The following is a 125,179-nucleotide window of genomic DNA, read 5'->3' as shown; positions in this document are numbered from 1 at the left end:
TGGAAACACTGGAAGGTATAAAAGTTTTATTATTTACTGTGAATAAAATTAATCATCTTTTATGTGATAATTTCTAAACTTTATTACCATTTATTTGCATTTAAGGTAAATAGTTAATCTTTTGTAGGGTGCCTAGCTAATTTTCTGCTTATTTAGTGTTTGTTGAATGAATCAAAAAGAAAATATGGATTGTATTATTATAAACTAGGATTTTTAAATTGTCAAATAGACTGATATAGTTGGCTAATTCGAAGGATGTTATGAAATTTGAATACATATAGTAGCTGGGTTTTGTTAGGAATAGAAGTTACCATCCTGTATTTCTTAGTAATTTTCAAGTTGCAATTTATATACCTTATTGTTATGCCTTGCAAGCTTTGTTGGCTTGTTCTTGTACTTACAATCTATATTCACCTTATGTTACAGCAATGCAGAGCCATCGTGAAGGCATATGACATGAATCCATTCCTTCACTCCCCTATTTATTGCTTCTGGATACCACTGTTGTTGGCCTACACAATTTACAGGACATCCACCTGTTAAATAAGCTTCATTTACAGTTTGAGTTTATAGAGTTTTATGTCTCGCTGCAAAGATCATATCTCAATTTAGGTTTCATTTGGGACGGTTTTCTAACTGCTTTTTAAAGCAGTTTTTTAGTACGAAAATTTTAATTTTTAAATTAAAAAGTTGTTTTAAGCAGTAAGAAAGAAATCCCAAACGAAGTCTTAGAAGAAGGTATAAAAGCATACCTTGTTTTCTGAGGGCTATGCATTTGAAATTCCTGATCTGAAACTATAACTCATTATTGAAATACTGTACTATCAAAGCAGAAGATGTCAGGTTCTCACTATTTATGTTGATGGGGCTTTCTTGTGAAAGCAAGAACGTTTCCATAGAGTTTGTTTGCTTGTAATGTTGTTGTAAGTGGTTTTGAATTGGGTTTCTCCCACTTTGTTTGTTAGCAAAGGAATTTTGTAGACAGGCCTTTATAAATGATTTGACTTGGGCAACCCACCCACCCTTCTCTGATAGGAATTGTATGAAATGCAACCCAACCAGCACTATGGTTGAGAACTTTGGTTTCTATTGAGACGATTTTGAGATTTAGATTTCATTTGGGATGACTTTCTTTCTGCTTATTAAAGCAGCTTCTTAGTATAAAAATTTTAATTTTTGTATTAAGAAATTGTGTTAAGAAACAATAAGAAAGCCATCCCAAACGATTCGTTTGAGACAGTTTTCTTAGTGCTTCTTAAAGCAACTTTCTAGTACAAAAATTTTAATTTTTGTACTAAAATTTTGTTTTAAGCAGCAGTAAAAAAGCCATCCCAAATAAAACCTTAGTAGAATGGCTTGGCGAGTAAATTTATGACTAAATCCATTTTAAGATTATAAAACTATGAAATGATATTTATTGGAAGATTTTTATTGTGTATACTTGAGATCATTGAATCAAATTCTGAATTGTTTACAAGTTTTTTGCTTGATTCCCAAAGGTTTCATAGTGATTATATATGTAAAACTTTGTAACGTTCATGGGCAGAGGACCATACTCCTTTCACAAATAGAGATAACATACCTATATACTCTCTTTCTCTCTCTAAATCTAAGCACATAAACAAATGAAGCTCTTTTATTCTTCTAATCCACAAGGTTTCAATCTATGTTCCTTAACCATTGAAAATGTAAAAAAGACATCTTATCTTGCATTCTTATGTCTTCTTTGAGAAAAATTCTAATAATAAAGTATGAGCCAATCCATGTAGATTTAAGTTTTTCATGGAATGAATTATTTTTATGATCAAACAGTGAGACATCTTAATCAGTATAAAATTTATAATCAAGAACTTTACATCCATGCATTTCTTCATTTCTACATTATATCTTTTTGTGTCTTCTTGAATTTCATTGTTAAAATCATGAAGTTTATTAATAATAATAGAACTCTAAAGATTGAAAGGAGAAAAATAATCATCATTTTTCAATTGCATTTCACTTCTATTCCTAGAGGGAGAATGCTTTCTTTTCTTTGCACCTATGGCTTTCAAGTTTCTAGAATGAAAGAAAAATTCTAAACAACACTTTACTCCAAAAGATTTATCAAGGATATAAAATAATACTTCAATCTTATCCTTTTTATAGTTTTAACTGGCTTTGATGTGACAAATTTCAATTTTAAACCAATTGCTTTAGACATAGTGCTGTAACGCTAAACACAACACTAGGCACACTCGAGATTTTTTAAGCAAACTCTAAAGATTACTAATATTAAAAATAATAATCCTACCTAACACACCAAAATCAAAGCTGTGTTTCCTCCCTTAAAGCGCTAAGTTTATAGTCTTCAACCAGACTTAATAACACATTAATCCTAATCCCTGGCTGCCTCCCACAGCGCTAAGTTTATAATCTTCAATTAGACTTGCTTAGATTTTTCAATTTGGTTGGGATACATTATTTTCATTCTTCAAATAACTTCTACTAAGATCCTTTTCTTTTGGGTTAACTTCAGTATTACTAAGTAAAGATCTAAGAAGTCTACTACTAACTGAAATATCAAGCTGATTTAATTGGATTTTAAAAATTTTAATATAAACAACTTGATTTGATTATTGATTCCCTAATTGCATTACTACATCTTTCGATGCTAATTTTTAATTTTCAAATTTATTGCTTTGATTAAATCCTGAAGGATATATAAGTCTAGAATTAATAGCAGGTTATTGAGGATTATTATAATTTACTTGATTATCTGCCCATTATTCTATTGATTTTTACCACCTACATTATCTGACCAATTAAAATTAGGATGGTTACTCCAATCTAGATTATATGTATTTGAATATATATTATTTTATCTTTTAATTAAATTAATATTTTCAATTCCTTGCACATTGTTATCTTTAATTAAATCTTGATCCCCCTAAGATTAACTTCCTAATTCAGTATTTACTCCTATTGTATTCAATTTCTTAGAAATTATTACAACTTATGCAGTCAAGATTAATAAAGCATCAGATTCATAAATTCCTGCTACTTTTAAGATTTATCCTATATGTAGGCCACTAAAAATTATTAATAATCATTTCCTCTATTAATTCATATGCTTTGTCAATCATAGAGTTGCTTAGATGAAACTTTTATTTCAGTATACCCTTCTAATCACTTTTTTTTAAAATAACCTGAAGAATAAGCAATTACAGATATATAATCAGCGTTCTTATATTTTAGTTTTTTTTTTTTTTTTTTTTTTTTTTTTTTTTTTTGCGTTCTTATATTTTAGTTCATTCATCGCATGACTTGCAATTGTTTAATTTTTTTTGTGATCAGTCCTTTAATTGAACAATCCATTGTTCAACTTGATTTTTATTATCTTTGATTTCTTCTTTCAATTAAAATAATAATTCCCGAGATCGAGATCGTAATTCAATTTCTCTGGGTTTATTATTTTTAATTAAATTGGATAGTCTATTTATAAATTTTTCTAGAAATTAATTCGTTCAGTTTAAGAAGCTGAAATTTTTTATATCGAGCTTGCTAAGAAGTTTTTAAATAAGTTAAAAAAAAAAAAGAAAAAAAAAAGTTTTTAAATAAGTTATCTAATCACTTAGATTTTTAATCAGCAGTTTTTTCTCTCGTAACTATGCAAAAAGAGAGTAAACAGATAACTTAAAAATTAGATCTATAAGATTATTTAAATGACCTTTCTCGCCATATAATTGATGAGGGAAATTTCCAGACTTAAAATAGTCTGAAAATTTCCCTCACCAATTATATAACGAGAAAGCTCATTTAAATAAAATTTTCAGACTTAAAATAGCAAGAATATTCAGTTTTTTTTTTAAGGAAATAATATTTTTGGCTTTTTTAGATATTTTTACGGTTTTGTTTGGGACGGTTTTCTATTTGCTTCATAAAGCAATTTTTTAAAGAAAAAAAAAAAATAAATTTTTAACTAGAAAGCTGCTTTAAGAAACAACAAAAAAGCCGTCTCAAACGAAGCCTAAATCAAGTTACATAGCATTCTTCAAGAAAACTCACTAACAAAGAAAAAAGAAGGATTTAAATGAAAAAGAAAGCAAACTTAGAAAAAAAAATTTAAAAACAAGAATTAATAATTATATTAGAAAATACCAAAAAAAAATAATCTCGCTCTAATACCACAAGGGGTGATGAGATTTTCTCTAATGTTGGAACCCTTAAACAAAAACACAAATAAAATTTAAAGTAGGAGCAGAAACAAAAAAAAGAAAAGAATTTAAAATAAAAAAGGAAATAAAAATTAAGAAAGAACATAATGAAGATATTATAACAAGCAGAAGCAAAATAATGAAATTATAAAAGATGAACTTTTTATTAAGGATATAAAAAGATAACTCTTCTGTTGAAATATAATATTTCATTTATTAATATTAGAAGCAATCAAGAGATAAACCAGTTTAGTCAATGCCCATTTGAATCCCGTTTTTAGGTGCTATAGCCGTCCAATAGAAATTAATGGGCAATTACTTAGGTTAAGTTTTACACGGAATTGAAATCATAACCTAAAATTTCAAATTTGAAATCAATCCATAATTGTTAAAATGAGTACTTCCAAAGTTGCAATACTATATATAGAATCAAATATTTGAGACTCTACTTCGAAGATATCTATGTTGTATCCACCAATGCTTAGTTTGGTTGGTGGGCGTGCTCGGTTGGTAACCTCCCATCCCGAGTTCGATTCACTCAGGCGGTAGTCGCCCCTCTAGGGGGGACCCAATAAATGCTGGCCACGAGTAGCAAGGGTGTGGGTCGCTCGTCTAGGCAGCCGAGGAGACTAGTGGACATCGTCAAGCGCGTCACAAGCTGACATGACAGCAGGCCGATACTCCCCGTTCCAAAAATAAAAGATATCTATGTTGCTCTTTTGACTTATAATGTTCTATGTCAATACAAATAAGAGTCATGCAGGTAATTCAGAAGTAGAGATATTTACATGCCTAAATATCAAATACTTAAATTTTTTATATTGATTTTTGTAAGATACAAATTTTCATATCAATAAAAATATCTTTACTATAACTTATTTAAAATAAAAATGGTCTTTTCATACATTTAAATACTAAATGACATAAAAATAAATATATAAGTTTTGTTAATACATATTTAAACATATAAAAAACTTTGCGGTAAATATATGGATCCTCCTTAGAAATTTATATCATTTCATCAAAGGTGAAGTCCATGATTGTTTAATGACCCTCTGCTGGACTTCAATAGCCCTACCATTCACATCCCTCTTCCAGCTGCTAAAACTACCTTGAAGATCTTCAGACTTATAATATTATAAAATCAGTATATGTTTTTTTTTTTTCCCAAGCCTCCAAGATGCCTCAATATAAGAATATATATGATACACAGCTCACCTTGGTCAGTTGATTGATAACTTAGACTTCCAACTAAGAGGTCTTGAGTTCGAGTCTTTGTGTATGCGTTATGTGTGAGTTTGCCTTAAATGACCTAAATGTCCAAAAAAAAAGAATATATATGATTAATTGTTTACACAATATTGCTCGCAAAAAAATGCCGACCTATGATTTACGATAGCTCTTCGAAATTGCTCTTAATACTAACTCTAAAACTGTTCACTCTTGACTAATTCCAGGCAAAATTTTGCCACATTGGATCTATAAGCTTGATCACAGACCCAATCAGGTCTGCACATTTGAGGGCAATGGAAGTGGCAAAAGAGGTAGGGGTATTGCTTTCCTATGACCCTAAAATCTTCGGCTGCCATTATGGCCTTCAGAAGCAGAGGCAAAGAAGCAAATTATGAGCATATGGGAACAAGCTGATATCATTAAGGTTAGCGATGAAGTGGCTTTGACACTCTGGTGTCCAAGATTGAAGCTTCTGCTGGTCACTCTTGATGAAAACGGTTGCAACTTTACACAAAGGTGAGCCCCATCAATATCCCATTACTTCAATGGTAGTTGTTATAGGAGAGAGATAATCTACGTTTCACACAACTATAAAATGCTAGTAGAGAAGCTAATAGATAATAAAAACTTGGGTGATTTATATGTGTCATGAAAGCTTTTATGGTGTAAAATATTATAATTAATACATTCACCAATAAACTCAGGTTTAAAAACATCATCATCAACAACAACAACAACAAACCTTTATCCCACTAAAATGTGGGGTCGATTACATGAAATCTTTTTATCTATTGTGTCCTATTAAGGGCCAAATTCTCATCTAAATCTAATAAAGAAAAGTCATTTCTAATATTTTCAAACCAAATTTTTTTAGGTTTATCTCTATCTTTCTTAACATAAGTTAAATCTAATACATTTACTTTCCTAACCAGATCATCGAAAAACTGCCGTTTTATGTGACCAAACCATCTATGATGACTCATTCTAATCTTATCTTCTATTGGAGCTACTCCAATTTTCACGTATACACTCAGTTTGTATCCTATCTTTAAAACTTTTCACTTCAAGTTTAAAAACAGCGTGTGATCAAAATATAGTATTTGGCCAAATTATAAGAAGTTCATTTAGATCTAGTAAATAGGTTGATCGCAAAATCTAAATAAATCATAATTTTATTCAATCTTAATAATCTAATTTTCATAGAGTTTCTTAAGTGCTAAAAGCTATAGACAGTAGAGAATTAAGGAGACATAAATATAAGATAATTAGATTAACCAAATAAAATTAGTGACACGGTAATAATTAAAACATGAATTTATTTGACTAAACTCTTAATGACCCACTTTAATAACCAACTGTGATAATACTTAATCGATGCAGAAAAATTCGCAGTTCCAGAATCAATTTTCTAACCAACTAAAATGTAACCCTACCCAGTTGATTCTTAAATATAAAACTTCAGTTGAAGTCGCGCCAAAAAAAATTATTGAATCTAAGACTGAAATTGAAAAGAAACTAACTGCAAATTTGAATAATAATTTAATAACTTTTCTCATGACTAATTGCATCTTATTTCCAAACCTGAAGGATTTCCGAGGAGCTGTTCAAGCATTTACGGTCAAACAAGTAGACACCACAGGCCCGGGACCGCCGGTGATGCATTTGTTGGCGCCTTGCTCTGCAAAATAGTAGATGATATGTCTGTGTTGCAGGTCAACAAACTTACGATCATATTTCCATGGATTCCGGATAGTTTCCTAGTATGGAAAATGTTTTCTAAATTAATTATCATATTTGTCACAGGATGAGAAAAGAATGAGAGAGATTCTGAGATTTGAAAATGCTTGTGGAGCAATCACAACCACGAAGAAAGGAGCAATCCCTGCCCTTCCCAACCTCATAGAAGCCCTGGCACTCATGGAAAAAGCCATAGAATAATCTCAGCAATATGTCTTTTTAAGCTTAATGCTTGGCCATTTATCAATTCTTCAGACCCGTTTTTTCTAAGTCATTTCAATCCATTTTATGTTCAAAGCGTTTTATTGAACTACTTGCATTAAATTTAATAAAAATACTAGTAAGATTTTGAGTGTTATAGCAAAATTCATGCAATTATAGGCTTACAAATTACAGAACAATTGCTTGAGGAAAGCATTCAGTGACCTCTAAGCGAATGCTGGACCAAACCTGCTTGCAAGTCTCAAACTTAGCCAGTAAATGAGCGAAGAATGCTTTAGCCCATATTTCTTTGTCCCGGTTGCAGCTTAGTTCATATGGTACAGAGAAACTGGAAATGCAAAAGAAAATTAAGTTTAATAACTAATTTATCAGCTTATCGGTAGAAAGGAACCCTCAAAGATGTGGTATCACATATCAAATCAAACTGAAATATTAAACATATTGACAAATCACTCATCATGCAATAAGGCTATTCTCTGTGTTTTTCCAACAGTTTACAACCCACTTAGAAAACGAAAATAAAAAGAAAGCGAATTATGTAAGAAAACAGTAACTATCAATCCTCGATAAAAACAGGGCTAGATATCACATGATTCTAATAAACATAATATTATATATGATGTGATGCAAGATTGGAGTTACACAAGATTATAAAAAGAGAATTTACTACAAGTTTAACCGTTATAAAATCATGCGTCAATTCCAAGTTAGTTGTAAGAATTCTCCGTATTCCACTTGCTAATACTTGCTTAGTCGAAGAGTAGTATGAAAACTAACCAAAACAATTTAATCAAATATAAATGTGACGTAATGTTAAAAGCTTACAACATGAATCCAAAAGTTAATTAAGAGTTGTTCACCTTGAGGACCTACTCTCTTTTCCCTACAAATCTAGGTTGAGCGGAGGAAGATCGTCCACACTAGAAATGAGGTAGCCACTAGGACGGACGAGCAGAGGAACGTCGTTGTTGGGAAGGTAGCCGGAGGTGGAGGTGGCACGGATGGATGACCATCGATGATCCACTCGTAGTCTGAAAATTGGTCGTCGATGATGTGCACAAGGGTGGGGAGGATTAGATTCAAGTAACCTTCAATGGTGTCGTCATGGTCAAACGCCACGTCGAAGAATGGAGATCGAAGGATGTGGATGTCTCCGTAGACGTCGAATACGAGTCTGCCTTCAATTTCAGGATCCGCCATGCATCATTGGCTTGAAGATGAGAGAGCACGACAAGGAAATCCAAGAGGGAGAGGGGCGGCCGGCTTGTGAGGATAGGGGTGAGAGGGGGCGGCTAGGGTTAGGGAAAATTAGGGATCCTCAATAAATCTCAGGTTAATTTCAGATTTAAGTGGTTTTGGAGGGAGGTTTGAATTTCAATTTTGAAATTAATTGAGGGTGGGGGCTAATTTGACAAGAGAGGAATTTTGCCCATGTATGGGGCCGGCGGCATAGAGAGGAGAGGGGAGAAGGTTTTGTGGAGAATACTGAAATCAATTTTAGTTTTAAGTGAAATTGGAGGGAAGTTTTCTTGAAATCAATTTCGGATTTCAAAATAGGGAGAAGGGCATTGATTGCATTCAATGGAATTCCCCAATGAGGGGGTCGGCGGCTTCAAGGAGGGGGAGGAGATTGGGGGAGGAAGGGAGGGGGTTTCCAAATGCGTAATGATGACTAGGAAAGATAATTATTAAATGATTTAATTTTAAATTGGATTTAACATAAAGAGCTTTCCTAATTTGGATTTTCCAATTTGGAAAGAATTTGAAATTCGAATTTCGAATGTCAAAAGGATGGCGGAAAGAGAAGAGGTGTGGTGGACGGATGGAGGGGGGAGGGTCGGTGGCAAGGTGGTCGGTCGGTGGTAGGATTGCCGGCGGCGGCTTGAGCTTCAAGGGGTAGGGGTCAGGTTCTTCGAGCCAAGGGTTATGGTGTCTTCTCTTGAGGTGGAAGAGGAAGTGATTGGGTGAAAAAGATAAGTAAATCAAGAATCACAAACCTTACACTTCCCCTAGAACTCACAAAGAGATCTAATAGCTTTCTCCTTAAGAACTCACAAAGAGATCTAGAGGAGTTTTGGAACTCACAAAAAGATCACTAAGAAAAACTTTTCATTTATCACTAATAATCATACATGATAAGAAAGCCATATATATAGGCTTCCAAAAGACAACTAATACAAAAGATTAAAATGCCCCTTGGGCTACAATAGCGACCAACTACCCATAAGGGCAAAAATGAAAAACTGAAATAGAAATGCGTAATACATAAAATGCTAATACAAATAAGCATAAAAAATAAAGACTCTCCATCATGGCCATCGATCTCCTATGTCGTCTCTGATAAACGCGTCGAAATCTCCTGTCGATGTCCCCATCAATATATATATATATTAAAAAACTAAACTTAATTTGGAAATAATCATCTACTCCATTAAAAAAAAAAGAATATAAAAGGCTTAACTGAACAAATAGCAAGTGCCCCTGATGGGGACATCAGATCGTGGAAGGTTTATCAGAGACGTGGCCGTCGATCTACGGCCACGATCGAGTATTTGTATTTCTGAGTCCTTTTATTATTTCAGTATTTATGTATTTTCTATTTACTTATTGCTATTGTGGTCTTTTCATTTGTACCCCTTTAATGGGATGTATCATGTATGAGCCCAAAGGGCAAGTGAGTCTTTTATTTCTTTGAATCCATTGTACTTGGCTATATATAGCCCTTTGCTTATTGTTTAATGGTAATGAATATTTGCTTATTAAAATTTCTTCTTGCATGAGCATTGAGAGCTTGAGAGTTCTAATGGAGAGAGTTTCCTAGGAGAGGAAGAAGATTTGCGCAATACCCACCAACCTTGGAGACGACCGGGTTCGTGGTTTTCTCTTTGTATTTTGCTTCTCCATCATCACCACCCCTCATTCGTTTTCATTGCTTCAAACGCCACCACCCAAATTCCCCTCCTCCCCCACAATAAACTCCACAAAATCCTCCCTACAGCCGCCGGCCACCCCACCTGAGTCCCCAACCTGCCGGCTCCAATAATCCCACTGCCGGTTCATCCCACTCCCTCTTCTCCAATCAAGTCCATTGCCTAATTGGGATTGAGTAATTTTTTGACAGAATTTTAAATTCAAAATTATCTATTTGAAATTTAAAATCTTTCCTAAAATACTAAATCTAATTTAGGAAAGTTCCTAAATTAAATCCATTTGAATTGGGTTTAATTAAAAACTTTCCTCTTTACTAAACCCAATTAAGAAACCCCTAATTCCTCTCAATAATTGCCCCCATAGACACCCAAGTTTGTTTCCTCTTCAAGTGCAAGAGAAACTTCTTTCTCTTTGCCACCATTCAAGAGGCCTACCAAGTGCTAAGAAGATTTTGCATTCAAGCATCCATGAATGGCGGATCCGGAGACTGAGTACGGGATAACTTAGGACGAAGACGGCTTCACCGACATCCTACGATCCACCTTCTTCGACGTGAATCTGGAGATTGACTACACCGTTGAAGACTACTTAGAGAGGATCCTAGACGCTTTGGTGGAAGCTATCGACGAGCACTTCGAAGGAATCGAGTGGAGGATCTCCACCTCTCCCTAACGAAGGTTTCTCTTTTCCCTTGCATCTTATTCCTTTTAGTCTAAACTCTCCTTAGTTTGATTGCAGTCACGACGAACTCTTCCGCCTTGCTCTTGCTTAAGCTTAGTAATCGTAGGAATTGAGTGCACCTTGATGCATCCTAATTTTCATTGTTAGACTAGGGATTATTTTGAAGATTACTACTATTTGTTGTGTTATTTTTCTTATTTATTTTGGAAGCTTCAAAACTCTCATTATGTGATTTAAGCCTAATCGGATAACCACTGATTGTTTTATTTCATTGCTCGAATTTGCCCGTAACTTTATTCTTGAATTATTCTAATCATAAGTTGTGCAAATCCAAATGAATTAAGCATCGCATATGTAGTTCTGCATCAGCCCCTATAAGCAAGTTTTCTCATTATGTGCTATTACTTCATTATAAGCGCACCTCTTATACTGTACTATTTTAATTATAATAACGATGTGCCAAAAATTGCTGTAGTAATATTAATTCAAACATGAATCTTTAGAAATACCTATCAGGAATACATTAATTGGAATTTATCCAAAGCTTAAAAGGTTTGTTTGAATTGAAATGGAAGATACGCAATGAATCTCCAATCATTGATTTAAACTTTTCTAGTTTTTTTTTTCATATTTAAGTTCTAAATATTAAAACATATTGCCAAAAAGGCTTAATCAAATTATCACAAACATATTCGACATGCGATCCCAAGATTTTTATGAAGTGGAGGACATGAAATGAAATAAAACCCCAAATTTTAGTAATTCCATTATAAAGTTCCAATCATTGATTTAAGCTTTTCAACCTTTTTTTTAATTTCATTTGAATCAAATTCCTAGCATTCAAACACAACTGAAAGGCATAAACATATCAGCATTCCTGTATTGGGACGTGGGAACCATGATTTTGAAATCGGATCCAAAGACATAATGGGAAATATTTTTAAAACTCAGAAGGGAGGCGGTCATAGCTTTTGCAATGCATTATATGCATCAAATAGGAAGGGTGGATCCAACCCTGCTGGGAATGTCAACATAAAAATTAAACACACTTCTAGGACTAGAAAACTTAAGTCTTTGCAAATGCGAACCTCAGTAGCTCTTCTTCGTGAGATTTTCTGCTAGGTGTCTGACGTCTGTAAAGGCAGTTAAATTTCTTTATGAATACACAACAAAACTCATTTTAAGAGAATGCTTGGATAAGAATTTGAAAATATCAAACCGGCAAATAACTATCTTGAAGATATGGAGACACTTCGTAGAGAGATTATACACAGCATCAGCAGCGTGCTCTTTCCTGAACAAATAAACTACAGGATAACCGAGAAGCCACCTGAAGCAATTGTAACACATGTAAATTTATTCCAAGAAGCAAAAGAAAAGAAGACTCATAAATCTCTGCCTGAAATAAAATGTGATTGGTAAACGTGTACAATACTGGTCCAGAGACGCGGACGGAGAACAAACTTCTCTACAGCTATCAGAACTTCTTATAATTGAAAATAAAACATTTTTAGGTTATAAAAGCGTCTTCCTATGCTAAAGAGTTCATATTCTTAAAAAAAATGTGTAAGCAAAGACGCCCAACAGCTACGCGCCTAAAATCCTATGCAAACTTCTTATAAATAAATTATTTTTACACAATTTCTATGTAGTTGGCTTTCCAATGCGATGTAAACGGACAAGATTAAGCAAAAAATAATTATTAATCAGTGTGGGCTCTGAATATTCGGCCCCGGCCTCCACCCGCTTTGATTTTCTTCGTTCGAGAGGAGTTTTAACGAATTTCAGTTTCGGGTAAATTTTGGAAGACAGATGGATTTGGAGATAAGACACTACCCAAAGATTTCGCCCTCATTTTGTGAGGACTTTATTATGATTTGAGTTTTGGTTTCATATAGGCGCAAGCTCCTATAGTTAATTAACCCTCCCGATAACAAGAGAGAACTTTCGATTAAGGCTAGTCATCAATCAGATATGTCGTAACTTTAGATACGCGGTATTCGACATATAGTAGGAACATTGGGCTTGGATTTGAAATTTGGAAAGTTGGAAGATTTGATATTTAAAATGAAAATTTCACCATCTTGCACTTAAAGCGGATGGTGGGGGAATGGATGATGAACCCGATCAAGATCCCATGGTTCCGTCGTCCCGGGCCATCGTTATCCCTAGTCTACTTAGTCAAAGGAGGTAGTCGACCCAACCTGATAGAAGGATCCATGTCGTCAGCCATGGGTTGCTTCGCCCAAGGGAACCTTGTAGACCTGGGGGTAGTGTTTGTCAAAGGGGACAAATTTGAATACACCCTAGCAAACAGAGGTCTTTATGTCCTATCGATCATATCCTATTTATTCATATCTCAAGAATTTGATGCCACTAAGGAACGTATTGGCTATGGTCATAACCGATATCTCGTGGTGCCATTTGGCAGCAAAATCACTCGGATCAGAGAGCCCCCGGGTCATAACTGTTTATCCTGCGGTGTCATTTGGCGGCAAAATCGTCAGTCAGATGACACGTACCACGTCCTTATTGGCAGAAGATTGTTTGAGAATGAATCCTAATGATACTTTTGACTAGGCATTAGCTCCAAGTGAGCTAAAGTTACATTCAAATTTGTTCACCTCGACAAACTGTTGCGAAGGGTGGATGTATTTTTCTTTGATTGCTTGGATGGTTGGATTTCAGTTTTAAATATCTTGATTTTGATATTTTTTTAGGATTTTCGGATATTCGGATTATCTTTTGAAATAGTTGAGATTAACCCCTCTGGTTGATATTTTCGTTCAACGCAGCCATCAGTGGGGTATTTTCATTTATGGACCTTATCGACTCTATCGAGTTGTTGATAGAAGATCAGATTCATTATAGGTTTTGTGCCTTTATTAGTGAATTACCATTGTTATAGGCCTTAAAGGCCTAATATGAATATATTAAGATAAATATATTGGTCGTTGCAATCGTATATTTGTTTGATGGTTCGAACCCTGTCGACTCCTATTGATTCGCATATAAGGATCGGGTCTATTGATTCGCATATAAGGATCGGGTTCGAACGTGAATTCACTTATTGATCCGCGCAGCATCCCTAAACGTCACGTGTGTACCAATAACACGCTCGCTAGGGCCCACGCGGGTATATGATTTTATCGATGAATCTTCCTTATAAAGGGCCTTGAAGGCCTAATATGAATGTATAAAATAAATATCCCGGTCGACCTCATGATCGCATATTTATTTAATTGTTCGAATCGTATCGAGAAGGATCAGGTTCGAACTTAGATTCATAATTTAGCCTGCGTAGCATCCCTAGACGTCACGTGTATATCTATAACATGCTTGCCGGGGCCCATGCAGGTATTTGGGGGTATTTTATAATTATTTGCTAAACCTTGTCAACTCCTACTTAATTGCTTAGGAGAATCAGGTTCAAACTTATTGACCCGCGCAACATCCATAGAAGTCACATGTGTTTCTACAACATGCACGTCGCGGCCCATGCGGGTTTTGATTATGATTGCCCCTTTTGTGTACCTATATGTATACAAATTATGGTGTATGTGCAGGGGGCATTTTTGGGCATAAGATAAATCTCCTACGGCAGCCCGCAAAATCTTGCGCTTGTCATAGCCTCTTTGACATATGCGCAGGAACTGTTGATTTTTCGATGCTTGTTTTTAACTTTATCAAACTTCACTGCTTGAATTTCCAATCCATTTGCATTCTGAATCCTTCTACAAATTCTTTATGAATACTCAGATATAAACACCGATTTACGATGTCTACCCTTTAACAGCCCAGACCAGAAATTAGGAAGATATTTATCAGATAAGGAGATGCGTTCTCACCTGCTAAGATGTTATCTCTTGAATATATTTCTCCACTTAGTGGAGCCTTCATGAGGATGGAGCAAGGGACGGTTTTGATGCAACCGATCAAGCATATGAAATAGATAGGAGAAGCCCCAACCAAGAAACAAATGGGTAATGCTACTACTTGTACTCTCAATACTACTATCAAGAACAATATCCTCTTTTACAAGCATCAAAAGTTTCTCTTCTCCTTGTTATTAAATACCTTCAGAGCATCAGCCTTCTTTGCCATAATCATGCTGGTCTCGATTTGCTCGTATATGTCCACCCTGAATCTTTGTTGAGGAAAATCATCAAGCATATCATTAAGGGAAACATTCTTTAGATCTACTTAGTATTGTTCTAATTGAACGATGGGGAATGAAACTGGGGCCCAATACTCTAAGAACTTGGATGGGTCAATTTTGTACCATAGTTTGTAGGTAACTCACTAAATCTCTTACAGTTCCTTTTGCTTCTTATGAATGAAATATACCATATCATTCTTGTAAAAGTGTCTCCAATGCCAAATCATGTCTCTTTCAGTCTTCTTGTTGTTTGCAAATGACCTCCTTCCTCGTATAGAGGAACTTATGTATTTGTACAAGCGTCAAGCTCGTGTTCATTATATATCTTCATTTATAGGAGAAAGGTTCATTCATCAACAAACTGTATCGCATATATTTGAACAAAGTATTGTCATTTGTAGGCAATATTACTATGCATGTTTGCAATCAAGCAACTTTGACTGTATGCAAACTGCATTTTATTTTGAACCTCTTGAATACACATTGACTAATAAGTCATTGCATTTGTTGTTTGCAAGGGATCGGTGTATTCTTCCACAAGGGAATTGATCTTGATTGTCGGGGCGTCGTTGCATCTTCCATGATATTTATTAGTTAATGTTTGTGCATGAATCATGTCATATATCATGGGTCATTTGTTGACTTTGAAGAGAACTCATATCTCATGTGGTAGATTCACATACTGATGTTTGTATGATGATCATTTGATATTTCATTGAAACCCTGCTATTAATTATAGACGCATCATTGCATCTCCCATTTCATTATGAGCATGTCAGACTAAACTCTAGTTCATTGTTTGACATCTTTGAGTTTATCTTTTATAATCACTCAAGTTGAACTCCTTATGAATCAATCGAGTTCTGTGTCATTTTCAAGTTCCATGCAAGTTTAAGTCCACATCAGGTCCTTTTCATTTGTTCACTTGGGTTCAAGTTATGACATCTTCCTTTGCATTTGCTTGAATATGAGTCCAAGTGATCCAAGTTGCAGTTGTCCAAATCTTGTTCAGGTCCCTTGTGATTTGACTCAAGTCATTGCTTGAGTTCAAATTGTACTCACTTGATATTCAAATCAAGCTCAAGTTAAGCCCGATGTCATTTAGTTCTAATTAAATTTTCAAAACATTTGAATTCGGCTCACACTCAATTTGTAAGTTCACTTGAGTCCAACTCACGTTCTTATGATTGTAGTTCTTCTTAGTTAATTTTGAGTTAAAGTTCTTTATAGTCAAGTTTGAATTCAAGTATTTTATTTAATCACTCGAGTTTGCATTTAGTCCATAAGTCCTTTGTAATTTCTCCAAGTCCTTGTATGCTTCAGGCAAAATTTTGGCAGCCTCCTGACGTCTCTCCCGTTTAGGGAAAAAACCAAAAGGCAACCTTCCCCTCATCGCTACTTGAGCGCTTCAGAAAAGTGTTAAACAACACCGTGGTTGCATTTTTTTTAATCCCTGCCCGCTACATGAGTGTTTAAGGATCTTCAAATACCTGTTGAGAAGAGCACAAGGATTTTCCCACATGTGGGTACTTAATTTTGTTCCCCTCACGCTACATGAGCTGTCCGGGGATTACCTACCTCGTTGAAAGCGTCGTGCCGGTTTCCCTCCCTACTACGCTACGTGAGTGTGTAGGGGGTTTGCCGGCTCGTCGCAAGCCACAAGAGCAGGATTTAAGTTAGAAAAATTATACCTTTATAACGAATGATGATGACGGCAGGATGCACAAAGTCTCTTCCTTTTTTTTTTTTGAAACATTACCCTCTTTTTTTTTTGACAAATAACAATAATATCATTATTACAGGAAATGATAATATTTAGTGATGTAGTTAATAGCAACAATTATCAGTAGCGTTAATAATAATATTCATTAATAACATTAACGCTGATTATTATTAATGATGATAATGATAACTATCAATATCACATTGCATTGGAAACCAATTCCATTAATCAACAATGATGCAAGACTAATAATAATAAAAATATACACATATACCTTAATCCTCTATTTTTTTTTAACTAAATTGAGATTGGGTTAGGAGCTGATTAAGGTCGACACAATGAATAAAGGGGCGGCTAGGTGAGTTGAATGGAGGTCAGTTCAATGGATCGTAAGAAGCGGCAGATAGAGAAGGGGTTGGGCAGCTATGAGAGGGGGTCCACTGTAGGAGGTCAAGGTTGGCCCCTCTCTCTCTCTCTCTCTCTCTCTCTCTCTCTCTCTCTCTCTCTCTCTCTCACTCATCTATAAATCAAAGAAAATGGGAGATGGAGGTTTCAGGTAGGAGAGATGGGCGTCGGGTATGAAGTTCGGGAGCAGATAGCAAGAGTTTTGCGGCTCCTTGGGGATTTCGAGTGGGGCTGCTTGCGGACAGCTAGGACAGAGGAGATCGGCCACGGGTAAGGGTTCTCGTTCGGCTACAGCAGGATGAGATCAGGTTAAGGTAGAAGAAAGGTTCTTCTCTCTCTCTCTCTCTCTCTCTCTGGGCCGACGAAAGCAAGGGGATCGGTATGGAGGGAGATCGACAAAAGCTTGTGGGATTTTATAGAGAGCTGGAGTGTGGTAGAGTTGAAGGGAAGGAACGAATGATTCATTTTAGTCGGTTATTTAACGATGCACATGGGAGGGAGAAGGATCGAGGAGCATTCACAAGATTTAAGCAAAAATCCCGGAGCGGCGTCAGATGAATGGTGACATAGCGGGATTTGAGCAGGATTTGTGGGATCTGGTAGAGGTTGATAATTTTCATGCATTTTTTGTTTCTTTTGGCTATTATACAGAGGTCAACAATCAGTTCTTCAAATTTATATGGGAATAAGCCAATAATTCTCAAAACATTATATCATAATTTCATGAATCATGAAGGATGACCGCATCTTGCACACTAGTGGGTGTGGTCAAATGGAAAGATGATTCCCCCAGTGTTCAAAGTGACACAGATTCTACTGTGATTTCCTCAAAGCTTATGTTAGACCAATCCAAGAGGGACCATTCCAACCTGTTCATAAGGGACCGGCCAAATTCTATGCCAGGCGGAAGCCTGGTCCACCCAGGGGAGTTCCACCCACCCTTGGGGTGGGGCCAATTACTTAATGAAGAGATAGGAGGGGCGATTTAGGAGGGGAATTCAATTTGAGGGCCGTTTGTATAATTTTGCTTGTTTAGTTTGTTTTAAATAGGATTGTTTACTATAGGGTTAGGTTTATATTATGTTTTGCCTGAATTTAATTTGTTCTAGGTTATTGGGGCTCTAACCGGCAGCTATGAATTTGGGAGAGCCGGAGATTTTCCTCTCCAATTGATGATCTCCATTGGGGAAATGGGGGAGGGCTATTTGAGTTTTAATTTTTTTTTAAGTATTTGCTTTTTATTGTTTGTTTTAGGTAGTTGATTTACCCACGGGTTAAAGTTATATTTTTGTATGCAGAATTTTGTGAAATTTTGTTGTCCACAGTTTTTTTTAGAGATTCCAGTGGCCCCTTGGATTTGGGAGAGAAAATTCTCTTCTCGAAAGAAGACCATTGTATGCTTGTTCGTGTTTCTTTTCATATCAAGAAAATATGTGGGTTTGCTGAATTTTACTATTTGTTCGCCTATTTTGGTGCTCAAGTCCTTATCAAATTGGTATTAGAGCAATTAATTGAGACCGATGGCCAAGAAAAGAGTTGAGGTGTTGAAAGGAAAGTTGGAGGGGGGAAGGAGGGCAGCTGCGAACGGATGTAAGATCTTTAAATGAATGCCTTTAGGCGATGGAAGAAAGACTTTCTAACCAAGAGGGCGTGATGAAGAATATATTAGGGCTTCACACTCAACCGACAATATTAGAGGCAAGGGCACCATTGACGTGTGGGAAACCCTAATATAAGGATGATGAAGGAGGATGGGATGCAGAAATTTTGAAGGAAGAAGAAGAGATGCCACCTTCGGAGACACTTCCAAGGAGGGGAAAGGTGGTATGGATTTTTGATGGAGTTGTAGAGTTTAGAAAAAGATTGGGAAAAGATAGAAGCACCATACATGGTTCAGCCACTCCTACAACAGAATTGAGAAGTGTTCCAGCCAGTTCAAGGGTTGCCTCCTCTACGGGAACATGAGCAAGCTATCATTTAGAAGGAAGGAATCTCACACATCAGTGTTCGTCCGCACTATTCTCTCCAACTTTAAAATGATGAGATCAAGAGATTGATCAAGGAGATGTTGGAGGCAGGGATCATTTGACCTAGTGATAGTCCATTTTTTTAGTCTTGTGTTATTAATCAAATGCTTCAGCAGCAGTTTCCTTCATTCAAACTTAAGGGCAAAGTGACACTTTAAGAAGGGTGTATTGATAGGCTAACTGATTTGATTGGGAGGGAATTAAAAATTTTTCTAAACAAGAGGGAGCTGTTTAGAAAGGTTCTTAATCAAAGGGGATTAATTATGAAATATTTCATAACTGAAGAGGGTAGATTTGAGGGTTGATTTGAAGGAGACTAATTATGAAATATTTTTTAATTGGAGAGGGCAAATTTGGGGGCTGATTTGAAGAGGATTAATTAGGAAATATTTTCTAATTAACGAGGGCAAATTTGAGGGCGGATTTAGTGGTTGAATAATTAGGAAATATTTCCTAATTAAATATGACAAATTTTGTGTGTGTGTGTGTGGGGGGGGGGGGGGGGTTTGGGGGGGGGGGGGGGGGGGGTTGATTTGAGGGCTGATTTGGGAGAAAAATAATTAAGAAAATAGGACAGATTTGGGAAGAAATTGGGGGAGGGTTGTTTGGATATTTACTAATTATTGTTTACTTTAAGCAGTTGATTTACCCTAGGATTAGGATTATTTTTTTTTATACAGAATATTATGAGTTTTTGTTGTTCACAATTTTTGTGGGGATTGTACCACGTATAGAATTTGGGAGAGAAGGACCATTATATCTTGCTTCTTCGTTTTTCTTTTCTTATCAATAAAATATATTGGTTTGCTGAATTTTACTATTTGATCACAGATTTTGGCACTCAAATCCTATCAGTTTACCTTAGCACAAAAAAGAGGAGAATGAAATGTTTACTAAATTGGATTGGATTTCTTTTTCTTGCAAGTACAGTGAGTGTGCCCACGTGTACATTGAGTAAAAAGCCTGCTCTTGAGGTGATGAAAGGTGTTGGATCTGTTATGATTAACAAGTACAGTGAGTGTACCGACGTGTAAGATATTATGATGGAAATGAATATATTGACATGGCGGAGACCTTGTGCCAAAAGCCTGCTCTTGATACTTTTAGATTGGATCCCAAAATGCCCTCACTGAATGAGATTGTTGCCAAGCAGACGGCCCAACTGCTGGAGCAGCAGCAATGACTTTCTGTTCATGACCTTGCAACAAGATTCGAGAAGGGTTTAGCAATAGCTGCATGAATTCAGTGGTGGTGAGCCACAACAGCATTATGAATACCATCAAAGGCCTAGCAAATAGAGAAAGAGTATAATTAAATGTTTATAACTAATAACACAAAATCTTCTTTGAAATTTTAGAGAACGTCACTTTAATTGGGTGACAAATACTAAAGACCAATAGTGTCAAGCTCACCATACAAGTTGCAATCTATTTTGCAAGTATAATTCAACTTCTAAATAACAAACGATTGTGGGGAATATGGCTTAATAGTAAAGCTATGGTGTGAGGGGATCCTTTGGATCATGATAATGCACTTGCAAAGGTGGACATGATACATCCCTGGGCAACAATTGAGAGGTATTGTAAGAGATGTGACGATCTACCTATGAGTTACAATGCAAAATCTACAATGAACATTAAGGAATTGTCATTTCAATTGGAGTGTAAATGTCATCAAGTAGGCTCTTCATACAAGATTTGAGTCATCTTCCTATGACAATGGGAGACATGCAATATTCAACATGGCTCATTTACATGCAGCAATCAAAGGATCGGTGATAAGTAATTTTTGCATACCACTTGCTTGCAAGTGGTAAGTAGTGAAGGTTATGGAGAACTTATGCTGAAGCTTTGGCTTGTATGATTTGTTATTTTACCCACAAGCACCAATCAATATAAATGTGACAAATAATGGAGAGAAGAAATATGAAAGTTTTGCTTACATAAGCTGATATACTAAACTCCTACAAGCAACGAGACTAAAGGGGATACTTAAGAAAGAAGAATGAAGGGCATACAAGATGTAAAAATACACTTTGTTCACAGGTGATGTAGGCAAGGGGAGGGGGGGGGGGGAAACTCAAACCCAAAATAAGTTTGTTTTGACTTCCCTTGAGCTTACTAGTTCAATAAATTTTGAGCTGGAATTTAGCTCATTTATGAGCTGGTTTTTAGTTCATTTATTGAACTAAAGGTTAGCTCATTATTAGCTAGGTTTTACTTCATTAGTTATCTTAATTGTATAATTTTATTTAATTTTTATCTTAAATTAAAGTTTGTCCCTTGGGATTCCAAAATGGCTTTTGGAATCCCAAGGTTGTTTGTTTTCCCGTGCCTTGGCTCCTTGGCTTCCACGGGTTGGTTGTTTCCGTGCCTTGGCTCTTTGATTTCCACGGTGGGCTGCTGGTTTTCCGAGCTGGGGGCCTTCTCGTGGCTTTTGGCGCCTCGGTCCTGTGCGGTCTCTTTGGTTCCCGTGGCTGCTTCTTCGGTTCCTTGGCTGGTTTGTTTCCCATGAAAAGCTGGGGGCTTTTCCGTGGTTTGTGGTGCTTGGATTCCTGTGGGAATTCAATTAGTGTGGTTGTTTGTATTCCCCCTTTCATATCTATAAATATGAGGGGTTTTGTAATGTTTTAAAGAGAGTGATATATGAATTTTTGAAAAGAAATCTGCGGATTTTCTTGGAGGAGCTTGCAAGCTTTGTCCACCTTCTTCTTCCACCTCTTTGAGGAGACTTGCGAGTTCTTCTCCACCTTTCTTCTCGGGATTCTCACCTCTTTCGTCTCTCCACAAGTTTACGCCCCACCTGTTGTTGGAGAATTTTTGTATCCTCAAACGGATTGTATATTTTATAATCAAGTACGGCATAAGAACATGATATATTACCGCGAAGGGCAAAAATATCATTTCCTTATGGACTCAACTATAAAATTTACAATTATTAACAGAAATTCCCCCACTCGATGTTTGGTCGAGTGGTGTTTATTTATTTCTGGGGTACGGACGTCCGATAAGGGCAAGCCCCTATGGTTAATTACATCCCAAGTTTTGGCTTGGGAAAACTTTTGATTAAACTAGTGGGTTTCTTTCTTGGAAGTCATTTTAGACATTGGCTAAAGTTTGCTTTTTGTTTTAAAATCCATGAAAGTCTTGCTTAAAGGTTTTGGCCCTTTTAGGAATTTCAAGAAAGATGTTTGATCAACTTAGAATCAGATTTTTGGGAATGAAAGTCAAAAGAGGTGAATTATGAGCACTTAATTGTAATAACCTAAATTTCAGGTATGATTACAATTTTTTATTAAATTCTAATTATGATTAGCAATTAATTATTGGTAACAAATAGATTCTTGTTCTATTAATTAATAGGTTACTGTTAAAGAATTAAGTAATTAAAAGTTACAGTTAATATTAATAAACTATGGTTAATGTTTATACTACTGTTAATAAAATAAAAATAAATAAGTTATGTTAATTAAAATATGTTAATTAGGCCTCTAATAAGATTCCCGTACTCCACTAGCACTAATATTATATTAATTAATATTTGCTTACACTCAACCATTCCCAAACAATGCATGCAACGGTTCAGATGAATGGGAATGGATAAGCATTAGCATATATCAGAGAAACCGTAATCTACTATTCCATACAGTCCTTCAAGCAGCGGTTAGCAGGAGAATTTTTGTTTCGTGTGAAGCGAAGGTGGAGAGGAGCACTAGAGCGGAAACAGTACAGATTTTCATTTATGAAGAGTTGGCATATGACTCTGCTATGAAGAAGATATGGCATAGTGCACTGGGGGGATTCGGTAAGGTTGATTTTTATAGCAGAGTTGGCTAGGAATTTCAGTTCAGACAAGGAATTCCTGTACAGCAACAACAGTTAGAGCCGAAATTTCTGTGAGAGAAGAAATTACGGAAGTGTAGGAAACCAGAAGAAAATGCCTAGGAGGATTTCGGCACAGTCTCTGTAGCAGGAATAGGTTGAAGAATTCAGCATTTCCACTATGCATTGGAGAGGTTTGGCATGCCCAGAAAGTTTCAATGAACAATAGTGCTTGGAAGGATTTGGAACAAGAATAAAAAGGTAGAGTAGAGATATAATAGAAGAGAAAAGAAAGAAGGAAATTGAGGGAAGACGAAAGAGGTAAGCAAATTGTTAGTATGATAATGTTGTAGTTGTCTTTTAGATTTTTGTAAAGTTGATAATAGTTCCTAAAGCAAGCATATCAATTATCTTTTTTGGATTCATTAATTATATGCATAAGGGAGGTTTTGAAGTTACTTATAATCGTAGAAGAAGGCATGGTAGGGAATTGGAGTGGACGTCTCGGCAATAAGGTAAGTGATGCAACTATTTTTAAGAAATATATATACCTTATTATTAGATATGTACAATGTTTATAATGACACTTTGGAAAGTTATCATGAAAGTAAATGATTTGATTTTATGCATGTTTGATCAACCTTTTGTGAAAGGACTAGAAAAGATTATACTTACAAGTTTTCAATTATGATTAATCACTTACATAAATTAATTATGTGAGTTTAAATCAAGGTGTATTATGTTCATTTAAATATTTTTCTTATTGATAATGTTTTGAAAAGAGATCCTTTTCTTTATTTATTATGTGCATATTCATGTTATATAATGAAGGAATATGAAAGCATGCAGCAAGTCTAGTATGGATAATGAATATGGAAGGTGTACTAAATATCAATTTAAAAGTAAGATTTGGCTAAGATTTATGTATAACTTTATCAATACAGGTGGGGCAAAAGGGTCCTCATATATTAAACTGTTTGGTAAGTGGGGCAAAAGGGACCCCAAAGAAATGAAACCTGCAAAGCAGGTGGGGCAAAAGGGACCCCAAAGAGGCAAAAGGGACCTCTATGTAATTCAATGGCGATAATGTCAGGTATACCTGGGCTCCATTGAATATATTTATGAATGAGTAGCCAAATCTTTTAATGAGTAAAATTGATATTCAGTATGGATGTAAGAAGAATTTCTGGGTAATATCAAATGAGAATTATGAAGCTTACTCAAGTAGTATAACTTTTATTTATGTTTTCAATATTTTGAATTTTAGAATCATGCAATTTAAATGTTATTTCAAGTTGCATCACTTGTGGAGTCTCATAGTTCACCAGTAGTTTATTACTGGCTGTTGTTACAGGAAAGAGAAAAGAAAAGGCGAATGAAGACTAATCTGCAAGTATTTAAATTTTATGTTAATGTTTAGTTTATGTTTGAAGTTTACTTATAAGGTTAGTAAGCAATTTACATGTTGTACTACTTTGAGTTGGTTTGAATTTTCTTAGTGGCTCTGTAAATGTGTTTATTGAGATTTTAATTTGGAAGATGCTTCCGTTGAGATATAAATGGACTTATGATTAGATGTTTCATATGAACTTCTAAAAAGAAATAATAATTGTATTAAATATTTTTGAAAAGATAAATGTTTATGTGATGCATGTTACACTCAATGGTACTATTTAGGGGTACTGTGGGGTGTTACATTAATTCTGAGGGACACTCAGAGGTGCTCAAACTATCCTATGTTGGGCTTTACATTTTTTAACTCTAATTTTGGTTTAAGTTGACAGTTTTATTAGAATGTTGGGGCTTATATTCCTTCAACATATGTTGTAGGAATTGCCCAAAATGTGAGGGCTTATAGGGTGATTTGGAATCAACCCATGCCTCGGACCCTAAGACTAAGGTGAGGACTACTGATAGGTAGTGTCTCGAACCTAAATCTAACGAGTGCAAAGGGGCTTACAAACTACACCTCACAAGAGGTATAGCCTGCCCAACCTCTGGATTTATTGTCCCGCCTAGAAGGGACAACCAACTAACCCTCCTAATCGCTTTTAAAACTATGTCATCCGGTCTCAATGCAAATGTAGAGTGGGGAGATTGTTTTTATTTAGAAGGTAGGGCTTACAACTTGGCTTTGAGGCCAAGATGCCTAATTATGTGTGTATGCATATGCTGACTCACAAAGAAAAAGACTTTTTGTTATCTAATCCTTAAGTTGAGGCATTCTACATGTGACACACTTTGGCTATACATGATTGTTTTAAATTTTTGGAAAAACTTGACTCTTTGAAAGAGAGCCATGCAAATTTTCTTTTATTAGAAAATCATAGAGCCTAATTTCATTTTAGGTTGCTTACATTTTAAGAATGTAGAAAAATTACTTTTTATCCTAAGAGCCTACCGCAGTAGAGTCCAGGCCACGCCCACAGAAACAAAAAAAGAAACCTATGAAAGACATGTTGTTCTATTGCACACCCAATAAACAAACAACGCATGCTTTTATATATAAATAGAGTGCAATAAAAGTAAATAGAGTCCAAGTTATTACAAGTATGTTTGGCAGCTGAGTTGACTGTCATTATACAACCCAGTCAAATTTACAGACTCTATTTGTGGGGGTCTTCAAGCTTTAACCTTCAGAGAGGTCTTTGGGCTTCATCTCCAAAATGGTATATTCTCCTTCGATCCTCCCTTCTTTTCAATCAAGCCCCACAAGTGTTACATCCTAAACCTAATCAAATACATGATATGAAATAGGAAAAGACTCAAATCTGCAAAACAGAATTAGGAGGCAGTTTATATAATAAGCACATAATCATCCCAAAATTGGCCTAGCACTTAGAGTGCTAAGTGTTAGGCCCCTGCTTCTACCCTATTGGCCATGCCTCTTGGGGGGATTTTAAGCAGCGCCTGCAAGCAAACAACATTATGATAATCATGATTTAATTTGCCCCCTTTTGGACATGGCCACCTGCACAGAAAAGCATGTATATCTTTTTATACTAACCACTTAAGGGCAAGTGCCCACAACGCAGACAATCCAAAAGTCAATTACTCCACAACATCAATCGCATGCGCACACAAAGAAAAATCATAATCCTAGTATGCCTAAGGGGTTGTGCACCTAAGTGTGTGTGGCTTGTGTGGTATGTCACACTAAGGGTCTTCCTAAAGTTTAAGTCTAAGGAAGAAGTGCCCAACATGTGGCTTTTGAGCTAAATGTTGAGGGAAATTCTCCTTAGCTTTTGGAGCTAAGAAGATAAGTAGTAATCTGACATCTAGCTTTTGAGCTAAAGGTTGGAGGATTCTCTCTAGCTTTTGGAGCTAAAGAGAAAGAAAATCTCCTACAACTTTTGAGGTTGGAGAAGGATTGAGAGAATATGCAACTTATGGGTTACAAATTCATGAAGGTCTTTGGACATTTTGATGTCCAAAAGAGGGTTGCACCCTTCCAACTTGAGTTTGGAAGGATGAAGGGAAATAGGACTTGAATCCTATGCTTGGGGTGAAGTTACTTGTTGCTTTTGGTTCAACAAATAAGATAAATGGAATGAGATTAAACAACCCAACATGGATTGAGTACAAGAAAGTTCCATACAACTTTTGAGTTGTAGGAAGATTGAATTTCTCTACAATTTTGAGCTTGTAGAGAAGAGAGGAATGTGCAACTTAGGGGTTGCAACCTTTCGAACATCTCTTTGAACATTTGGTGTTTAAAGAGAGGGGTATACTCTCCTAACTTAGGTTTAGGAGAGTATAAGGGAAAGGAAAGTGAAGGAACCTATGGCTTTCGGCTAAGGTAAGGAATTCCTTAAGACTTGTGGAGTCTATAGGAGTGAAAGAGGATTTGTAACTTTAAGGTTACAAATCGGGAGGGATTATCATTGAACTTTTTATGTTCAATAAAGAGTATTTAGTTTGCTAGGTTTAGAATAAGCAAACATAAGAGAATTATGTATAGGTTTGGCCTATACATAAAGAATTCTTTGGACTTTTGAGTGTCCAAAGAGCGGAACATCCACCTAATCTAGGTTAGGAGAATAAAAGAAAGCTAGGAGTTTATCCCTTGCTCAATATGGGATTATCTGTTGAATTTAGTTCAACAAATAAGGGATTTAATATTGAACTATTTGTTGATTTCGACACAACAAATAGATGATTTGAAAGCTCCCCTACAATTTTGGCTTGTAGGAAAGAGAGAGGGAAATGCAACTCTTGGTTGCAAGTTAAGAACATTCTTTGAACACTTAGTGTCCAAAAGAGATGTACACATTCTCTTAATTTAGAGTTTTAGGAAAATGAGATGATTTTCCTACAACTTTTGGGTTGTAGAAAGGAAGAAATCATGTGCAACCTAGAGAATACACATTCATGAAAATTCATTAGGCTTTTAAGTGCTCAAAGAAAAGGATTCACTCACCTAACATGGGTTAGGAGAATGAGGGGGATTAGATATTTTCCTACAATTTTGAGTCGTAGGAGAAAGGGGATTAGGATTTGAATTCTAAGGCCGAGAAATCATTCATTGGTTTGGTGTTCCAATAAATAAATTGTTTGATAGATTTCCTACAACTTAGGGGTTGAATGAAGAAAATGTAACTTAGAGAGTTACAAAAATTCATAGAAGGCCTTTGAATATTTCTTATTCAAAGAGGGGTGATCATTTACTTAACTTTGAGTTAAGTGAATGGAGAAGAAAGACTAGGATTTAGGTCCTAAGCCTAAGCGAGATGTTCAATTGTTAAACTTAAGTTCAAACAATTGAGAGAAAGAACTTAGAGTTCGGTTCTAAGTTCAATAACCTCATGTGATAGTAAGTAGAAGTTTAGGAAAAGCTTCAAACTATTATACATGGGGGGAAGAAGTGGCATTTGTTTGTTGATCTTGCATTTCAACAAACAAAGAAGAGGAAATAACCTAGGATTGATCCTAGAATTAAAGGACTCATGCAATGATATGTTTAAAGCTTGGGGTGCTCCAAATACCATTGCATAAGAGATGTGATTTGCAGTTTTAGAACTACAAATTGAGAGGGTCATCTACCTATATAGGTTAGACAAATGAAATAGGCTAGATTCAGAATCCTAAGCCCAAAAAAATAATTCTTTCATTGATCTTAGTCTCAAAATGAAAGAAAGGGACAACTTAGATTTTTTGCTCTAAGCTACAAGATTTTCATATAATGATAGATTGAAATTTTAGGGAATTCCAACTCATCATGTATGAAGGGAGAAACATTCATTTGCTAACTTTGTGTTATTAGCAAATGAAATGGGGGAACTAGGATTTGATCCCAAAGTCTGCTAGTGCTCTTTAATTTCTTTAGAGGTGATTTGGAGAGATGAATTGCTTGTGGAATTTGTATCTACAAGCAAAGAGAGTTGAACTTAGGATTTTTGGAATCCTAAGTTAAGATTGTTCATGCAATGGAAAAATGACGCTTTGAGATGCTCCAAATTTTCATACATGAGGATGAGAAGACTACTAGAGAGCTTCCAACTCAATGAAAAGGTTCCCAAATCAATTTTAGCATGATTTGAGTAAGAAGGATTGGGGTGGACTTGCTCCTACGACTCTTCTAGAAAGACAACATATGGTGTCATCTAAGGGACCTAAAGACATAGGATGGAATGCCATTGAAATCCCTATGGATAGGCTCTAAGAATTAGTTTTCTAGAGTCTAAGGGAAACCTAGGGGTGAAGGCTTTCGATTGTCTTTTCGAAAGCTTTATCAAGTGCCTAAGTTATGTGTTAACACCCTTGACCGTCAACTTACAAACTACACTAAACATATCCAACAAACTTCCAACATATGATGGGGTGTGATCTATAAACACTTTGAAGCCATAGAACACCCCATCTTTGTTTTGCAATCATCCATGAGTTTGGTGGACATATTTATGATTTTGCAAATTGTAGGAATACAAGGGGTCGTAGCCATTGACATAGAGCGAACATTCAAAAGGCAATAACTCACACAAGCTCAATTTAGCATTTTTGAAATAAAAGCGCAATTAAAAAAAAAAGATTTCGCTTTCTCCCTAAATTTAGAGAAGTTCAAGGATGTGTTCCAATCAACCTTTTAGTTGTAGGATTTGCAACATGAGTCAAAAATGTTCATGGGCAATCCCACAACTACATAAAAAAAGGAATGATTGAAAAACATGCTTAAACATCTAGTAAATCTAGAGGGAATCGTGTATGTCATGGCGGTGTAAACCTATCACATGCATACTAATTTTGTCATAACATGCAAGTTTTAGGGGTATGTTAATGCATGCCACACTTAGATAATAGACCCTATGCTCCTACGTTTCATTTGACATCGAAAGAGTCACTAAACCTAGGATTTGGTTGTAGGTAAAGGTTCTAAACATAACATGAATGATATAACATGCAAAAAGGGGACATCGAACACCAATTCGATGCCCCATCGCTATGCCGCTATCTTTTTAGCTATCGCATGAGAGCAAATCATGTAAATTCACTTGATTTCCATGATTGAAACAAGTGGACAGCAAATATAGGATTTTAGGAGAGTGAAAATTGAAGTTTCTAAAGACCTAAGGTTCGGGGGCGTCAACCACACAACAATTGGCCTTTGGGGACCCTAGATTTCACCAAGTTTTAAAGATTTTACCACACCCGGGCTGTCCAAGCGCTCCTATCCAAGTTCCAAGCTTTGTCCAAGCTCCGCCTCAAGTTCCAATTGCTGTCCAAGCTCCGCTCCAAGTCGCTGCCCAAGGTGTTCTGGACGTCGCCACTGCTGTCCAAGCTACTCCGGAGGGTGAATTTGCTGTCCAAAGCACTCCGGACAGCAGTTTTCAGCATTTGAAAGCTCTCGGAAGCTGTATGGCTGCTGTCCAAGGCGATTTGAAGACTCCAAGCTGCTGTTTGGAGAATTTCGAAGCCTTCCCTTGCTGTTTGGAAGTCTCCAACAGCGTTCAAATTGCTACGAACTCTCCGGAGTTGGAAGAGGAAGGAGGAGAAGCCACTAACTTTGAGAAATAAAGCAAATGGAGGGCTTAACTTTTGATTTTCTTCCTTGGAATGAGAAGAAGATTTCAAGCCCTAAAACTCCCTTATCCCTTTCACCTAGAAAAGCCGCACACTTGCGGCTTTGGCTCGCTGGAAGGAGGGCGACGGGCAGCAGGGAAGAAGCCGAAGCCTTCAAGAGGTTCGGCCGACGGTTTCGCACGCAAGAGGAAGGGCGAACGGAAGCCTGGGCGTGGAAATCGCCCTCTCTCGCTCTCTCTCGTTTTCTCTGGGTCGGGACCGAAACGAAAAGGGGAGTCGAATGGCTCCCCATTGCTTCTCCCGCTCTTAGAGGCGCACGCAAGGAGCAGGTCCACCGCCTTAATGGCCCAATGTGGCCTCGTTGCTTGAAATGAGGGAAATTGTACTTGAGTACATTTCCTGGTGGATTTGACATGAAATTGGGTAAGATTTGAGATAAAATCTCAGCCCTAAGTTTGGATATTTGACTTGGGAAGTTGATTTAGCCCAACTCAGTCAATTGGGGCTGAAATTGACTTCAAATTGGGCTCGACCCGAACCGATTTGAGTCGATTTGGGTCCGACTTCATTCGATCGAGTCAATTTTGCGAAATTGACCTCAGATCGACGCCGAATTGGGCTCGACGGGGTTCGATTTAATTTGATTTGATTTTAATTTAATTAAATTTAATTTATTTTGACTAAAATAAATTTAATTAAATCAAATCGGGGTCTAATTTGGGTCGATTTTGCCTCGACGACGATCAATTGGATCGATCGAGCGCGATCGAGCCTAGTCGGGTTCGATCGGGGTCGAGTTGATGCAAAAATATTCGTCAACACCTGTATCCTTCTTCTTTAAGTAAAGCAAGTTTAGGGTGTCTTTTTATTAGAGTCAAGTTTGTAAGAGTTCAATTTCTTTAAGTCGTTGTTTGTAAGTCTTTTAATTTCTAAGTCTTTCTTTTATTTGAAATGTAAGGGTTTGTTCGTTTTATTACGTAGGAGTGTCCTTTTCTTTGGGTTGATACCCCTACTTTTGTGGGAAGAGGTCCTCGGGTCCCCCATCCCCCGGATTTTTGCCTGCATCAACAGGCAAGAGTGCTATGATTGCAAAACACACAAGCCCCTACAGGTCACTGTGTAGTATCCATTATACATTCAGCAAGCTATGGTTTTAGAGCAAGCATGAAAGAACTACAGAGAATGTAAGTGTCCATGAGCAATTGCAAGAGATTTACTAATGCACAATAGCTCGCTTATAAGAAACGACAAGTGGCTCATAGCGCAATGCTACGATTCACCTACAAGCAACACCAGAAGACATGTGTTTAGCACAACTTGCCCATATATGACAATGGATTGCTTGCAATATATACATCAGCCCTATTTACAAGCAACGATAACAAATATACCTACGACGTGATAGAGCTTCTACATACGAGAGAGAAGATTATGGCAGATGCAAATGCTTGTTAGCGATGATGAAGGATTCATCACATATATAATGGGGTTCCCGCAGGTGATGATCAGTAACAAACAGTAAAGGCTACAACATCTTTACAGTCAATAACCACGTAATAGAAATTAATATATTGGCCCATTGCAAGCAGAGGCAAAACACCTTTAGCCAATGTGAAGGACCTACAAGTTGTTGTAACAGGAACATTGTAGTACCTCTGCAATCATCTGATAGTAACAAAATACATCAATCATTTGCAAGCATACGCAGACGATATGTTGCAGATGTAAGCCCCTAAGAGCTACTGTAGGAAACCCGACTATGTACCCAATGTGCGGTCCACAAGCAAAACACAAGAGAGTTACGGCAGATACAAGCTTTCACGAGCTACTGCAGGAGACCCATCAAATATTCCAAGAATGCCCCTGCACATGCACTGTAATATATATACACATAGGTACACAAAAAGGGCAAGTGCAATTGTATACAAGAATGGGTCCTAACGAGCGTGTTATGGGTACATACGTAACATCTAGAGATGTTGCACGGGTCAATAAATGAACCACGGTTCAGCCCAATCCTTCTATATGGATGGATAGAAGAAGACACGGCTTGAATTATCAAACGGATATACGGTCAAGGCATCAACCAGAATATCTATTTTATACGTTTATATATGGCCTTCAAGGCCTATGAATAGAGAAATTCCATAATAAAATATAGAGCTTATGAAACCCTATCCTTTGTCGATAGCTCGACAGAGTCGACAATATTTAATCCATAAACAAAAATGACCCCAAACACCCCGATGATTGCCGTGTTGAATATAGAACTCAGCCAGAGGGATCAATTCCAAATAATTAAAATACCACCCAAATACCACAAAGTCCAAAATCTCAAAATCATTCAATTCTAAAATATTTAAAGTTGAAACAATCCATCAAATCACTTGAAGCAAAACCCATCCACCCTCCACTATAGTGTACCGGGATAGACAAATTAGAATTTAATGCTCACAAAGTGCTAATGCCTATTCAAAAGTATCACTAGGATCAATTCTCAAATAATTCCCTGCCAGTAAAGACGTGGTACGTGTTCTCTAACCGGCAGTTTTGCCGTCAAATGGCACTGCAAGATAAACGATTATGACCCGGGGCTCTCAGAACCAAGTGGTTTTGCCTCCAAATAGCACCACAAGATAACAATTATGGCCAGAGTCAATACGTTACTTAGTGGCATCAAATCCTTGAAATATGAATCAATAGGATATAATCGATAGGGCACAAAACCTTATGTCAGCTAAGGTGAATTCAAATTTGTCCCTTAGACAAACATCCACACTAGGTCTATAAGGTACCCTTGGACGATGCAACCCATGGCTGTCGACAAGGATCTTTCTGTCAGGTTGGGTCGACTACCTCTGACTAATTAGACTAGGGACTACGATGGTCCGGGATGACAGAACCATGGGATCTTGATAGGGTCCATCATCCATTCCCCCACCATCCGCTTTAAGTGACAGATGGTGAAATTTCCATTTTTAATATTAAATTTCAACATTCCTAAACCCATGCTGCTACTATATGTCAAATACATGTATCTCCTACGTATCTGATTGACAACTAGCCTTAATCAAAAGTCCTTTCTCGTTACTGGGAGGGGTAATTAACTATAAGGGCTTGCGCCTATAGGAAACCAGAACTCAGATCATAAAGTCCTCACAAAATAAGGGCGAAATCGTTGGGTAGTGTCGTATCTACAATCTCCATCTGCCTTCCCAAAATTTACCCCGGAATTTAATCAGTTAAAACTCCCCCCAGAAAAAGCAGCAGGGGAGGCCGGGGCCGATCTGAGCCTACAGTGTTTAAAACTTTTTAAAAACAACCAATTTACCACCTCCCTTGGGGTGCCTAAAGATAGTTAACTGAGGATTAACTTCCTACATCGAACTTTCAATTGGTAACAAAGAGATTCTCCCAAGTAGCATTTTAGAAAACTTTGAGAAAAATGATCCAGGTACATTTCAATAATAGAAACAAGGCATAAGGTTATTTCATAACTCGTCCACCTTTATTTGATAACATACCATTGATTTTTCTAAAATTTGTATGTCTATTTTCTTGTAATCTATTGATTTTCACATGTGATTTTTGGTACAAAAGGTTATTCTGTACTCCTCATTTTATTAATGGCATCAAAGCTGAAGTATTGTTTAATGAATGGAGCAATGAGGATAGGGACTTAGTCCAACTAAATGCAAAATATTGAAACTATTTTTTCTATGCTCTTAAGTTTAAAATTACATGAGAGTTTCTACATGTACCATTGGTAAGGAAATTTGAGATAAATTGTGTATTACATACAATGAACTAGTGAGGTCAAACAATATAGGCTGAATATTTGATTGTATGATTATGAATTTTTTACATAAAACTTAATGAAATCATCTCAGACATGAACACTAGGTTTACTCAAATTGTGACATCCCTGCATGCTTTAGGTAGAGAGCTTTCAAACTCCAAGAAAGTGAACATAATTCTTCGATGTCTACTTAATAATTATGATTCTAAGGTTACTGCCATTTGTGAATTAAAAAATCTTAATGTTTATTTTATAGATAACTTGTTAGGCTCACTTATTGCCTATTAGCAATGTTTAAAATTGCGTATTCTGGTATTGAGGCGTTTTTCATTCGTGAGGAGAGGCGTAAGCCTCAAGGCGTTTTGAGGCGTAAGCCTCAAAATCAAAAGATTGCGTAAACATAAAATGATAAATTTTTTATATACTAATGAGTGAATAATATAAAACATAAAAAAGCATAAGATATTAAGTGAAATCAAAATATCCTAATAATAAGACAACATGAAATATAGTTCAACTCAAAATTCTATCTTTCCCAAATCCCAGTATTATTTTCATTAACATATAATTCAAATTTCCAAAAATAAATAACAATGACATATCACATAAGAACTCATAAGTCATCAGCACTGTCATCACTAAGGGATTCTTCATTTGAATCATCGTTATGGTGAACTGCTCTCTCTCCTTTCTCCTCTCCTATAGAGTCCAATATCGGGCATTTACTTCAAGATTTATGTAAGTTTTAATATATATAGTGTGAGGCTTACGCCTTATGCCAGTGAGGTGAGGCGGGGATCAAGGCGGGCCTCAACCAAGTTGAGGCGCAAGCCTCATAAAAAAACTCGAGGAGTAAGCATCGAGGCATTTTTTACTGGAATTGCGCAAAGGCGAGCCTCATATTGCGCAATTTTAAACCATGCCTATTAGCAAGGTGTGAGTCAGAGCAGGATGAAGGAGACGAGTGAAAGGACAAAGTAATAGCACTGGAAGCAAATGAATCAGAAAGTGACACCTCTGCAGTTGAGGAAGATGATAACATAACATTGATGACACGTCAATTAAAAAATTTTCTAAAAAGAAAAGAAATCATCATCAAGAGTGGAACAAAGGTAAAACAAACAAAAATTTTAAAGCGTTATCTAACACCATTTGCTTTGAATGCAGTAAACCAAGCCACTTGAGAACGGATTACCCCAATCTAAAGGCTCACCCAATCAAGGAGAAGACTAAAGCTAAAAAGGGGAAGCAAAGAACGCAAAAGGCATTTTGGGCAGACTCCAACCCGGACTCATCAGAACTGGAAATGGAAGAGGAGATAACCAACCCATGCCTTATGATATATAATAGTCTTAATCACTCTAATCAAGAAGAGGTATGTGATCTTTCATATGATGAATTATTTAAAGTTTCAAAAAAGATTTATAATGCATACATAAAATCTAAAAAATATATGCTAGTTTGAATTCTGAACTTTTAAGTTTGTAAAAAGAGCATGATAGCCTTAAAGTAGAACATTCTGCACTAGATAAAGAGCACATGTCTTTACTTGATGAGTATGATGCATTAAATAAGAAGCATGTTGATCAAACTAATGCACATGAATCCTTAAAATTAAAGAATCTTGAGTTAAAGGAATTATATAAACAATTAGAAATATTCGCAAGTGAATTGTATAATAATGCGCATGCATTGAAATTGGAAGTAGCAAGCTTTGAAAGTACAAATAAATTCTTAAAAGCAAAAGTCAATGTACTCCAAAATAATAAATCATCACCTACATTGACACAATGGTATAAACCATCATCACTGCATGCATTATACACCCCTAGGAAGAGGCACCCCACCCCATATAGATTAGTGAATCGTTTCCCTGGTGTGGTGTCATTCTTGTGTCATGCTTAGGCCATATAGCCGGCACTTGCAATATTCACTATAGGAAACATTTATTCTGGAGGCCCAAATCACTTGCACCATAATATAGCATGCATGTAAGTCACTCATCAAAGCATAAAGTGGAACCCAAATTCACTTAGATTCTCAAATCTAATATTTGATTGACTTTGTAAGAGTGATCTCACAAAAGGCCTAGTAAGAGCATGTGGTACCTAAACAGCGAATGCTCAAGGTACATGACTAGAGACATGAAGCAATTCATCAAGCTAGAGGCCAAGGCAAGAGGCAAAGTTACACTTGGAGACAATACCACTAAAAAAATGATAGGTTCAGGTATGAATGGTAACTCCAAAATTTTTATTATTAAAAATGTCTTACTAGTAGATTGCCTGAAACATAACTTGCTTAGCATTAGTCAATTGTGTGACAAAGGCTGTCATATTAAATTCTTATCTATTAGTTATGTGATCAGTTTAAATGAAAATATTATTTTAGAAGGAAAAAAATTAATAATGTTTCCATGCTTGATTTAAATTATATTAAATACACTATTTCTATTTGCTTGAAAATAATTTTGATGAATCCTAACTATTAAATAGGAGACTATGTCATGCAAATATAAAAACTCTCAGAAAAATAACCCAAAAGGACCAAGTTAGAGGCATAACCAAACTAGAATTCGCTTAGGACCACCTTTGTGATGCATGTCAACTAGAAAAGCAAATCAAAACCTGTAAATCTTTAGAAATCATTTGCATGGTTCTATTTAGACCAGTTAGCACTACCAGCTTAAGTGGGAAAATATATGGATATGTGATTGTTTATGATTACTCAAGATTTATGTGGATTAGATTTCTATCACATAATAATAAATCATTCTCCACATGGATTCAGAAGAAAATAAGTTGTGAAATCCTAACTATCTATAATGATCATGGTAGGGAATTTGAAAATGGTAAGTTTGAATTATTTTACAAACAGTTAGGTATAGAACATAATGTTTCAACTCTTAGAACCCTTAGCAATTGAAATAAAGAATAAAACTTTGGTAAACACTGTTAGAGCCATGCTAGCTCAGTATTCACTTCCTAAATATTTTTGGGTAGAAGCAATGAATACTACTTGCTTTGTTCTCAATAGGGTTAGTGTCAGATCCAAACTCAATAAGACACTTTATGAATTACTCAAAGGAAGGATACACAATCTCTCTCACCTTTATATTTTTTTATATAAGGTGTTCATTTTAAAGAATGGAAAATCTTCATCAGAAAAATACGGTGTTCATTCTAAAGGTGTTTACAACCAATCTTCCTAGGTATATGTGACGCATGCGATGATGTGGAGTTATACCATTGTGTCAAAGTAGGTGGAGGTTTATTGTGTTGAAGTGCATGAACTTTGCTTTTAGAAATTCATTTGCACTTCCAAAACTTGTAACTTTCAACTTCAATGCATGTTCATTATGATCTAGCTTAGTTACAAGAGCTTCTAATTGTTTATATGAATCTTCTAACTCAAAATGCTTTGATTTTGAGGATTCATGTGCATTAGTTAGATCAACATACTTCTTATTTAATACATCAAATTCATCGAATAAAGATGTGATTTCTATCTAAAGCAAAATGTTCAACTATCAGGTTATCATGCTCTTTCTGCAAAGTAGAAAAATTAATGTTTAAGCTAGCATACATCATTTTAGCTTCCTATATAAATCATGAATTTTTTTTCAGATATAATAAAAAGTTCATCATAGGATAGCTGGCATACCTCAGCTTGATCTTATTGATCAAGACTATCATTAGCCATGACACACATATTAGTTACCTTCTCCTTTGCTTCCTATTTAGATGATTCTGAGGGGGAATTAGCCTAAAATGCCTTATGTGCTCGTTGCTTCGCCTTTTTAAATTGTCTTCTCTTAATCATTCTCCTTGACGGGGTGAATTTTTAAATTAGGGCAGTCAATTCGCAAGTTATCTGGTTTCCTGTATTCAAAGCAAATTATGTCAGATGACGCTTTAAAATTTTTACTATTCTTACCTTTGCTCCATTGCTGATAACGCTTTTGTTTTCTTTTCAAAACTTTTTTGAACTGTCAAGTCATCAGTGCAATGTCGTCATCCTCCTCAGCTACAGAGTTGTTACTGTCCAAGTCATTGACTTTCAAAGTCACAGTTTTCTCCTTTTTTTAACCACCTATATCAAGTAATCTCTGACTCACGTCTTGCTCGTAGGCAATGAGTCAAGCAAGTTATCAATAGAATAAACATTCAAATCTTTAAATTCAGAAATTATACTAGCCTTAGCATCATAACCACTACACAAACAACGTAGAATTTTGTTTTTAACTTTTTTGGAATTGAGAAGTTCTCTACCTTAAGCAGGTAGAGATGTCACTATCTGAGTGAATTTAATATACATTTCATAAATTGTCCTGCTAGTTTTCACACAAAATAGTTCATAGTCATGTAATAAAATATTCAACATAGATTGTTTGATTTCACGAGTACCCTCATATGTAATACACAGTCTATCTCATATCTCGTTCCCCATAGTACATGTAGACATTCTCATGTAATCTTCATATTTAAATGCACAAAAAAAATAATTCAAATATTTTCCATTTAATTGAGCGAGCTCTCTATCCTCAATACTTCATTCAGTAAACGAGACATCAATTTTAATTCAATCAACTATATGTGATGAAAGTGAATAAAAAGTATGAATCATATAACAAATTTTAAAATCAATAGAATGCAAAAAAGTAGACATACGATTTTTTTTTTTAATTAAATAGAATAATTTCAAACAGAGGTGGACATGTTGTAGAATAACCCTCTACTGTATTTATATTATCAAAATGTGCCATAAGATATTCAGTTATATTAAAATCTCAAATTTCAAGACCTACTCTGATACCACTTAAAAGTTCGGGGAGAATGTAAGACTTCGTTGAACTATCATTAAGGAACCCATAGGGGGGTGAATTGATTATTTTTAAAATTACTCAAAAAAATCTTTTTTATTTAACCAATATCATAATTTACGAAAGATTCTAGTCAAGCAACTAATGCAAGCGAAAGCAAATTAAAAACTTGATTTTCTTTTTCGATGTTTTGTAACACAAGTAAATCAAGAGGATTTTTTTTCTTTCTAACACATTAAATCTAATCAAGCAAGATTAGAAAATCAACTAAAGTTTGCAATGAAATTTAAATTCGTGCAGGGAATTTACAATATAGAAAATAAATGAGCAGAAAAATTAGAAAGAACACATCATAAATTTTATAGTGATTGGTTCGGTCAACCTTGACCTACGTCCACTCCCAGAGTCCAATTCTCTGAATATTGCACTAATATTATAGTGACTCTTCTTTAGCCCCGACAGCAACGTGGAGAAGCCCTTACAAATAACTTCCACCTAAACCAGTTGCGGTGGAGAGCCAAAAGTTATGCCACCCTCTTGGTGGTGACTGCAGCAAACCTTTGAAATCCTTCTCACCCTCCTGGTGATGGCAAAAAACCATTAATACTTTTTCAACTTTCTACGGAAGGCAAATAACCCACAACCTTTGACCTTGAAAATTCTCTCTGTTGATGAATATTTTCGCATCAACTCGACCCCGATCGAACCCGACTAGGCTCGATCGCGCTCGATCGACCCAATTGATCGTCGTCGAGGCAAAATCGACCAAATTAGACCCCAATTTGATTTAATTAAATTTATTTTAGTCAAAATAAATTAAATTAAAATCAAATCAAATTAAATCGAACCCCGTCGAGCCCAATTCGACGCTCTGAGGTCAATTTCGCAAAATTGACTCGATCGAATGAAGTCGGACCCAAATCGACTCAAATCGGTTCGGGTCGAGCCCAATTCGAAGTCAATTTCAGCCCCAATTGATTGATTTGGGCTAAATCAACTTCCCAAGTCAAATATCCAAACTTTGGGCTGAGATTTTATCTCAAATCTTGCCCAATTTCATGTCAAATCCACCAGGAAATGTACTCAAGTACAATTTCCCTCGTTTTAAGCAATGAGGAGGCCACATTGGGCCATTAGGGCGATGGACCTGCTCCCTGCGTGCGCCTCTAAGAGCGGGAGAAGCAATGGGGAGCCATTCGGCTCCCCTTTTCGTTTCGGTCCCGACCCAGAGAAAACGAGAGAGAGCGAGAGAGGGTGATTTCCACGCCCAGGCTTCCGTTCGCCCTTCCTCTTACGTGCGAAACCGTCGGCCGAACCTCCTGAAGGCTTCGGCTTCTTCCCTGCTGCCCGTCGCCCTCCTTCCAGCGAGCCAAAGCCGCAAGTGTGCGGCTTTTCTAGGTGAAAGGGAGAAGGGAGTTTTAGGGCTTGAGATCTTTTTCTCATTCCAAGGAAGAAAATCAAAAGTTAAGCCCTCCATTTGCTTTATTTCTCAAAGTTAGTGGCTTCTCTTCCTTCCTCTTCCAACTCCGGCGAGTTCGTAGCAATTTGAAGGCTGTTGAAGACTTACAAACAGCAAGGGAAGGCTTCGAAATTCTCTAAACAGTAGCTTGGAGTCTTCAAATTGCCTTGGACAGCAGCCATATAGCTTCCGAGAGCTTTCAAACGCTGAAAACTGCTGTCCGGAGTGCTTTGGACAGCAAATCCACCCTCCTGAGTAGCTTGGACAGCAATTGGAACTTGGAGTGGAGCTTGGACAGCAATTGGAACTTGGAGCGGAGCTTGGACAAAGCTTGGAACTTGGATAGGAGCGCTAGGACAGCCCGGGTGTGGTAAAATCTTTAAAACTTAGTGAAACCTAGGGTCCCCAAAAGCCAATTGTTGTGTGGTTGACGCCCCCAAACCTTAGGTCCTTAGAAACTTCAATTTTCACTCTCCCAAAATCCTAATTTTTGCTGTCCACTTGTTTAAATCATGAAAATCAAGTGATTTTTCATGATTTGCTCTCATGTGAGAACTAAAAGGATGGCGGCAAGGCGATGGGACGTTGAATTTGTGTTCAATGTCCCTATTTTGCATGCAAATATCATTCATGTTATGTTTAGAACTCTTACCTACGATCAAACCATAGGTTTAGCGACTCATTCTATGTCTAATGAATCGTAGGAGCGTAGAGTCTCATATTTAAGTGTGGCATGCGTTAACATACCCCTAGAACTTGCATGTTATGACAAAATTAGTATGCATGTGATAGGTTTACACCGCCGTGACATACGTGATTCCCTCTAGATTTACTAGATGTTTAAGCATGTATTTCAATCATTCCTCTTTTTATGAAGTTGTGGGATCGTTCATGAGCATTTTTTACTCATGTTGCAAATCCTACAACTAAAAGGTTGATTGGAACACATCCTTGAACTTCTCTAAATTTAGGGAGAAAGCGAAATCTCTCTTGTTATTGCGCTTTTATTTCATAAATGCTAAATTGAGCTTGCGTGAGTTAATGCCTTTTGAATGTTCGCTATATGTCAATGGCTATGAACCCTTGTTTTCCTACAATTTATAAAATCATAAATATGTCCGCTAAAATCATGGGTGATTGCAAAGCGAAGATGGGGTGTTCTATGGCTTCAAAGAGCTTATAGATAACACCCCATCATATGTTGAAAGTTCGTTGGACATGTTTAGTGTAGTTTGTAAGTTGACGGTTAAGGGTGTTAATACATAACTTAGACACTTGGTGAAGCTTTTGAAAAGACAATCAAAAGCCTTAACCCCTAGGCTTCCCTTAGACTCTAGAAAACTAATTCTTAGAGCCTATCCATAGGATTTCCAATGACATTCCATCCTATGCCTCTAGGTCCCTTAGATGACACCATGTGTTATCTTTCCAAGAAGAATCGTAAGAGCGAGTCCACCCTATCCGGCCTCTCAAATCATGCCAAAATTGATTTGGAGATCGTTTCATGAATCGAGAATTATCCAATCAAGTCTTCCCTTCCCTGTGCATAATGGTTTGGAGCACCTCAAGGCTCCAAACACTTGGATGCATGAAACTTTTGGACTTAGAACTAAAATCCTAAGTTTGTGACATTTTGTTTATTGATACAAGATCAATAAGCATTTGTCCATCACCCTTCATCTTGGATATTTTGGAGCTTCCTCAAGGCCTCAAAATATTTCATCAACTGTAACCATTATGACTTTAAGAACAAGTCCTAAGTCATCTCCCTCTTATTGAGACAAAAAATTAACAAATGCATGCATTTCCATAAGTGACATTTTGGAGCCTCTCTAAGCTCCAAATGTCCATCATGTGGATCACTTGAACTTGAAACCAAACTCTCAAGTTCTCCTATTTAGTTTGTTGAAGCATCTAATCAACAAACACTTCACTCATGTGTTGTATTTAGAGACTATCTAATACTCTAAATGCTCCTCCTACACATGAATCTTTGTAGTTTGGAGTCAAACTCTAGGCTATCAACCCTTGTGTTGGAACATAAAATCAATCAATCTTTTCTTTCCTTTTGTTTGTTAAGACATAAAATTGACAAATAAATGTTCCTCTCTCTCACGTATGATAATTTGGAATCTCCAAAGGCTCCAATCAAATATCATTACATGATGTTCAAACCTTAGAAACAAATTCTAAGTAATCCTCCACTTGTATGTTGAAACAAAATCAACAATCCTCCTCTCTCATACATGATTATTTGGGACATCTCAAGTCTCCAAATATATCATTGTATGAATCATTCAGACTTTAGGACCAAATCCTAAGGCGTTTCTTCATTTGTTGATAACACAAAATCTACAAGTGAGCATTTATCCCCATTCACTCGGCTTCAACCAAGTGAACGATCTTCTCTTTGAATAACAAATATTCAAAGGTCTTCTATGAATTTTTGTAACTCTCTAAATTACATTTTCTTCCTTCAACCCCTAAGTTGTAGGAAATCTATCAAACCAATCATTCATTGGAACACCAAACCAATGAACGATTTCTCGGCCTTAGGATTCAAATCCTAATCCCCTTTCTCCTACGACTCAAAATTGTAGGAAAATATCTAATCCCCCTCATTCTCCTAACTCATGTTAGGTGAGTGAATCCTGTTCTTTGGGCTCCTAAAAGCCTAATGAATTCTCATGAATGTGTATTATCTAAGTTGCACATGATTTCCCTCTTTCTACAACCCAAAAAGTTGTAGGAAAACCCTCTCTTTCTCCTAAAACCTAAAATTAGGAGAATGCACACGTCTCTTTGAACACCAAATGTTCAAAGAATATTCTTGAAGTTGCAACCCATAAGTTGCATTTCCTTTCCTCTTTCCTACAAGTCATGATTATAGGAGAGTATTTAAATCCGTATTCATGCTCCCAAATCCAAATTGGGAGGATGAATCCCCTCTTTGGACACCAAGCGTTCAAAGAAACTACCCCAATTTGCAACCTCTAAGTTGCACTTTGGGCTACTTCTTTTCCTACAATTCTAAATTGTGGTAAATCTCTCATTTCCCCTTCATTTGCCTAGCCTCAAATTAGGCAAATGAATTTGTTCCTTTAAACATCAAAAGTTTAAGGAACATTTATGAATTTGCAACCCACAAGTTGCATGTTCCTTCTCTTATTTCTACAATTCAAAAGTTGTAGGAATTCTTCTTATTCCATTGACTCAAATTGGGTGAGTGGACATCCCCTTCTTTGAACGCCAAATGTTCAAAGAAAGTCTTCCACTTTGCAACCTTCAAGTTGCATTTCCTTTCCTCTTTCCTACAAGTCAAAGATTATAGGAAAGCATCCAAATCCATCTTCTTACCCTCATTCTTCTAACTTAAATTAGAAGAGTGTATTCCCTTCTTTGAATAACTAAATGTTCAAAGGACTTTCAAGAGTTTGCAATTTCCAATTTGCATCTCATTCTTCTCTATCCCTCCAACCTAAATTGAAGGAATGAATCCCTCTTCTTTGGACACTGAATGTTCAAAGAATCCTCTTGGGGTTGTAACTTCCAAGTCACATCCCCTCTACTTTTCTCCTCCAACTCAAAATTGGAGGGATGAAACCCTTTTTCTTTGGACACCACATGTCCAAAGAAATTCTTCCAATTTGCAGCCCCTAGGTTGCAAATTGGATCACTTCCCTTCCTACAAATCTAAATTGTAGGCAACCACCAAGATTCCCTTCATTTATCTTAACCCAAGTTAAAAAAATGAAACTCCACCTCCTTGAATATAAAAATTCAAGGAGGCGCCTTCTTGATTTGTAGTCTCAAAAATACAAATCCTCTTTCACTTCTATAGACTCCAAAAGTCTTAGAAAATTCCTCACCTTAGCTCAAAGCCATAGGTTCTTTCAATTTCTTTTCCCTTCTGCTCTCCTAAACCCAAGTTAGGAGAGTATACTCCTCTTTTTGGACACCAAATGTCCAAAGGAGTACTCGGAAGGTTGCAACCCATGAGTTGCACCTTACTCTCTTCTTTACAAACCCAAAACTGTAGAGAAATTCAATCTTCCTACAACTCAAAAGTTGTATGGAACTTCCTTGTATTCAACCCATGTTGGGTTGTTTAATCTTATTCCATTTATCTTACTTATTGAAACAAAAACAACAAGTAACTTCACCCTAAGCTTAGGATTCATGTCCTATTTCTCTTCGCCCTTCCAAACTCAAGTTGGAAGGGTGCAACCCTCTTTTGGACATCAAAGTGTCTAAAGACCTTTGTGAATTTTCAACCCAAAAGTTGCATTTTCACCCAATCCTCCAACTCCCAAGTTGTAGGAGACTTCTCCACTCTTTAGCTCCAAAAGCTAGAGAGAGCTCTCCAACATTTAGCTCAGAAGCTAAATGTTAGATTCTTACCCTTTCTTCTTAGCTCCAAAAGCTAAGGAGAATTTCCCTCAACAAGTGGCCCAAAAGTCACATGTTGGGCACTTCTTCCTTAGACCTAAACTTTAGGAGGACCCTTTAGTGTGACATACCACACAAGCCTCACTAACTTAGGTGCACAACCCCTTAGGCATACTAGGATTAGGATTTTTCTTTGTGTACGCATGTGATTGATGTTGTGCAGTGATTGACTTTTGGATTGTCTGCATTATGGGCACTTGCCCTTAAGTGATTAGTATAGAAATATATACATGTTTTTCTGTGCAGGTGGCCATGCCTAAGAGGGGGTAAATTAAATCATGATTATCATAATGCTGTTTGCTTGCAAGCGCTGCTTAAACCCCCCCAAGAGACATGGCCAATAGGGTAGAAGCAGGGGCCTAGCGCTTAGCACTCTAAGTGCTAGGCCAATTTTGGAATGCTCATATTTTTGCTATATAAATTGCCCCCTAACTCTGTTTTGCATATTTGAGTCTTTTTCTATTTTTACACCACGTATTTGATTAAATTTAGGGTGTAAAACTTGTGGGGTTTGGATTAGAAAGCAAGGAGGGTCAATGGAGAAAGTACCTTTTTGGAGATAAAGCTTGAAGATCCCCACAAGTAGAGTCTGTAATTAATTTAACTGGGTTGTATAATGGCAGGTAACTCAGCTGCCAAATCTGGTTGTAATAAATTGGACTTTATTTACATTTCCTGCACTTTGTTTATAAATAAAAGCATGCATTGTTTGTTTACTGGGTGTGCAATAGAACAGCATATTTTCTTAGGTTTCTTCTCTTGTTTGCTTGGGTGTGGCTTGGACTCTACTACGTTAGGCTCTTAGGATAAAAACTAAGTTTTCTACCCCTTAAAATGTAAGCAACCTAAAATGAAATTAGGCTTCATGGTTTTCTAACAAAAGAAAATTTGCATGGCTCTCTTTTAAAAAGCCAAGTTTTTTTAAAAAACTTAAAATAATCATGCATGGTCAAAAATGTGTCACATGTAGAATGCCTCCACATCAGGATTAGATAACAAAATATTTCTTTTTGTGAGTCAGCATTTGCATACCATACATAATTAGGCATCTTGGCCTCAAAATTGAGACCGGATGACATGATTTTAAAAGCGATTAGGATGGTTAGCTGATAGTCCCTTCCAGGCGGGACAATAAATCCAGAGGTCGGGCAGGCTATACCTCTTAGTTTGTAAGTCCCTTTGCACTCGTTAGATTTAGGTTCGAAGCACTACCTATCCGTAGTCCTCAACTTAGTCTTAGAGTCCGAGGCTTGGGTTGATTCCAAATCACCCTATAAGCCCTCATCTTTCGGGTATTTCCTCCAACAAGTGTTATTGGGATATAAGCCTCAATCTTCTAATAAAAAAACATCAACTTAAACCAAAATTAGATTGTTGAAATGTAAAGCCCAACATAGGATAATCTGAGCACCTCTGAGTTTCCCTCAGAATCAAATGCTCCTACTTCACCACCTTTAGCCCTCATTCTAAGAAATCTAATTCTAAGTTGATCAATTACTCAAAATTCCTAAAGGACCAAATCCTTTAAGCAAGATTGTCATGGATTTTAAAACAAACAAAAAATCAAACTTTAGCTAATGTCTAAAATGACTTCTAAAAGAAAGCAAAACTACTAGTTTAATCAAAAGTTTTCCCAAGCCAAAACTTGGGATGTAATTAACCATAGGGGCTTGCCCCTATGGAACGTCCGTACCCCATAAATAAATAAACCCCGCTCGACCAAACATCGAGTGGGGGAATCTCTGTTCCAATTGTAAATTTTATAGTTGAGTCCATAAGGAAATGATATTTTTGCCCTTCGGGGTAATATATCATGTTCTTATGCCGTACTCGATTATAAAATATGCAATCCGTTTGAGGATACAAAAATTCTCCAACACTCTCCCAAGAGCAACACCAAGAACTCACCAAGGCCAATGGAGTAAGCAAGGTGCAAGTTTGCTTGGAGGCTAGACCAATTGTGTGAATACCTCTCACACTCCTCCCTCACGCACAACCACACCTTCTCCCTTTTTAAGCATAATAGCTATATGAAGAATTCTCCCGCAGAGTTCTTTCAACAACCAAAAAGTCTTACTAAAGACAAGTTTGAGTTGCTTAAGTACATGGCTTCAAAAAAACATAAGTTTTCAATTAAGCCATCACTATTTGGCCGAGTGTGACTTGTTCGGCCCGAAGCCCGTGTGAGGAAGGGAAGTGGTCGATTGTTGGAGGCGAGATCAAGCTCAATAGTTAAGAGCGAGGTCAGAGCGGGTGAAGGTTCAATCGCAAGAGTCTTCGAACAGGGTGGGTAGTTTGCGAGTTCAAGGTCTTTGTCTGCTGTGGAGTCATAGTTGTCAAGCGGGTTGAGGATCGACACCATAGATGCGAGGAGCTTGCGACTGAGCATCAGATTTGGCTGCTAGAATGGAGAGAGCAGAGAGAGACGAGGGAAAGAGCAGAGAGAGCTGGATGGAGAGAGAGCTCTCGTGTGCGGGAAGAAAAACGTCGAAGTCTCACTTCGCTCTCCCTTTAATGCAGCAACAACGATCAAGGCGAGCGCGAGGAGATGTTTTCACAGAGCAGGGATAAGCTGAGGCAGTCGAATATGCAGAGATTTGACCAGAATATCGGGTAGGGTAGCAGGGATATGATTTGAGTGGGACATTGACAGATTTTTTTTTGTTGATTTAAGTGGAGGTCAAAACTCTTCCTTTAAATTTATCATCCCGATTTGGAAAAATAAGAAAGTCCCCTCTCTTTTCATAGGCAAAAGCTGAAATCCTGTCTATTACCTGTCATGAATTCTTTCCTGGCAGGATTACTAAGCCATCCCTCATGCTTTCATCTCTTCACTACACCTTCTTTCCCTGCAACCCTTGTGCAGTCTTCTGTAAATTATGGACTAATTCCATGATAACACAAACAATTCCAAACACAATTCAAGAGGAGAAAAATGAGAAAGAACAACACATCAACGACCCATTATCAGTCTGGCATCAATAACTATTCTTTTTTTCTCCAACAAGCCTACTTTTGCTGTTTTCCTACTAATCAAACTTCCCTTTCTGTTAAAATTCATATTAATTACCAATTATTCAATGCCTATCTGACTATTAAAAATGGCCATAAAAGGATATGTGCATCTCTGAAATGAGATTAACTCTTGATCATCAAAAAGATCAGCTTTTTAACATTGCAGTCGAGACTATTAATAAGAACAAAGACTGGTTGCCAATAAAATGAAAAATGCTGCTTGTGAAACTAGCCCTAGAAAATTTGACAGAATATTGGCATCCATTGCCTGTCTTTCTTGCATATATACAAGTAAAATTCAGAGAAAGCAATAATAAGTAAACATTACCCATTCAGCCCTGGTATGGTAATCTGTGTGTCTTTTAGAAAACTGGTCAGATCAAATATCCCACATGGTTGAGAAGTAGAGGTCTCAGCAATGGAAACAATATTATTATTGTATTCCGACACTTCTACCCTTGGATTAACAGATAGGGGTGTAGCTTCATGTGTGGTATCAACAACAGCATCACATGGAAATATGGACGAAAATAACTTTTGAACTGACACAAATTCAGACATGGACGGTGTCTGATTTGTTTGCAAAAGCAACTGCAACAAAAAAAAAAGTGAGTTGCGAGCACTCAAGTACTGTTTTGAAGAAAAGCTTTAACAAAACAACCTGATGAGGATCAACTTCAAGGTCTACAAAATGCAGTTGTTGTTCCAAGCTCAGATTTGACAACTCAGCAATTCCTTCAACATGAACCATGTAAATCATATCTTCTATTACCATTATTCTCAACGGAAGTAGCAAGGCAGACTCCTGTAACAGAAAGACTGTTAGTTTGGAACCTTCCATAATCTGCTGTGAAAACAATCTTTCATGTAAAACAATGTACTATATAGAATTAAATTGGTTATCGAAGGAAAGATTTGCAAAGAGTAGATGAACTCTTAGTTTCATAATTTTCTCATGACAAAGATAAATTAGAATCTTACTAAAGAAAAAAATTAGATATTTAAAGACAAATGATTAAAAAGAACAGTCCGCGGCCAGTAGGGGCATGTAGAATTTTAAAATTCTTACAGACAAAGTTACTACTATTTCTATTTTAAAACATGACTAAGAATATGAAACGCAGAGGGTTGACTAATAATCAATATAATAAGAATGTACAAAAAGTAACCCAAAGCACCTTGAATCGCAATTTTGTAATTATTTACAAGATTTTGCCTGGAAAACCAAGTTATCCTATTTCAAAAATAGGATTGACTTGTTACAAAAGATAACTTGTTTTGGAGTCCGCAGAATTATTCAGCCTGAAAGTGAAGAAAATTCATACTCAGCCTAACTTTGTAAAGATTTTTGATATTTTGAAATTTAAGATTCAACATAAACTGACTGAGCCTGACTTTGCATCCGTTTTTTTATATTTTGAATACTAGGGGTCAATATAAAGTGAAGTAGAGTTGGCTCTAAAATAGATGCATAAAGATTACTAGCATTTATTATAATATGTCAAGATCTTATTTAACAAGGATCTTTTTCATTTATTACCATATATTTCTTCATTTTTATCATATTTTGTACTTTTTCTTGTTCTCTCATTTTTGTATAGATATATATATATATTTGTATTACACAACAATTCAATAGAAATCAATTTTCTCCTGCTTCATTTTTCTAAATTGTCATCAAAGCCATGGTACTTCTAGTCATCTCTTGCTTACAAATTTATGTTGCAAGGTCGCCATGATCGACTTTTAGCAAAGTCCACTAATCTCTTCTCTCCTTCGTGCCTTGTGTTAAGGCTCATGGCATCATGTGCTTACTCACTACAACTCCTTACATCCGTGACATTAAATTCCACCCATAACCTAGCCCAATTTGAGGAGTCCAGCCAGCCACTTACGGCTAGCCTATTGCTCACAACTTGTCAATAACCGGCAACTCTAACATACAAAGTGCGCATCGCCCCAACAAAGCCATCAATGTCTTCCACCACATGCAAGCGCATAACCTCAAGCCCAAAAACACATCATTCTCCATCGTCTCTAGGAATGAATTCAATGGACGACAGACATAAACTCTATAAAATACTATGGTTGACGCAACATTTCCGCACTCCACCATCCTCTGTGCTGCCAAGGTCAATAGAGCTATCAACAAGCCCCTCGCCCTCAAAATCCCATGGCATGGAAAAGCCTCTCTGATGCGGACATCGGTACGAAGATTTGACACATCTATCACAGGATGCGTCGTAAATCGACGGCTATAATTTAAATCTTCAATTATGAGTTATTTTTTTGAATTTTAGTTCTTATTTGATGTATTTCCTGTTTTACCCCTAGGTTGGTTTATGTGAGTGTTGTGGCCCAATGGGAAATTTTGTATTTTGAGTTTTCTTATGTTGTGGCCTATATATATGGCCTTAAACTATTGTAATAATGATGGATTATTGATATAAAAAATTTGTGTTCCACACTTGTGTTCTTTTGAGAGAACGTTAGTGAGATTCCTATGGGAAGGAATCAGAGTTTTCACCAACCGCAGGATGGGTCTGGGCTCGTGACTTGAAGTCCCTTGGAGAAGGGCAAAGCATCACCCATCAGTCTTCGAAAGAGTCCAAGGCTCGTGGTTCTTATCTTCTATCTTTGTTTTTGTTTCTTCTTATTGCTCCCTGTAGTCATATCTTAGTCTTTATCTTCATCCTCTTCACCGTTCCCCTCCTTCCGCCATCCCCACCACCAACCACACCCGTCCAAAACCACCAGCCATGGCTCCCTAGCCGCCGGCCTCACCTTTCCCTCTTCCTTCTTGAGTTTCCTAATTTGGGGTGAATGATATTTGGACTTAATTTGAAATTCAAATTTTATTTCCTAATTTAGTTCGCCTAAATTAGGAAAGCATTTAATTTAAATCAATTTGAATTTCGGTGAGCAAATCTTGGGTAGCTTTCAAATTCAAATTCATAAAATTTGACAATTGAAAAGTTTTCCTAATTTGCCGTCTATTTTTGGAAAGTTTCCATTTTAAATCCTATTTGAATTTCAAATTCAAAGATGATTTAATTATTTCTTTCCTAAATTCTAAACCCAAATCAAGCAACCCCAATTAAATGCATTAAACCCCTCTTTCCCTATGGATACCACCGGCCCCCATCTCTAATTGGCTTAAATCATTAATTGTTTCCTAATCCCCATCCTTGCTTTAAGGAAACAATTTCAATTCCACCAAATTTCAGCCTAGCCAAAATTTTCTTTCTTCCCTAGGCTCTAATTTATTTCCTAAAACTACATATTGGATTTAGGAATCAAGAGCCTCAATCCCTCTCAATCCCGCCAGCCTCCGAATCCCTGTCACCCACCTCTCCCCTCCCTCTCATATTCCCTATCCTATCCTCCCTGCTGCTGGCCGAACTCCCCCATGCTCTTTTTCTTGGGTTGTCTCGCCCTCTCTCCCACTCAACACCTTGCTGGAATCAAGGCTTGAATGCTCCTTTCAATTCCCCTTGCTCCTAAGCCCAGAATCCTGAGATTTCTCTCAGATTTTGGCTCCAAAATCTGAATTTATTCTCAGAATTTTGAAAAGGGGATTTAGGAGTTATTTTTTCTCCACTTGAAAGAGAATCTTCTTTCTCTTTGCTACTATTCGAGAAGTGCCTCAAGAGCCTAGGAGATTCTACCTTCAAGCATCCATGAATGGCAGGTCCGAAAGATTCAATCCTCCTACCCGTTCTACATCACTCTCCTTAGCACCTTTGACTAGAACCCATTGCTGATTCAAAACATCACATCATCATTCTCCATCTCTATCATACGTGGGCCACCCGCTACTATCATGCCAAGGCTACTCTTACAGAGATGGATGAGTTGTTTCAAAATTGAGATGCCATGAAGGAGCTCATATGGAGCATAAGAATTTCAATTTTGTTATTCTGGCATAAATACACATAGTCGTCTAGTATGTTTTTGAATAGTGAAGTACTGACTAATGAACACTTAATCTTGCATACAAGCAAAAAGAAAATATTTTTTTGGATTAATTAGTATTAGTTACATTCAGATAAAACCACCTGGACAAATTTTGATATAAAGCTCAACATTGATTCATTTATTGGGGTTCAACATACTTCGAAAGTGACAAATCATACAAAAATATAGTCCATCCAAATGTTTCTCTTCTTTACCTTCTAAATATTTATATTATCCATGTTGTTATGCAAATAAGGGTGTTGCAAGAGTTTCATGGCAGCACAGTTGGAGGACAATCAAAAGTTCAGAAAACCTACAATCGGTTGTCCACAGAGTTATATTAGGTGGGGATGCACCGGGATATAGAGAATTGGGTGGCGAGATGTGATCTGTGTCAGCGGGCAAGTACTTGGTCATGACACCAGTAAGATTATTACAGCCTCTAGCTCTACTGGAGCGGGTGCGCTAGGAGGTGACGATGGACTTCATCGAGGGCTCTATGATACTGGTAGTAGTGGATCGTCTGAGCAAGTATGCACACTTCATCACTCTGAAGCACCATTACACCACAGTCTCTGTGGCTACTGCTTTCATACGGGAGGTGGTGCGCTTACATGAATTTCCATAATCCATTGTATCAGATAGAGATAAGATGTTCATCAGTCGTTTCTTAAAGGAGTTGTTCCATTTACAGGGGATAGTTCTAAAGAGGAGCATGACATACCATCCCTAGTCAGATGGTCAGACGGAGGTGGTCAACAGAAATGTGAAAACCTATTTACAATGCTTTGTGTCAGATACACCGAAGAGTTGGGCAAAGTGAATTGCTTGAGCCGAGTATTGGTACAACACTTTGTACCATTCAGCAGCACAAACCACCACTTTTAGGATTCTCTATGGAAGAGATCCACCTCATTTGATACATTATGGGCATAGTACTTCACCAATATCTAATAGAGATCAATACTTATAGGAGAGGGACAAGATATTTGCAAAGCTCAAGGGGCATTTGTTGAGGGTCCGACAGATTATGAAGAGGAAAGCTGATAAGCACAAGAAAGAAGTACACTTTGAGATGTGAGATATAGTTTACTTGAAGTTGAGACCCAACCGGCAGAAGACACTAGCCAAGAGGAGAAATGATAAATTGTCCCCATGACACTTTAGGCCTTATGTGATTTTGGAGCGCATTGGAGCAGTAGTGTATCGAATGGGATTACCACCTTTGTTAGCATTGCATGCAATATTTCATATCTCATAGCTAAGGTGTGCGATAAGAGATAATACCATGCCTTCACTCTCTCAAACTTTGACAGAAGACATGGATTGGAAACCCTAGAAGTAGAAGGTGTGCGTCAAGGGGAAATAGGAGTACATGAGGTACCAATTAAGTGGAAGGATTTGTTAGAGTATGAAGCCACATGGGAGCCATATAGGTGATCAGGAGGCAGTTTCCATCTTTCCACCTTAAGGACAAGATGCGCCTTTGAGGGGAGTATTGATTTGCCTAGCCCAACCATCCTAGTTCAGGCAAAACCAACCATGTGCCCTCGGAAAAACTAGGGGCAGCAAGAGGGGGCAGTTCCACTGTAATATCCAAAAATTTCCGGTAATTAAAATTTCCAACAATTTTTTTTTATATTTAATTTTTAAATTAGAATTAAAATTACTATTAACATTAATGAATTTAATTTATAATTATTGTTTAATGTCTATTCCTATGTTAGTAATAATAACTAATATTTTCACTTAAAATTCCCTAATTCCTGAAGAGTTGCATGCAAAGGAATAAAGCATAGATGTGTTGCATAAAAATATTTGGTTGAATTATTTTTCAATAAATAAGTTAACTGATAAAAAGTTTTAATAAATATTAGTAAGTAAATTAATTAATTTAATAATGTTAACTTTAATTTTTTATTATTTATGATTTTCTTTAACTAAATGTGGATCATTCTTTCAAATTAATTTAATAAATAATTAATTTAGAAATAAAGAAGATATTATCTTATAATTTATATATTATTAATCTGAATATAATTTAAAATTAAGAATTAATTTAATAAATTCAAATAAAATATTTCTAAGTATAAAATTAATTTATTTGAACTCTATTCGTTAGCATTCTTAATTTCTTAATAAATAATAAGATAGAGTGATATATCTATTTCTTTTTAAGGAGATAAATATATATTTGGTTGTATTTTTATAATTTTTAATTAAAAAACATTTCATGATTTGCAATTACATTAAAAAAAATGATATATTGAGAGTAATTTAAGGACTAATCCTAATTTGTGCCCCCATTAAAAAAAATTTATGGCTCCGCCCCTAATTTGAATGGACATGCAAACTGGATAAGAGGGAACGTGTAATAGAGGTGGAACGGAATCAGTGGGAGCGGAGCGGAAAGGCCTTGGAGAGGAATTTTGTTGCTATCGGTATTGTGGGGCTGGACGGGATCGGCACAGTGCAGGGATTAGCAGCAAAGGAAAATACAAGGAGAAATGTATAGTGTGAGAGCGCCAATGAAGTGAGAGAATAATAGAAAGCAATTGATTTTAGAAATCCGTGATCGTGTTAGAGTAAGAGGTAGTGAGAAAGAAAGAAAGAATTTAAAGTAAATTATTTTTCATTCAGTGTTATTGTTGTGTTGTAAATTTTTTTAATATTAGTAAAAGTTTCTAAAAGGAAAGTAAATCAGTTGTATGGGAATTAATTACCTGATTATATGCAAAAAGAATGTTTTGAGGTGACTTATAATCATAGAGGAGTACGAAGTAGAGAATTGGATGAGGCACCTCAGCAAAGAAGTAAGTAATGCATTTATATTCAAATATAATGACTTTCAATTATAGGCATGAAGGTTGATTTTGAATGCATTAAAGTCAAACGTTATAAATTTGCTTAATGTAATAGAAATGATTTTTAATTCAAGTTTTCAAGTATGAACAACCAGATACATAATTTAATCAATTAAGTGTAAAATAAGGTTTAATATATTAATCTAAATGTTTTCCTATATAATATTGTTTTGAAAAGATGTCATTTTTTTGCATGTGATATGCATTTTAATTGTACACTGATGATAACATAGATGATTATAAAAGCATGCAGCAACTTAAATATGATTTATGAATACTAAAAAGTTTAGTGAATATCAATTTAAAAGTAAAATTTGGATATAAATGATGTATAACTGTAATTACAGGAGGGGCAAAAGGAAGCCCGGAGAATATGATGCTTGTATAGCAGGTTGTCAAAAGGGACCCTAAAGAGGTAAAAGAGATCTCTATGTAATTCAATTGCGATAATGTCAGGTTTACCTGTGCTACATTGAATATTGTTATGAAAGTATAACCAAATATTTTACAGACTAAAATTGGTATTCAGTGCAAACTTCAAAAGAAAGAAATACTAATGTTAATGATGATTTTTTTTAATATTTTATAAGGATAAGTTTAGTCACAGATAATTTTAATATTTTGATTTATTATAATTATTGTATTTTAATTGTTAATTAACTTGCAAAACTTAATGAGCCTTATAGCTCACCAGAATATTTCTTACTGGCTTTTGTTACAGGAAAGGGAAAGGAGAAGATTGTTGCAGATTAATTTTGCAAGTAATTTTTTTTATGTTAAAGTTTTTTTGTTAGTGAGTTTTTTGTTGTGGTATGAAACATTTCAAAAATGGAGGCTGAAAGAATACCTGAAAGGGATGAGGGTCAGCCATCTCAGTATATTAGGATCTCTAAAATCCTAAAAAATGAAGTATCAGTGGAAGGCAATGCACCCAGAGTAGAAAGTACACTAGTAATGTCTGATTCTATCAATATGATGTCAGGAAACTTAATTGAAATGCAAATGATGAGTATGATGATGTAGATGATGGAAAAGATACAGTCTTTGGTGAGAATTGTAACACCTAGTGTTCCACCTATAGTTACACCAGTCACTTCTACCATTCCTGGTAGTATTGCAAATATTGAGGCAAGTGATATGGTGGGAGCCGAAGTGCATAAGCATCTAAAGCTTTTCTAGAGTCTAAAACCTCCATTATTTAAAGGAAGAGTTGATGCCAGAAGTGCTGAAGACTGGATCATCATGATGGAGAAGATTTTAAATGAAATGAGATGCTCTGAAAATAGACGTGTATCTCTGGAAATCTTTATGCTCTAAAAATAGACGTGTATCTCTGACAATCTTTATGCTAGAATGTAAAGCTGAAAGGTGAGGGGACAACAACTGGAGATTTTAGAGGTAAATTCGATGAGAAAATTATGTTGGAGGAATTTGAGCAAGTCTTCAGGGAGTGGTATGTTCCTCCATCAGTAAGACAAGCAAAGCAGGAGAGCTTTGTAAATCTAAAGCAAGAAGCAAAAACGGTTATTCAATATGAAGTAGAACTCATAGCTCTGTCAAGATATGCTTCCCAGCTTATCAGTACTTATGAGAAAAAGTGTTATAAATTTTTAAAAGGATTGAGGGATTCAATGAGACAGCCATTAATTTCTCTTCGCATAAAAAAATTTGTTGAATTAGTGAAAAGTGTTAGACTGTTATAGAAAGATATAGAAGTGGTTAAACATAATTGAGAGACTGAAGGTAGAAAGAGACAGTGATCACAGAGGTGGATCATCCAAAAAGCAGCAATAGCAATCTATAAGATTACCTGTAATACCAGTTTGTGCAAATTGAGGAAAATCTCATCCAGGAAGATGTCTGGTGAACTAAGGGAAATGTTAGTTGTTTGGAGAATCTGGACATATCAAGAGAAATTGTCCAAAGAATGTTCAAGGGGTCAAAGAATTCAAAGGCAGTCAAAAAACAAATCAGTACAAAGGTACTAGGCCACAATTCAATCAACCTGCTTTGAAGATAAAAGGAGAAACCTTAAGTGAAGCAGTTAGATCAACACCAACTAGAGTATTTGCCTTAACTTCTCAAGAGGCCAAAGAATCTTTTAAAGTGGTGACATGTACTTAAATTATCTCATATTTATATGCTAGAGTACTTTTTTATTCTAGTGCTTGCATTCTTTCATATTTGAGATATTTGGTTAGAATTTGCAAGTGAAACCTATCAATTTTTCTCCTGAGTTGAGCGTTAGATTACCTGCAGGTAATTATTTAAATGCCAGCACATTTTGTTCAGTAAATTTTGTGATAGATGGTAGAAAATTTCAAACCGATTTGATAGTACTTCCATTGGTAGAGTTTGAAGTAATTTTGAAATAGATTGGTTGAACAAATATTTTGCCACTATAGAATGATGGAAGAAAAATGTTAGATTTGATTTGCCTAGGGAAGAGGTATTTTACTTTCAGTGTGAAAGGAGAGTAATTCCTTCATTGATTACTATTAGTCAAGTGCATAAAAGTCTAAAAGTGGGTGAATTGATTTTCTTAGCAAAGTTAAAAGCAACTAAACAGAATAGTGATGATATAAATTCCATTCCTATAGTGAATGAATTTGTAGATGTATTCTTTGAGAAATGGAAGGATTTATCTCCAAAGGAAAGTGGAATTTTCAATAAATATTCAACCAGGAACAAATCCCATTATTAAATCACCTTACAGAATGGCAACAAAGGAATTACAAGAGCTGAAAAGTCAATTGGTTGAACTGATTGAAAATTGTTTTATCAGATTCAATTAATCTCCTTCGAATGTACTAATTTATTTGTTAAAAAAAAAGATGGCTCTATGAGACTCGTCATAGATTACAGAGAATTAAATAAAGTGGCTATCAAAAATAAGTACATCTTCCGAGAAGTGATGATCTCTTTGATCAATTAGCAGATGTTGCGGTATTCTCCATGATTGATTTGAGATCAGGTTATCATCCGGTTAGGGTGAAAGAAAGTGATTTTGAGTATACTATTTTTGGCATCAGGTATGGACACTACGAATTTATGATTATGCCTTCTGGATTAAGTAATGCCCTAGCAGTGTTTATGGACATGATGAATAGAATTTTCAAGTCTTATTTAGATCAATTCGTTATCATTTTTATCGATGATATTTTGATATATTCCAAAAATAATGAAGAGCATGCAGATCATTTAAGAATTGTTCTGAAATTATTAGGGCAACATAAATTATATTGTAAATATTCTAAATATGAATTTTGGCTGAATAAAAATCCTTTATTGGAGCATATTATTAGTAGTGGGTATTTCCGTGGATCCAAAAAAGATAAAAGCAGTAGTTGATTGGCCAAGACTAATTAATGTGATAGAGGTCAGAAGATTCTTGGGATTGATAGGTTACCATATAAGGTTTGTTAAAGGCTTTTCTCATATTTCTTTACCTTTATCCAAATTGACCAAGGTAAAATTTGAATAGAATATGATTGTGAGCAGAACTTCCAAGAAATGAACAGTTTTTAACAACTGCGCCTGTGTTAACAATTCCTTCTGGAACAGAGGAATTTCAGTTATTCAGTGAAGCTTCCCTGAAGGGATTAAGTTGTGTTTTGAAGCAAAATAAAAAGGTGATTGTATATGCTTTCAAACAACTTAAACCTCATGAAAAGAATTATCTAACCCATGATCTAGAGTTGGCTTCAGTGATATTTACATCGAAAATTTTGAGAACTATATGTATAGGATAAGATGTGAGATCTTTACAGATCATAAGAGTTTGAAATATATTTTCACTCAGAATAAAGTAAATTTAAGGTAGAGAAGATGGCTAGAATTGATAAAAGATTATAATCTTGACATCTAGTACTATCCGGGCATAGCTAATATAGTTGCTGATGCATTGAGCAGAAAGACCCAAACACAGTTGAATTATATGTTGACTAGTAAAGAAGGATTGATTAGAGAAATGAAAAATTTACAATTGGAAGTGTTCAAGGAGATCAAAATCCAGTTAGCCTTAATCAAATGATAGTATATCCTTCATTGGAGAAAAAATCACAGAAGCTCGGAAGAATAAAATTGAATATCAGAAGTTTATGGAGCAAGTACAATCAGAATCAAGAAAAGATATGTGTTGATGAACAGGATATAATTAGGAGTAATATACATTTGTGGATACCAAAAGAGTCCGAATTGATTCAGGAAATTTTATATGAAACACATAACTTAGGTTATTTAATTCACCCTGAAAGCACAAAAATGTATAAGAATTTAAAGACCTTATTTTGGTGGCCAAGAATGAAAAGAGATGTGGCAGATTATGTGGCGAAGTGTGAAAAATGTCAAGTTGTTAAGGCTAAACATCAGAAACTTAGTGGCATGTTGCAATCACTACCAATTCCAGAATGAAAGTGGGAGGAAATAGCTATGGACTTTGTTACAGGATTTCTCAGGTCAAGGGAAGGATATGATAGTATATGGGTTGTAATAAACAAACTAACAAAGTCAGAACATTTCCTTCTTATTCGTCAAACTGATTCAGTGGAGAAACTAGTCAAATTGTTTGTGAAAGAACTCCTTTGAGTTAGTTTGAAGTTGGTAAATGCAATTGTTGGGTCCACAGTTAGTGGATCAGACTACTAAAAAAGTCATATTAATTAGAGACAGACTAAAAGCAGCTCAATACTGCAAATAGAAATATTATGATCCGAAACATAAAGTGGTAGAATTTGAAGTGTAAGATTTTGTATTCTTAAAGCAGAGACCAATGAAAGATGTGCTAGATTTGGCTAATGTGGATAACTCAGTCCTAGATATATTGGTCCTTTTGAAATAACAGAAATATTGGGACAAGTTGCTTGCAAATTGGCATTACCTACAAATATGTCTGATATACATAATATTTTATATGTAACAATGCTCAAAAAATGGGTTATAAATGAAAGTCAAAGGTTTTCTCAAAATGCTATTGAACTTCAAAAGGATTTAACCTATAGTGAAGAACCTGAAATGATATTGAAAAGAGATGTTTGTAGACTGAGAAGCAGAATTATTCCCTTTATAAAAGTAAAATAGAAGCACATATGAGTAAAACAGGCAATATGAGAAAAAGAGGCAAATTTAAAGGAGAAGTTTCCTCACATATTTGAAGAGATATAAAAGTTGAATTTCGGGAACGAAATTCTTTTAATGAGGAAAAATTTGTAATATCAAAAAATTTCAGGTGATTAAAATTTCCAAAAAAAAATTATTTTCTATTTAATATTTAAATTAGAATTAAATTTATTATTAACAGTAATGAATTTAAATTATAATTATTGTTTAATGTCTATTCCTATGTTATTAATAATAACAAATATTTTCAATTAAAATTCCCTAATTCCTGAAGAGTTGCATGCAAAGGACAATTAGATCAATTTCTGTTTTGGCAATGATGAATTCAATTACATGTGGGCCCCTTTTTCCTTACTATTTGAATGGACATGCAAACTGGATAAGATGGAACGTGTAATAGCGGTGGAACGGAATCAGTTGGAGTGGAGCGGAAAGGCCTTGGAGAGGAATTATGTTGCTTTTTGAGAGTTATTCCCATGAGAGAATTTTGAGGCGTGAAGCAAGATCGGCATAGTACAACAAAGATCGGTATCGTGGGGCTGGACGGGATCGGCACAGTGCAGGGATTAGTGGCAAAGGAAAATACAAGGAGAATTGTGCAGTGTGAGAGTGCCATTGCAATGAGAGAATAATAGTGAGCAATTGATTTTAGAAATCAGTAATCGTGTTAGAATAAGTAGTGAGAAAGAAAGAATTTAAAGTAAATTATTTTTCATTCAGTGTTGTGTTGTCTTCTAGATTTTCTAATATTAGTAAAAGTTTCTAAAAGAAAAGTAAATCAATTGTGTAGGAATTACCTGATTATATGTAAAAAGAAGGTTTTGAGGTTACTTATAATCGTAGAGTATGAAGTAGAAAATTGAAGGAGACACCTCAGCAAGGAAGTAAGTAATACATTTATATTCAAATATACTGACTTTCAATTATAGGCATGAAAGTTGATTTTGAATGTATTAAAGTCAAACGTTATTAAATTTGTTTTTTGTATAGAAAGGATTTTTAGTTCAAGTTTTCAAGTACGAACAACCAAATACGTAATTTAATCAGGTAAGTGTAAAATAAGGACTGCATCCTTCATGGACTTCTTCTATGAGAATGCTTTCTATTTGTAAAATGATATGAATTATTACATTTAAATTTGAAAATATTCTTTTACGTTGATAACAAAAAATGATTATAAAATGATATACTTAATCATTTTTTCTTCCAACAAGAACAACAACAAGCCTTTATCCCACTATGTGGGGTCGACTATATGAATCTTTTTTCTCCATTGTATCCAATTAAGAGTCAAATTCACATCTAAATCTAATAAAAAATGTCATTTCTAATATTCTCTAACCAAGTCTTTTTAGGTCTACCTCTACCTTTCTTAACATAAGGCAATCTAATACATCTAATTCCCTAACCGGGTCATCGGAAGGCCGCCATTTTAATTGGCCATTTCTTAACATAAGTCAAATTTTTTTTCTTTAAAAATTAAAATTCATAGCCACATGCACTTGTAGAACATGCATGTTTAGAACTTAAATATCCAAAAGCATTATAATTCGATTGCTTAAACTCATTTTATATTACCTTAAATAATTTAGACAACAATGTGATTTATTTATCACATCTCCGGTCAAACTTTCAATTCTAGGGCATTATTTAATCAAATTAATTTAAATTTAACCCCATTTCTTTCTTTTTGTTTTTTTTCCTTCTTTGTTTACTCAAAATTATTGCTTTGTGCGTCAAATTGTGCTTAGATTGAGGATTTTATGATCCAACAAAAAAACATAGTCTGGGTAAACTTTTGCTTTTCTTCTAACTCCATGTTAAATCGAAATACTAAACCTTTTAAGACATGCAGTCCAAAATCATTGCAATTCAGAAAAGAAAACAAATTTAACAAGTGTTTTCAAAGAAATAGCAAAACACAAGCATATCCAACAAACAAACATTACACTATCTCAAGAAAGAAAGAGTTTGCGGGTTCATAAAAGGTCATACCTTGCGCATAGAACTCATTAGAGCACAGAGATGATCTTGCAGCTCCGGCATCTTCCCGCCATAATCAACCATCACCACGGCTCTCAGTCGAGTGCACAGAGCAAGGACATCTGACAGCCTAATCTTTCATCAATTTACTATATAAATGTAAACAAACAAATTATGCTCCTCGCTTCGAATAAAACTCGGCGATCGAAAGAAGGTTTGAGGGGAGAGAGAGTAAAATAAGAGAATAAAGTTTTCATGCATTTTTTGGAAGACCTAGACCGGGAAGAAATCAAAAGAAGGTTGACTGGCATTTTAATGTATTTCCAAAAAAAAATCCATGTCGGTCAAATTCGTATACCAAAGGCTTCAGCCTCAACTTGCATTGGGATTATCTGCAAGCTCCGTAAAATTAAATCCAACCGAAAGGTAGTCGGAAAAAAATCCAAATAGCGGATCGAGATACTGAAGGAAAATGGAGATGAATAATCAAGATGCGTGAGGTGTAGAACCAGTTTCTAGGCGGCGCTTTGCAGAAGGCCTAAGCCGCCATTTGATGATCGAAATGCACGCATCGAGTAGACTGAGGATCTCCTCTGCGTCGCCTATGTCCATCCGGAAAAGCTCAAAAGCGGCGAAAGGTGCAATCCCAAGCCTTCCGGCCCCGATCCTTGTCGCCTTCTTGATAACCTGATTCATATATTAGAGCGGTTGTAAATGGATCAGGCACTCTCACAGTAGTTACTAAATGAATCTGGTTCGTCTGGTTCGTTCATTCTTCAGTGCTATTTCTGACCCGTTGGTAACTAACTGTCATTGTAATTATGAAGTGGGCAGGAGGCATTGGGTCCTATTTCCTGTTTCAGATTATCAAGCTATCAGATCGTCTCGCCATCTGTGTTACTTCTTCTTTAAAGTTTGTATTAGTAGGTTTCTGAGCTCAATCATGATTCATCAACCCCATGGCAGTTTTCATGACTAATAATTCATAGCCCTATGTAAGCTCTGGTTATGTATCAGCAATATTACCCTAAACATTTTCTCTACTCTTAAAGGTGTATCTCAATCTAACCCTCACTACACCACTTGGATTTTTCTTGATCAGAACCTTACAAGTGACCTAAACTATGTTATTTCTCTGTATCTTCTTCCCTATGTGTTGTCTTTAGAACACTATTATAAAATTTGGGATAGTATTGCTCGTCGACTCCAATCCTCAACTCACTCCAAAATCATTCAACTTAAGAATGAGTTGCATAATATTTAATTGAAGGACTTAGCTACGACTAAATATCTCTTACTAACTAAATCCAAAGTGGATGTCATTGTTGCTACCGGCTCTCCTATTTATCCAGAGGATATCATGTATGCATTGAATGGGTTACCCACCCAATATCAAACTTTCAAATTTTCTATTTGCACAAACCTATAAACCTTAAGTCTGGATTATTTATTTACACTTATGTGTAGTGAGGAACTTAATCTTGCTCAAGAGGTCACTCGTGAACTTTAGGCCCTTTAGCTTACTGATAAGACAATAGCTCTTGATGTTGTTCTGAGTTGTAGTTGAGGTCATGCTCGCGGACTCTTCTTGTTTTCTTATAAATGTCCATTGTCTTCCTCCAACAATCCTTATTCTCAAACTACATCTTGTGGAGATAGAACAGCAGCTGCTCATCTTATTTATTAAATTTGTGGAAAACATGGTCACACTGTTATTCGTTGCTTGACAGGCATGATCCAACCTGTAATACCTTTTCTTCTAAACCAGCTCTGTTAACACCTATTGCATCGTCTTTGGTACCGTTAACATCTACTACATCATATTTGGCACCAGATTGGTTCTTTGATAGTGGTGCTTCTACCCACCTCACTTATGATCAGCTACAACTTAGCTCTTCCAAGCCATACACTGGGTCAAATCATGTTTTTTTTTTCTAGGCAATGGTCAATAGCTTCCAATTCACAACACTGGCAATGGTTTACTTCCTATAAACACATGTAACTTGAAACTATCTCAACTCCACCATGTTCCTAACCTTTCATTTAATTTGTTATATGATCATCATCTTGCCATTGATCATCATTACCTTATTTCTTTTTCCTCTCATGGATATATCATCCAGGATATGATGACCAAGAAGGTTCTTCTTCAGATTCCATGCATTAGTCGACTTTGTCCTATTTGTGTTTCATTTGAAGTTGCTCGCTCAACTCCCCTGCTAGCCCTCCTCTCTGTTCGAACTATTCCTGATATGTGGCATCGATGTCTTGGACAATCGTCACACAACACATTATCTTATTTTGCTAAAAACAATAATGTTATTTGTAGTACATTAGATAACAAATTTTTTAATGCTTGTCAGATGGCTAAGAGCCACCACTTGCCTTTTAGTTCAACTTCTACTCATAGTACTTGTTGATACGAATGTCGTGCTCAATAACGAACTGAAATCATCACTTGGAGTGGAGCAGAGCTCAACGGCTACCAACAGCATTACCTGATACTCTGCCAAGTTGTCTCCACTTCTCCCTGCTAGCCGACTGCTTTTATAATTACTCAGGGCAATTCTGTAATTGACTTACTTAGTCATTTCTATTATAAAAACACATGTAATATGCTTTACATTTGAATACAATACAATGCGACTACTGTTCATCGTCTTCTCCCTGTCTTCCGATACATTTGGTGTTCGAATGCTTGGATTCAACATGGTATCAGAGCACTGCACCTAACGGCTCAACTTCGTCATGGGAGACTCCTCTGCTTCAGCTCCTGGCACTCCGCAAGCTCCCGTTCTCACCTTTGATACTTCGGCTACCCCCACAGAGGTCGCCATTCCCGATACCCTCAAGTTTCTTCTAGCAAACATTAAGAATGTTATTAATGTCCAACTTCTTCCCGAAAACTATCCTACCTGGCGCTCTGCCATCTATAAATTGTTTGCAGCAAACAATTTCTCAGGCTATCTGGATGGATCAATTCTCTCACCGACGAAACATCTTCTCACAGCTACCGGTCAGCTTACACTCAATCCGCAATACTCAACTTGGTCTTTAATAGATCAAAATCTTTATGTTGCCTTGTTTTCCACTATCTCAGCTCTGATTCTCCCTTATATCCTCAACTTAGAGACATCTGCCTCCATTTGGAAAACATTGGAAAATCGTTTCTATTCTACCAATCGCTCTTGAGTTATTCAACTCAAAAATGAGCTACAATCTCTCACAATGCAGAACAAAACCATGACTGACTACCTCTCATCCATTAAAGGCATTGTTAATAATATTCGAGCTGCTGGTGGTACCGTGGATAATGAAGATATTCTTCATTACAACTTAAACGGACTCCCACCCTCTTATTAGTCATTCAAGACCACCATTTGGAGCTCCCTTCATCCTATTTCATTAGACGATATGTATTCTCTTCTTCGCAGTGAAGAAGTTCACCAGACTACAGACACTATTCGTGAGATTTCATTTTCCAATACTACATCATCAGACAACCAACTTGCTCTGTTCTCCAACAGAGGCAGGTCCCGTGGACGGTCTTCTTTCACTCGCGGACGTGGTCGATTCTCTTCTTCCAACACTTCCCGCAATCTACCTCGAGCTCCTCGGTTTGAAGGAGACTGTCAGATTTATGGGAAGAGAAGGCATTTTACAGCCAATTGCTGGCACCGTGGCAACTTCAATTACAGTCCTCCATCTTCCTCTTCAAGCATCGCACTAATGGCAGACTTTGACTCTACTCCTTAGTACCTTGACAGTGGCGCTTCATTTCACTTGACACCGGATCCTCTACCTATTTAGCAACCAGTGCCCTACTCTGGCCGTGACCAGGTTTTTGTTGGCAATGGCAATTCTCTCCCTATTCATCATGTTGGCAATGGCCTGCTTCCAACGCCCACTCGTAAGCTTCACCTCAAACATCTTCTTCATGTTCCCAACTTAACACATCGCTTGATTTCCATTTCCAAACTTACACATGATAACAATTGTTCAATAACCTTTGATAAATTTGGCTTTCGTCTTAAGGATACGAAGACAAACAGACCTCTACTCCAAGGATGTTGCCATAACGGCCTTTATACCATCCCTTTTCAACCTTCCATTGTCGCTGTCTCCAGAACTGTTGCTTCACCACGATCAGCTCTTTCTTGGCATCGTCGGCTCAGCCATCCGAATGGACAAACCATGGCTGTTCGCTGGGGTCCTTCCCCTATTTTGTCTTATGATGGATATCGCTATTTTCTGTTAATTGTTGAGGATTACAGTAAATTCTCTTGGTTATTTCTGCTCAAACAAATATCTGATGTTTCCCAATCACTTATTCAGTTTATTACTAAAATTCAAAAAAACTTGAACTCGTCAGTTCGCACAATTCGTAGTGACGGTGGCGGTGAATTCCGCAATAAACTGATACAAAATTTCACCACTACTCACGGCATAACTCATCAATTTACATGTCCTCATACTCCACAACAAAATGGAGTCTCCGAGCGTAAAAATAGACATTTACTCGATACAGCTCGGGCTCTCCTACTCGACGCCAATTTGCCATCTCTTTTCTGGTCCAATGCTGTTCTCACCGTTGCACATCTAATAAACAGGCTACCGTCCTCTAACACCTTCTACCATTCTCCCTATCATCTTCTCCATCAAACTCCACCAGACTAATCTAACCTTCGTCCCTTCGGTTGTCGTTGTTATCCATGGACGAAACCTCTAGCTCCACATAAATTGGTTCCCCGATCCATTCCATGTATCTTCTTAGGCTACCCTGAAAATCAAAAAGGTTTCAAGTGTTTTGACCCAGACACTTTTAAATTATTCTCTTCCCGCCATGTCATCTTTGATGAAAACTCATTTCCCTCCATTTCTATTCCTCCACCTATTATCCCACCAACACCGTTTACTCTTCCATATTTTCCTCCAACTCAAAATCATCCCATGTCATCTACATTTGAATCACCACCTATGCCGGCTGCTCCTTCTACCTCTACTTCAACCAACACCTCCCTCCCACACCCAACTATAGTTTCTCCTCCCACCACCACTTCCTCCTCCACTACTACTCCACTCCCACCACCCTCCCGACATCCCATGATAACTCGATTTCAGACTGGAACTCTTAAACCCCCCACCATTCTTGATCTGGCTCATACTACCCTTCCAGTCCCTTCCTGCTTTAGCATTGCCAATAAAGATCCCAACTGGCGCAAAGCAATGTCAGATGAATTCCATGATCTTTAGGCTCAAGGTACCTGGTCCCTCGTTGCTCCACCAATTAACCATCAGATCATCGGCTGCAAATGGATTTACAAACTGAAATTTTTATCTGATGGCACCATTGCTCGCCATAAGGCACGTCTCGTCGCACAGGGCTTTAAACAACAATATGGTATAGACTATCTTGAGACATTCAGTCCGGTTATGAAGTTTACGACTGTTCGCCTTTTGCTTCTTGTTGATCTGCATCACGGCTGGGAAGTTCATCAACTTGATGTGATGAATGTCTTTCTTCACAGCAAATTAGATCAGCCTATCTATATGTCTCAGCCACAAGGCTTCGAGGATCCCAATTACCCCACTCATGTCTGCCTACTCCACAAGGCCATTTACGTCCTTAAACCGCTCCTCGTCTCTGGTTTTCCACACTCTCGGCATACCTCAAATAGCAACAATTTCTTACCAGTTCGGCTGATGCCTCCTTCTTCTACTACCACAATGACTCTGTTCACATATATATCCTAGTTTATGTCGATGACATTCTCATTATGGGTAGTGATTCAATATTTATTTTCCAGCTCATCTCCAAGCTGCAACAAAACTTTCAAACGAGGAACCTCGGCCTACTGTCCAAATTCCTTGGCATTGATTTTCATCGCTCGGTCACAGGCTATCATCTATCTCAAGGCTCCTATATTCAGGATCTTCTCCACACGGCCTCTATGTCAAATTGTAAACCTCTCCTCACGCCACTCCCGTCAAAGTATCCTACCGATCCTGAACTTCAACTTTCGTTTGCTCAACCCGAGCTTTTTCGGACTCTCGCGGGCTCGTTATAGTATCTCACCTCCACACGCCCTGATATCACATTGTTGTAAACAAATTGTGCCAACATATGCACAATCATCTTCAACTACATTTTCAGCTTCTCAAATGCATTTTGCGTTCTGTACAAGGCACTTCGGATCATGCTCTTGTTCTTCCTAAGACCGACTTAGCACTTTCTGCTTACTCGGACTCCGACTGGGCCGGTGATCAATTAGATCACAAATCAACAACTGGCTATTATCTGTTTCTCGGCTCCGCTCTGCTCTCCTGGTCTGTTAAAAAATAGTCCACAGTAGCATGATCATCTACGGAAGTTGAATACCGGTCTATGGCTGCTGCCGCCGCCGACATTATCTGGACAAGGCGTTTTTACGAAGATTTTCTCATACAACTTCCCCCAACTGAGCTTTTCTGTGATAATATATCTGCAATGTCAATTGCCTACAATCCAATCTTCCACGCCCGTACCAAACATATTGAGGTTGATCACCATTTCATCCGTGATTGCATTCAACTTCAGCATATTGTCGTTCGACACATCTCTACACTTGATCAACCTGTGGATATCTTCACCAAATCCCTCTCATCTTCTCGCCTTCTTGATAACCTGATTCATATATTGGAGCGGTTGTAATGGATCAGGCACTCTCACAGTGGTTACTAAATGAATCTGGTTCGTCTGGTTCGTTCATTCTTCAGTGCAATTTATGACCCGTTGGTAACCAACTGTCATTGTAATTATGAAGTGGGCAGGAGGCATTGGGTCCTGTTTCAGAATATAAAGCTATCAGATCGTCTCGTGATCTGTGTTACTTCTTCTTTAAAGTTTGTATTAGTAGGTTCCTGAGCTCAATCATGATTCATCAACCCCTTGCCAGTTTTCATGACTAATAACTCATAGCCCTATGTAAGCTCTGGTTATGTATAAGCAATATTACCCTAAACATTTTCTCTACTCTTAAAGGTGTATCTCAATCTAACCCTCACTACACCACTTGGATTTTTCTTGATCAGAACCTTACAAGTGACCTAAACTTTGTTATTTCTCTGTATCTTCTTCCCTATGTGTTGTCTTTAGAACACTATTATGAAATTTTGGATAGTATTGCTCATCGACTCCAATCCTCAACTCACTCCAAAATCATTCAACTTAAGAATGAGTTGCATAATATTTCAATGAAGGACTTAGCTATGACTCAATATCTCTTACTAATTAAATCCAAAGTGGATGTCATTGTTGCTACCGGCTCTCCTATTTATCCAGAGGATATCATGTATACATTGAATGGGTTACCCACCCAATATCAAACTTTCAAATTTTCTATTTGCACAAACCTATAAACCTTAAGTCTAGATTATTTATTTACATTTCTGTGTAGTGAGGAACTTAATCTTGCTCAAGAGGCCACTCGTGAACTTTAGGACCTTTAGCTTACTGATAAGATAATAGCTCTTGTTGTTGTTCTGAGTTGTAGTTGAGATCATGCTCGCGGACTCTTCTTGTTTTCTTATAAATGTCCATTGTCTTCCTCCAATAATCCTTATTCTCAAACTACATCTTGTGGAGATAGAACAACAGCTGCTCATCTTATTTATTAAATTTGTGGAAAACATGGTCACACTGTTATTCGTTGCTTGACATGACCCATTGAGCCTACTCTAGGTGGCCAATCCATAGGTCCACTTGAGCTAGGAATTAGCCCAAAGTGACCAAATCCACCTTGCAATGAACTAACTTTAACTCCTAGGCTTTATCAAGCCAAATTAACACTTGCATTGCATAACCTTAGGTTTGTGCACCCACTATGGGTGACCTTGCCCTTGGATTAACTTGGGTCAAGAGCTAGGTAACCTAAATTACCTAGATATCACTTTCTTGAGCCACATTATCTAATTGGTCTTCACTAGACCCAATTAACTCAGACATTGGGCTTAAGATCCTTCCAGCTACCTTTCCACATCAGCCCCCCTAGGTGATGGCCAGAGGTGGTCAAAAAAATTAAAACTAACCCCTTAGAGGTCCCCTCTTCATATGAGACAAACCTGGCCTCCCACAACCTGAGCCAGCCACCATTTGGCTTAGTGAATGTTCCCTGATGGTTCCCTCTAGCTAGTAGCCATCTAGGGAGCCTCCCTGAATAATCCCGAACATTGAAAGCCATTTAGGAGGTCTGAATAGGGAAAACCCACCAAATGCCTCCCATTACCTCCTTTCATTTAAAAAATATTCCCCAGAGCTCCACAAATCTCCCTTGAGCTTCCCAACTCCTCTGGTGCCCATCTCTAGTGAGTTTGAGTGAGCTCCAACGAAAGCTCTTTGCCTAAATGCCAAATCTGCCTCTAGTGCTCCTCCAACCATAATATCTTGAGGAGAAATGTTTCTGGCAATCATGTGAACTTGCTGAAAGCAAGTTTGAGGCATTTGGAGCACAATCCCGAGCTCCATAGCTAGGCAGTGTAGTCAAGTGTGAAGTGAGCCTTTAAAATAATTGGATTTTTAACTATTGGATTGAAGGTTCACATGTTGATGATGCTCTCTATAAAATTTTATACAATCCACTAGTTAGATATCTCAAATCACGTCAGAATACTCTCATTGTTGAGAAGCCCCGTGGTAGGTGGAAGATGTAATCAGAGCCATTGATATTGATCAACAGATTTGATTAGATCTTGTGATCTCAGAGCAAATTAAATTGTAGCTGCATTATCTCATATCAGATGACTATGGTTAATTTTACATTTTACCATTAGCTAACAATCATTAGCCAACCAATCACTCAACGTCGCGTGTTAAAGACTGATGTTGTAATTGGTTAATAAAAAAATAAAAAATTAACAAAACTTCAAAAAATTATAACTCCTCACACATTTGTCCAAATATGTTGTTCCTAAGCTTATTACAAAGGTATTGAGAATTTCTACAAAATCCCTAAGGTTTGAAATTAAAATTCCTAAAGTAATTAGGGTACTTTAAGAAATACCCCCTAGGGTATTTTGGGAATTACAAACCCTAATCAACTCACCATTACTTGAAATTTATGGGAATTAATATTTAGCATGTTTTTGTATGCACAAAATTAATTGCATCTATTTAAGGTCTCTAAGGGCTTTATTTGGCCAACTTGAGTTCATGGATTAGGAATTAACCCATGAAATGAAAGTGGTTGAACTCCTTTTCTAATGAGATTTAGGTTTTAATTTTCTATGGATTGAATGTGCTTGGTCAAAGGGTTATAAAACCTCTGATTATAGCCCAATCCCATATTTAGTTTGGCCTAAATAAATCCCTAAGTTCATTGTTGTATTTTCTTTAGGTGATTAATTTATCAACTTAGGAGGTCCACCATGAAGCCAATTTAAATGGGCTTGAAGCATAGGTCTTGGTGGACCTATGTTTTAAATTTCATTGCAATAGAATATTATTTGGTCCATCATTAAGTGATCTCAAAATTTATTTACATAATTATCCTATAATTTTATTTAATTCATAACTAATTCAAATTGAATCCAAAAACTTCTTTCTAAGGCTCGAATTCTTCATAACAAAACTCCAAAAAAGAGAAAAATAAAAGCCCCATCAATTCCTAAACAAATTTAGAGTAATTTAAAAATTAAATAAATAATTAAATAAATTTATTAATGAATCAAATAAAATAATTAAAAATAATTAAAATGTGAAAGTGGTTCAAAACACTTGACATATCACCAAGGGTCATTGCTGACATTTGAGAGAAATTTCAAGAAGTTTGGAATTGATTTGGAACAAAAAAAATGAAAAACCCTAATTACCCTAATTAAATATTTCATTAAAAAGCGATGAATTTTAAAAAATCATAACTAATTCAAGGAAAATCCAATTTACTAAGACTAAATTGTACTAAATTAGAAATAAAGTCTAATATTTATTAAAAATATAAAACTTCCAGAACTTATATTGTCAACTTAAAGTCAAGCCTAAGGGCAATAAAAAAAATATAGTAAGCTTAATCAAACTTTCAAAATTAAAAAGTAAATCAACTTAATGAACTTAAAATCAATAATGAATAAATAATAATCATAAACTAAAACAAATTAAATAATGAATAAGACTAACTAAATAATATGATAATTGTTAGGTAACTCTAGCCTACGAGGTTATTAATTTAGCCCCTAAGAGGATGAAATAAATCTCATGACCCTGATGTAAATAAAAGTAATTATCACTCAATGCAAATGCATAATTAATAAATTACTAATTAATTGAGTCAATTTAAAATCAACAAACTAAATTAAACCTAAATCAAGGGATAAATGCTAGGTAATTTAAGCCCACAAGGATATTAAGTTATCCCCAACGAGGGTAAAATAAATGATCATAGTGTAAAAAAGGCAATTATCATTTAACTTAAATAATCAGTGATAATTATTAATAAAATAAAACCTTATACCCTTTGCTTGATTCCCTTTGGAGAGTTAAGGTATATTGTCTTGGAAGGCTTAAGGACTAAAACACTTATTTAAAATTATGGACTTTAGAAAATTAATAATTAATCAAATTTAATATTTAAAACTTATTTTAAAATGAATATTAAAATGTTAAAATTTAAACTTAAATTAAATGTCCTTTAGCCTAAAACAAATCAAAATAAAGTGTTTGATAAATCAAACCAATATCAAGCTTATGAAATATCCAAACTACACAACCCTCTTTAACAAAATATAGATTGCTTGATAGGACAACCAACTTTAACTATAGGCTAGACTACTATTCTTTTATGAGTTTTATCTTGAATGTGGAATATATTTATGGTTTTGATGAATAAATGTTATATCCTTTATTGTTCTTTCTTTTAATATGCCATGAAAAGATTTTAATATGATCAATGATGGGTGTTTAGATTTTCCTAAGTTAGGAATGATCTGAATGTTAATAATTTTTTTTGCGAGTTTTCATGCTTATGCAGGGCTATAAAAGAGTGCTAATTGAAATATAAATTAATACAATTTTTTGCAATTGCTTTCGTAGCTTAGCACCTTAAAAATTAATAAACATGGCCAAGTTGATGTATTTATTCAAAATGAGCAAGTGATTAATATGTTTGGGCTTTCTATGAATGATTTTCTATATGAATTACTTTTATTAGCTAACATGCAAGGAATATAGAGTCTCTTTTAAATTTCTATATGTGATATGATTTAAGAGTTGTGAAAGTTTATAAAATAAAGCTTTTTCTCAATGATTTAGAATCCAAAGAGGAGAGAAACATCCATTAGGGGGAGAGTTCTTTGCATTTGGATATTCAAAACTAGATGAATTAAGGACACCAAAGAAAGAAGCTAAGGAAACTTGAAGATAAAAGGGTTATACTTTAAAATGAACTTGCATCATTTTGTCAGAGTAGATTCTATGTGTTTTTGGTGGGGCCTGGCCACCTTTACATTCTGCAAACCCTAATTTGTAATTAAGTGGCATTTATCACATGGCATGTAATTTTTATTATTTGGTTTGCTTTTGGTTTTACAAGTTTTATTTTTACATTACTTATGCATTAAAAATTGCCTTTTTATAGGTTTAATTCTTGTATACTCTGTTTTAGCCTAGATTTCATTAGGTTTTGATGAAAAAAATTATTCTACTTATAACTAAATAAAAGAGATTAAGCTCATATAGAAAGATAAATGTTCTTAAGAAGTAAGCCAAAGCATGATTGGGGTTCTCACACATTCATATTTTTCTTCTCTCCTTGCTAGGCACCCCACTATGGGTCGTGGCAGACCTCCCAATCTATTGAGAGATTATTAGGTGTGGAGTGCAGACGGGGAGAACCATCCACAACAAGCATTGGGTACCTAGCTAGGTACCACTCGGTACCGCTGGGTACCGCTGGGTACCAGTACTTGTGCGGACGGTGCACACTCCGCACCTAATAATTTTTCCAATATATTAGAGTGTAGTTTTATTTTGGGGATGTTGTGCTCTCTAGGAAAAAAAACCTATTTTATATGTCTTTTTTAAAGTTCACAACATATCATTTTTTGCATAAAGGGTCAATTTGCATTCATTGCACTAAAAAAAAATTAAAGGTAATTAAAATTTAATAGTATCAAGCATAACCATGCCACTCATAAGTAAAGGGACCACTTAGGAAATTCTATAGATGTCGGCTCCAAATTTTTAAAAACTTAAATAACAGCCTACCCATATTTAATGAGTCTGGAATCATGGATTTAAAGTGTTTAGGTGGTTTAGCTGGCTTTCCAATCTAGGCTAATGAAGTCTAAAGTGCATTAGAATAGGTTCAGGTTACTATTATGTACTGAACCAACTTAGATCCAAGATTGGAGGTAGACCACAAATCTTAAATCCTTACTATCATGAATATAATTTCAATTGTCTAATGAAATTCCAACTAAAATTTAAAATCTCTTCTAACTAAAATATTAAAGCCCAATGTAGGATAGATTGGAACAGTTCTGAATTGTTTCAGAATCTTAAAGTGTTTCCTACTTATCCTTTTGCCTCCAAAATAAGTGCTAAAAATTTGATTCGATCCAACTTGAAAATCCAACTACTCTCCTTTCATATCACTCAAAAAATTCTAATGAAATGTCAATCACTATTCTAATTGAAAGTATTTGTAAGAAATTCAAGTTCCCTACGTTCCAATTAGCCATAAAGGCTTGCCTTTATGGGAGACTTAAGACCCCAAATTAAAGTAAACCTCATTTTTATTTGTTTACTAAATAAAAATGAGGGAAATTATCATCTTAATAAAATAAAGGATTAAAAAAAGATTCAACATCATAATCATTATGATCAAATTCTCAATAACAAATGATATGTTTGTCCTCCAAGATAAAATAATTTTTCTCACTATGAATTGGTTATGAAGATAATGATGAAGTATCCTAATTATTGTACCTAAATATATGATTGAGCATAATTTTAACCCTATAGGGTCGTGTGTAATTCTCCCTTTAGTATAACTATAATAATAAGAACATATATTATATTTATGTAATCTGAACCACATTGAGAATAATATATTTAACTCTCGAGGCAATATATTATTCATAATGCTACTTCCGATTACACAAATATAAATTAAACCCCCAAAGTCTACATTTTTTTTTTTCAAAAACAACTACATTGATTGCATCAAAAATAGTTGCAAACATCATTCCATGTGTTTTTCTCAGATATCCTTCTTCCTAGAATGGTTTTTGCTACTTTGATCCCTCCACTGGCAAGTTTTACACATCTCACCATGTAATTCTTAATGAATATATATATATATATATATATCCCTATTAGCAACTCTATACATCCATTTCCCATGCACCTACTTATTTAATTTATATTTTTGTGAAACATTTGGGCCAATTAAGACAAACTCACAGACGCTAGACTCAAACCTAAAACCTTTTAGTTAGTATCCAAAGCTCAAAATAATAGACCAAGATGAGATGTGTTAATTTATATATTTAATGTATAAGTTTTATTATTTATATAATAATTAAAGTAAGGATATTCTCAAAACACTTGCTCTATCTTGCAAATGAGTCCATTGTTATTAGAGGTGTAAATGTCACAACCTAACCCGATAAGACTTCCTGATTTGACATATCCTATCATGTTGAGATGTGATAGGCTAATCCTAAGATCTAGTTTTAAAAATGTTTCAAAATTATTCTTCTAATTTAAATTTTTTAAAAATTATAAACTATAGAGCTACTACAAACATTCACAGTACTATAAATAAACTTACCCATAAGATTGTTTTTATTTCATCAAAATATATATATGGATACTATAGTACATGACTATCAAATAGAAGCTAATTAAAGAACAGAAAAAGAAACTAGCTATGACTGTACAAACATCAAAATAGAGAAATATTTATCAAATTATATTTGATCTTGAGTGTTAATTAACAAGTTCCTTCTATTTTTCATATCATAAAAATCAGAAGAAAAACCATAATGAACTACAACAGCTCAATATGCTACATAAATTGATTTAATTTTTCCTTACCAAGCGCCATGGCACTACTCTCTTAAGTGCTATAGAGTTAGTTTTTATCTCTACAGTACTGATGGCATTGTTGTCAATAAGTCCTACTTTCATAACTTATACATTATGACATTTTATTGAGCGTTGTAGTGTTATTGCCAACACCACAGTGTTAGGTCAAAATTATTATTTTGACCGTTAAAGCATCATATCGGTAGTCTTTATCAGTGCCCAATGCTCATACTTGTCAAGTTCCACTATGTTTCCTAGTAAAAAAAAAATTGGCACTTTATTTCTTGTCTACACCACAACGCTACATGTACCATGCTACAACAACATTTTTCTATTTAACTCTTTGTCATTTTTTATATTTTAAGTGCTGCAACACTCGTGATGTTTATATACAAGGTGCATATTTAGGTTTTTGTTCATTATGTTCTTTCTTATATTCCCTCCATTTTTATGTATTTTTTAGCTTTATAAGAAATGGCCCGATAAATATTAAACAAGAAGCTATCTTCATCATCCTATAATAAGAGCACATTTATTTTAGTTGATGTTGACTAAAGGTATGGGATGATAATGTTATCCAAGCAGTTAATCAATGAGAGAGGCTTCTAAAACCCAGGAGAAAAACTAATGAAAATTATTATATACAAGATTTGGAAGCAGTTTTGTGATGATCCCCTATGCAGTAGTTGTCAATATTGTGAGGGAATTTTTCACCAATGGGAAATAGGCTATGGATAATAGGTGTTATGTGTGAGGTAAGTGGATACCCTTTAATCCTATAACCATCAATCATCTTTATAAGCTTATAAATTTTAAGCTTGATGAGTATACCCCTTTTTCTTGTTCCTTTGATTCTGAGGAAATTTTGAGTGTTTTGTCTTAGTCTAATTGTGGAGCTACATGAAATAAAAGGGAGAATAAAATTATTAATTTTATTGTAACTTGTTTAACCCAAATATCCAAGCCTTGGCATTACTTTATTTCTACTCAACTTTTAAATAGCAAAAATATTAGCGAGATAACCAATGAATGTGTTGTTCTTAATTATGCTATTTAGGTTGGGTATACCATTAATGTGGGAAAGCTTATTCGTTCTTCCTAGACTTATATTATTAGAGGCACTACTCCTAAAGGTTTGGGGCATCATTATCTTATTTATACTTTATATGTAAATGTTGGTGTGAGGCGACATCCTAGTGAAGAGTAAATGTTTTCTATTTCAGCCCTCACCAAAAGAAAAATTGAGAGTTTTAAAAGATTAGGTGAAGAGGAGGGTGGTCCTAGTGAGCCTTGTTTAGCTAGTTGGCCCACCAGTAGCCATAGTAGGATGTTTAAGAGGAGTTCCTTTATAGATAATTTAGACCAGTTACATTTCCCTACTGCTCTAGAGTACCAAGCATTTGTTTGGACTAAATTTAATGTTGATGATGACGAGGAGGAGGAGGATCATGACTCTGAGTGATAGGAGTCATTTTTTTCTTTTATTGGTTATTATTGGCATGCTTGAGAGAGAGATAGAGAAAAGAGAGTTGTTTGGATCTACTTTTAATCATAGCTTACTTTGTCCTTTATTTAATTTTCAGCTCTTTTGCTTGGGGGGATCCCATGATGTTGTGAGAGTGATATTGTGTTATGTCCATGAGCGTTATTGTTGTCATTATGATGAGAATATATCTTATGGATCTTGGATGGAGATGGATTAGAGAAATAATGGTTCGTACATTGGTTATCTTATATTTGTTTACATAGATATATTATAGTGTACGTGAGCTTATTATCACTCAAATAAAAAAGCATGCTTATTTCATATTCAATTTTTACTCGTTCTTATGTAATTTTATTCTATTGTTTATATTTAATTCAATTTTCCATTTATGCTTAATTGTTGAGCATTATTCTCTACATAGAGCTTGCACTTTGATTGATTATTTAGCTAGAATAAAAAGCAAAATAAAAAATTTATAAAATTAAGATAATAAAAAAATAGCTAATAGTTTGAATGAATAATGTAAAATAATTTAAAATTTTAAAATCTTAATAATTAACTAATATAAATCACTTAAGCTATTGACCTATTTTAAATTTAGAAACTATACGCTAATACACTGACTATTGAGTTGAAGAATGAATAATTAAGGTTAGTGAAAAGAAGTGGGTAGCTTAATTTAGGGGGATTTTAGTAAACTTAAATATAGAATTAGTAGTCTTATTAAATCATTACATTAAATCAAGTAGGATTACATGAGGATGAAAAGTGAAACTGATATTCAAAATCATTAAATATGTACTCCACAGTACTATAACAAAAGTGAAAAATATAAAAAATCATAAAAGGAAATATAAAAAAGGAAAAAGTTGAGTGCATTCAAAAGTTGGTATCTATTGAAGCTTTAGTCCAAAATCATCCTAATACTTAAATTAAATATAAGATAACTGAACTAATATAAATGATTGTGCACTATTAAATGCTCAATTTAATTATATACACAACTAATTTCTAAATAATATATTATTCATTTCCGAAATCGAAAGCCAATCTTACACTTACACTCGTAGTGGATAGGTTCAATACACGCAATAGCAAGGGTAAATGATTGAGATAATTGTTATGAACTTTCAAATTCTAATTATAACTTTATTCATTTCAAATTATGTTTAGGCTGTGATATATATTATATCTTATATTTTAGTAATTTTAAATTATTAAATTTTATCTTGGCTATTAAGTTAATTTATATGATGATTTCACCATTGCTTAATGACAACAAGAGTTTAAATTCAAAGAAATTTATTAAGTGTAAATTGTGTATTATTCATTGTGTTAAAATTTAGTGAAAATATGTTATTTTAGTTATATTTGTACAAGAACTATTCAAGAATAGCTAAAAATTCAAAAGTATTAAACGACCACCAAAGCACCCACAGACTCAACATCGCGACATTGTCATCTACAATGCCCTAATGTCTATTTTTAATATTACAACACTGGTCTCTTAAGAGTTTAAGGAAAAAATTAATGCCCCAATAGAGTCAAGGTTTGCATCGGAACACCTCACAATGTCACTGCGCTAAAAATCATCACTATAGCATTAGGGTCTCAAGAAAATGAGCATCAGAGTGCATATCATCACAACACCGTGGCACCAAATTATACTTTCAAGCAACAAAATGCTCAACTTTTATAATGCTATGGTGGAGCAGTGGTCAAAATGAAGAGCAGCGCTGACTTAGCCAAAAGATGCACCATTTCAAATATTAATTATGCCAGGTCTGTAAAGCGTCACAGTGGAGCAAGCAATACAGTGTTGAGGTATTAGTTCATTTCATACCACCGTGGTACAGCCATGTCGAGCGCCATCGAACTTGAGGCTATTTTTGTACTTATTTAAATAGTTTTTCAGTTCTTTTGTAAGAGTGTTCTATCATTTTTAGTATAGTTTTGTACTTTTGAGTTTCTTCCTTTAGTTTCCCATTGAGGAAAGTTTAAGGGAGGCTTGGGAAGTGCAAGATACTTTAATTGGGAGATCTTAGCTTGTATTGTATATGCAATTCTATTATTGGAAGGAGTGTATAGAATATCAATTGATCCTTTTGGGTGCCACTTTTTTTTTTTTAATTCTCTTGTATCTTTTTCGTATATTAATGAAATTAACATGAGTTTGCTTTTTTATGTTAGTAATGTTTGGCTAAATATTTGAGTTTTGGGTTAATGATGTAAACACATAACAAGTACTAATATATACACATGTACTTTGAATTATTTTATAGACGATTTCAATATCTCTCATTCTTAATTTAATGTATACAATGGTCATGTATGTGGTTCATATCTAATGTAATTTATTACCTCGATGGAGGAATAGAGGATAAATAGAAGTAATGAAATGGAAGGTTGGCATATAGGATGTTAAATCTTCTAGGTTCTATGGATATGTTAAAATTATAGAAAGGTAATAAACCTTCCTTTTCACCCCTACAAGCTCGACAAAGATCTAGGGATGCATATGCTATGATTCACATCTAAAATTAAAAGTCTCATTTGGAAAACTATGTTATCTTGCATTCATTAGTCCAAAACATTTTATTTTTCTTAGTATCCATTTTTTTTGCAAGCCTCCATTAAGTGAAAAAAAAAACTAAAAAAATATCCATTTTACATTCAACAGGATAAATTATGCATTTAGATTAAATAGTAGTAGTTTAATTACAATTAAGCAGAATATTTTCTCATGAGATAAACACTCTTCTCTATCATATTATTATTTGAACATCATCTATACTTGCGTATTTAGTAGGCTTTCATTATTCTTATATCCAAAAAATCTAAGCATAGTCATATTGCATGCTAGTTTTGTGTGTAGCTTGCACCATCCACGACATAGTCAAACTTTCGCCCCATCACTTTATAATGATTTTAATGAGATCATATGAAAATCATTTTCTTACTTTCAGGCCAGTTATCTTGGAAATAAATATTTAAATACGACTTTGTGAATCCTCTATTAATTCTTAACGAGCATTATGTGAGAAGTTAGCTTTATTTTGCACAAATATTTTTACAATAAAAAAATAATAGTTGAAGTTCACTGGATGTAATAAAAGTTCCCATTTTAAGAATCCAAGCATATGGGATTTTGTTAAACTTTGTTGAAGTTCACACCAAGACATCAAAGGTTCTCATAAAAAAATGAAGAAAATGTTTAGGTTTATTGAAGACGACGAGCTGAACAAGAACATCAAATTGATTTGTGCCTAAATGAATTGAGTTAGCAATGTCGAGCTATATGACTTCATTGTTGACAAGAATATTATTGTATTTGATCAGGAATTTTTATATCTAATTTACATGAAAAGATAAATGTTATTGATTTTATATTTTTGAAATTTTTAATAACAAAAGCCTACCTATTTTTGTTGTCTAAGCAACTGCATAATCTTCCATATTTTTGAAAAAAAAAATAAATTCAGAATTTCTAATATCTATTGGAATAATTTGATGGCCAGTGTCATTTGCCTTGCATGCCAAATCACTGGTAATCTCATTCCCATGGAATATATTGATTTTATTGTCACAAGAACCTTACAAGAGATTTATTGAAAGTAACAAAATTTTACTATTGATATTGTTAATATTTCTTTTTTAAGAAATATTATTTTAGCAAAGATATTGTGGACAGTACGAATCACACAACACTTTCACTTTTTAACTTAGTATATTTGCATAATGTTAAATTATTATTTTTGTAATTGAATTTTCAGACATCTTTTGAAATATGGATTGATTGCTAGTCGGTATATATTTAATTGATTTCTACCATTGTCAGATCCCAAGTCCTATATGAGAAAAGTGGATGTTTGTGTTAGTTAGTCGATAGCCATCGTAAAACTTGTCAAATATTAATGACATGAATCCTTTAATACATTGTGTTAATGCTAGGGTAATCCCTGAAAGCGACGCATTGTTTGGCCTGAATACAGTGAAAAGTATGCAAGGGCCGTTACACCGGGGCCCGGGTACAATATTAAATAGGCAAGGGTTCCCACATCATGAATGAATATGGAAAAAGAAACAAGTCCATAATACAAAAAATTTGGATAGGAACTTGGTTTATAGGTACCCTTACAAGTAAATTAATGAAATTAATAGATATTATGATTCTTAGGAAAATAAATATTCAATGCATTCGGGAAACTAAATTGGTTAGAGATCGAGAATGCTAAGGAAATTGATAGTTTATGATTTAAACATTGGTATTATGGTAAGAGTCATACTAGAAATAGTGTAAGTGTGATTATATATAGGAGTTTAAAGGATAATGTTATAAAAATTAATAGAATTGTAGATAGAATTATATCTTTAAAGATTATTGTTGATGTTAGAATTATTAATATTATAAGTGCTAGCTTAAGGATTGGATATGAGTTCAAAATTAAAATTCTAAAATGACTTGGAAGAATTAACACAAAAGATATGTCTTGAGGAAATTTTTTTTATTGGAAGAGATTTAAATGGATATGTTGGTAGAGAGGTAGATGATTTTAAAAGCATTCATGATGGTTATGAGTTTAGGGTGACTAATGAATATGTCAAGATCATATTAGATTTTTCTTTAATTTATGATTTTATAATTGCTAATATCTTTTTTAAGAAAAGAGATGAGCATCTCATCACTTATAAGAATGGATATAATAAAACTCATATTAATTATTTTCTTATAAGAAAAATAGATCTTTTAGATTGCAAAAATTATAAAGTTATTCCAAGTGAAAATTTATATCCCCAACATTGCTTATTAGTTTTGTACCTTAAGATGAAGGGGCAAAAAATAACAAATGAAGTAAAACGTTGTTTTATGATTAGATGTGGGCATTTAAAAAAAATTAATAAAAATATTTTTGAGAGTAGGATACTATATCTTAAATTTTTTTTCTGTGCATGAGGAAGCTAATATTATGTGGTAAAAAGTAGCCAGTGATATAAAGAATGTTGCAAAATATGTTTTTGGATTATCAAAGGGAAAAGCTCATAATAGTAAAAATAGTTGGTGGTGGAATCAAAATGATTAAGAAAAGATAAAAAATAAGAAGATTTTTCATAAAAATTAGTTTAGATGTAAAAATTCTGATAATTGGAAAATATATAAAAAGACCCATGAGAAGTCTAAGAAAACAATATGCGATGAAAAGATGTTAGCTTTTAATGATTTATATAATAGATTGGATACCTAGGATGGTGATATATATATACATACATATATAAGTTAGCCAAAAAAATAGTTAAAAGTAGTAAGGATTTAGTTTAAGTGAAGTGTATTAAGGATGAAGATCAAAAAATGCTTTTACTAGAAGAAGTTATTCAACAAAGATGGATACGATATTTTTATAAACTCTTTAATGAATATTATGAGAATGAGATTCACTTTAGTGACCTTAGCACCCTAAATGAAAATAATGATTTTTGTTTTTATCGACGTATTAGTTAAACAAAAGTTAAAAAGGCTTTAAATAAAATGAAGTTTAAAAAAGCTATTGGACATGATGATATCCCAATAGAGATATGAAAATGCTTAAGAGAAGAAGGAATTTCTTGGATTAATAAAATTATTAATATTATTTTGAAGACTAAAAGGATGCCATATGAGTGGAGAATGAGCATGTAGATTCCTACTTTTAAGAATAAAGGTGGTGCACAAGATTGTGCTAATTATAGAGGAATTAGGTTAATGTTTCATACATTAAAACTATGGGAGAGAGTTATAAAGCATAAATTGTGGCATGATACTAACCTTTCTCAAAATCAATTTGGATTAATGCTTGGTAGGCCTACTATGGAAGTTGTACATTTATTGAGAAGTTTGATAGAAGTATAGAGAGAAAAAGGAATATTTACATATGATATTTATTGATTTAGAAAAAGCATATGATAAAGTTCCAAAAGAAGTGTTATGGAGAGTTCTAGAAATGAAAGAGATTAATAATGCTTATATTCAAGATTTCAAGTCATTAAAGATATGTATGCAAGAGCTGTTACTTGTGTCTAGACACAAGGTGGTCTAACCAAGTATTTTCCTATTTTCGTTGGATTACATCAACGATTTTCTTTAAGCCCATATCTTTTTGCTTTAGTCATCACTTGACATTTGCAAGAGGTTGTATCTTAGTGTATGCTTTTTGCTGATAATATTCTTCTTGTTGATAAGAATAGAGAGGGAGTTGAAGGTAAACTTGAATTATGGGGGTCAACCTTTGAGTCTAAAGGCTTTCATTTAAGTAGATCTAAAATTGAATACATGGAATTTAATTTTAGTAATAATATTTCTATTGGGGGGATTGTGACTTTGGGTGATTAAGTCATTAATAAGAGTATATATTTTAGATATCTTGAGTCTATTGTTCAGAGTGATGGTGAAATAGATGGGGATATTATTAGTAGAATTCAAGTTGGATGGTTGAAGTGGAGGAATGCATTGTGCTTGTTGTGTGATCAGGATGAGGATGTTCAGGGATGCTTAAGGGAAAATTTTATAAGATCTGCAATGCTTTATGGTGCAAAATGGTTGCCATTAAAAGAGAAGCATAATAGTTAAGTGTTGCAGAGATGAGGATGTTCAGGTGGATGAGTGGCTTTACTCTTAGAGATAAGACACAAAATGAGCATATACATGAAAAGGTTGGAGTAGCTCAAGTGGAAGATAACATTAGAGAGAGTCACCTTAGATGGTTTGGTCACATAAAATGATGATCTTCCGATGACCAGGTTTGTAAAGTAGATTATTAGATTTTGCTTATGTTAAAAAGGGCAGAGGTAGACCAAAAAAGATTGGTTAGAAAATATTCGATATGACTTTTCTTTATTAGATTTAAATGAGAATTTAACTTTTAACAAGCACAATTGAGAAAAAGGATTCATGTAGTAGACCCCACATAGTGGGATAAAGACTTGATGTTATTGTTGTATTGCACATGAGTGCTCATTCCTCTTTCATGTGTACAACATTAATATGGTGTTTGAATACCCATGACAAAGCATGTTAAACAATTATGTTAAGTAAGAAATCATAGTCGAATCAAGATAGGGCAATTCTAGTTTAATTAACAAAAAAATTGAACCCATAAATGAATCAACATCAAGTTGATCTTCTTTATCAAAAATTGGCTCCAAATTCTAGTTGCCATTATTATATGACTTATTGTACATAGTAGTTTCTAAATTGTGCATAAAAGAAACTGAAACATTCCTGAGGGCTAAATAAAATGTTCTATTGGTCCAATACTAAGCATCTAGACAACATGCCAAAAAAACACAAAACACTTATCTAAAATTTCTTGTTTCACATAATACTAAGCGTCTAGATGGAAATAAAGAAAATTATCAAGAAGCAAAGAACTACGAGAAGTTGATCAAAACATGAAAAAACCAGTCAGAAGGAATCAAGGATGACAGACCATTCACTATTTCTTTCAGCCACCATCACAACCACCACCTGATCAGAGTCTTTCCTACTTCTAAGTGATATGTGTTGTGTGGTAGTTATCCTTTATATTATTTTCTCTTTTATTTTGCTATGCCAGTTTTATTGATGTGGCTCCAAATTCTTTAATGTTTTTCAGAATAGTTAAAGAGGTTTTTTCAGAATAGCCATCAAAGTAGCGATCTCTGATTAAATATATTTCAATTAGTTTTTGTTTTTTCTTTAGCCTCATATATTATAAGTTTTTTAGTAGCTTTATGATGACCTTTTTTATGTTTCATGATAACAGAATAAACTTGATGTCTTGCTATATTCAATACAAGATTCTTCTATATCTTTTTCCAACCAGTAAATCTAATATAATAACTTTCTTTAATTAACTAATGGAAAATTTGTTAGAAGTTATCTTGACCAAAGTTTCATTGGTTTGTGAACAATTTAATCTTATGTTATATTTATTCCAAATAATTTTAAATTTATCTTTTATTTTAATTATTGTAAATAATTTTATTTTTTAGTTGGTATTTTATATTAAATTAAAATCTTATGACATATTTAAATTTATATGAGTGGTAGAAATGAAATATATGAGTGGTAGGAAAGAAATATAAGTGGTATATTTGATATTAAAATAATATAGGGTGGCGTGCATATAATATTAAAGTTTTAGGTGTTAGATATGTAAATATGATGTTATAAAGTGGTATGTATGTAAATTTTCCAATTTTTATTCAAATTAAAAGTATTAATAATATTAAATTATTTAAAATAAAATATATACTTTCATCATATCTTTTTAATATAATTGAGATAATAAAATATTACATAATTAAATTTAAAATAATAAGCATTAAATATATAAATTATTAAAAAGTTTATGATAAGTATTAGAGATAAAAATATAAGATGTGCTTGCTCTGAGGATGCCCTATCCGCCTCTCCTCCTCCGTGCTTGTTCTACCTCTTCTTCCCTTGCCGCCACCGCCCTTCTGCCGGTGGTCTCCATGGATCAGCTCGACTCCTCCTAGTTCCCCCCATGGCTCAAGCTAACACCACTGCCCCTCCCGCCATCCCCCGTGTGTTAGATTGTTTTTGGTCTAATATTATTGCCGATCCTGGACCGTCAGCTCCGCATATCCCCGTTTTTCTCATGGAAACGTTGGAGGAGATCATCCCCTTCAATAAGGACTTCACGGAACCAGCTGCTGCTGAGTGGAGTCTCTGCCTAGTAGGGTACTCGATCAGTAAGAGACCTTATTACGAAGCTCTAAATGAAAGTGCAAAACTTATTTGGAAACTCAAAGGTACTTTTCAACTCATTGCTCTTATGGATGGGTTCTTTTTGTTCAAGTTTTCTTTGTTGGAAGATTATGACATGGTTTGGTCGAAAGGGGCTTGATTTTTTCATGGGAAACCATTCATTTTTCAGAAATGGACCAAAAATTTTCATCCCACCAGGGAAAATTTTAGTTCTGTGCTGGGTTAGAGTACACAATCTTCCATTAGTTTGCTGGAACTCATAAGGGTTTTCAAAAATTGCTTCTAAAATTGGGATTCCGATAGCGGTAGATGCTTTAACTGCTGCCAAAACTAGGTTAACTTATGCTAGGATATGCATTCAAGTTTCCACTAGTTCCTCTTTTCCGGACATTGTTGCTGTGGTGATTGAAGGGGATGCTATTAAACTGCAAATTCAATATGAATGGAAGCCCTCACCTTGCTCTTCCTGTGCCTCTTTAGCTCACTCATCCACGAATTGTCCTACTACACAGCAACCTGAGTAGCATGCTAATAATCAACTCAGGGGACGCAGCACTTCACAGAATCCCCGCAAGAAATATCAACTCCATCCCAGCTTATTGCATCACAAAAATGTGAATGAGGTTGCTAATAATACAACTCCTTCCAACCCTTCGATTCCTAACCAAGTCGCTTCTCCTTCAAATCTAGCTTTGGTTCCCACTCAGGTAGTTTGGATTCCCAAAGATCTTACTGCAGCTGGTAAAAACAATGTGGTACCTGAAAATACCGGGCCCTCTACTGAGCCCCAGATTGCCATTCCTGCTAGCAACATCTCTGAAAATCCTATCTCTTCACACAGTGCTTTTGTTGCTCTTGCTAGCCTGCCTATTCCAAATCTTAATTCTCCTACTGATGAATGTATAGGGGAGACCGATTTAGCTCAAATCACTACTTTAAACCCACCAAGTGTTCAGATGAGTAATAAGTATTCGTCTCTCCAGGGTATTGAGGAGTTAGCCTTTTCTGGTTCTGAAAATGATTGTTCTTCTTTCTCGGAGCCGATATCTAATTCGAGTGAGAAAAAAAAGTAAGTCATCCCTTCCCAAAAATAACAAGGGGAAAGGGTTCAAAAAAGCCCCCCGCCTCCTCTTCAAAATGTAAATGATCTGTCCATCTATAGCGGCTTGGAATATTAGAGGCTTTTCTTCCTCTAATAAGGTTTCTTTCTACAAAATGTTAGTTCAGTCTCTTCGACTGGACATGATTTGTATTCTAGAAAATAGAATACAGCTTTCAAATCTCTCTAACATGAGATTCTACAACAATCACTTGGTTTGTGATATGAAATCAAGTTGCAACAATTTTCATTGTGCAAACCCGGGTAGGATATGGATTAAATGGTGCCCTGATAGACTGTCATTTCAACCTTGCTTTTTCTCCTCTCAAATGATATATTGCTGGAATGGTTTCCTACGGCTCTAGTACTCCATTTCTTCTTTATGTGATTTATGCTTCTAACCATCAGGTAGAGAGAAAAGCTCTTTGGGAGGATTTGAGAAACATCTCTCCATCTAGGGGTGTTCCATGGATTATGATGGGTGACTTTAAATGCTGACGGTTTCCTTCTGAGAAAATTGGTGGAAATGTGCTACATCAAAATCAGCTTTATGATTTCAATAGTGTTATTTTTGACACTAATCTTAGAGATTTGTCTTCTATAGGACCTTCCTATACTTGGTATAATCAACAGACTAATAGTCCTAGACACATTAAATTAGATCGTATGTTGGTCAATGAATACTGGGTGTCCTCGATCCTTCCCCGACTCTTACTACATGATAAAAAACCCTGATGGTTCAGATCACTGTCCAATTATCCTAAAGTCCAGGGAGAACTCTTTCACTAAGCATCGATTTCAATAAAAAAATTATTGGGTTAAATGTGATCAGTTTTGGTATTTGTTGTTTGATATTTTTGCTGCCAAGGCTAAAGGTAATCTTTTAGTTGATCTTTGTGTTAAACTCAAGCAACTGAAAGTTTCCATAAGAGGTAAAAGCTAGGCTACTTCTAATATGATGGCTGGTCACATTAAGCTGCTTCAAGATAAACAATTTGCTTATCTTGGCAGCTTGAATACCGTTGAGAATATTACACATACTTCTTTAGAGATGAAAAATATCAATCAACAATTGGAGGAAGCTTCTTCTATGTGGTTTTCTTGGATTAAGCAGAGGGAAAAAACCAAATGGTTAACTCAGGGAGATGATGATCTAAAATTTCTATATGCTAGGATCTGTATGAGGAGGAACTACAAAAAAACTACTATAACTTTAGCTATGTCTAAAACGGATGCCTCTATGTTTGATGCTATCAAAGACTCTATCTCTTACTTTCAAAATCTCTTTAATGCTCCTCAGAATATGGACTTTGATATCAACTGCTTCCCCCTGGTAATGTTATTCCAACTGATTTTATTAATTCTCCCACTGCTAGAAATTAAAAAAGCAGTTTTTCTGGTGCTTCCAATTCCACTCCTGGACCTGATGGCTTTAACTTTGAGTTCTTTAAAGCTACTTGGGTGGTTATTGGTCCTACGGTATGCAATGCTATCAAGAGTTTCCATCATAATTCCTACATTCCTCGTACGGCAAAGTCCACAACCATCACTCTTATTCCTAAATCTAGTCATACCGAGACTATTTCTGATTTTTTCCCCATTGCTCTTTGTAATACTTCTTACAAAATCATTGCTAAAGTTTTGGCAGCTAGGATGAAGCCTATAATGCCCTACATTATAAAAGACAATCAAGCTTGTTTCATTAAAAATAGGATTTCTACTGACAATGTTCTTCTTGCTAATGAAATTCTTTAGCATTCTAGGAAAACTTCTAATTTCAAGCTTATGTGTGTTAAGCTAGACATTAAAAAAGCCTTCGATAGTGTTTCAAGAGAATTTCTTATAGCTAGAATGGTGCAAAAAGGCTTTCCTAAAATGTTTGTGGAATGGATAGATGCTTGCATTAAGGATGTATGGTTCTCCTTATGCATAGATGAGGCTTTGGGAGGTTTATTCTCTTCTAAATTTGGGCTAAGGCAAGGGTGTCCTCTTAGCCCATATCTCTTTAGCATTGTGATGGATGCTCTTTCTTGCTTGCTTGACTGTAATCTTCATGAAAACAACTTTGATGCCCTCTCTATTGGAAATTATAGACTGTCCCATCTTATGTATGCTGATGATTTGATACTTTTTGGGAAAGCAGATCTAAATAATTGTGACAATCTCTTTCAAACCCTTAAGGAATTCTCTTTGGCAACGGGTCTTAATGTGAACTTTGGGAAAAGTTCCATCATTCTGCCTTCTAATTGTGCTATTGCTGACAGTATTTGCGCCTCTTTAAACATCACTACTACCTCCTCTAGTATGAACTATCTTGGGATACCTCTATCTCCATATAATCTTAAGCTGGCTAGTTTTTCTCAACTCCTGGAAAGTGTTATAAATAAGCTGTCAGGTTGTAAGGCTAAAGCTCTATCGTTTGCTGGTAGGCTACAGTTTCTTAGGTACACCATTTGGAATACGATTGCTTACTGGATTCGTGGAGGTATAATACCGAAAACTATTATTAAGCAAATTGATAGGTTAAGTGCTAAATTCCTTTATTTTGGTGACACCAATGCTAAAAAATTGCACTTAATATCTTGGAGGAATACTTGTAAGCTGAAAGAGATGGGGGCATTGGTTTACCATCTCTACAATCTCTCCAATTCAGTTTCAACTGCTCTCTCATTACTAGAATATATAATACTCATAGTCCTTTGAGTATTTGGTTGTTTAATGCTTATATTTCACCCTGGAAGGAGCCTATTTCTAATGCATCTAAGTTTTGGAATAATGTGTGTAGAGATGCTAACTTTTCCAAAGAGAATTTTCATTTTAGAGTTTATGCCTACTCTAATTTTGCTATTTATTGGGATCATTGGTAGAAAGATAAATGCCTTAGAGATGTTGGGGAAGTTAAGCCCATCCTTAACACTTTTCCTGTGAATGTGAGAATTTATGTAATTATTGAGGGGACAAACTAGGCTTTACTTGCTTCACTGCCTGAAGCAGTTCATTGTGCTTTTTATGAAATTCCTGTGTTTCCGGAAACTCATGTTAACCTATATTGGGGTAATGGTAAGAAGTCAAAGCACAGAGATTATAGAGAGTTTTATTTTAAAGACTATGCTATGGTAAACTAGTGGAATTTTGTGTGGCACAAATGGTATGTTATTAGATATTCTTCATTTTGCTGGATGGCTATTACTGGGGGGCTTAAAATCTACTGATTCTCTCATTGCTAACGGGATTAATGTAAAAGCCATATGTGCTTTATGTCACAGCTCTAACGAAACTGTCAGCTATTTATTTTTTGAGTGTGACTACTCCTTCTCTATACTCTCTAAGCTTATGAGTAATCTTGGGTTCTTACTACTGAGACCCAACATTTTGCAAATTTTTGAGTATATTGATGATACATATACTATGAATAAGGATTTTTATTATCTCCTTATTTGTTGTTCGGTTTACCATATATTGAGGGAAAGAAATGATAGGAAGTTTGGTGTCAATTCTGCATCGTCCACCTCTTTAGTTTATAAAATCAAAGTAGCTGTTTTTCTAAAATTATGAAATGGAAATCTGGAGATAAACTTATGGATTTGCTGTAAGCCTTTTTGCTCTGATGTTGGTGCAAGGTATCCATTGATTATATGCTTGGTAAGCTGCTGCTATGGCTGGTATTTTTGCTGGATTCTCTGGTTGGTCCCTCCGGTCTGCTTTCTACAGTTTTGTGGTTTTCATGGAGATTTTCTTGTGGAAGATGGGCAAGGATGATTGGATTGTCATTTTCTCCTTTGGATGGCAGGATTTTTCGGAGTCTTATTTTTGCAACCAGGTTGAGAGAGCGGCAATTCCTGAGCCCGGGGCTTGTTTGCCTCCCTCTTCCTGTTTTTTGTTTTCTCTTCTTTTGGTAGTTCCTAGGGGTGTCAATATTTGACACGACACGAAAACCCGACCCGGAAAATTCGGGTTGAACCCGACCCGATTTCGATGCCGCTGGACGCCGGACGTCGTGGCCGGTGGCCGCTGGACACCGCTGCCGCCGGACGCTGCTGCCGCGCTGAAGCTGATCCCGGCCTTGCCGTGTCCGCGGGTCGGGTCGGGTTGACCCGAACCCAAAGCGGGTCGGGTTCGGGTCCGGTAAATCAACCCGTTTGTAAAAACGGGTCGGGTTCGGGTTGACCCGAATAGTGCCGGGTCATTTCCGGGTTCGACCCGAACCCGACTCGTGACCCGAAATTGACACCCCTAGTAGTTCCACTGTTATGGGGATTTTGTTGTTACCCCATTTTTGGGCCTTGGCCTCTTTGGGCAAGATTTTTTCTTTTACAGGTTTTTCTTTATTACATGTAACTAGTTCATTTTTAATTGAAAGGGCTTTGCACAGAATTTTCCAAAAAAAAAGTTTATGATAATCACGTAATTTCTCTAAAAATAATCGTAGTAGGCAATTTCAAAAAAAAGAAACGTTAAAAAGTCTTCCCAAAAGACCAAGACTCCGACTAGTCTACAGGGCCACGAGAAATATCCTTTCTTTCCTTTGCTCTGTTGCTTCATTACAGAGATAACTCAAGCTTCGCTTCTCATCTCTTTCGCCATCACAAAACAACTTTTGATCAAATCCTCTCCGCTCCTCCATGGCCGGCGAATTCATCCTCTCTGCCTTCTTGCCGGTCATCCTAGACAAGCTTATTTCCCCTGCCATCCAGCAAGTCGGCGCTGCTTTTGGTACCGACGAGAAGCTGCAGAAGCTGAAAAGGATTTTGGAGAGTATACAATCTGTGCTCGTAGACGCAGAGGGGAGGCAGAACTCCGAAACATCCATCAAGAACTGGCTCTCCGATTTGACGGACTTAGCCTACGAAGCAGAGGACGTACTCGAAGTCTTTGACTTTGAAGCCCAAAGGAAGCGCAGGTCACGCATCCAGGACAACAATATGAGAAGGAAGGTATTCTTCTACTTCTCTTTTTACAAACCCATCATGACTCGGTTCAGCTTGTGCCGGAGGCTGAATCATATCATAGAAAAAGTAGAGGCAATAGCAGATGAAATCCACAAGTTCAATTTCCAACTCAACAAAGAGGTACGGATCTCTTTTGGTAGGCCTCAAACGCACTCTTATGTTGACAAAGAAAACATCATCGGTAGGGAAGAAGATAAAGAAGATATAGTGAGTTTCTTGATCAATCATGATGGTTGCAACAACAGGAAAATTGCGGTACTTCCCATAGTTGCAATGGGTGGAATGGGAAAAACTACACTCAGCCAGTTGGTTTACAGTGACCGCAGGGTGGAGCATCATTTCCAGCTTTTCATTTGGGTATGTGTTTCTGATGCCGATTTTGATGACATCCGGCTTGTCAGACTAATTATAGAAGCGGCCACCAAAGAAGAGTGCAGGCTTTCAAATATGGAGCTGTTGCAGTACCGACTCCGAGAAATAATTACTGGGAAAAGGTATCTAATTGTTCTAGATGATGTATGGAATGAAAATCCGATCCAATGGAAAAGGTTGATGACATTGTTGGATTGTGGTGGAGAAGGAAGCACTGTGGTTGTTAGCACACGGAGCATGGTTGCAGCAAAGATGATGGCCACACATACCATTCATATTCTGAAACAATTACACGAGGAAGATAGCTGGGAGTTGTTCAAAAGGAGGGCATTTGGAGATGGAGCAGAAGAGACTGGAAGCCTTGTTAAAATCAGTAAGGATATAATAAAGTGTTGCGGGGGGCTTCCCTTGGCAATTGATGCACTTGGAAGCATGTTGCGTCTCAAGAATGATGAAGAGGAGTGGAAGGCTGTGCTGAATAGTGATATATGGAAAATGCAGGTTGCAAAGGACAATATCTTGCCAGCTTTGAAGGTGAGCTATAATTACTTGCCTTCTCACTTGAAGCGGTGTTTCGCCTTTTGTGCCATATACCCAAAAGCTTATGAGATGGAGAAGGAAACACTTATTCAGTTGTGGATGGCAAATGGATATATTCCTTATCATGAAAAAGGGGACTTGGAAGCGATGGGCAGAGAGATATTTGATGAGCTAGTTTGGAGGTCTTTTTTCCAAAATGTGAAGGAAGTTAGATCAAACTACAGGCAGGACAACTCATATGGATATCGTAGCATAGTAACATGTAAAATGCATGATTTGATGCATGATCTTGCACAATCGATCATGGGGAAAGAGTGCTTAAACTTTGCACATGCTCATGCTCCAAAGTGGGAAGATATCCCATCTACTACCAGGCATTTGTTGATACCATCATTTCCAGAATTAACAAGTCCAAGGAGCTCACCGATCCTTCCAACAATCCGTACAATAATTGGGTCAAATAAATATTTTCTTGAACAAGAATTACCAAGTAAGTATCCATCAATGTTGAAGTCTTTGAGGGTGTTAAGCTCAGAAGTCAAGCTCTTTAATAAGACTATGAGTGTAAGGCATTTAAGACACTTGAGGTTGCTGGATTTGTCTTTTTCATACATTATGGAATTGCCTGAAGGCATATGTTCTCTTTACAATCTTCAAACATTGAAACTATCCGGTTGTGAGATGCTAAAGAAGTTACCAGAAAACTTGACCGATTTGGTGAATCTTAGACGTCTCTATATTGATGGATGTTATAACTTGGTTCACATGCCAAAAGGGATGGGGCGTTTGAAGTTGTTGCATACACTAACAATGTATATTGTGAGTGCTCAAGTTGGGAGGGGCTTAGAACAGCTCCGTGACTTGAATCTTGGTGGTACACTTGAGCTTTATGGGATTGACAAGGTCAGCAATGTAATAGATGCAAAAGATGCAGACCTTTCATCCAAGATAAACCTTCATTCTATTAAGCTTTCTTGGAAAGGAGCAGATTCTTTAGAGGTATTTGAAGCATTGAAACCACATGATGGATTAAGGATGTTAGAAGTATGGAACTATGGTGGTCAGAAATTTCCCAAATGGATGAATGTTCCTAAGCAATTGGAAAACCTTGTCCAAATCAGGCTCCATGACTGTGGAAAGTGCAAGGAGCTCCCGCCACTTGGGAAGCTACCATTCCTGGAGATGCTAGAACTATTCCACATGGATGATGTTAAGCATTTTATTAACAAAATAACATGGTGCGACGGTGAATTGAATACAACATTATTCCCTTTATTGAAAGAGCTCCAAATGATTCACATGGAAAATTTAGAGGATTGGTGGGAGGTAGATGAAAGCAATGCACAAGTTATTACTAATAGGCAGTTCTTTCCTAGCTTGATGACATTGGTTATCTATAACTGCAAGAAGTTGACAACCATTCCAACTATACCCTCCCTTCAATTTTTGAGGCTAGGATTTTGCAGCCCAAATCTTGCTGACTTGTTTTCATTCACATTAAATGAAGGGCCAAGACTTCCTCGGTTACAAGAGCATTGCATATGTGAGTGCCAAAGCTTGGTTCATTTGCCAGCATGCTTTCCATCCATCCGCAGTTTAAAAATAAAAGATTGCAAAAGACTAAAGTCCTTGTCAGGACCGGGAAGCCTCACAAAATTGCAGGAACTCGTCCTACGTGGATGTGATGACTTGACATCTCTACCTCAAGGGATGGAAAGCCTCACAACTCTTTATATTTTCAAATGCAACAAACTAGTTTTTTTACCTGAGGACCTCACAAAATTAGACTCTCTTGTCTTAGAAAGTTGTGATAGTTTAGTTTTTCTACCCCAAGGGATGGAAGGCCTCACAAATCTTAAAATTTCAAAATGTAAGAGACTAGCATCCTTACCGGAGGGCCTCATAAAATTACGCAATCTCAACTTAGATGGATGCGAAGGCTTAATGTCTTTGCCTGAAGGGGTGGAATGCTTTACTGAGCTTCAATATTTGACAATTTCAGAATGTAATAAATTGAGATCTCTACCAAAGGCTCTCCAGCAACAACTTCCTAGACTCTCTGGGCTAAGAATCAATGGCCATGATGAGCTTATAAGGCCATTCCAACTTGGTGGAGATTATTGGCACCTTGTTGAGAGCATCCCTTATTATACAATTACAACATGACCAGAACCATGAATCTTCAACATCAGGGGAAAAACGCATGGGTATGCCTCCATTTCTCACAAAAAGCAAATGTTATTGCCTTCGCCAGTCATTCTAGATAATTTCATGTGAAGAGTGAGTTTTAACTTTGGGTTCGCATTGGAATGACTAGGATACTTATAAATCATTAATCCCAATGCAAATTTTTTTAGATAAAAACTTACTCATATTTTATTTCATTATATGTGTGTTCGTGTGTATAAATACGTGTTTGTCTTCCAACAATGCACATGTATAAATAAAATTCATTATCGCCATTTTTTTTCCTTTAGTAAAATCTTCAAAATATGTACTTCTTCACTTATGAGTTTTGCTGATGTATGCAGTTATTAGCAAAATAAAAAGTTTTTTGGTTCTCTAAAGCTGCTTTTGCTCTATTGCACCACCTATGAGCTTTCTAGAATGAAACTATGTTTAATTTCATGAATGTTTATCGCATCATACCTTTTTCTTTTAAAATTTTTGAGATAATATATATGTATGCTGCAAAACACCTTATGATGGAAAGGAATGTACTACTCCAAAAGATGAGAGACAAATCTCATTAGAGATTTTCCTTAAATTATATAATGGATCAGATGAGATTTATTATTATTTTAAGGGCTGGGGTTTGCCAAAAAAGCAAGCTATTTTGATTGATAATATCTTAGGAGTATTTTTTAGAGGAAATTTTTGATTAAGGAGCTTTACTGTGTTCTTATATGGGTTTAATGGTGATTCAAAGAGTAATAAATTTTACAATAATGAGATTCTTCATATGTTGTTTACAAAATTTTGGTCAAAATGGGATAAAGTTCAAACTTTTACACAGATATTTACATGAGATATCAAGATTTAATATTCTTAAAGATGGATAAATGATTTGGTGATGAGATCTTACTGTAAAACTGATAGAAAATGTTCAAAATGATGTACAGTGTTTATTTGGATATGATGGGGTCAATTAGTGGAGTTTAGGAGGGTTAATTAGGCCTTAGACTCAACCTAGGTTAAATATATCAAGAAATGACCATTTGTTGGAAAATAATTTGAGAACTCAAAATATTTAGTGAATTTTTAAAATTCCACTTTAAATTGATAGCATACATCAATTTTAATAAATTTTAAAATTATCTAGGTATTTACTTTTTGGAAAATTTTAAGTTACTAGAGAAGGGAAAAAATAACAAAGTAGATATTAAGGTTTGGGTTTTTTTTTTTCCTTTTTGGGCCAACACAAAATAATAGAAACAAAGGAAAAATATATGGGGAGATCAGTCCCTAAAATTTGCACAAGTTTAGTACCTGGTTTGATCCACCAAATGGTCAAAAGAACCCAACCAGTTTAGGAACTCCACACGCCGGTCTGACCACTTTTGATAGAGATTTGGATGGAGAAAAAGGGTTAATCAAATTATGAGAAATTCTCAAAAATAACGCTAAACATAACATAAATATTCCACATAAGTTTCATAAAAATTTAATTAAAGATAATCACACAAAGACATGACACAAACTTATCAAAGTCATTTGTAAGTGAAGCACGGTCACCAAACCATGACCTTGTATCAAGCCACCAAGGTTTCTCTCTCAAATTCTAAATTTTCTTGACAAAGCATTTTCTTTTTTCATTAAAAAAAGCCAGGAGTCTTAAACTACAATACATAAAGAAATTCAAATTTAGATTGTTATATCTAGTTATTATTATTGATAGATTATATATGTGTGTGTGTATAACAATGATGAAGAAAATGCCAAAAAAGAAAGAGAAATGGTATTAAAAAAAAAGAAAAGAAATAAAAAAAATTAAAAAAAAAAGAAAAAGAAAAAGGAGGAGAGAAAGGAAACAAAAAAAAAAAGAGAAAAGAAATATTAAAAAAAAAGAAAGGAAATGAAAATACAAAAAAAGAGGTTTTGTATATTTTTGTCTTCGCCGCCGTCACAATATGCCTCGTCCCACAGGTATAATATTTCTAAAATTCAAAACCCTTTTTTTGGCGTTCGCGGCGCACCAAAAAATGTCCATATATACTTTTTCCTAGTGTGGTTGGAAGGGAATCCGGTTCGACGCCTACTGTGAGGCAAATAGCCCTTGTACACGCTTTTCTCTAGCATGATGGGGACGAATATAAGTACCCTTAAGCGCTTCATCACCTACATTAAAAGAATTGCATTTTCAAACATGTGCCTGAAGACCCATACACGCCTTTTTTAAGCGTGATGGGATTAAAGATTTATGGCCGCAGAGTCATCCAACACCTACCGTACATACTTTTCTTTAGTGTGGTGGGAGATCCCGGGAGGCTGCCAAAAATTACACTGAATGGGAGACTTGTTTTGGACTTGAACTTGGATCTGAACAAAATCTAAGTGATCAATAAAGAGTTGAATCCAAGTAAAATGAAATTTAACTGAAATAAAATGTGAATCAATTTTGGACCACATGGTACTTGGACATGCAATTGAACTCAAGCAAGGACCTGATTTGGACATCATGGAACTTCACTCTAATGCATATAACAAAGATCTCAAACTCAGGCGAAATATAATGAGCTTAAATTTGAATTCGAGTGAATAATGATAAGGGACCTAAGTGAACTGCAAAAGACTTGAGGTTGTACACTAAACTAGACTTGAACTCAATGTGATCATAAGGAATATGACATGATGCTTAATTGAAAATATGATTTGTAAAAATGATAAATTCTCAATTGAATGAAAGTGAACAAATATAAAATTTGTGGTGGACTAAGAATTTGTAAGTATGAGCCATTCATAAGCATAAATGAGATTTCATACAAGGGGGTGACTCAAAATAATTATAATAAACATGATGCTACACAATAAATAGAACACTTCGTAGTCAATGCTAACATATAAGACATGTTCAAGAGGAGACATGCCACAAATGAAGTATCAAATTCAGGTTGAAGTGTGGCCCTTCCATAGTCAATACAAGTTAGCATACAAGTAATCATATCGATACCTTGCAAAGTGAAAGAGTTCAATGTACAACCAATATAATGACTAAATGCAGTTGATAATATGCTCTAAAAGCATATATGCATGTTGACCCCTATACAATGAACCACACGCAAGGGGAGCGAAATCGACGAATCTAGAGGCACACGCTTTGACAAAACACACCACTTGAAAGGTAGAATGACCTCTAATTATCAAACGGACTACACCGTTGCTATTGTGACATCAAATTCTTCTAGGTCGAGGCCTTTAAATCGGGTGAGACCAATCCAAAGCTATGACCGACTCCAAGCAATGACATGCAACATCACCCAAACAGTGTCCGATTGCAGAACAAACTTCACCGTTACGTCCGGAACATCGCCTACATTCATATTATGTATTTTATTTAATCAATTGGGATAGGACGACGTGGTGGCATAAATCTCAAGGCGACGACACACAAATCGAGGATTTTGATGCTCAATATCACGCAAATGATGTTTGATCACAAAATGGACATTGTCATTGCATCTTAAATGTTGTTTATATTCAAAATATGTATTTTATTTAATTAATTGGTATAGACCTAGTGGTGGCACAAATCCTAAGGGTGACAACACACAAATCGAGGATTTTGACGCTCGACATCACCCAAACGATGTCTGATTGAAAAATGGAATTTTCCATTGTGTTCAGAACGTCCTAAATACCCAAAGATGATAGCCAATTTATTCAAATTAAAATGTGTGAGAAGGTTGATACGTATCCCAAGGCAAAGTACGAATTTTAAGGAAAAGGTCACTCGACTCTGTCCAAATGACATCCAATATACAAACGGATTTCACCGTTGTGTCTGGAATGCCATCAATGCTCAAAATTGATTGCTAATTTATTCAATTGAGGCTACGAATACAAATTGAGGAGGTTCCAAAGAAATAACATGCATTTCGAGGAAATTAGCTCTTGACGTCGCTCAAACGACGCCCGATAGCCAAACAGACTTTGTCGTTGTTTCTGGAACACCGGTAATGCCCTAAGTTCACCATCAATTAGTCCAGTTTTGATTATTTAGTGAAATTGCCACACAAAACAATGCAATCAACACGCAAATCGAGAAAATAGCTTGCAAATCGGAGCAATTTTGACTTAACTAATGCAGTATGGTCATCCTAAATTAATGTAGCAATGATAAAACACTAATTTGGTAGTTAACTTATATAAATTTAATAAAACAACATGTGCCAAATAGAGGAAATGTTAAATGCAAATTAATTTACATTGATTGGAATCTTCTTTCTGTCAATCCTCGTGGCAGCTAGCTCCGACTCCCGCTCGTTGTTTTAATTAAAAGGAGATGAGAGCACTTTTTTTACCCTACTCCACATAAGAAAGCCTCTGCGAGCTGAAGATCTCCCACACCAACGATATGTCCTTGCTCCCATTAGCTCCTAAATTAGTGCTATCTATATCATCAACCTTCAGCGCCACTATTCTAACATTCTTCTTTTCACCTGTATCTAAAACTATTTGGTACACAATATGCTCGTAAGTAAAGAGAAAGCCCAAATAGTTGTCAATATAGTACTCATTTAAATAGTTTGATTCAGAAATAGAAGTGACGTTGGAATAAAAAGAATCAGGTGGGCAGCATAGTATCTTGATTACTTTTTTAGGATTTCAAAGTTCTCTACCTAAAGCATGCAAGAAAGTGACTATCTTAGTAAACCTAGTATACATATCAGAAATAGTTTCACTAGGTTTCATGTGGAATAATTCATATGCAAGCAATAACACATTTAAATAGTATTGTTTCACTTCATTTATATCTTCTATATAATGCACAACCTATCAAAAATATTATTTCTAGTGATATGTGCTAATACACATATATAGTCATCATATTTCAATATATAATTCAAATATTTTGCTTTAAGTTGAGAAAATCCTTATCTTTTAAACTCCATTTAGTAAAAAGAATTTATATTTTCAAGCCATTTATAATACGATAATGAACAAAATAACTAACTTGTACCATGTGTCACATTCAAAAGTCAATTGATTGAAAGAAAATAGACATACGAATTTTTCAAAAGTCAAACAAGATATTATGAAATAAGATGCACGGGTAATTAAACACCCTTGAACAATATTTTTATTTCTGAACTGTGCTTTTAGATATTTCTCTAAGTTTTTCAACCATAATTCATGAAAACTTACTCTGATACTAATTGAAAGTTCAATTGATTGTTGTGAAACAAATTGAACTTTGGAATGACACCCCAATAGGGAGGTGAATTGGTATTTTAAAAATATTTTAATAATCTTTATTTCAGTTAAACAACCAAATTCACAATTAATGTGGAAGCTAATAATGAGAACAAATACTAATTTTGTATTTTTGATTTTGTAGAAAAATATATATTTTTAATTTTCTAATTTTATTTCTTTTTTCTAAAGAATAAATCTCAAAACAATCAAAAAGATTTTGTATCACAAATATAACAATGCTCTACCCAGATTTGCAGAAAGTAAATATGCAAAAAGTAAAGCACATGAAAGTAAAGTGCGAAAAGAAAAAAAAAACAAACACACTTAAAATTTTATAGCTGTTCGATCAACTTAACCTATGTTCACTCACAGTAGTCTCCTCTTTGGGTATTGTACTAAACATTTAGTAACTCTTCTTTAGCCCTCACGACAAGGTAGATAAGCTCTTACACAATCATTTCCACCAACCTAGTGCGATAAAGTAATTGAATCCCTTTCAATAACTTGATACGATAGAGTAGTCGAATAATTTCGATGAAGCAGAGTATCCCAATCACTTTCACCATCTTGATGTGACAGAGTAACCCAATCATTTTCACATTCCTCGGTGCGGCCAAGTATATGGAGGCCCTTTAACACCATGAGAATTTTCATGGAGTTCCCACAAGATAAATCTTGACTGATGGAGAAATAAAGGTGGAAATTAGTTCTAGAAACTATGTGAAAACTCCCTCTCACACTCCCTTGCACCCATAAGGATCTTCTCCCTCTCTCACAACTTCAACTCTCTCTCCCTTGTTCAAGACTCTCTCTTCAAACCCTCACATATATAAGACTCACAATCTCGCACTACCAAAGACTTCTACAAATGTTATTAAGAGAGCTTATACAGTAGGCTTTTAAAACACCTAAAAATTTTATCCTGGCGATGCTGTTCGGACAACATGATAAGTGAAATTGTACTATACATTTAGTTCAACGCCATTTTGTCCTCATTTTTAAATTCAAAGCAATAATCATCATTGTAATCCCTTAAAATCAATATCCAATCATATATGAGCTAACTGAAGTTGATCTGATCAAATATATGAAGTGGAATAACATCAAATTGATTAGACCCTATTCAAGTTTGATTTGACTTTGACACCATCATTGACCATTCAATTGAGTTGAGCCAAGCCCAAATTACTTATAACTAATTTTATTTCAATCAAATAAACTCAATTGAGCAACATTGAGTTGATTGCTCAATTGAGTTTATTTGACTTAACTCAAATATAATTTAAAGCTCGACGGCTTTAATCGATCCGTTTAAACGTGTCTTGACTCAATTTAAATTAAAATTTTGTTAATTAGCTCGAATACATTTGATCAAATTAATGTGAACCCAAAATCTAATGAATTTGGCTTATTCATTTCAATTTTTCTTTGCTAATTCAGACCTCAAGTATTCCTCAAGCTTGAATATCTCAGTCCTTGGATCATATGAAAAATGGAGGGTAAGATAGTCTTTTCTTTGTCAAACAATTATGTTAATAGGAAGAGGATGTTGAGATAATCTTTCTTTCTTTCAAATTTAAATGGCAGCAATGATAGTAGGACATTGCAGTCATTGATTTCCTTCTCTGTATGATCAAGAAAACTATTGTGAGTGCAGTTTTCTTTCTTCCTATAGCAAAACAAACAGTATACTAAGGTCTATTTTCTCATTTTCCCTTTTACAAATAAGATAAAATCAGAGTGAGTCCACTAATGGTTTTGAATTCTTCTTAGAATCATTTAAATTTAACATCCATAGGAATTTACATTCGCAGTTTTTATTCTTTAAAAGAAATGGCAGTCATCATCATTTCTTTTAAAAATGAAATCACTGAATGCTTTCGATGAATTGCATTTATTTTGGGACTTTATTTTGTAATAAACATCGTCAAATGATAGAGTAGCTTTCACATAGATTGTATCCATTTTTTTTTTCAATAATATGTAGTATGTAATTTCTCAAATAAATAAATTTTGCCTTAAATTGGAATGTTTAGATGATTGGGCTTGGATATTGCATATAAACTCAATATTAACAAATTATGTGTGTACTTCTTCCTCTTCTTAGTTTCCTTCAGAATTGTTGTAATGAAATAGAAAGATTATCATTATCCTTTTTCCAAGTGTTGCATAAACAATAACTTCCTATAACGTGTTTGTTTGAGAGGAGCATAATCATTTTTCTTAGTTCAGATACTTTAGTGGGATATGGGTTTCTTTGCTAATTAATTGTGTGATACGCAGTTAATTTTTTTGATTCTTAGCAAATGATGATTAAGTGCTAATCAATCATGATCTATTCAATTTGATTAGAAGAGTCTTAGAATTCGGCCCACTGGTTTTTCTGGTATAATATCCCTCTACTCTTTCTAGTTGTAGAACATCTTAAATTCCTTTTTGTGTTTCAACACAACAAAGATGGCCTTTCAAGAGCAATATTTTTGTAGGAGCTAAACTAAAATGTATTTGTTCTTTATATCTATTAATATTGTTTTGCAAGAGAATAAATAGGATTACAAAACTATTTTCATTTTTAGTTTTCTTAAAAAAAAGAATGCTGAAATTATCTTTTCCTTCTTAGTTTTTGCATGTAAGAATAAGTGTGCTGAAATCTATTTTCAAGTAAATCTAATATGCTGAAATTCATTTTCTAGGAAACCCACATGTGCTGAATTTTTGTTTTCCAAGAAATAAATATACTAAAATATTATTAATATTAGATCAAATGTGCTGAAATGTTTTCTTTCTCTTAATTTCCCTTCTTGGAGGATTGAGGGCTGCAATGAATTCCTTAAAAAAAAAAACAAGTATTAATCATTTATGCTATAGTTTAATTGATTAACCAATAAATGCAAAATATTTTGCATGCCAATTAGTTTTCTCTTATTAAATCTCATTGGCAATGAAGGATTGAATGAAGGAACAAAGATTTCCCCTTCTAGTTCAATATTATTTACTGGATGTGCAAATTTCATTGTTTTACTGTGAAAACAAAGTCTTTACAAGGGAGAGGAATTCTTGAAGAATGATTAATGTGCATTTATTCTTCCCTTTTTTACTACACTTATGGTAAGGAGAATCTAGTTGTGGTAATGGTATTTGTTTCTCTAACCTTTGAGCAAATTAAGATAAAGAACTAATCTGATAAAGTCAATTCCCAAAAATTCTTAAATAGTATTTCTTTTCTTTTAGTATTGCAAATAATAATTTTAAAATGGATTTATTTGAAAGTAAATAAATATATTCATTTGAATCTTTAACATTGAAAATTTCATATTTATGCATATACCTGATGTCTTCTTAAGAAGTTGATATTTGTTGAGTCAACAAGCAACATTTATATTTCCTCCCTTTTTTACTTTTCATTAAAATTATTGCATAAAAAAGAGGGGTTTTCATTAATTATTTAAATCATCTTGCTAAATGATTTACAAACATACCCACATGGAGAATAGAAATGTGTCTGTCTTTTATTCAAAGCTTTACTTGTAAATTTTAATGGCAATCTTTCTATACTTCTTTAGTTGCTTATTATTGCAAGTTGGGTTTAGAATGAAATATACAGTAGTTACCAAATTCCTTCTCTGCATTCATATCATGGTCGTTTGCAATAAAAATACAAATAAGGAGTGGCATTAATTCAGCTCTTTCAAATTGATATTACTCAAAGTTGACATCATTGCCCACAAAAATATCCAGTCAAGAGAACCGAACAACCTCAATAATAAATCAATTGAGTATAGCAAAACGGGCTATGAGATCATCAAAATGTTTCCATCTCCTCACCTTGAGGAGGATAGATTGTTGCATGGTAAAATAGATACTGGAAGGACTATTCCAAGAATTATTGAAGCAACGAGAGTTCCTTTCCTTCCATAATTGATAAATAGAGCAACAAATAATGAGAAAATATAAATTCTTTTCCCTATTGGAAAAACCATGAACTCCATCTAAGTAATCAAACGTCTACAGCAAGGTTGGCCTGAGGAGGAAGCAATCCAATATAGGCAACAACTTGGAGATGACAGAAAAAGAAAATTTACATTCAAAGAAAAGATGCAAATGAGTTTCAAGGCCATTTGGACAAAACTGACAAGCCAGATTGATCTCAATAGATCTCATAAGAAGTAAATCTACACTTTTCAGTGGGCCTAAAACAGCCATCTAAGTATATGATGAAAATATGAGAGAATGATGTTTTTAAATTTGTACCAACTAACCACCTCCAAATTGCCATAGAATCGAGAATAAAATGTAGAGAAAGAAGGGTTTTGTAAGCCATCGCAAGACAATGTTGGTTGCTCATAAATGGAAATACCAGAGATAGCAGAGCGAAGTTGATCGGGAAAAGTAATAGAGAGAGCCCACTGATTGTTGTTGAGATAGCATTTGACATAGGGCAAATCAAGCCTAATAGAAGGATAAATATTTGGATTTAAACTAGGAGATGGCTATATTATCTAAAGTAAAAAATCTCCATAAAAAGAACAAAAACTTGCATGATAAAGAGCTTCAATAGAGGGAATGCCAAGGTCACCCAACTGCTTAGGTTGAGCAATCTTGCACCAAGGGATCAAGTGAAGTTTCCATTCAAAGATACAGTTGTGGAATAAAAACCTAGAGCAAAGCCTCGAAATAACTTTACAGCATGCCTTGGGTATAATGGATCCTCTGATCCAATAAGCAATTATATTGGCAATAGTGAATTTTAAAAATTGAATTGTTCCTTTAAAAGAGAGAAACTTAACTTTCCAACCATCAAGTAGAGTAAAAGTTTTACTCACTAGTGGTTGGAAGTGAGTGTAATTAAGTCGAGTGGAGGAGAGAGGGATTCCCAAGTACTTGAGATAATAACTCACATGAGGGATGCCCATAATATCACATCAGGATCTAACACATTTTTAGAGAAGATGATGGAGCTCTTAGAGGGGAAGCATTAGCAAAGAGAGAAAGGGTGTTGGATAAGCATGTTGCATTAACAGGGGAGGCGTCTCTTAAAACAAGGACATCGTCTGCATAGAGTAGATGGTTAATGGAGCAACAATCTTGTTGAAGTCCTAAAAAAAGGGGAATTAGAATGATGCAAGCAGCAAGAAAGCCCATCTATTACAATGCAAAATAGTAAAGGGGATATGGGACATACTGGCGAAGGTCCAAGGACAACCTAAAGAAATCATTGAGGGATCCATTGATATAAATTGAGAAATAAATATTCAAGATGCAGCCTTTAACCCATTTAACAATTTTTTTTTCGAAAAACCCTTTTGCCTCATTCTTTGAAGCAAAAAATCATGAGAAATAGAGTCGAACGCCTTCAAAATATCCAATTTTGCACAAAAACTATTATTGGAGGAATTAAAGCCTTTGAGAAGCTTAGAAGCTAAAAGGATATTATAAGTATAACATTGTTTATGAATAAAACCCGCCTGGCTATCATGAATAATGAGAGGCAAAATTTGTTTCCGTTTATTAGCTAACATCTTAGCCATGATCTTATATAGCACATTGCAAAGAGAAATGAGCCAATAATCAGATATAGAAGAAGCATGAGCTCCTTTAGGAATTAAAGTAATTGTCGTGGCCTTAACCCCTCTATGTAAAAAACTAGTGTTATAACCCTTCTCGGTAAAAAACCAGTGTTATAAAAATCCAGCCTTGCAGACATGAGGGCCAATGATGAGCCAAGCTCTTTTATAAAAGGTGAAAGAAAATCCATCCATACCAGGAGTGAAGTAATCATTCTCTTCAAAAATCACATGTTTAATCTCATTATATGAGAAAGGCGCCACCAAGGAGGTGACATGATTGGGAGGGATACAATTTCCAGAGGGGATCGAGAAGTTCATTGCATTAATATGATTAGGAGAATTATAGAGACCTTCAAAATGTTGTATGAAGGTAGCTGCAATGTCTTGATGAGAAGTGAGGGTGCCATTAGCATATGAAATTTCATAGAAATTATTCTTATTCCTTTTGTCCCTAATTTTGGCATACAAAAAGCCAAGATCATCTTCCCCATGAGACAACCATCTAGCTTTAGCTCTTTGAGAGATCCAAGAAGCCCAAGAGACTTGAAGGCTGGCTAACTGTTCATTTATATCCTTAAGTGAAGTGTTTAATTGATTGTCCAAAAGTGAGGTTTGAATGCTAGTAAGGCAAACTTGCTGTTTGTATTTCAACTCCAAAATAGAGTTAGAGAGGAAGTTAGAGGAAGCCCAAGATTTCCCTTTAAGGGATCTTTTAAGATCTTGTAGACAGTGGTCGAGGAAGGAGACAGGGATGCAAGAAGTAGGTTGGGAGAATACTTTCAAGACTTCTTCCCAAAAATCATCCATGTAAGTCCAGAAATTCTTGAAGAGGAATATGTTAGGAATATTAAGAGAGGAGGTAGTAGACATAATGAGGGGGGAGTGATTAGAGCACACTGGTTGAGTAACATTATAATGGGAACATGGGAAGTAGTCCAGAAAATGAGAATTTACCAACACCTGATCAAGTTTAATGTGAATAGACTGATCGGTCCTCTGATTGAACCAAGTGTAGAACAAACCAATTGAAGTGAGATATTAAAGGCCACAATCAAAGATGACACCATTGAGCTCACTCATCCTACAAGCAGGCAAGGGGGTGCCACCATCTTTCTTATTATCAAACCTGAAGTGATTGAGGTCTCCCATAACCATCCAGGGGAGCGAGGGAGAGGGCATCAGCTTTCTTAATTTATCCCAAAGACATTTTCTTTTATCGATGGAGTTGGCGGCATAAATAATAGACAAGTGAAAAGGAGGGAAGGAGCCCACTGAGATAATGCCGTGAATAAGTTGAGACGAGGGGAAGGAGGGAGAGAAGGAGAGTGGGAAAGGTCCCATTTGATCCAAATCCTACCAAGATTAGAAGAGCTAAAATTATGATAGTGTTGCTCATTCTAAAAAATGCGATGAAAATTTAAAAACTAAGAATCCTCAATGGCAGAGGATTGAATATTGGCTTCTAAAAGACATAACAGCTTGAGGTTGTGAGTTCTGATAAGATCTTTGCACGCACTCACCTTGTCAGGTCTATTAAACCCCTTATATTCCAACAAGCTAGGGAGGGAAAAGGCATTAGGATTTAGAGGATTTGGCCTTCTTGGACGATTTCCCTCTAGTATGCTTAGAGAGGGGAGATGATTAAGCTTTTTAGGAAGTTGGGTTAGAGGAAGGGGGAACATTAACAGAGGAGTTAATGTCAGTGGATAATAGCAATGGACAAGTGTCGCAGGGGGATTAGCAGGAGTGTTATCCAGTTCAAGAGCAGTGAACTGGTTAGAAGTAAGGATATTAGGAGGATGGAGAATAGAGGAGTTAATGTTAGCCAGTTGAATAAGCAAGTTAGAGGAAGAGGATTCCTCATTCGGAGGAGAATTTAAGAAGGGTTGGCTTCTCGGGAAGAGAAGCGGGAGGTGAGGGTAATGAAGCATTTTCAACACTGGGACACTAAGAGCCTGTAGAGGGGGGAGGTAGATGATTAGTGGGTTCAGGTGAGGTGGGAGGAGGTTTAGAACTAGTAGTCCTGAGATGTGCTCAGGGATGCCGGTTGGAGCTTCTTCCTCTAGGATAGGGAGGAAGAGTGACATTTGTTTCAGGATTGGGAATTGAAGGGCATAGAGAGAAGGGGTGAATTAGTGAACAGTAGCCTTCACAGTGTTAAGGCTTCCAGTCATAAATCACTTTGAGGGATAAGTCTTCACCATCAATTGCCAAAGGAATCTCATTTGGGAGAGAAGAATCTTTGGAGATTTGAACACAGACCCAGACAAAATTTAGCCTGGTATGCTTTGCTGTTGTGGGCTCCGAAAATTCGGCCCCGGCCTCCGCTCGCTCTTTCTTATTCGGCGAGGGAGTTTTAACGAAATAAGTTCCGAGGTAAATTTTGGAAGGCAGATGGGTTTGTAGATAAGACACTACCCAGAGATTTCGCCCTCATTTTGCGAGGACTTTATGATCTGAGTTTTGGTTTCCTATAGGCGCAAGCCCCTATAGTTAATTACCCCTCCCGATCACGAGAGAGAACTTTCGATTAAGGCTAGTCGTCGATCAGATACGTATAGAGATACGTGTTATCTGGCATATAGTAGCAGCAATGGATTTGAGATTGGAAAAATTGGATATTGGTAGAATTTGGATTTGAGTTTGTGAATTTAGGAAGTTTGGATATTTGGAAGATTTGATATTTAAAATAGAAATTTTTACCATCTAGCACTTAAAGCGGATGGTGGGGAATGGATAATAGACCCGATCAAGATCCCATGGTTCCGTCATCCCGGGCCTTCTTCTTAAAGGAGATAGACATGTCCACTTTCCTGATTGATCCATAAGTGAATTGTGTTCATTTAGCATTTATTTATTCATTATTTGATGACTCAAATTTATTTTATGATCGATTTGAGTATGATTTAGTTCATTTAATGTTCAGTTTGAATCCATAAATCTTGTCCAAGTCCAAGTCCGGTGAAGCTTCAATATGAATCCTCTATTCATTTGAGTTAGAGTCCAAATGGTTCAAGTTCCCTTGTATCGCTTTCAAGTTCAAGCTTCTTGTTGTTCAATTCGAGTTCATTCGAGTTCTGTTTGAGTAGGTCCCCTGTTGTCCAAGTAAGTTCAATTTCCAGATGATATCATCCGGTTCAAGTTCACAAGTCCATAGTTCACTTGGTTTCAACATAGGTTCTCTTCGAGTCTTCGTTGTATTTCACATGCAAGCTCAAGTGTGATATTAAAACTTTTACTCATTTATAAGTCATTGCTTGAGTTCAAGTTCAAAACAGGTCTTCTGCATGTTTAAATAAAGTTCAGGCTCAATATGAGCCTCTTCCGTTTGAGTTCAAGTTGAGTTCACAATTGAATCAAGTCTTTCATGGTTCATTTTGTGTCCAAATACAAGTCCGAGCTCTTTTTTTTTTTTGTTCAAGTCCTCAGCATTCTCGAATGAAATTTCGGCAGCCTCCCGGCGTCTCCCCTGTTTAGGAGAATGACCAAGCAACCTTCCCCTAGCTACATGAGCGCTTTAAGTAGGTGTCAAATGACACCGCGGTTGTATATTTTTTTTAAATCCGAGCACATTTTTAAAAGAGCACAATTTATTTCCCCCCTCTGCACTACATGAGCGTTTGGAGGTACTTATTTTTATTTTTTATCCCCCTCGTCGCAAGTGCCGCACCGGTTTCTCTCCCTACTATGCTACGTGAGCACGTAGGGGGTTTGCCGGCTCGCCGCTAGCATTGCGCAAGCTCTGCGCCGGTTTCCCTCCCTACTACGCTACGTCAGGGCGTAGGGGGTTTGCCGGACTATGGCAAGCCACGAGAGAAAGATTTTTTAGTTAAGAAATTTATACCTTTGCACAGGGACGACAAGGTTATTGGCACATGTATCGAGGTAAGGAGAAGGGACACATTCTCTTTTTTTTAATTAATTATAATTAAAAAATTAATTATAATTAATTATAATTAATAATAATTAACTTAAATTAAAATAAATAATTTTAATTAATTTTAAGTAATTATAGTTAATTATTAATAAAAATAATTGACTATAATAACATTAAAAATTAATTAAAATTTATTTTAATTAAAAAAAATATTATTAATCAATGATTAAATATAATTAAATATTTAATTATAACTAATTTTAATTAAATATAACTAATTCATTATTATCAATTAATTAGTTATAATAAAAATAAAAGAAATTATGCTTGAATACAGGATTAGAACAAGACTAGTGTAGGATTTGAGCAAGATTAGAGTTAAACCCTATTTATTAAACCCCTTGGTTCGGCAGCTTTACGGGATCTGGCCGAAGAGACACGCAAGGGGGGGAGTTACCTCACGGTCAGTGAGCTCCAGTTGAAGCTTCCGATCGAAATGTCGTGTCTTCCGATCCAACAGGAAGGAGGCGTCGTAGAAGAAGCGGGATCGGACGACGGCAGAGGTAGGGAAGATGATTTCTCTTCTTCTCTCCCTCTCTTTCTCTCTTTCTCTTTCTCTCTCTCTCTCTCGGCCGGAGAAAATGAGAGGGGTCTCTCTCTCTCTCGGGGTCGGGCTCGGCGGGAGGAGGCGAGCTCGCCTGGGTGAGGTCGGACTGGATGAGGGTCGGTCGGAGTGGAGCAGGTTCTTGGGAAGGAGATCGGTGGAGAGGTGGGGCTTCGACGTCGGCTTGAGGTCTGGAGAGGGGTTCGGTCAGAGAGGAGGAGGGGATCGTGGTTTAGCGACGGGAGGAAGAGTTCGTGTGTGTGGCTTGGAGTCGAGAGCAGAGGGAAGCAGCGTTATCGGGAGAGAGTCGGAGAGGAGCTCGCGGTTTGGCCGTGAGAGTGGGATTCGGGAGTGAGCTGGAGTGCGAAGTGAAGTCGAGCGTCGAGAGCAGCCAGTGTCGTGGGAGATCGGCTTCTATTTAACGACACTTGTGGTCGTTCGATCGAGACGAGGATCGCAGGATTTACGCCGAATTTGCGGAGAAACGACTAATTCGGCGCTGAACAGCGGGATTTCAGCGGGATTCCGGGGATTTCAGTCGGGATTTCGGGCAGATATCGTGGATCCGCCGGGTATGATTTTGATGATGATTTTTTGTTCTACTGGTTAATACATAGAGGTTAACAGCTGTCAAGGAATCCACAGACACAGGAATACCAATGAAGCTGACAATTTTGGAAATATCATGGGGAGTCCATAAGGCTAGGGGGAGGTCAACTATTTTTATCCAGATGAGAATATATGCATCTTCATCTCTTATTGGTTTAAACTTGGGAGACCATTTTTGCAAAATAAATGATTTTCGGAGTAGAAACCAAGGTATGCCAGCCCAAATAGCATCATAATCTTCTTGAGAAGTAAACTTGATAAGAAAAATTCATTCACAAGAGAGGGTGATCACACCTTTTATAGGCCAAACATTTTTCATGGTGGCGAGGAGACACTCATAGTACGAGCGTTGGCCTATGGAGTAGCCAAACAAAATAGCGCCTAAAGAGATGAACCCTCAGAGAGAACTCCGGCAACAAAGGAGAGTTTAGGTAGAGGGGAGAAGACTTGGGGTTTGGAGGGGGAGCGACAGTTGTATCAGCATAATAAAGACCGGGGGTGAGGAAAGAAGCTGGCCCAACAAAAGAGGGACCGGAGGGGAGACACTCATAGTACAACCTCTCCCGGAGACGGGGGCCTCAGCAACGGCTAGGGCCAAAACATAGAGGAAAAAATCGCTCGAAGTACCTCCTTCCCCTCTCTTGTGTAAACTATTCCACTCTCATATCTCCTTTCTAGGTTTACATGAATAGAAATAAATATAAAACTATTGTCCTCATTTCACCATTATCCATTAAATAAGCATGAGCCGATTGTCAACTTGGCATTAGCTTAGACCAGTTGTAATTATTTATAGAAAAAAAAAATATAAATTTAAATAATGACTTTTTTTATTGATATTATGACTTCATTTAGGACAACTTTTTAATTTTTTATAATAAAAAATTGTTCATAAGTTATTCCAAATGAAGCATATATTCTACCATATTTGATTGTTAGAAATTATTTTTCACAATAATTTTTTTTTCTATGCAGCAAAAAGTTAAAAGTCAAATAAAATTTTTCAAAAAAGAAAAAAAAAACGAAATAAAAAAGTGAAAAACCTGTAAATCTAAGAAATGGGCCAATACACAACTCTCCTTGGCCTATTGGTTGAGAAAATTATTTTTCACAATAATTTTTTTTTTCTATGCAGCCAAAAGTTAAAGTCAAATAAAATTTTTCAAAAAAGAAAAAAAAAACGAAATAAAAAAGTGAAAAATCTAACAAAGTGATCCCTAAAATGTACAGGTAGAAAAGCCAAGCAAAAGTACTAAGTCATAATCATTATCCATTCATATTGAAAAACGCAATACTAATAAAACAGGACAAACAAAGTTTAATTGCAAGTTGCATCCAAACCCTTTCATCTATCTACCTACATTTGAGCACATACATGGCTGCTTAGGCTTCTTTTGGGACCGTTTCTTTTTTTTTTCTTCTTAAAATAACTTTTTAATAAAAAATAAGAAGCAATAAAAAAACCGTCCTAAATGAAGCTTAGTCTATTTATAAGATATGAAAAAAAAGCAGGGTTTTTTCTACATGCTGATGCTTTACCCGAGGTCTGGAACTGTAAAGAAATCCTCATCTTCCAGCATCCCAATTCGAGGATTCTTGTATGGCATGTTTGGCTTGGGAAGTCTATAGAAACTCTCACTGCTTGGTTGCTTGAACAGCATTTCAGGGACTTCAGCTTGAGAAAGTGATCCCTCTGATGCTCCTTCATGGGAGAAGCTAATGTCTGTAAACCATGATAGCTCTCCAAATCCAACTGAAGAATCCTTCTAAAGTGAAAGGGATATAATAACATCAAAACCATCAGTAATTTTCTGTTTACAACAAAGATGTAAAAGTAATTGGAATCAATGTACTACCTTGTAACCAGATTCATAGTCAGATAACTGAAGGAAATCATCAACGGCCCAAGCGGAAGGAATGGAGCTTGCTGAAGGTGTTTGTTTCTTCGCAGGGATTTTTTTACAAGTTTGAGTCATGGAATGGCCATTTGGAGGCTCAGAGTGATGCTTGTTGGAGTCCATATTTTGTGCCGAGATCAAGCCGACGCGAATGCCAGTAGCCAAGAGGCGCTGGTGATTGCCTGAGAGGGTTCCAGCAATGTGGATGGCCTCATCGCAATCCTGGCAGAAAAGAGCTCTGTCCTCCACACAGAAAATGAAAGCTGCTTTGTCCTAAAAAAGGACAGGGTTTGGGATGAAGCTTCATCAAATCAAAGTTCTAGAGTACATAAAATTTAGCTATGGACCTTTTACAGAAGCATATCAGCTAATAAGAATAAAAACAGCTACCATGTTGTAGAGTTTCAGAGGTTTGTGTATGATTTCTATCCCTTTTTAAACACTCTCAAAACTGAACTGAAGAAATAAGATTAAGCTTATAACAATGAGAAGTTATCTAGATCACTAAACTCATCGGTTCTTTAGATTTACATTCTTACAGATAAGTTTGAGGGGTGGACGGAAAGAACAGAAAAATATGATTGCAGAAAATCATCGCAAGCTACCTATTATATCAAGTTTAATTTCTGGAGTTTTCAATTTATTATAATATGCTCATAGATAAGCCAGTCAACTCTAAAATTCTAAATGTGACGACATATTATAGACTGGTAAACAAGAAATCTACAAACTCAAAGCTCACAGTTGCAGCTCAAAAATAAATTATTTATAAAAAAAAGTATATCAAAACAAATTAGAAAATTAAATAGCTGATCCATGGCATGGCCACCAAAGCCCTACATAGGGTCTTGGTTGGGTACCATTGGGTACCCATGCTCTGTGCGGGCGGGCTTCATCCACCCACGCCCACCTATGGTGACTTTTGGGATATCATATCCACCTATAATACCCACTCATTTTCCATGTGTTTTGAACGCAGTCCGCCATGGACTGATGTCCTTGAGGCTTGTTGCCCTTTGTTCTAACTACAATCTTTCTAGCCGCATATCAGAATTTTCATGGTCACAACGTGATTCAATGTTGCGCACTGCGTAGTGAGGATTGCGTTAATATACGACATACGGTGATTAGCAATGTAAATTGGTTTATCCCTTAATGTTGAGTACCCACCTGTGAGATCTCGTTCCTTTACTGTTCCTCTCTGAATTGGATTTTTCCTCCCAGGATCGGCCGGGACTATATTGAGATCGTCCAGGCCGATCAGTGCATTGAAAACGGCTGATTTCTGGAGTGTTTTTTGGAATGAATGTCAGACGAATCCTTTCACTATGGATGCCTGGGGCGTCACACCACCTATACCTGCTCACGAGGTCATGAGCATACCCATACCCATATGGTCTGGGTGGGTAAGTGGGTGGGTGTGGGTATGGGTACCCAATGCAGGGCTCTGATGGCCACTCACTTCACAATAATAGTTAATGAGAAATAAATTCTAAACGTGCATATACACTAAACAGATAGTAATTTACTGTCACATGCAATTGAGTGTCCTCAGAGTGTCACAACAATGGCACATCTGAGGAAAAAAAAAACACCAAAACATCTATGGCTATTTCGATATCAAGCTATCATCTTTGACAATTGCAGCTACAAATTACCAAAAGAAACTTCTTTTTTACTTGAATACTTTCTTATACCATAATTAGCAAGAAGGAAGCTCAAAACTTGTGTGTATACTAAAAAAACGCAACTAAGTTAATAATCTAAAGAATTACTAAATATGAATTTATAGGATTTACTAAATCTTACTTAAACCAAGCAACCCCTTATAAGAGTGCTGCATCAACTACAGATCCCAACAAGATAATCATTCAAAGCAACCATGGCGGTTTAAGGTGAAGGCTTTCATCTTTAAAACAAAGATACAAACAGCGAAAAAGCAAAGTTATTTTATAACTGATTGAAAACCTGGAAAATATCATATGCCGAAATTTTTTTAGGATTTAACTGCCTTATGATATAATAATTAAAGATTTACAAAATCCTACTTAGCATAAATCGTACTTGCAGCCAAGCAGCCTCTTACCGTTCTGATGAATCCAGTTTACAAGATCTAACGGATTCCTATCTCTCACAGATCTCAAATCCTTAAGCAAATAGTCAAATAGTTTATCAGGAATTAACAAGATTTAACGGTCGTCTATTCTAAACAGTTCTCAGGCTTTAATCCAATCAAGTTTCCCTAAATCTAGATTTACAGGATTTACTAAAACCTGCTTGTAGCCAAACAACCCTTATAAGAGTGTTGCATCAAGTACAGATCTGCACTAAGAGCAAGATAATCAATCAAAGCAACCATGGCTACTTAGGGATAAAGTTTTCATCTTTCATAAATTATAGAAAATACTAAAAAACAATTTTCTTTTAACTGATTACAGTCCAAATACCTGGCAAATATCGCATCGTGGAAGCTTGGAGGTGTCGCAGCTGAGAGGAAGTCGACGGTGTTTTCCGGCAAGTTTGTTGGCTGCGTGGACTTCCACATCGCATTTGGCGCAGAGCGCCGCCTCGTCGGCGCAGCAGATCACCGCCGCCGCAGCCGTCTTGCACACATCGCAGCCAATCCTCATATCTCACACAGTCTGCCTTCACTAGGAGATATCTTGAAGACTTTGGGGAGGCAAAAGAGCACCTTTTGAAAGCTAAGATGATGTGTTTGTACAGAAAATATGAGATTTTTAAGAAGAGGTGTCTAGAAATAAGAGGATATTTGTTGCTCGGAGAACATGGTAGAGTTGATAAAAAATTAATGCGGATTCCCTCATCTCTGTGCATGCTGGCAGGATATGTGGCGCTGGTCGCCCGAGAGAATTCGTGGCTGCGAGAGGTCATGCCAAATTCGTCGTCTCCCCTTGTTGATTTTTATAAAGAATTCCCTAGAAGTGCTTCGGTCTTATCACCAAATTTATCTCGTATGTGTTTCTGACTAAAATTGCTCAAGTTTAAAAATTTTCATGTTTAATAATAATAGTTTTTCTCTTTTTATTAGAGAGAGACCAATTTAATCCTTAATCAATCAAATATTTTTCAAGTATATATTACTTTTTAATTAAAATTTTCTAAGCAAATAATTTTTCTTAAAATTATTATGTATTTAGAAAAAAATATTTTCAAATCTATTATCAATAATGAATTAAACATTTTTTTTGCAAAGATGAGAGGCCAGGATCAAATATATTGTCAAAAAAATAAACTATTAGAACTCTGAGATCAGGTAAACAAAACTATGAGGCAAATAAAACGAAAATATTAGGTGGACTAACTCAAATAAAAAAAGATGAAAGATGAAATAAGCAAAGCAAAAAATTACAATTGTATGTCAATCTAAAATCTAAAAAAAAAAGAACTTTTAATCAGTGAATCTGTGTTAACACTCATAAGCTTCAGTAGTCCACACAATTGAATCAGGATTGGATGGGCTCAGACCACAACGTTGCAGAGGGAAAGTCAAAAGTGGTTGCTTTCGCGGTAATTAGAGCTAAAATCAAGAACAAACAAAAGGGACAGGTTTCCTAATAGCCAGAATCTAGAATAAAAAATCAATAGAGCCAAGTAATGCAACTTGGACAGCTGGAGGGAGGAAGGCCATGGCAATACTGAAATAAATATAGAGTCATTTAAGAAATAATAGAAGTGTCGCTGAAACAATATTAAAGCATACCAACTAGAGGGATCCCCAATAATTAGCAAAGATCAAACCTCATCAGGGGGAGCTATTATTCTTTGCGGACACCGGACAGTTCTCCCGTCTGGTTACGCGCTCGATAACGAGCGCGGTACATTTTTGAGGTGATGTGGTATATTTTTTTTGGTCTTCGGATTCTCCGGGTTCCGCACAAAATAAAAATTCCATCAGGGGAGTGATCCTTTATCTTCTAATTACTAATTTTATAAGGCACAACGTTTTCAAGTGCAAGGAAAATAGCTAGTATGGATTTATGCCCTTTGGTTTGAAGTTTAACAAGACACAATGGAGAAAAAAGATTCATGTATCTTACCCCGCATAATATGATAAAGGTTTATTGTTGTTGTTGCTGCTGCTGCGTAGTTTATCATTTATCACCAGTCATAAAGTATACAGTAAAGCTGAATTAATAAGAAGGCACAACGTTTTAACTGCTACAATTTTGCTTGCGGCGATTACAAAATCATTGCATAACAGCTGTAGTTGTAATGTGCTGTGAAGACATTTTGCGGAAGTTCTGTGACCGCTGTGGTAGACATACAATTATAGCAGCGGTTTAAGCTGCTACAAAATTACAGAATTGCAGTGGGCATAACCGCCAAAATCTACAAAGCAATGGTTTGTGAGATAAGGTAAACAAAACTAGGTATAGTCTTTTAATGATCTTATGAGAATGGTTTGTGCTATCATCTAAAATTTGTAATGCCATAGGAATTTGACCATGTGATCAACTCCACATACTATAAATAAGCAAATGATTGGGTTAACTTGGCATTGAAGATGGAGCTGAATATTCTATCCAAATATTTCCATAAGAGAAAAAACTTTTAGACAAGGATCAGTGAAAAGAAAATATTATTGCCATCCCAAGAGAGAAAGAGAACAATTGGTGTATCTTAGTAGCAATAGATTCATGTTCTTTCAACAAAAAAGAGATTTTGTTTTTTTTTTTTTGTTTTTGGTCAATTAAATCAATAAGAAGCTTTACGCCATTTGCTAATCTAATTATTGGTAGAATAAAAACTTCATCTTGCATAAGGTGTTGGGATTAAATAAAGAGTGAAAGCCTATTCCTCCTCTGTATTTTGGGCTGGTGGTATTGTTTAAGGAATTCAATTCCATATTTTTTTAGGCTATCAACTTGATGATGGTAAACTTTGTTAGTACATATTTAGGAATGATATCGATCTGAACTAATATGAAAAAAAAAAATCATAATAGAATATCTTGTAAGTTGGAAAGGTTAGTAAGGTAATGCAGCTTAAGTTTTCAAAGATAACATGGTAATCATTATAAAAAATTGGCTAGTCTTTAGTAATATTACCAACTATTTCATAAAAAAGTTCCTAATTGAATACCCACAAATTATAATACTTCTTCAAAGAGAGAATAGAAGTAGAGAAATAAATACCAATATCTTAAAGTTAGGTTGAAGTCTCATGTATTTAGCCAAAATAACAAGGCTATGACTAAGGCTTTATTTGAGACAACTTTCTTACTACTTAAAGCAGCTTTTCAGTACAAAAAATAAAATTTTTGCAGTCAAATTAAGCTACTTTAAGAAGCAGTAAGAAAACCATCCCAAACGATGCCAAAGGGAAAAGAGAGTAGCAAAAAATGCTTTCCTATATTTCATTATTGATGATAAAGAGCTAGATAATTTTAGCAACATCCTCATATAGAATATAAGAAAAACAGTCCACAATAATCCTTAAAAAGAATAATGCTAAGGGGTAACCTTGTCTTTAACAATTAGAAGATTGGAAGTAGCCTTTTTTTTTTAAACGAACACTTATATTATATTAATGCCCAAAAGGATTACAAGAGCAAAGAAACAAAAGTACAAGAGCAAAAAGAGCAGATGGCAAGGAAAAAAAGAAATTACATGGGAAAACTAATCCCGGGGGCTCAGTATTTGGCCGAGACTATCAGCTTCCCAAAAAACCATGCTCAGACCGTCCAATTTGGTGAAGAAGCAAACGAGAAACAGCCATCCCAACCGAGCAGAGGATCTCCACCAAAGGTTGCCAAGAAACATGCCAACTGAGAAACGAGCCCAGCCACATCATTGCCCGACCAATAAAAAATAAAAATCGGAGAGCACCAAAATACAATAAAAAAGTAACAAGAACAGCCAACCAAAAAGACACGATGAAGTAGGCAGGAAGCAAAAACCCAACACCACCCACAGAAATTATCTTCCACGTCTACCCCTTCCATGAGCCCTTCCACGAGAAGCACTAGAAACAACCTTAGTGTCCCGCAAAAATGCAAAAGAGTTCCCTGTATCCTTAACCCCATCAGACTCAAAGGAGGAAACAAAATCAGAATCATCAGACGACCCCTGAAGCCAATCAATATGCACACGCAGATCCAACCCAGAGTTGTCACCCACGTGATAAACCAAGTCTTGAGGGTCAATAACATTAACAGGCACATCCACAAACAGGCTATGAATTAAATCGGCATCCACAGGGGTAGTCACACCCCCAACCCCATCCAAATTACCATTAACAGTACCAGACCCAATCAGATCATCCACAACCACAGGGGTCATAGAGTAACTAGCTAAAGCGGTCGGGGCAGAAAACACCGACACCAAGGGACCAGAATTAAGAGCACAACCCGAATTAGCAACAGCACTGTTACAGGCCTTAGGGGATACAACAGAAGGTAATACCCCAGCTACATCAGCAACAACCTTAACAATAGAAACAATACCATTATTCTACTTAAGAGGCAACAAACTAATAGAATTCGTAGCAGGCGAGCCCAAATCAGTAACAGATGGGACAAAGGGTAAGGCATCAGGGGATAAAACAGTAGCAGCACCCATAAGATTACCTACTTGATCACCGGACACAGTATTCACCAAATTAACAACAGACATTGGGGGTATATTATCGGACAAGTTAAGAGCAACCATAGAGCCCTCAATCACAGAAGCTCTGCCCACAGGGAGCCGCCGTCCCACATTATCAGAAACAGGAATGTCACAAGGACCCTTCGCAATCTGTTCCTCATTAACGACCAACGAAGAATTGACAATAGCACCACTTTTCGCATTAGCAATAGGCAAAACCTCATTCACCATTGATGATCATATTAAAGAGACATTTTATAATACAAGCTTTCACCCAATTATGAATTAGTTATGAAAACCTTTATAAAAGAGTCTATGAAAAAGTGCTTCTTTAACCATAATTTACTTTATGCAATTGATTTAACATATATTATTTTCTCAGAGCTTTTCCTCTTAAAGTTTACAATATGTTCTAAAACAAGAGAAATATTATTAGAAATTTCCCTATTTTGAATGATATTTACTTGAGTTGGGTGGATAATTGGAGTAAGCATTATTTTGAGATGATTAGCATGCATTTTAGCAATGGTCTTAAGAAAGTGTTGTAAATCAAGATGGATCTGAAATCATTCAAGGAATTGGCTTGTAAGTTTATGAGGACTAGAATGGTAACAATATGTTTATCCATATATAGAAGCTTACTCATTTAAAAAAATTGGTGCACAGCCTAATTCAATTGAGGGTCAATAATTAATGGCCTAAGTAGAAAGGAAGAAGAGGGAGATGAACACATCAAGGCATTAAGTTTTACTCAAGGCCATCTTAATATTTTCATTGGATGTAGAGGAGGAGAGGATGGCTTATAAATTCTTTGGAAGAACATGCTCTATGGGAATAGCATTATGTTGTGGTACAAAAAGTACATGTTAGTGTATAAGTTAGAAAAGTATTCTATAGCAGGATGGGCAACTTCATAAGAAGTAGTGATGTTTGTTTGAGGGGTTATAATCTTTTTCATATAATTTATTTTTTTTCACTTGGCCTTAGCCTTTAGATAAAGGAAATGTTGTTCATATTCTTGTCTAGTGAGCCAGGAAACCTTAGCTTGTTGTTTAAGCTAGGGATAAAAGAGCAGGATGGGAAGCCTCTATCAACTTGTCTTGCACAAGCTTAAAGCACATCAACAAATAAGGATTAAGAGAGCCCCTATTTAAGAGATTGAATAGACACATTTTATCTACTTTGAGATTAGATGAAACTTGATGTAAGGAGTTAGCACTATTCCACACTGAGTTCTTATAAAAAATTTGACCATTTTGAATTTTTAAAGTAACACAAAAGTTTTTTTCCCATAGCTAAAGTAAGAACAAGCTTATTTAATACTCTTTCAGTAAGAAGATCAATAAATAAAAATTTTAGATTAAGAAACTATGTTTAGTGGTTGTGAAAGTTTCCAGTTTGATCACCAAGGTTGAACAATCTAAAGAAAGCGAGGCATTAACCTTACATTATGGTTGAGGTGGCAATTCATCTAGTTAGCATTGCCTAAAACTCTATCAATTTTAGTATAAATTAGGTTGCTTAACTAGATAGCATTGCATAAAACTCTATAAATTTTAGTACAAAATTGGTTGCCTAGTTAGTTACAAAGTAAGTGTAAGAGAGGATTACACTAAGAAGATCAATGAGCCCATAATATAAAAAAGCTATTGTTGAACATAGTATGCTTGTGGGGTAAGGTTGATATATATATATATAAATGTTTGGAATGTTAGAGAACTGATGGAAATATTTATATGAGTTTTAAATCAGTAATTAAGGATTTATGATATTTTTGATTTGATTGTTCATAATAGAAAATTATCTCTTTATATTTAGATGTTGGCTATGTTATCTTAGGGTAATTAGTGAGTTGATACCTTGGAAGTTTATAAGGATTGTGAAGGAATATTTTAGGGAGTTTTGAGGAAGTTGAATTTAATTCTGGGGTGGATGGAAGCTAAGCTCGAGGTGTTGCAATCTGAGGGGGGTTCTGCCGTATATTTTGATGATTATAAATATTATTGGATGCTTTATTTACTAATTTCAGCATCACATTTTGGATATTTATTTTTATGGGCTACTAACCTTTCAAGTACAACATACATCGAGCAAAGATTGAAAACTTGACGCAAGATAGTTTAATGTCAGGAAAAAAGTCAATATGTATGTTACAGAGTATGTATTCTTCATTTTTCTTGAGTTTATTTCTATATTAGGTGTATGTTGGCTTAGCAATCGTACACACACAGGGAGATTTAAATTTAATGCTTTAATTTTCTTATTAATCATATTGTACAATCAATATTGTATTATATGATCTATTTAAATAAAAATTAATAAAATATTTAATTAAGTGAGATTTGTTAAAATTGGCATATAAATAATCATATTGTATGATATGCACATCGTACTGGATTATCAACTATATTAAGAAACCCCACCATGAATCTTGGTTACTTAAAATAGGCAAATTTAAAATTTAAAAATTGAACTGATCGTACTATAAAAATATTTCATATTGTACGACATTTAATTATACTTGCCTAGTGCTCAAATTCCTAAGACTTTTGTGTTGCAATGCTTAATATTGTTACTATGACATTGTAAAGTGCTAGGATGTTGACATTGGCTCTACTGGGGTGCTAAATTAATTGATATTTTTCATTAGGCTCCAATGATGCAATTTCTTGATCTAGCGCCTAGGTGTTATGGACAATGTAATGATGATAGTTGAAGAATTGTGGTGCTGGTTCAACACTTATGAATTTCTCTCTTTTTTTCTAAGACACTCCTATATAAAAACTAAAAATAATATTTTTTACTGATACTTAAGATAGTAAAATTCTAAAAAAATTTCACTTAATAAATTTCCTCCAGCTTAATTAAACTCTTACTTGTCCTCAGACAATGGTGTTATCACCTATTAATTAGCCTAGTATCCCAAATAAAAATTGATCACTCTACTTGCTTCTTGTTGCTCTACAAATAAATAACTAAGAGTCTCTCATCACTCTTTGGTTCATAAATCACCAAGAGTTGACTAACACCACTTTGATGGTAACTAATCTTCATCATTCTCTAATATAATAGGGTTGAAATCTATAAATCAACCAACCTTAATATCAGACAGGAAGAAGGTTTAATGACCTAAGATGATAACCACTTCTGCTACATCAATCAACACTAAAGACTATGTAATGAAGGAAAAAGAGAGAAAGGTAAAGCTCCTCCGATACAACCCTCTCCAGTTAAAGTATATTTTTCTGGTCAACCCATACGTGGTGTGAAGATTGATATAAGAGGTGATGAACCATATCAAGAAGAGTATAAAGAAAATAAATGAAGAAGAAGCCGTTAAAAAAGGTACGACAAAATTTTATGATAAAGAGATATCTAGAAGTATTCTCATGGTAGACACTTAAAAGGAAAATGACAAAGGTAAAGTGAATCCCGTATAAGCTAATTTTAGAGAGGAAGATACACCAGATCAGACTCAAAATTACTAGAGCAGTTAAATTCTAAAGATGAGCATCTTACTAGAATAAAAAAAAGGTGAATGAATTAATAGTCTCCATGGCTATTTCACAATGCAAAGGAACTCCTTCCTCTTAAACATAGATATAATCAGTGCCTATAGAGTCTGTTTAGTGTTGTAGATAGCAAAAGGAAACAATGAGGGAAAATTAAACCAAGTCATAAAGTCAGAAAATGATTTTGCACAATTAGTAGATGTAGCTAGTCGAGCATCAAGTAAAAGCGATTCTGTCACAATCCTAAGGAACTCCATATGTCTAAGGGGTAGACCCTACCTGGAAAAATACAACTTAGTTCCTTATCCTAAAGGATTTATTCCACCTATATTCAAAAATTTGATGGTTCTAAAAACCCTAAACAACACTTAGCACACTTTACAGATAGTTGTTGCAATATAGGAGGCAGTGATGAGTTGTTATTCAGGTAGTTTGTCAGCAATTGCAACTTTTGACTGGGCCAAATGGGCCAGTCCATAACTTTGTTGAACTAGAATAGTTGTTGGTAAAAAGATTTTTTAGAGCACGTCATCATATAACAGTCAGGGATCTGGTTATTGAAAAAGAAAAACATGGTGAAAAATGGTAGACGACATTCTATGCTGGAGGAATCATAATATGAAGTATGAGCCTCAACTTCAAGAGAAGCACACTATAGAGATACTCCTAAAAAATACATGTCACGATATCCTTTATGTTAAAAGGATTCATTATAAAAATATTTTAAAATATGTTAAATAAAGCCTCAAATCTCTAAGGGGAAGCTTCTTAGTTATTCCTCTTTAAATACTAGTCAACAATAGTGATAAAGAAATCAAAGAAGCATAAGACAATATCAATAGTTAAAAAAGGCAAATAGGTTATAAACATTCCGACAAAAAATCCAGGTCATCCTTCCCCATACAATTTGTTCATTAAATTTCAAAATGAACAATTTAGGCCAAGTTCCAATCTCATTCTAGAAGAGAACAAAGAAAAATTTGAAGCTCTTAAAAATAAATCCTATTCATTCACAAGGGAAGTCATAAAAAGAATTTTCAAGAATCTCTTAAAGAAATCTGAGTTCATGCTTCCTGACCCTAAGAGGCCAAAAGATGTGGGTTAATTGGCGCAACCCAATTATCACACATACCATCAAATACTTGGTCATGAACTCAAATATTGTTTAACCTTCAAGATATGGACTCATTTTGATGAAATTTTTAGATCAAATCATTTTTGTGCTTGTATGCCCATTAATAATATGCTTGATTCTTTGTTTATTAATTCTAGATGTCATATTAGAAATGTGATCCCTTCTTTATTTTGTGGTATCTGTAGCTTGCTAGAAATAACACTCTTTTTCAATAATATTTACATGGATCATTATCTCGATATTAAAAATGTTAAGGGCAAAGTTATGAAGCTTTATTCTGCTAAACTTTTTTCTTCAAAAATAAAATAAAATTAAGGACTACTATTTTGTGGCCATGAGTTGGGTTTTTCTCAGTAGGCTACTCATCCTTTGGATGAGCCTAAGTTGACTTATTGGTTCAAGCCTCCTTTAAATACTGTTAAACTTAATTCTAATGGTTCAATTAAAGACGTTGCTTATAGTTGTGGTCTTATTAGGGATGATCATGGGAATGTCATAAAGGCTTATGCTGGCCCCTTCCATAAGCGTTCTATTATTTATGGGGGGGGTCCTTTGGAGTTTATTTTGGTGGTTGTTTTTAGGTTCTATGTGTTTTATTATTTTATTAGCCTTAAATTGGGTTTTAATGATAATTTGTTCTCTTTTGCTTTTTCCATTTGTGATGGCTCAAGTTTTGTTGGCCTACTTGTGTGGGACTTCAGTGAATATATTTGGTTTTATTCTCTTCTATGTTGTTTTCTTCATATCCACCATTTTACCAATTGTTGTGTTTGTCCAGTTTTAAGCTATGATTGTAATAATTATTATGTTGATCTAAACCTTATGAGCTACACATATATTCCCTAGATGGATCTTATTGGGTTGTCTTTCTATGACTTTACTTGGTCTCTATTATACAGGACCTGTGGTCTTTTCTGGCATTTATGGTTTGGCAGTCTTGCTTTGATGCTTCCTTTATACACCTGTTTTATTTTAGTGGAATTTTTTTGTTTTTTGGTGGAGGTTGATGACCTGGATTATCCAAATTTTTATTCTTTTTTTTTTTTGCTGCTGGGTGAGGGATTGTAGTTGTTTGTTGCTTGTA

General features: G+C 35.5%; 4 protein-coding genes, 1 long non-coding RNA gene and 1 pseudogene across 9 annotated transcripts in view; 3 read left to right on the top strand and 3 right to left on the bottom strand.

Moving 5' to 3' along the window:
* LOC110111313 (putative metallophosphoesterase At3g03305) overlaps positions 1–563 on the top strand; it is a 12,716-nt gene extending 12,153 nt beyond the window's left edge. The window contains exons 1-2 of one of the 2 annotated variants that reach the window (XR_003701042.1): positions 1–15; positions 427–563. Coding sequence is in view for 1 of the 2 variants with exons in the window: in XM_028695643.1 (XP_028551476.1) it covers positions 427–455 (29 nt within the window). In the remaining variant the exon portion in view is untranslated. The remainder of the gene's footprint in view (positions 16–426) is intronic. The other variant, XM_028695643.1, reaches the window with a different exon arrangement.
* A 4,387-nt stretch (positions 564–4,950) lies between these two features.
* LOC110111297 lies at positions 4,951–7,393 on the top strand (annotated as a pseudogene).
* A 70-nt stretch (positions 7,394–7,463) lies between these two features.
* On the bottom strand, positions 7,464–68,382 carry LOC110111314. Of its 3 annotated transcripts, XM_020843122.2 has the most exons (8): positions 68,280–68,382; positions 62,125–62,302; positions 61,628–61,737; positions 48,355–48,498; positions 48,022–48,284; positions 12,217–12,327; positions 12,086–12,130; positions 7,464–7,713 (listed from the first exon to the last, which is right to left on the bottom strand). In XM_020843122.2, the coding sequence occupies exons 1-8, from the start codon at positions 68,286–68,288 to the stop codon at positions 7,554–7,556; spliced, it is 1,020 nt and encodes a 339-aa protein (XP_020698781.1). In that variant the 5' UTR covers positions 68,289–68,382; the 3' UTR covers positions 7,464–7,553. The 3 variants fall into 3 exon arrangements, with proteins under 3 accessions (XP_020698781.1, XP_020698782.1, XP_020698783.1); XM_020843123.2 differs by lacking the exon at positions 68,280–68,382 and having other exon boundaries at positions 12,217–12,291; positions 62,125–62,356; XM_020843124.2 differs by lacking the exons at positions 12,086–12,130; positions 12,217–12,327; positions 68,280–68,382 and having other exon boundaries at positions 62,125–62,353.
* Positions 68,383–91,509: 23,127 nt separating this feature from the next.
* LOC110111315 (putative disease resistance protein RGA3) lies at positions 91,510–95,423 on the top strand. The gene has a single exon (XM_020843125.2). It carries the CDS (start codon positions 91,631–91,633, stop codon positions 95,033–95,035), a length of 3,405 nt encoding a protein of 1,134 aa, XP_020698784.1. The 5' UTR covers positions 91,510–91,630; the 3' UTR covers positions 95,036–95,423.
* Positions 95,424–112,192: 16,769 nt separating this feature from the next.
* Positions 112,193–115,678, bottom strand: LOC110111308 (B-box zinc finger protein 24). Of its 2 annotated transcripts, none has more exons than XM_020843116.2 (3): positions 115,288–115,678; positions 112,799–113,113; positions 112,193–112,705 (listed from the first exon to the last, which is right to left on the bottom strand). In XM_020843116.2, the coding sequence occupies exons 1-3, from the start codon at positions 115,468–115,470 to the stop codon at positions 112,478–112,480; spliced, it is 726 nt and encodes a 241-aa protein (XP_020698775.1). In that variant the 5' UTR covers positions 115,471–115,678; the 3' UTR covers positions 112,193–112,477. The 2 variants fall into 2 exon arrangements, with proteins under 2 accessions (XP_020698775.1, XP_020698774.1); XM_020843115.2 differs by having other exon boundaries at positions 112,193–112,708; positions 115,288–115,667.
* LOC114579839 lies at positions 113,408–115,281 on the bottom strand. Its single transcript, XR_003701050.1, has 2 exons — positions 114,194–115,281; positions 113,408–114,010 (listed from the first exon to the last, which is right to left on the bottom strand). It is a non-coding gene; the product is annotated as an uncharacterized LOC114579839 (long non-coding RNA).
* Positions 115,679–125,179: the final 9,501 nt, after the last annotated feature.

The sequence above is a fragment of the Dendrobium catenatum genome, unplaced genomic scaffold, assembly GCF_001605985.2.
Source record: "Dendrobium catenatum unplaced genomic scaffold, ASM160598v2 fragScaff_scaffold_665, whole genome shotgun sequence".
NCBI lineage: Eukaryota > Viridiplantae > Streptophyta > Magnoliopsida > Asparagales > Orchidaceae > Dendrobium > Dendrobium catenatum.
The sequence above is the reverse complement of the archived record's forward strand: the minus strand, read 5'-3'. Positions and strand labels throughout refer to the sequence as shown.

What these genes read in the sequence shown, in the direction of transcription:
- LOC110111314 (XM_020843122.2), bottom strand. An exon ending in TTCAAGATAGTTATTTGCCG is followed by an intron (nt 12,131 to 12,216) that starts GTTTGATATTTT and finishes CTGCCTTTACAG; the next exon opens with ACGTCAGACACCTAGCAGAA. An exon ending in CACGAAGAAGAGCTACTGAG is followed by an intron (nt 7,714 to 12,085) that starts GTTCGCATTTGC and finishes TTGCATTTCCAG; the next exon opens with TTTCTCTGTACCATATGAAC.
- LOC110111315 (XM_020843125.2), top strand. Translation starts at nt 91,631, where the DNA reads ATGGCCGGCGAATTCATCCTCTCTGCCTTCTTGCCGGTCATCCTAGAC.
- LOC110111308 (XM_020843115.2), bottom strand. Translation starts at nt 115,470, where the DNA reads ATGAGGATTGGCTGCGATGTGTGCAAGACGGCTGCGGCGGCGGTGATC. An exon ending in CACGATGCGATATTTGCCAG is followed by an intron (nt 113,114 to 115,287) that starts GTATTTGGACTG and finishes GTCCTTTTTTAG; the next exon opens with GACAAAGCAGCTTTCATTTT. An exon ending in ACTATGAATCTGGTTACAAG is followed by an intron (nt 112,709 to 112,798) that starts GTAGTACATTGA and finishes CTTTCACTTTAG; the next exon opens with AAGGATTCTTCAGTTGGATT.